We start from the raw sequence: 144179 nt of genomic DNA, 5'->3' as shown, positions 1-144179 counted from the left end.
TGCTTTCAAAATCCTTTCAGTATTCAAGTCAAGATAAGTCAAATGTGACTTTCTTTTCCTCTTAATTGCATGATGAATAATATAATGTCATTCCAAATAAAGCTAAGCTCCACAAACATTCTGCCGAAGCTGCGAAGTAAAATACTTATCCATCTTTGTTATTAAATTGCCATATTTGGCTAAAAATATTTTGCTTAAATCTTTGTCAACCCCATTACTAGCTTTTGTGCAGTTTCAATGTATAACAGATGATGTACATACCCGCAGTCACACATGCTGCGCACAGATGGATTAATTTCGCATTATTTGTTGTAGACTTTGTTATGTCACAAAGGTCATTAAAAAGTATTTTGCTTCCATCTAGCTTGATGAGTAAAATAATTAGAAGTCTGCCAAGTTATGTAAAGTAAAAATGCAAAGTAAAATAGAACTCCATTAATCGAATACCAGCCCTGTTTCTAAAGCACTCTATACAAACTGTGGAATATACAAGTCTAGACTCTAACCCTGTAATAACTTTTGAAAATACCACTCTCTTTCAAAAGCTCAAATATTAGTCAATGACATACTTAAAATATCTAGCAGTTTGTTCAAATAAAACAATATTACCTTGTTTACAATATGCTGGAACATCTTTCTGGACACTATACCTTCTGTTCAAGGTAAATGTTATACACAATTCTCAGACTCTGATATGGTTAAACTATGACTTGACACCCATCACCTAACTAGACTGGGTTACAGTCTTACATGTAAGACATCACCCCAAATTTCATTTGCTAGACAGGTCAGGCTTATCTCCTACAATCCTTTGTGAACAGCACTGTAGACAAAGTCTGAAGTTAGCAGTCCATTTTTTAAAGTTAGGTGAGACTTCAGGCCACAGCTTAAAGGAGAATGAAACCCTTGAAACCAGCTGAATCCATATCAAAGAGAAAAATCAAAGAAACATATTGTTGAAAGTTTGAGGAAGATTGAATGAATAATAAGAAAGTTATGAGCATTTGAATATTGAGATCACTAATGCCATGTAGATCCTCCCATTGGCAATGCGACCAAGATCTGTGATGTCACACACGTACAACTCCCTCATTACTTTAGTACTTATTTCACTTATATTCTCACTTTTATAGAGTCTATCACAAGGTGAGGTGTTCTTTTTATGAGAGGACAAGTACAGAGGTTTCACAACATTATATCATTGATGAATCGTTTGTCATATGATTAGAATGAGCAAAAAGAGATGTTTTGGGGTATATTTTCAGTGTCCAAAAGGGGAGAGTTGTTCATCTGTGACATCATAGATCTTGGTTGCATTGCCAATGGGAGGATCTCCATAGCATTAGTGATCTCGACATTCAAATGCTCATAACACTTCAATTGCTAGTCCTATTTTACTCAAACTTTTGTTGATCTTATTCTTTGATTTTTCTGCTTTCACAAAAGCTAACTTGCTCCAAGAGTTTCATTCTCCTTTAACATTAAATGTATTATGGTGCATGGTCATCCTTGTGCAATGGCAGTAATGAGTAACCTATTGCTCTAAATTGGTTTTACAACAAACGAAATACACCTATTGCTCTAATTTGGTTTTACAAAAAACGAAATACACCTATTGCTCTAATTTGGTTTTACAACAAACGAAATACACCTATTGCTCTAATTTGGTTTTACAACAAACGAAATACACCTATTGCTCTAATTTGGTTTTACAACAAACGAAATACATCATATGCACTAAATATCATTAGTACTATTCACAGCACAAAGAATTGTCATGAAAACATCATTTGTCAATCTATGGTAAAAAACCAGTGCAGTGTTAAATGTTGTCTTTCAAAAATTAAAACTACTCTACATATATGCTTAGGAGTACTTAATAAGAGGTTATAATTGCACTGGTGCAAGGCATGAAGTCATTCTAGAAATATGATATCATTTAACCAACTGGCTGCATTTGGTTACATCACATTACATGTATTACTTATTGAATTAAAAACTTTACTTTTATATAATTGTAAATACAGACATGTTCATTTTATCAATTCATTGGCCGTATGCCACCTCTATATCAATAATGAGGTACATGTACACACGCACATATACACACAGAATGATTCAAAATTTCAGTCATTTCTATTGACTTAAAAAAAGAAAAAGAATATCAACGGACATAATAAATTGCTGCATCATGATTGTTATATGGGTATTTGAAAGTTAATGTCATATGCATTGTGGTTCATCTGGATGATCCAGTACTATCAAAATACTTGAAAATACCCCCAAAACAAACAGTGTGTAGTGGAAACTTTGAAGTGCATAATCACCACCAAATCAAGGGCTACTCATCAAACATCAAGGCATGAATATATTCAATTCAAATAAATCCTTTTCAAAACTAACATTAGTTTTCTATTTGAAATCCAATCATATCTTGGATTTAATCAAAAGTATTTCAGTTCAATGCTCTAAATCTACTTCAACTTATTTTGATTCAAGAAAATAACTGAACAAAAAAAATAAAAAATAAAGTCGAAATTTCCTTTCATTTTAAATGAATGACTTAATCTATAAAATGAATGATAATATCACGAGGGATTTTCACAATGGGGAAGAAATTAGGTCATGGTTATCAGGGGGTGTTTCACAAAGATTTAAGTATGACTTAAGAGTCGCACTTGAATGTCTAGTTGCGTGCGGTATAAAAGGCATGACCGCTTTGGTCAGATTATGCGAGGACAACGCGCACTACTGCGTATTGTTTAATGTGATTATGCATTACGTACATGTATCATGTACGCATCAACATTTTAAAGTCATACTTGAAGAATCTTTGTGAAACACCCCAGGTGTTTACAATACATGCACAAATTCCATCAGTCACATAGCGTGAGAGGGTGTTTGGCAACAAGACTACAAAACCTCGAAACTGGCGCAAATATTCATGCCTGAATGATACTTGTCATATAAGCCACAACAACATGTACATGTAAACTGATCTTTAAATTCACCACATACTATCTCTGCTTACGACAATCAAGACACTGACAAGTTCAGCTGCACATTACAGCTCCTTAAATTTATCTTCAATATTGACCAGAGGCCCCAAATCACCAAGAATCAGATGTTTTGTACATACGGCTGGAATTAACCTGAAAATACACTGATGACTCCGAATAGGCTTAAAGGGAGGAATCATGTCAAGTTATAGGATACTGTGGGGTCTGAACTCAGATAATAGCCTACAATTGATGTCTCTGGTTTATTAACAGTCTACAGACTGGGTGAGGTGCTTACAGATTGGTCAGATATAATAAAGCAGACCCATGGTTTCTCACGATGAATCCTTGCACAATGAGTTGATTAATTCGTTGAGCTGGCCACTTTTATCAGCATAAACATGGTGATCTGCTCCTTTAATTATCTGCAAGAAGATTGATAATTATCAATTGTATCAGGTTTATAAAATTCCAGATAAAGGAATGTCTTGTAGGTATGCCATGGTCAGATTTTTTAAAGCTGCCTCATTCAATTCAATTCAATTCAAATTCATTCTTTTCATATCAGTTAAGAAAAAATGTTGTGACCGATAGAAATATCCTGATAAGGCCCTTATTTGTTCAATTATACCCCGAATGTATGGAAGGGGGGGGGGGGTCTCTCATTGTTCAGCATTACAAGTTTTTTTATGAAACCAAATTTATGACACTTGCGGGGCCAGTTTTTAAACTCATGCAACATTTTGTATTCACCTGTCCCACTATTAAAATCAAGCAGTTCCATTCTAGTTATGATCAAATAGAGTTTCTGATAATTTTGCAATAAAAAAATAATAGACAAAAGTGAAAAAAAAAAAACTTCATACTGATTCTCGTTTGTTTAACATCCAATCAAAAGCACCAACAGTTTGGTGCTTCCTTTTTTAAATTGGAGCATGATCATGATTTTTTGGATCATGAATGGGCAAATTCAATTTGTAATCAGTAATCAGTAGGAGGTAGGGGAAGTACAAGCTGACTATTGGGCGTGTACATTTGTTTCATGTCCAAGATCAGGGAAAGGGGGGGGGGGGAGAACAAAACGAGCAGCTCTCTCGTTGGGTCCTGCCTCTGTCACTTCCCTATCGCCAGTATAGGTGGGATACCTATGCTGTGAAAATGGAGCTACCATTATTCCACACTTACCCTGACATCTACCCTGGAGTGAGAAACTGACAGTAATCGGTAGAAGGTAGGGGATGTACAGGCTGATTATTGGTATGAACATTTGTTTCATGTCCAAGATCCGGGGGGGGGGGGGGGGCAAATCGAGAATCTCTCCCTTTGGGTACTGTCTCTGTCACTTCCCTTTAAACAGTATTGGTGGGATACCTGTGCCGTATAAAAGGAACTACCGTTACCCCACACTTACCCTGACATCTACCCTGGAGTTAGGTCTTAACTGCTTCACCAGGCTCCCTCCAGTGAAGTCCATCCAGCTCCTTGATCCGTAGATCATACTGATGGGGATGTGGGCTGGTAACTCTCCTATCCTGTCTTCTAAGGGGTTCCTGGCCCAACCAACCTGCATGCTGATATCCTTGAAAGCTTGTTCACCACTGCAGTTTGAGCAAAGAGAAATTGAAACAAGTTGAAATAGGGAAGGTAACCTCACAATGCTTGGTGAGGCTTTGATAAGTGCTTTCATAATAGACCACTTTTCTGTGTATTTTTCTCAATCATAGAGTCTAGAGGGGCAGAGAAAATAAAACCATGCCCCTCCACCACTACCCCCCCCCCCATCAAGAATCAAACAATGATAAATGTTTGAAATAAAAATATCTATGAAGGTGATTAATATCCCCGTCCTACTCCGTTACAGTGGTAATACTACTTCCAAAACATTTGAAAAATGAATCTTGCATGTCTTTATGAGCACTGGACAAAAACTGGGGAAGTAGTTTGGTCCCCAACAAGTTTTCCTGGGTTTTTGGCCATGTGTGGTACCATGGCAACACGATTTTGGACACACACACAAAATATGACTTGCAAATCTTTACCCAAAGACCAATGTGAATTCCAAATTTCATGAGAATTGGTTAAAAAATGAGAAAGTAGTTCGAAGCGCAAGATTTGCAATGGACCGACTGACTGACCACCTGACTGACAGTACACTGATTCGTATATAAACCTTCAAACTTTGTTTGGCAGGGGGTATAGAAAGATCGGAAAGATGAATAATGTAGTGATAGATATGACATGGGATTAAAAAATTAGTAATTTTCATCTAATGGCAGGTGAAATAAGCAAGTTTTTGAGAGACTTACGCTGGATACTGTGCATTGCAGTGGTAGATGTACTGTGAAATGCGATCATCACTGAAGAGCGATGAAAACTTCCTTCCAACAGTTTCTCCTCTTGCTTTTCTAATCAAATAAGGTCCTGAAAAATCATGAAAAGAAAAAAATATCTCATTTTCAATGTCACTTGTGAGGACATAAACTAGGTAATGGCTGATGATGTTTGGTGTCCATTTTGTATATTGTCTGTATTCACTTTCTTGCACTTAACCCAGATAAGCAATAATTTGAAACACTACTACATGTATGTGTCCGGGCCTCATTTCAAAAGGTCTTTTGAACACTTGATTTAAAACTTACTTCTGTAAGATTCAACATATTGACGTTAGATATGTTATAGGGGACAGGTAACTACCCATGCTAAAATAGACAAGACAACTTCTTTCATAAAAACTAGTACTGGAGAATGAAATTCAAAATTTGGTATCGTACACTAATACACCACCTCAAGCATTGATTAAGGTAAATTGGAATGTGGGTAAAATGTTTTTTCTTACATAATGAAGGACAAAGCTATCAATATTTTGTACCCAGCAGTGGCGGATCTACGGAGCTGCCAAGTAAACGAAGTAATGGCCTAAATTTTGGATATAAACCCTTTTTTGTGCTATTCAAATTTCTCTGGACCAAAAATGCCTTCATTTTTCTAGTAAAACCTTTTTTTTGCTTGTAAAATTTCTCTGGATCAAAATGACCTTCATTTGGTAGTGAAACCTTTGTTTTTGCTTGTCAAATTTACACCAGCACCCCCTGTAAAAGAAATTGTTCCCAGGGCCCTGGTTAACCCCCCCCCCCCCTCCCTTGGGAAAACGCTAGATCCACCCCTGCCCAGGGTCGACTCAAAGGAAAGCAAGAGGTATACCTAGTGGCCCTGCTGCCCTGATCGTTGACAATGGATTGAAGGACAGTGCAATGGTTCCTACAATGCGAGCCCAGTAAGGCAGCTCTAACTTCTCCTCCTCGTCTCTCTTGACCACACCCCAAGGATCTAGGAGAACTAGGTGCTTCACCCTCTCAGGGTGGGCCAGGCTGTAGGCCGAGGATAGGAAACCACCCAAGCTATGACCAATCTGGAAACATCAAGATACAGAATACGAAGTTAGAGGACATGGTTTACATCCACATGCTTCATCTAGCTCACTCTTGATTTTACGCTTTCAATACATAACCAAAAAGACCAAATGAACAAGATATATGTGCATGGATTGAAAGGCACCAAACAGGCAATCAGAATACACTATGCTGTGCAGCATGTCTTTAATTTTTTGAACAACTAAGGCAACATCTTCAAGATAGGCTGCACGGCCCTTTGAAGATTGTAGCAGCAGAAGAAGAAAGAGAAGAAAGGATAATATTAGATGCTCTTCTAGATCTAAAGTTTCAAATTTTGTTGTTCTATGGGTATTTACGAAGCATTATTTGGTCTCCATGCTGCAGAACTTAAGGTATTTTTTAATGTTGTAGTTGCTCATTTCAAAGACCTTAATCATCCTTGACCTTTTCTAAATATTTCAATCTGGGTTCCTCTTTCCATGTTCTTTTTTCTTTTATTTATTTATTTTTTATTAAAAATTATTTTGATAATCTGTTTAAAAGGCACAATCTATACTACTACACTGACAACTTTAATTCAAAATTAATCCTCCAAATCAGTGTTGTTGAACTAGTCTACGAGATTATTTGTTGATCATATCACCACCGCAGGAACAGTACACATTTCCCTGTCAGATATTTTGAAAGATAAAATCATACCAGGATCATTTTCTCTAGGCCCACAGATTTCCTCCACTCCTCGATGGATCGCACAAACTCTGCTTCAGCAGCCTCTGCTCCGAAAGGAAACTTGGGGCGTGAGCTGCGTCCAAACCCCATGACGTCTATGGCATAGACAGGTCTGTTGACTGCCAGCCCTTCCAAGTTCATTACCCAGAGTGCAACGCCACTAGCAAAACCGTGGATGAGGACGTAAGGTGTCTTGGTCGAATTGGAAGGGTTCATCTTCAGCGTTCTGATTTTGTTCACTCCATTGTCGATATCCGCAAAGAAAGATTTGTATGGCACAGTTAGACCTAAGGCAGAAGGGTAGTCAGGTAGAAAAAATATCATTAAGTGGTAAGCACTACGAGTCCAACACATTTCATTTTACAGGACCATGAATTCAAACAGGGATCTTGGGCCCTCGAGAAATGAATGTTTTAGAAAATTGCATCAGCTTATTTCATATCATGATAGACTTGTGATAATAATAATGACAAAATAGAATGTTTTTGTACAGGAATATGAGTAGACACATCCTCAGATGACAGTAGGTTGGTTTGATCCAGAGGGCATCATTCTTCTCTGAGACATTTAGATCATGATTCATGACCTGCAAAAGTCTGCTTGTCATTTGTTAATGACTTTGTGATTTGGGATAAAATAATAATAAATATAAGATCTATATCATCTTTATTTTGTATAGATTGCACAAACTACAATGACCTGAATTTAGAAGATGATTGATTTTAACTTTGAAGTACACTTGGGACCTGCTACTGAGCACCCACCCCTATATATATTTCTATTTTCTTTAATTTATTCATTTATTTTTATTTTTTGGGGGGGAGGCTCTGTGTGTAACTATGCACATTTCATATTTCACTGAGACTGAGAATGACAGAAGGGACGAAAGCAATGATGATTAAGTCTTCTTTAAAACTTCCAGTTAGTCATGAGATTGAATTTTGGAAGAAAAATCAAACGACTGAGAAATGTTTATCATATTCATAATGCTAATTCAATTGGTGTCTGTTGGAAGATTTGGGAATCAAGAGAATGATAAGATTGAAAATTACCCTAAGTCTAAAGTGAGGTACATGCTCTGCATACATATAGGCAGGAATACAGATGGATGAATGATTGACTGGAACAATTTTGGATCATACCTTGAATAATATAATTACATTGCATAAAAAACTTAGATTTTCATGGTTCTTGCTTTCATTTTTTCCCAACAGGTCGAACAGGACTTTAAATGTTCAACTTACATCCCAGAATTTTCTCCTCTGCTTTTTCTAGAAGCTTCGCTGATGTAGGACTCCATCTCGGCATCCATCGATATAAAAATCCTTCTCTGGAAACATTAAAGATATGAAAAATAAAAGCGAAGGTAGAGGTCACTATGTAACTTTATTGATAATTGGATATATGATTTGTACAGAAGTTTGAGAGTTTAAGTTCAATTTTAGATATAGTTAAGACAAAATTAAATGAAGTTTGATAGGCCCTCTCTGAATGTAATCATGATTTGATGGGAGAAAAACTAAACTCTAGATGAAAAACAAGGTGGCTGTCCAAATATTACACTTGCAGTTTATGAGTCAGTGTCTCTCCTCAACATTGCAGTGCAGTGTCACTCCACAAAAGGGAGTTGTCATGCTATTTCATTCCAACTTAATCAAAATTAGAGTAAGACAATCCATTAAAATATTGAATTTCCATAGTTTTTATTGTATGTAAACAAAGTGCATAGCTTTAGGTCCCCCTCCCCCCCTCCCTTCATACAGTATACAAATAGTGAATAGCCATGAGTGCGATGCTGCAAGATTTCGCATAAGCCAAGGTGAAAGAAAGATGCTCTATTCGTACAGGTGTTAGCCGAGTTGAATAGAGTGTCTCTTTCTTTCATTGAATGCAAAATGTTGTTTATATCACAGCCTGGGGCAGGCGCGATTGCTCATGCTCCCTATATGAGAGTTGGGTTAGAGCATATATAATACATCTCTATGTGTTGGAGGGTGTGTGTAACACACACTTGCTCTTCATGGAGTGGACACATCCACCCTGTGCACTCATGCATGCATTAGTGATCAGCAAATGTGCAATGCTGCATGGTCAGGCCAGCCCCAGGATCTCATCCCCACTTGGATAGTCTGATTTACTGCAAGGAGGACCTGTTATTCTCTGATACATATCTGTATCTTCTTCTTAGCCTTTTGATACTCAACGACCGGGTTTTTCTACTGCTAGTGCTACATTTATATTCACACAATTGTGCATCTCTACCAACACCAAGAATACTTCACATCACTACTATATACATCAACATATTTTGCCACTATTTTGACTTGCTGTTGTTGGCTGGTCAGCTCAGCTAAGATAAGACCAAAGTGCAAGCTTCGGTGACGATCGGTGACAAAATAAGTTTTTCCCCCACCCGTTATGTTTTCCCCCGTGGAATGTACCCCTTTGACTCTACAGTCGCACCATTGCTTGAATAAGAATATTCGCTATTTGTGTTGTACAACACCTCGGAAGTTAGCGAAAATATGAATAATCTATGAAAAGAAAGAAAATTTTGAAAGCGAAAGGAAAATCCTTCAAACACGCATCTGATCTGCAGCAGCAATGCACATTTCAGCCAGTAAGCCCTGCCCTAGGCTACATGTATTGCACCTGCAATGAGCACATGCAATGCGTTGAATCATATTTTCATTGTGACGTCACTTTTTCCTGACCAGTTTAACGGTACATTACATTTTGGATGGTACGTACGTAATGTATGTCTGCATTGCCATTGGTACGATTAATGTTTGACATTCATTTCAGCCTCCCATTGTATACCCAGTTGTGTGTCTGGTCAATCGAGTTTTAAACATCCATTTGGATTTGGAAAAAGTAAAAAGCTCAAGCATGATGAAAAGTTTAGGCCTAAAAAAAGTTTTTGAAAAAGTTTTTGACAATAATATCATTGATATATAGAGAAAAAAGTTTAAGTAGATTGCAACTACGGAATTTATATTTTTTGTGTTAATCCCAAGACAAAAAGAAGGCTTCAAAATGCTAAAAAGTGTCCGGATACCCCCCCCCCCCCCCCCGCCTAGCCAGGCGGCTTCTTGAGAGTAAAAATCATTTACTAACGTATACTCTCGTTAGTAAATGATTTTTACTCTCAAGAAGCCGCCTGGCTACCCCCGCCCCTCCCTCTTAATTACAACACGAACTTGCTTATCGACGGCGGCGCAGAGCTGAGCTACCCGGCCCCTAACCCAGGGAGCTCTCGCCCGCGCAGCGGGCGCTGCGCGGGCGGGAGCTCCCTGGGTTACCCGGCCCCGCGACACAGACAGGCCGAGCGCCCGTAACTTACCCGTCATCATTCCGCCTCAAACTGCATGATCTTTGGCAAATCTGCCTTTCGTTTCCGTTTTCTATCGTCATTTCTCTCTTCTTGTCACTGCTTGAGCTCAAGTCTGGTTCTTGTACGGACTCTGTAGTTGTCATCTTTACGAAAAATAGTCTAAATCCACCAAATTTAGTAATTTATGGATCGATTGCATAAGCAGCCAAAAAACTGCAAGTCATCCTTTTCATACACCGGTACCGTATGTACCTGCGGTCCGGTCATGAGTGTAAACAATGACGTCATATGTATTTTTGGAAGTTTGTTCCTCAGTGCAGCGCAGCGAATATTATTTGTCAGCTTCTAGACCTACTTTGTGTCTATAGAAAGAGGAAACTTAAAGATAAAAGATTGTCCACTCCTACAAAAACATTCAGTGTTATCGAGAAAAATTGAATTAGCATAAATTTGGAAAATTCTATCAACATGCATTGTTACACATTATTATCAGGAGAAAATTCAAATATTTCTTCTTTTTTTCTTTTGAAACAAATATCAAATAGTAAGTGGATGACGTCATATTTTGCATCCTGACCAGTATGTGCATATAAATGTTTTTTGAAATTATGCCAAATTTTTGATGTCATAACTTTCTTATTTTGCATCCGTTCTTTGATAAAACTCAGTTTAGCATTAAGCTGGTTCGATTTATTTTATTATTATTATTACTCGAATGGGCCTTTTGGGGTGCATTCTGTCTTAAGTTCAGCAATATATTGATTATTTTTATGTCCATTTAAAGTGTATTTGCTATCATAATTTATAGAATATTATAAAAGGGAGCCTATATGCTTTGCTTTTTAGTAAATCTCATTCCCTTTTAGATTTTATTTTGTTATTGTATTGTACACATTAATTTTAATGTTTATGTTGTATTAAATAAACTGAATTATCATTGTAAATATGCAAAGATTGACAGAGGAAACGAATTGAATCGAATTGAAAAAAAAAACATGGTTTTAGTTTCGTAATGAAATGGGCATATGAAAAATATATAGCCCGACGGGCGAGCGAAGCGAGTAAGCAAATTCAAACTTCAATTAATTGAAAATATAGTTTTATGACGTATTGTAACATATCCAGAAAATTATTTCATTACAATTTTTTTATCATTTTGCTATTTTCTTACAGTTTTTCGGTCGTGGAACTTTTTGGGGGGTTGCGCCATGCAGTGATTGGTTTATCATGATGCAGCAGTTTTGCAGCTTATCGCGACTTTACAAAACCAAAACTTTTTTAAAATCCATAACTCCATTCTCATTATCATTTTATTTACGGAAACTGTTTGCTAAACTGCATCAACATGTTTTGTTTTTGTGTTTTTATCAACCAACTTTGGTATAGCCATGCCCATTCTAAGAATTCAATTTAAAAAAAAGAATTGACCAAAATCATTTCCCTTGATCCTGTCCTATTTAAAAGGAAGTCTATGCACGCATCATTCAAGAAATGAATGGATAAATAACTGAAATATAAAACAGAAGCATGTTAATATTCAAATGTATTATTTTATCTATACCGGTTTATTTTATGCAAATTTCATTTCCCAAGAGTACATGGAGATTCATAACCATCAATGTATGTATTATAATCCAATAAACATCAGAGGAGGATCCAGGAGGTGTGAAGCGCCCCCCTTCATTTGACGGCGCCCCCAAAAAAGGGTGAGAACAAAAAAAGAACATGAGGAAAGAAAAAAAGGGAAGAATAACAGAAAAAAAAAGAAGGTAATAGGAGAAATGAAATTTAATAATTTAAAACAAGGGGAAGAATTGGAAAAAGAGACAATATTTCCGGTCACTTAAAGAAAAATCTCACCCGCGCTTCGCGCTCCCATTCCGTTTAATAAGATACACATCCTGCTCAGGCCCTAACCATGATTTTCTATAAGGGGGTTCCGAATTATAAAGAGAGAACCTTTGTATAGGCTTGTTCCGTCTCCCGGGGCATGGATTGAGACCTGAAAAGTGAACACTTAGAACAATTTTTGTAATGGTGATCAGACGCGTATCTATAGGCCCGGGCTATAGGCATTAAGTAAAAAATATACGAGCGCGAAGCCAGAGATGAAATTTGTGATATTCTGACCTGAAAAGAGGAAAAGGGCCCTGTTTAGGACTGTTTGCAGTGACTCAACCAAATAATGCAAGAGCGAAACGCGAGCAGAAAATTATGTATATTCTGACCTGAAAGGGTGACATTCTCAGCACTTTTTGTACCAATGATCAAGATGGGTATATAATGAACAATATTGATGCGAGCGCGAAGAGCGACCTGATTTTTTTTTATACTTCGATCTAGAAAAAAATAATATATGGACGTTTTAAATAAAGAACCAAATATATATCCAATAAACAATTATTGGAAATGCGAAGTACTAGTACTAACTAACAGGAAATTCTACATCACTTTTTGTAATCATAGAAGTGCGAACTAACAATGTTTGATATTCCAATGGATATTTTACGCACGCCTTTAAATGAAGAGGACATAACTTTAATAAACATAATTTCATGTAATAAAATACAAAAGAACAAGTTTGGATATTGCATTATTAATTTGCTCATTGAATATTCTTGAAGATATGCATAGAACTTCATTTCGCAGAAATAATGCAGATCTTTAAAATAGCATACCAATTTTGATTATTTTCAGTGCCTGATTTATTTTAAAGTCATAATATTTCAGCCTTTAATGCGAATGCTGAAAATAACTGATAGGCATGCTGAAAATAACTGATAGGCCTACTGACCTGAAAAGGGGATATTTCAAACACTGTTCGTTTGAATTCAGGGATGAGATACATACCTCGCTAGTCAAATAATCGGGATAATGCGAAGGGGGCGGGTTGGGGCATAGGGTAGGGGCAGGGTAGGGGCATACGTTACTTATGTTACATTGACCGAATTTCGCGTATTCAGTTATTGTTGCGTCATTAAATCTCGCGCACATCGGTTGCTGGGCCACTATAACTGGCAATCAAAATATTGGGATTTGATCACCGATCATTGACTATATAGAATATCTCTTGCGTGAGATTTCTCTGTCGATTATTTTGGCAAATTTGTTGACGATTTCGTTTTCAATATGGGTTGTCTACAAGTTAAACCTTGTAAAAATACCCGGGAAAGTAGCAATACACCTCTAAGAGGATTTGGTGTTTGGAAGAAGGGCAGCAAGGGACAATACCGTAAAAAGGTATTTTTAAAATCATAATCAATGTGATTGATGCGTGTCAAGAACTTTTATAAAGGCCTAACAAAATAATTAAGTCCCCCCCCCACTAGCTTATATGAACAATAATTTACATCTAAATGGAATTATTTATTCTGAAAGAAATATAAATAGAGATATATATAAGGTAAATGTGGAATGTCCCTAACATATTGATGATTTATTAAGGTCATGTATCTTCTTTAGTAAGTAAGACTTCATGATGAAAATTATGCTAATTGAAATGAGAACTAGACTAAAACAATAAAAAGGGGAAATGGATTACCCCCCCCCCCCTCTCTCTCTCTCTCTCCCTCTGTATCTTATTCTCACAATAGGCCAACATCTTCTCTACCATGTCTACTTTTGTCTATCTTTATTTTTGATTACACATTGGCACAATTTTCTGCCTATCTTTCAGCCGTTTTCCCTCAATTCATTTGATTTCCTTTGTCTTTATTTACCACCTTCATCCTTCTATTAAGATGACTATATTCTTATTGCACCAAGCTGACTTTTTTAATCGTCAATTTAACTAGTTTGTTTGAAAGCGTATCGATCAACCCATTAAAAAATGGCTCATTACATCAATGTTCATTGAAGAGGATGCATTTGTGTTTACCAAGAATCCCCCATAAACAATTTGACATACCAAATGTATTTTTATTTTTTTATATACCAGTGGGCGGGGGTAGCAGGGCCACATCCTCCCCGTTATGATTATTGTCCAGGGAAAACAAACGATTCGTATTACATGAGGAAGGTATGTGTATTTTTTTCTATCTACCCCATGCAAATTGAAATACAATTTCTTCTCATTCTTCTTGTCTTGTTTGTGTCAATTGAATTATAATGTTTTTTTTTATTTTCTTAATTTCAACATCGTTTTTATTCCTAAGTATGAGGACTATGATTGAATAATAATTATGAAATGCCTAAAGAGAAAAGAAAAACACAGAAATCTATGCAAATAAGTTTGAAAGAATAGTTGATTGACTTCAATTTAAACGATAACCGTACTGTATACAAAATGATGATGAGGAAGGATATAGTGTTAGATAGATGTATGACTGATGGAAAATTTAAATGTAAACAGCAACAACAAGGTGTATAGTAAAACGTAGGTCTATAACGTCTTCAGGAGAACGTACATTTCGGCGATTCAATTTGTCATAATTTTATGTTTTCAATGATATTGCGAATGTTTTAATCCTCTTGAGACTTTTCACGAACTTTGATGAAATCTGCTTCAATATGTATAGTGGGCCAAAGCAGACGGCACAAGGTTGACCCGACCACGCCCACCTGGAGCCCCGATGACTTGGGGTATGGATAGCAAACCACTGCAGACACCTACCAGCACCCCTGAAGGACCAAGCACCTCGGAGAAAGCACCCATTGGTCCGGGACCATCACCGACGTCTGTACCGAGCGTTTGTACCAGTATTTCCAGTGAAGAGGGAGACACTGCTAAGAGTTACGATGAAGAGGAGAAGGGGGTCTGCTGCCCCGATACATCTTTGACGACAAGTGCACAAAGGGTAAATGTCAATGAACATAAATTAATATCTTAGTCATGAAATTTAGAGAAACAAAAGAAAAAAGGGTCTTACTTAAGTTTCTGATTCGGATGATTTTAATTGTTGTTTCCTTTCGAGTTATATCCTGCTAGATAGAACACAATGTGATCACAGTTTGGTCATATAGTGAACTATGTGAAAATATTATTCATACTGTTAAAATTCTCAAATTCAACGTTGTGAAGATATTTTCAAACTGTGGACATCTCGACAGTGTGACTGTTCACAGCGTGTTCACATGGTCGACTATGTGATTCACACTGTTGAAATGCTGAAATTTAACAGTGTGAAGATATGTTCACAGTATGGACACCACGACTTTGTGCCTGTTCACAGTGTGTTCACATGGTCGACTATGTCGACTTATGTGATTCACACTGTTGAAATGCTTAAAGTTAATAGTGTGAAGGTGATTTCACATTGTGTTCCACACTGTGAACCACTGGCGTACCTAGGATTTTCTAGAAGGGGGGCAAATTTTTTGGAGGATATTTCGTCCGCGAAAAATTTTGACAAGCAAAAAAAAAAAGGTCTTCAGGTTCAAAAGAGGGGGTACACGTCTGTTTTTATTGCATTTTTACATTACAAATGATTAATTTGGCTTCTCAAAAAGGGGGGACGTCCCCTGTATCAGTTGTGACTCGTCAGGGGGGGCAGGGATACGTCCCCTGCATGAGTTGACTCGTCAGGGGGGCAGTCTGCCCCCCCCCCTTAGGTACGCTAGTGCTGTGAACACACTGTGGCATACATTGTAGGACACTGTTCTTTCCAATGGGGATATTTTATTGTTATTTCGAATTATCGATAAACAGAAATTCCAAAGAAATACAAAAATACAGTGCCAATTGAAACTAAGAGTTAGGGGAAGATATTTATAAATGGAGAGTTTGCTTCGAATTTTGGGGGAAATTCTCTTGGGGGGGGGGGTCCCAATACTGTTGATTAATGTCTGTAAAACTTGATTAGCTTCTGATATTTTCTTTTCCTTCTCATTGCTAAATTTGCTTAAAATTACTCATAAATTATATTTATTTCGTTTCCTTTGTTTTATTATTACCCTCAGCTCTTAATCCATTATAAGGACAACATCATTCCTTTTTTTTAAATCCCAATATTTACAACATTTCAATGATATTTATGTCTTTTTGCAATCTGAATTCTATGAATATAACAAGGATGCTGCACGAGTAGTTTTGCGACGTCTTTACGATTTGAACACGGCTTTCAGCATGGCGATCGATCAACACCTGATGAGCCGACAGCAACCAGGAGAGAACGATGAGGAAGATGAAATGGAGAATGATGAGGAGAATGAGGAAGACGTGGATTTATCACAAAAGGTAGGCGAAAATTTTATTTCTAATATTATCATTGACTGCTTATCGACAATTTATTTTTTTTTTTTTTTAGCCTTCATAGGCTTTTTATTTTAGTCAAATAATTTCAAAATATACACAAGTAAAAGTAATTATAATCAATAAATAAACTCAACAACAACAATGCTTCACAGTATCCCTCAAATAAATAAAGAACGAAGTGACCCCATTTAGTATTAAATTTGTTAAACAAACCCGACATATAGAAGTAAATGTTTAATTTCTATCAAAAAACTTTAGCTTGTAAATGTTCCTTTTGCCTTAGATATAGTATTACTACCATAAACGTCAAAATGTTATCTCGACTTCGGGAGAGCGATTCATTTTTCATTTTGTCCCATAACTTGCCAAATTTTATAACTTTCTTAATAATCTTGGATAAAACATATTTTGCCCGACAAAACATCCGACAACTCCTGCTATGAACATGATGAAACGCTCACTTGATTACACATTATCATCTGAAGATGTAATTTTATTTTGTTCTCTTTGGAATTTTGTGAGTGTTGGGGGGTGCTGAGGGCGACTGTGATTGAGTTCATGCTACACAAATTTTGACGATTTTATGGTAAATAAAGCCGTAATTCTGAGGAAATCTAACTCTGAATGATTGCATTGATAGTCGCAGTCGAATGGAAGGAGGATGCGAGGAAGGAGGAATAGAAAGAGAAGAGGGAAGAAGGGATTCCGACAACCGAATGGGTCTTCTTCCATCACGATGACGTACGATGACCAGATCGAATCATGGCTCATCGACATCATGACGGAGGTCATCGAGGAAATCGAAGCCGATCTCTTGGTCGCCTACATGCTGGCTGATCTCGATGCTTGTCGAAAACGCGCAGATGAAAGAGGTTAGTTGAAGATGAAACCCAGTTCACTTTGAGGCTTTGTAACAGGAAATTGTTATGGGGCTTAAACATGTATAGTTATTTAAAGTATAATGTCGCAAATATGTTCTACATTGTACATAATTCTATTCAGTGGCAGATCCAGGGGGCGGCATTTCCAGACCGTGCCGCCCCCCCCCCTCCTTTGAGAGTCATAGGCAATATGTTTGATGTAAATATTTCGTTCATACACAAGTGTGCCCCCCCCCCCTCTTTGCGAGTCACAGCAAATATTTTTAATGTGAATATGTCGTTCATACACAAGTGAGGACCTTTCACTCTCTCTCTCTCTCCCTCTCTCTCTCTCTCTCTCTCTCTCTCTCTTGTTTGCTTGTCAAATTGCACGTGGGACAAAATTACCTTAATTTTTTTTAATGACTTTTTTTTCTGCTTGTCAAATTTTCCGTGGGAAAATGTGTCCCCCTGGAAAAGTGGACCAGGCAACCCTGACTCTATTACATGCCTGTAGTTAAGGACGTTCCACAGTTATGTTTGTGCGCATTATGATCTGCGCATAGTTTACACTCTGCGCGCTGACGTCACAATGGATGAACAGGTGATTAATTAGCTGCGGGTATGAGCTTATTTTTCTCATCTTCTGCACTTTAACTGCAGATCCGATGCATTATTTCATGAAGCTAAAAAATGGAATTATTCCATGGACCATTAAAAAAAAGATTCTCTACAATTTCAAAATACTTTACTCTGCAGTGCTGCCAAGAATCACGAATATTACCCCGAGTTTGAATAAATGGTAGAGTGGTTTTGATTTTTTCTTCACATAGATACAAAGCATGCGGCGCATTTTTGGTGTTTTAAAAAGCACATTTGCTCTAATAAAAATACTGATAGTTTAAAAACAAGCACATGAACCCCTATTTTTTATTGTTTGTTCCTCTTAGGTATACCTTCCTCTACAACTCTACAAATTTTGGTGAAAATGACATGGATTTTGAATAAAGTGCAGCATTTATTGTACTTTTGTAGTTTGTTACTGAAATTTCACATTTTTTAGATTGGGATTTTGTTATCTTTTACGCCATTTTTAAAAACTGACAGTACTGTTAAACTTAAAATTGCAAACAAATAGCACTATAAATATATTCTCCATTCTAACGATACAATTATTAACTCTCTTGCGAAATTTGATGACTTTTTCATGTATTTTGACTGAGTAATAGAGGTTAAAACTCATTGTAGTAATCTTGGGCGGTCTAAAAATGCCAAATTCTTTTGAATGCGCAATTCTTAAGAACATTAATTTGGGTGAACTTTGGAGTTCTATAGCAAAAAATCAAGCACATGGACCTATGTTAATTTTTGCATATTTCGAATATTAAGGTTCTAAAGTATCTATGTGCAAAGTTTGGTGAAAATGATATGGATTTCACTTTAACTGTGGAACGTCCTTAAATCATTTCCCTCGTTTCTACCGAGGTATAATGCATATTTTATGGTGATACCTTAGGTTAGAATAAACTTCCATGCAGTCTGATTATTTTCTTTGGTACTTTTTTTAACATGTCGAATAGGAGATTTTCTTCAACTATTCAATATTCTGCTTAGAAGAGAACTCAGATATTCAGATTAAAACCAGAATGTCCCCAGAGTGCAATAAAAATTCATGCATATAATAAAAGTAATTTTGCATCAAAATATAGTTGAATGGTACTTCATTTTCAATCTGTCATGGCGTTGTCAGAATCCGGGATGCTGCCAACCCAAAGCCTCCAAGAATGAGAGTACGGAGGAACGGAACTGGGCCTGAAAGCCGGAACAAAAAAAATCTTATTGGCAGGAACGGCTACCCACTGTCATCACCCGGTCAGGAAGCCTTCGTCCGATTCAAGACATCAAACAGAGACCTACCATGCAGGTCATTTGGTGACGAAGAGAAACTAATTTGAAGAACATTATTTAGGTGAATAAGGCCGAACAGTATCATACAGTTGGTATTAAATGAGGGTTTACACATGATGCTGAATATGACGATGGTGTTAATAATAATGATGATGATAAGGAGAGAATAGCAAAAAGATGATAATAATAGTGTTCATAATAATGATAATAATAGTAATAATAATGATAATAACAACAATAGCACTGGCGTATAGATTGGGGGCTTCAGGCCCTGCCCCAACCCCCGAAAAAGAAGTTTCACTTTTATGAAAAAATGAAGGAAAAGAAGCAGAAAATGATAGAAAAGGAAAGGGGAAAATAGGGATATATGGTATTTTCGTATTTTAAATGATATTGTAAGAGATTACTCCAAAATTAGATTTTCATTATAAGAAAAATAACATTTTAGCTCGTGCGCATCACTAGCTCGAATTTTTTTGTCTCCTCAAAATTGTAGGTTAATTGCACCAATAAACAACATCAACTGATAATTTTTCCTAACAGATTTATCTGAGAATGACTAACAGACACCAAGACCAGATAGACCGTCCCACTGAAAATGACAGCCCAAACAGAGGTGTACCGTAACTTATGTTCTGAATGAATAAACACCAGATACCAACACCAGACAAGCTGTCTACTGAAGATGACAACCGAAACAGAGGTGTACCATGACTGATGTTCTGAATGAATAAACACCAGATACCAACACCAGACAAGCTGTCTACTGAAGATGAGAACCCAAACAGAGGTGTACCATGACTGATGTTCTGAATGAATAAACACCAGACAAACTGTCTACTGAAGATTACAGTCCGAAGATGACAGTCCGTAACATATATTCTGAAAGAATAAACACCAGATACCAACACCAAACAAGCTGTCTACTGAAGATGACAACCGAAACAGAGGTGTACCATGACTGATGTTCTGAATGAATAAACACCAGATACCAACACCAGACAAGCTGTCTACTGAAGATGAGAACCCAAACAGAGGTGTACCGTGACTGATGTTCTGAATGAATAAACACCAGACCTCAGCACCAGACAAGCTGTCTACTGAACATGACAACTCAAACAGAAGTGTACTCTGACTGATGTTCTAAATGAATAAACACCAGACAAGCTGTCTACTGAAGATGACAGTCAAAACAGAGGTGCACCATGACTGATGTTCTGAATGAATAAACACCAGAAACCAACACAAGACAAACTGTCTACTAAAGATGACAGCCCAAACAGAGGTGTACCATGACTAATGTTCTGAATGAATAAACATAAGGTACCAACACCAGACAAGCTGTCTACTGAACATGACAACTCAAACAGAGGTGTATTCTGACTGATGTTCTGAATGAATAAACACCCGACAAGCTGTCTACTGAAGATGACAGTCAAAACAGAGGTGCACCATGACTGATGTTCTGAATGAATGAACACCAGGCATACTGTCTACTGAAGATGACAGTCCAAACAGAGGTGTACCATGACTAATGTTCTGAATGAATAAACATAAGATACCAACACCAGACAAGATATCTACTGAAGATGACAGTCCAAACAGAGGTGTACCCTGACTATTGTTCTGACTTAATAAACATCAGATACAAACATCAGACAAGCTGTCTACTGAACATGGCAGTTCAAACAGAAGCGTAACGTGACTGATGTTCTGAATGAATAAACATAAGTTACAAACATCAGACAAGCTGTCTACTGAAGATGACAGTCAAAACAGAGGTGTACCCTGACTGATGTTCTGAATGAATAAACACCAGACCTCAACACCAGACAAGCTGTCTACTGAAGATGACAGCCCGAACAGAGGCGTACCCTGACGGGTGTTCTGAATGAATAAACACCAGACCTCAACACCAGACAAGCTGTCTACTGAAGATGACAGCCCGAACAGAGGCGTACCCTGACTGATGTTCTGAATGAATAAACACCAGACAAGCTGTCTACTGAAAATGACAGTCAAAACAGAGGTGTACCCTGACTGATGTTCTGAATAAACAAACACCAGACAAGCTGTCTACTGAAGATGACAGTCAAAACAGAGGTGCACCATGACTGATGTTCTGAATGAATAAACACCAGACAAGCTGTCTACTAAAGATGACAACTCAAACAGAGGTGTACCCTGACTGATGTTGTGAATGAATAAACACAAGAACTCAACATCAAACAAGCTCTCTACTGAACATGACAACTCAAACAGAGGTGTACCCTGACTGATGTTCTGAATGAATAAACACCAGACAAGCTGTCTACTAAAGATGACAACTCAAACAGAGGTGTACCCTGACTGATGTTCTGAATGAATAAACACCAGACAAGCTGTCTACTGAAGATGACAACTCAAACAGAGGTGTACCCTGACCGATGTTTTGAATGAATAAACACCAGGCAAGCTGTCTACTGAAGATGACAACTAAAACAGAGGTGTACACTGACTGATGTTCTGAATGAATAAACACCAGACCTCAACATCAGACAAGCTGTCTACTGTAGATGACGACTCAAACAGAGGTGTACACTGACTGATGTTCTGAATGAATGAATACCAGACATACTGTCTACTGAAGATGACAGCCCAAACAGAGGTGTACCATGACTAATGTTCTGAATGAATAAACACCAGAAAGCAACACCAGACAAGCTGTCTACTGAAGATGACAGCCCAAACAGAGGTGTACCATGACTAATGTTCTGAATGAATAAACACCAGATACCAACAACAGACAAGCTGTCTACTGAAGATGACAGCCCAAACAGAGGTGTACCATGACTGATGTTCTGAATGAATAAACATAAGGTACCAACACAGACAAGCTGTCTACTGAAGATGGCAGTCCAAACAGAGGTGTACCCTGACTGATGTTCTGAATGAATAAACACCAGACAAGCTGTCTACTGAAAATGACAGTCAAAACAGAGGTGTACCCTGACTGATGTTCTGAATAAACAAACACCAGACAAGCTGTCTACTGAAGATGACAGTCAAAACAGAGGTGTACCCTGACTGATGTTATGAATGAATAAACATAAGGTACCAACACAGACAAGCTGCATGTCTACTGAAGATGGCAGTCCAAACAGAGGTGTACCCTGACTGATGTTATGAATGAATAAACACCAGACAAGCTGTCTTCTGAAGATGACAACTCAAACAGAGGTGTACCCTGACTGATGTTCTGAATGAATAAACACCAGACCTCGACACCAGACAAGCTGTCTACTGAAGATGGCAGTTCAAACAGAGGTGTACCCTGACTGATGTTGTGAATGAATAAACACCAGACCTCGACACCAGACAAGCTGTCTACTGAAGATGACAACTCAAACAGAGGTGTACCCTGACTGATGTTGTGAATGAATAAACACCAGACCTCGACACCAGACAAGCTGTCTACTGAATATGACAGTCCAAACAGAGGTGTACCCTGACTGATGTTCTGAATCAGTAAGCACCAGAAACTATCACCAGGCAAGCTGTCTATTGAAGATGACAGTCCATGCAGAAGTGCACCATAACCATCATAACATTTAAGTACTTTAAATTGCTAAAAGAAAATGAGTTTTGATCTAGAATGGGAGGGCAGCTAGAAATAGAACATGTATGCAAATAAATTATTAACAGAATTAAAGATTGTCTTTTTCTATTCTTAATTATTATTTAGATATCTCGTACCTTTGTTAGTATTTTAATTGTTCATTCAAAATAGTCTCACAATAAATATTTACCCCTGCCCTGCACTATCTACGCTCGCCATTTAAGCTAATGTTAAATGCAGTGGCGTATATCTACCAAAAAACGGCACTAAGGGCAAGTGGTAAAATCGCACCTCTTTCATCTTTATAATATTAAGTACACTATAAAATAAACACATTACCAGTCATTCTCCCACACAATTAAGCAATGAAGGTGGGGGAGACCGAATATTTTATTCTTTCGGTGTTTATGTATATAAACCCTTCAAAAAAGTTTGGAAATCTGTGTTTGGCCATTAATTTCTCCCAACTCCCAAGCTTACACAATGCATATTTTACATCATTCAAAATATCATTTAATTCTCTTTAAAATGATACTATGCTTGTTATGATCATGCCATCACAAAAAGAGCAGGATTCAAAAGTGTTGGATGAGGTCTGAATTGAAAAGCTGCAAAACGAGCAAAAAAGGTTTGGAAATCTGAGTTTGGCCATTAATTTCTCCAAACTCCCAATTTTACACATTGCACATTTTACATCATTCAAAGGATCATTTAATTCTCTTTAAAATGATATCAATCATGCTTGTTATGATCATGTCATCACGAAAAGAGCAGGATTAAAAAGTGTTGGATGAGGTCTGAAGGGTCAATACAGAACATGATTATTTTGTCTGTGTCAATAGAGATGAAAATCCATTCAAATCATGTCCCTGCTTCTGTAGTGATGGTTCTGTGAGATAACATGGTTTGAGTCGTGGTTTGATATACCCATGCGTGTTTGTTTGTTTGTTATGTGTTTGCTTGTGCAGAGGTGTGTTTGATTCCATATTAATGTTGATGTTAAGGTGCATGAAAATAATTAAAGGGATGGTCCGGGCTGAAAGTATGTATAGCTTAATAAATAGAGTAGAATTCACTTAGCAAAATGCCGAAAATTTCATCAAAATCGGATAACAAATAACAAAGTTATTGAATTTCAAAGTTTAGCAATATTTTGTGAAAACAGTCGTCATGAATATTCATTAGGTGGGCTGATGATGTCACATCTCCACTTGTTCTTTTGTATTTTATTATATGAAATTGAGAATTGAGAATTGAGAATTGATTTTATTCTGTCCATTTAGGAAAATATTCTTGTTGGCATTTGCATATACACAGAAATATACAAAATCAAAGCGTAAAGATAAATTCTACAGAATATATATACAATCACACATATTTGAAGAAAAATACATAATACAAAATAATTTCAATCAAATCGGTAACATTTTACTCTTAATCATCGTTATTATTAATATAATTATCATTATTATTATTATCAATCTTATTATTATCATTATGATTATTATTATTAATTGTATTATTATTATTATTGTTATTGTCATTGTTATTATCATTATTATTATTATTATTATTATTATTATTATTATTACTATTATTATTATTATTAATATTGTTTCTATTATTACAATTATCAATAATCAATCATTACTATTATCATTATCATTATTACAGGATATACAGAAAAAAAACATACAAAGAAATACAACAAACTACATACAGTCATACAAATAAGGGGAAAATACATAATATAAAATAATTTCACTCAAAATCGGTACAACTTTGCTCTTAATTATTGTTATTGTTATTTATTTTCAATATCATTATTATCATTGTCATTATCATTATTATTAATATTATTATTACTATTATCATTAATATAATTTTCCTATCATTATTAATTATTATTATTATTATTATTATTATTATTATTATTATTAATTATCATTATCATCATTATCATTCATCATTATTATCATAATCATCATTATAAATAGACAATTGCTCATTCAATGCTTTCATTTCAGTCGATAGTATCAGGGTAATATTAGTAAATTGTATACATGTGTGAGAATATAGTAGGTGACTGACGAAGTGGCAAGATTACAGGCTTGATTGAAGTTGTTCGTTGTATTTTCGAATGGAGAGCGGCACAAAAGAATGAAGGAAACGCGATGTTCGAGCCCTCATTGATCTATACCGCCTTCCAGATCGCATTTGAATATAACATGAGTGGAGGGGGTGGTCCTTATTTTGTATGATCTGTGAGGCCTGTTTCAAGATTGCTTGAACGCATTCATTGGTCACATTTGCCACTTCTCCAGTAATCTTCCCAGCACAATTGGCTATTTTCTGCAATTTCTTCATGTCTTCTTGTCTGCACCCTCCGAACCAGACAACACAACTGAAAAGCATAACACTTTCTATCACTGATTTGTAGAAAAGCTTTAACAAAATTCTATCAACATTGAAAGAATTCATTTTCCGAAGAAAGTATAATCGTTGTTGGGCCTTTGTATATAGAGACTGACACTGATCCTTCCATGAAATTTCACTATCAACTATAGTACCCAAATACTTAAAGTTGTTAACATTTTCTATAACCTCTCCTTTGAACATAATTGGGTTTGTCTGACCTCGGTTTGTACGAAAATCTGTTATCATCTCCTTTGTTTTAGCCGTGTTTAGTTCCAAGAAATTATTATCACACCAATTCTCAAACATTAACAACTCTTCACGGTATTTACTTTCGTTATTGTTACGAATCATGCCGATGATGGCAGTATCGTCAGCATATTTGATTATTGTTACGTCATCGCTTGATGAGATGCAATCATTGGTATAAATAATAAATAATGGTGCAGACAACACGCTACCCTGGGGGGAACCTGTGTTTGTAATGAGGGGGTTCGACGAAACACCTTTTAGTTTTACACTTTGAATTCTCTCTGTCAGAAAGTTGTGGAGCCATAATATGAGAGAGGGTTTTAGATTAGTGTCAGCTAGCTTATTCATCAGTAGGTGAGGCTGAATTGTGTTAAAAGCCGACGAAAAGTCGACAAAGGCGGTACGAACATAACAACCAAGTTTATCAACGTGCTGGGCAATCAAGTGTGTTAACAATAACACAGCATCATTTACAGATTTGCGTGGTTGGTAAGCAAATTGTAAAGGATCAATGTCAGGCAGTATCTGTGGGAGAATGTGTTTCTGAAGTATTAGCCGTTCAAAACATTTTACCACCAATGAGGTGAGAGAAATTGGTCGGTAATCATTGAGTTCAGATGCTTGAGGTGATTTAGCTGCTGGGATTATAGTCGATGTCTTCCAGCATAGTGGAACAAAGTTTTGGTCCAAAGATGCTTGAAAAAGTGTGACAAATGGGGTTGCTAATTGCTGGGCACACGTTTTAAGCACTCTCCCACAAATACCGTCCGGTCCCATTGATTTCCTTGGGTTGGTGCGTTTGAAGTACATAACAACATCATTGTATTGACATATTATGGGTGTATCATTGAGATCTTTAAGAGAGGTTACAATTCTTTCCCTCTCCGCGTCAAAGCACTTGTCATCGAATCTTGCATAAAACTTATTAAATCTATTAGACATATCGTAAACAGAACATGAATCTAACATTGGGGGAGATTTCTGTTTCGGTTTGTAACCTGTCATCGTTTGCATACACTTCCAGGCATCACGTGTATTATTAGATCTAAAATTACTTTCCATTTTTTCTTTATACTTTTTCTTTGCCTTAACAATTTCTTTTTGAATGTTATGATTAATCTCACGCAGGGCATTATCGTCCCTGCTTGCAAAAGCCCTGTTTCTTTGCACAAACTAAGTTTATTCAATTTTTTTCCTCCAAGAACTAGACAAATTGGATTGACAACTGATTTAGTGCATTAGATATTTATTGCTGCAACTTATTTCATTATAAGGGAGACATATTATTCACACATGTATGAAATAATGAAAAAGTTATGATTTTATGTAATAACATAAGAAAACGGAAAGTGGAGATGTGACATCATCAGCCCACCTAATGAATATTCATGACGACTGTTTTCACAAAATATTGCTAAATTTTAAACTTTAATAACTTTATTATTTGTCAACCGATTTTGATGAAATTTTCGGCATTTTGCTCAGTGAATTCTACTCTATGTATTAAGATAAAATTTTGTCTGTGTCAATAGAGATGAAAATCCATTCAAATCATGTCCCTGCTTCTGTAGTGATGGTTCTGTGAGATAACATGGTTTGAGTCGTGGTTTGATATACCCATGCATGTTTGTTTGTTTGTTATGTGTTTGCTTGTGCAGAGGTCTGTTTGATTCCATATTAATGTTGATGTTAAGGTGCATGAAAATAATTAAAGGGATGGTCCGGGCTGAAAGTATGTATAGCTTAATAAATAGAGTAGAATTCACTTAGCAAAATGCCGAAAATTTCATCAAAATCGGATAACAAATAACAAAGTTATTGAATTTCAAAGTTTAGCAATATTTTGTGAAAACAGTCGTCATGAATATTCATTAGGTGGGCTGATGATGTCACATCTCCACTTGTTCTTTTGTATTTTATTATATGAAATTAAGTTTATTCAAATTTTTTCCTCCAAGAACTAGACAAATTGGATTGACAACTGATTTAGTGCATTAGATATTTATTGCTGCAACTTATTTCATTATAAGGGAGACATATTATTCACACATGTATGAAATAATGAAAAAGTTATGATTTTATGTAATAACATAAGAAAACGGAAAGTGGAGATGTGACATCATCAGCCCACCTAATGAATATTCATGACGACTGTTTTCACAAAATATTGCTAAATTTTAAACTTTAATAACTTTATTATTTGTCAACCGATTTTGATGAAATTTTCGGCATTTTGCTCAGTGAATTCTACTCTATGTATTAAGATATAAATATTTTCAGCCCGGACCATCCCTTTAAAAGAAACCGCTGAGAAACTCACTCATCACCACTGAAAAAAGAACAGTGACTTTCAATATTTTGTCATTTTGCAACTTTTGAATTTTGACCTTGCCCCACATTTCAAGGCACTGCACCTCCATATGAACAATAATCACATCATGTAGGGTATCATTAAAAAAAAATTAAATTATCTATTCATTGATATTAATTACACATTGATATTTACTAAAACCCATGAGGAATTATCGATCAAAGTAAAAAGAAACCGCTGAGAAACTCACTCATCACCATGGAAAAAGAACAGTGACTTTCAATATTGTGTCATTTTGCAGCTTTTGAATTTTGACCTTGCCCCACATTTCAAGGCACTGCACCTCCATATGAACAATAATCATATCATGTAGGGCATCATTGTAAAGAAAATTAAATGTTCTATTTATTGATATCAATTACACATTGATATTTACTAAAACTGAGGAGGAATTATCGATCAAAGTCAGATTTCCAAACTTTTTTTTAGTTTATATATATATTTTCACTGTAAAAATGCATACTTATCTACTTCATACCAAATATAAACATATATCAGCCACCCGACTTAATATGTACACGCTTATGTCATCATTATTTATGATAAGAAGTTATGAAAAAGACCCTAAATCCATGTGATCATTTTTGTAAATATCATAAATAGAATAGTTATCCAACTAAACAATTGACATGATTGATGCAAGCGCGAAGCGCAAGCTGAAAATTGAAAAGCGACATAAAGGACTGTTTGCAGTGACTCATGAAAAGGATGATATAAATCATAAATCAAATAATACAAACACGAAGCGCGAGCTTAAAAATTTTTAACATTCCGATCCTTTCTGTGCCCTTTTTCCTTTGCCTTTTCTCCTATTTTTTTTTTTACATTTCCCTATTTGCGCCCACTGAAAGTGACACTCGGGTACCTGCCCACCCCCAACCATAAGATACGCCACAGCTTAGAATACCCTATTTTCACGTCTGATTACCAAAACTTATCAGCTCGCATAAAGAATGTCTTTTTTCGGGTCTAAATTATTTTCAGGTCATACTTCACTCTCGCATTAGGCATATTCGAATAACGAGGTAATGGTCATTTTCATCAGTTTCTGCAAATAGTTCTTACTATGTTCTTTTTTTTTCAGATCAGTACATTAAGAATTCAGTTCGCGTTATCATCATTATTTATCAAGATTTTTTTTCTCCACAATGTCAAACAGTGCTTGAAAGGTTTCCTCTTTGGGTCAAAGTATACATAAAAATAGGCTTCACGCTCTTTTTAGTGCAATCATCCTGTTCTTTGTTATGAAACAAAGTCAAAATCCCGTTTTCAGGTATGAATATCAAAAATGTTCAGCTCGCGCTTCGCGCTTACATTATTTTACCTAATAAGCATAATTCATCTTCTTCTGAGTCCGGGCAAATTAAACAGTCCTTAAAATTATCCCGTTTTAGGTTAGTATACAAACCTTAAGCTCGCCGCGCTTAAATTATTTAATTTAGTATATAAAATATGTGTGTTATAAGATAACGTGTCTTGTAAAATAAATTTGAAATGTATGAAACTTACCCCCTCCCTGACAAAAAACTCAGGTCTTCGAACGGCCGATGACCAATGTGGATGATTTCTTTTCCCGCCCCAACCAAATCGGCAAAATTTGGACCCGCCCCTGTGCATTGAAATGATGATGATGCATGATGACAACAATAACAACAAAAACAACAACAATTAATGATAATAATAATAATAATATAATAATAACAATGATGATGGTGATGATGATGACATGGATGATGATGATAAATAATAATAACAATGATAAATATAATGCTACTAATAACATCACTTGTTATAGAAAAAATAATCATTATCATCACTATTATGAAGATAAAATAATACCAACAATAAATATAATTGAAATAACAATAATAGCAACAACAACCATAATATAGATTTTGAACTTCAAATTTGAGAAACGAAAAAAAAGGAAGCTGGGATTCACTTTCATAAACTTAGAAACCAAAATACAAAGAGAGAATCAATCTTATCAGAAAGAATGCAATGAGAGGAGCAATATAATACTCGTTTCATCAAAATCGGTTCATGGAATAAGGAAGTTATGGAAGTTTGAAAAGACTCGTTGTGCTTTCTATGGGGATCCTCAATTAGGCAAACATGCTTTAAAATGGGCTGATTTTGTGGACAACTCTCCATTTGTTTTGTATACAAATATTCAGATTGTCCCCTTTATTTCACATATTCCAAATTATTTCCTCTTGACCTTGACATGATGTGAGAATTATATATTCCCTTGACTTATGTTATGCTCAGAAGGAGGCATGATGCAATTTGAAAGATAATGGGGAAATCTGAAAATTTGCGTACAAAAAAATGGAGAGTTGTCCACGAAATTTGCCATTCTGAAGCATGTTGGCCAATTTGAGCAAGTCAGGGGATATCACCTGTGATATCTCCTTGATTTGAGGATCCCCATATACATGTATAGTACAACAAGACTTTTTGAACGTCAATAACTTGCTCATTTCATACCCGATTTTAATGAAACTTGTTTTAAATTGTTCCTCTCATTTTACTCTTTCAAACAGGACTACTTCTATTCATGGATTTTGGTTTCCTTTATAGTCCGGGTTATAATTGAGCAAGGTGCCACTTGGAGAAGGAGAAATGTTCATATAATGCTTCTAGACCAGTTTTTTACGCTGAATATGAATATATGAGGTAAACAGGCTGTATCCTGAAAATTAACCTGTGAGGGCGCTTTTTTCAAAATGGCCGCCAGATTTTCATAAAATTTGAATATTCGTACATAGATTTTGACATAAGCATCCAATTGCCATGAAGTTAGTGTCATATGAAAGCCAATTAAATTTCCTACAATTTGGTACTATTTATAGGGGATAAGTAGGTCATTTAGCCGAGATTTTAAGTAGAAAACTGCATTTTTGTATTTTTTCCCAAAAATTGTAAATTTTGCAAATACATGATTTTACATAATTCTAAGAAAAATGAATCAATTACCTTGAAATGTTCCTGAAAACTTTTTAAATATATTATTATCACGTGGATGAAATTTCAACTTTGTATCATTTTTCTAAGCAAATTTGTAAGGTATCAAACTTGAATTCTGCAATATCATAAATGTTGCTTTTTGTATGCATTTCCATAGATTAATACGTATAACATGTATAATGCATGTATGTATAATGTTTACCGGTAGTTAAAAATTAAATGCAATTATCTCCGCTTGTACCACGTGGAGAATTAAGAGTAGGCTTTTCTTTATCAGCTACATAAAAAAAAAATGTTGGCACATCAAGGCCTGACCCTCTCATGGGGGTGGGGGTGTCGAAGTCACCCCTTTGCTATATCATGTTGTTGTATATTGCCTATTTGTTAAAAAAAAACATATTTTTTGAGCACCCATGGAGGCAAAAACAGGCATTTCTGCTATACAGTACAGCCACTTTGATTGCTTTGAAACCACTTGGAGAGGAAAGAATAGGCTTGTTCTACCAGCTATACATCTAAAGAAGTAGCACATCGAAGCCTACCCCTCTCGGGGTGGGGGGGGGGGACTTTTGCTTAATATTGCCAATTTATTTGAAAATTTACAATTTTGGACCCAACATTCAGGCCAAAAAGCGTTTGTGCTTTGTTGTACACCCCGTTTTATTGATTTGAAACCACTTAGAGAGGAAAGAGTAGAATAGAGTAGAGTTTATCAGCTACATATATATAAGCGCTGGCACGTCGAACCCTAGCCCTCTCAGGGGCTGTCTAAGTCAACCCCCTCCCCCCGCCCTCTATATCATGTATATTGCCTATTTTATTGGATATTTCACCATTTTGGATCACCCATTGAGGCAAAAGCGCGTTTCTACTATATAGTACAGCCAATTTTATTTTCTTGCAATGACTTGGAGAAGAAAGAGTATTATAATAGACTTTGCTCTATCAGCTATAAAGAAGTGTTGGCAAATCGAAGCCTCTCCCCTTCAGAATGTTCAGCGGGCTGTAGAATTTACCTTACCAATTTTCGGTATTTGACTATCTATTAGACATTCACAATATTGGATCACCTATTAAAGCAAAAGGGCGTTTCTACTATAGAGTACAGCAAATTATATTTACTTGCAATGACTTGGAGAGGAAAGAGTAGGCTTTGCTCTATTAGCTCCATATAAAGAAGTGTTGGCAAATCGAAGCCTATCTCCTTCAGGCTGTAAAAGTTACCTCACTAATTTTCGGTATTTGGCTACTTGTTGAAAATTCACTATTGTTGAGCCCCCATTAAAGCAAAAAGGCGTCTCTGATATATAGTTCTGCCACTTTTATTGCCTTTAAACCGCTTAGAGAGGAATGAATAGGCTTTGCTCTATCAACTATAGAGATGTGTTGGCAAATAAAAGCCTACCCCCTTCTGGGGGCTGTCAAAGTCACCCCCTCTCCCCTTTGCATTATTGCCTATTTATTGGAAAATTCACAATTTTTGAGCCCCCATTGAGGTAAAAAAGAATCTCTGATACATGTATGTAGTTCTGCCACTTTTACTGCCTTGAAAGAGTAGGTGGACAGAATATGCTTTGCTCTATCAGCTACCTATAAAGAAGTGTTGGCACATTGAAGCTTACCCATCTGGGCGGCTGTCAAACCATTCCACCCCTTTTGCATTATTGCCTAATTATTTGAAAATTCACAATTTTGAGCCCCCATTGAGGTAGTATGCACTTCTGCTGTATAAAAAAACCCGATTTCATTTTCTTGAAACCATTTGGAGAGCAAAGAGTAGGTTCTCCTCTTTCAGCTATATATGTCGAATTGCTGCCGTATCGACGCCTGACCCACTTCAGGGACTATACATGTAGCTGTAACCCCACCTTTTTTACGATTTTTGCCAATTCATTGAAAAACTCGCCATTTTCGAGCCCCCATTGAGGCAAAAAGGTGTTTCTGGTATATAGTAGAGCCACTTCTTTATATAGCTGATAGAGGAAAGTCTACTCTTTCAAGGTGGTAATAGTGGCAGAACTATATATCAGAACCGCCTTTTTGTCTCAATGGGGGCACCAAAATGGTGAATTTTCAATAAATAAGCAATAATGAAAAGGGGGTGGGGTGATTTCAACAGTCCTCTGATGGGGATATGCTTTATATGTAGCTTTTAAAGCAAAGCCTTTATTCTTTTCCCTCCAAGTGGTTTCAAGGGTGAAAAAATGCAGAACTATATATCAGAAATACCCTTTTGCCTCAATGGGGGCTCCAAAATGGTGAATTTCAAGAGGGGGGGGGGGGTAATTTCGACAGTCCCCTGAAGGGAGTAGGCTTTTACATGTATTTGCCAGCACATATTTGTATGTAGCTGATAGAGCAAAGCCTATTGCCATGATTGTTTCCTCTCCAAGTGGTTTCAAGGTAGTAAAAAAGGCAGAGTTGTAATCAGAAATGACTTTTTGCCTCAATGGGGGTTTCAAAACGGTGAATTTTTTTCAATAAATAGGCAATAATTCAAAAGGGATGGGGTGATTTCAACAGCCTCCCGGAGGGGGTAGGCTTTTATTTGCCAGCACTTCTTTATCTTCTTTATATGTGGCTGATAACGCAAAACCTATTCTTTCCTCCCTAAGTGGTTTCAAGGCAGTAAAAGTGGAAGAACTATATATCAGAACCGCCTTTTTGCCTCAATGGGGGCTCCAAAATGGTGAATTTCAAGAGGGGGGGGGGTAATTTCGACAGTCCCCTGAAGGGAGTAGGCTTTTATTTGCCAGCAAATCTTTGTATTTGGATGATAGAGCAAAGCCTATTGCCATGATTGTTTCCTCTCCAAGTGGTTTCAAGGTAGTAAAAAAGGCAGAGTTCTAATCAGAAATGACTTTTTGCCTCAATGGGGGTTTCAAAACGGTGATTTTTTTTTCAATAAATATGCAATAATGCAAAAGGGATGGGGTGATTTCAACTGCATCCCGGAGGGGGTAGGCTTTTATTTGCCAGCACTTGTTAATATATAGCTGATAGAGCAAAGTCTACTCTTTCCTATCCAAGTCATTGCAAGAAATTAAAATTGGCTGTACCATACAGTGCGTATAAAAAAACGGGACAGATTTGAAAAGTCTATAAAATTTTTGTTTCAAATAATGATGTCTATATTTTGGTGTTAATAGATGCGCTAAGGTCTTATCTTTGAAATGCAATTAAAAAATATAAATTTTGTTCATGCTTGAGCGAACGCAGGACGTTTTTGTTGGGGGTTCAAAAAGAGGCTTGCGCCAGAATTGCAGAATATGAATAATATGATGATCAGATGATCAGACTTCTTGCTAATCGGGAGACTTCCTCTTGTCCTTTTCATTATCTGTGCCACAATTTTCGAATTATGCTGTCAAATTTCATTTACAAATTTATTCATTTAATTGATATTTTGTTTTTTCATTTAAACTTCTCTTACCTTTCAATTTTCCTTCATAAGTAACTGAGAAAAGAAGATTTTTTGTCAACCCAAGCAAGAAGATTTGAATTATTAATTGGGAAAACTTGTGATTATTCAAATCCTTTTATTATGTGAAACAAACTATGTTATGTACCTTTAAAAGACATGAATCTTTTTTTCAAGGGGTCATTAATTCCTTGACCAAGTTTATTTGCTTGACAGTAAACACAGGAAGCGATTCGTGTCTTTCAATGACATGAATCCCTTGTATGTATTGAGTCAAATTTGAAGGAGCTAGATATGGAAGATCGGGTAAAATGTATTAAAAAGTTGTGAGCGAGCGAAGTGAGCACGCAAATATTCCCACTTTTTTATTACAATATCAAATTTTGTGATAGATTTTGACAAAATATTTAGAAAATAACACATTTTACTTTCTATCTTTCCTTTTATTTCCTGTCCACTCTTTTTCTTGGTCATGATTTTTTTTTTGAGGGGGGGGGGGGGGGCATCCCGAGCGCCCGCCCATCTGTGTGGCACTGTTCAAAAGGCACCATAACCTTTGTAGCACTCAATGAAAGGATTTGAATAAAAAAATCCATGCTCTCCCATAATTCGATTGAAACAAAATTGTTTTAGCTTGAAGAAGGAATATTCAAAGCTAACAGAGAGCATATTAAAAAGAAACAACAGAATAATTCAAGCAAATAAATAGATCTGAAAATGAATTTTGACCGCATGATTTGAAAATCATGGCAAAGATAGTGAAAAGGTTAAGAGGAAGTCTGCTAATTAGCAAGAAGTCCGATCATCATATTTATAATTTTATGCCATTTTGGTGCAAGCCTCCTTTTAAACCCCAGACAAAAACATTCCGTGTTCGCTCAAGCATGAACGAAACTAAATTTTTTTAATAGCATTTGAAAGATAAGACCTTAGAGCACCTATTAACACCAAAATATAGACATCATAATTTGAAACAAACATTTTATAGACTTTTCAAATCTGTCCCGTTTTTTTTCTATACGCACTGTATAGTAGAAATGCCCTTTTGCCTTATTGGTGATTTAAAATGGTGTAATTTTCAATAAATAGGCAATATACATGATATAGAGGAGGGGTGGGGGTGACTTTGGGGGTTCGATGTGCGTGCGCTTATTTATGTAGCTGGTAGAACGAACTCTACTCTTTCAAATCAATAAAATGGGGTGTACTATAATGCACAAACGCTTTTTTGCCTCAATGTTGGGTCCAAAATGGTGAATTTCCAAATGAATTAGCAATTAGCAAAAGGGGGAGGGGTGACCTCCATACCCCCCCCCCCTCCCCACCGAGAGAGGTAGGCTTCGATGTTCTACTTCTTTTGATGCAGCTGGTAGAACAAAGCCTACTCTTTTCCTCTCCAAGTGGTTTTAAAGTAATTAAAGTGGTTGTACTGTATAAAAAGAATTGCCTTTTGCCTCAATGGGTGCTTCAGAAAATAGTGATTTTCCAATAAATACAACAACATGATATGGCCACGGGGTGGGGGGGGGGGGACTTCGACACCCCCACCCCATGAGAATGTGTTAGGCTTCGATGTGCCAACACTTTCTTCTATGTAGCTGATAGAGAAAAGCCTACATTAACTAGCGGAGATAATTGCATTTAAGTTTTAACTATACATTATACATACATGTATTATACATGTTATACGTATTAGTCTATGGAAATGCATACAAAAAGCAACATTTCTGATATTGAAGAATTCAAGTTTGATACCTTATAAATTTGCTTAGAAAAATGATACAGAGTTTAAATTTAATCCATGTGATAATAATATAGTAATACAGTTTTCAGGAACATTTCAAGGTAATTAATTCATTTTTCTTAGAATTATGTAAAATCATGTATTTGCAAACTTTTCAATTTTTGGGAAAAAATACAAAAAATGCAGTTTTCTACTTGAAATCTCGGTTAAATGACCTGCTTATCCCCTATAAATAGTATCAAATTGAAGGAAATTTAATTGGCTTTCATATGACACTAACTTCATGGCAATTGGATGCTTATGTCAAAATCTATGTACGAATATTCAAATTTTATGAAAATTTGGCGGCCATTTTGAAAAAAGCGCCCTCACGGGTTAATTTTCAGGATACAGCCTGTTTACCTCATATATTCATATTCAGCGTAAAAAACTGGTCTAGAGGCACTATATGAAAATTTCTCCTTCTCCAAGTGGCACCTTGCTCAATTATAACCCGGACTATTAGCACCTATAACTACATTGATAGACCCATATTTTCGAGGAAGGAAAGTACATCAAGACAACCCGGATCCTTTCACACCGGGGGCGCTTTTCATGGGGTGTCTGGTCTGTGGTTCTCAATTACGAATTTACTCCCAGCCAATCAGAAGCGAGCATTTTAGTAACTTGTGAAAGTTGTCAGTGAAAAGGCACTGGCAAGAGCCTCCATGGAATGCTCCTTGTCCTTCGATCTACACGCAGGATGTATTTTACAGACGTGGGAATTTTATACCATTGATCATACAGTTACATGGATGGTGCACGTCTGCATCTGCATGAACGAGTGCCTAGCTACTTATAATAATTGGATCAAGAAAATAAATATGGTCAAGGGTGAATATATTAATAAGGTAAGACTGCTTATCTTTTAATTATCCATTTGTTGTTTGGTATATCATTTTAGCTTGATAGCTGATAACAGTCATTCAAGAATCTTGCCATGTGAAAATAACATCACGCGGCATCAACGAGGCCGAGGTTCTATACGGTAATGTTTTGAACTGTATAGAATAGTAACAATTTTAACGTTAGATAAACTGAGAACTAGGTCGCATAGGTATTTTGAAATCCTCTGCTAATTTAACGACGGCATAATGGTGCATGAATATCATATTCCTTCGTAGTTAATTGTGTATTTCATAAGGGCCAAGCATCGGCATCGTTAACCTCAAAGTCTTATCAATATTACCACATGGCTTGATCTAGAATCTTAAAATTAATGCTAGGCCTATACAGTCTATAGGCTTATATCATGTATAATATGAATAAGTATCAGATTCACTGTATATTTCCCGCTTCAGAGAACAACAACCTGCTTGCAATATTACAGCAAACATGATTATCCATTTCCCAAAGTCCATGGTAATTGTTTCCCCTCGTCATTTTTTTCAGAACTCGTGGACCCCCGACCCCCCCCCCCCCCTCACACACACCATCACACACACGAAAAACAAAATTATTTTTTAAAAAGTAATGAACATTATCGCATTTATATACATGCGACTTTTTATAAATATATAGGAAAGGATGGAAGTGCAAACCCATGGAGAAATAAGATTGATCATTCTCCATTTAGCTGGTATTGTGTATTCGAGAAATAAAACTATGACGTTGTTGTTGAGCTTGACCCCTGACCCGCACACAGTCTACAGAAATCAGCCAGTTATTGTTGATCGGGACTTTGTTCTTATTTTCACCACACTCTCTCTAATTCGACTCGATTCTCATTTTTTTTTTTTCTGTAATACATTTTCATTTACTTATTCTTGATATTGTTTGCTCTGTATACTGTTGACAGGAGTGTAATTTTGTGTGTGGGTGTGTGTTTGCTGTATTTGTATTTTTCGTTTTTTGTTTGTTTAATCATTGAGGTTTGAACGCGTAAGCCTAAACTTGGCTTCGCGCCAGTTCATTCAGCGATCTCCTAAATGTCATCCAATCAGGTGATAGTATTCCATACACACCCCCAGGCGAGCCCACAACAATAATACTACACGCACAATCCGGTAGTGCAGTGCTTTGGTGCAGTGTTATTAAAGGAAATATTATGGCCATGACTCTTCAGAATTTTCCACGCTATAATACGCAATATAATGTAAACATGATGATAATAACTGAGCTTCTGTGCACTTTGACAGAATGGAACCTTTGATACTCATTATCCCATATAAATGCAGTTGATGGCATAATTCATTTTGAAGAAAGATATACTTTGGAGTGTTTGTGACATCGCTTATAATGAACTTTGAAGTGATTGTCATAATGATATAAAAATAATCATTTTATTCATGATTGATTTCACCAGTTACCTTGTAGAGTAAATTTACCACTTGACTGATAATGGGGTAGCCGGGGTAACTTGCCCCCTGAAACCTTCTAATATAATTTATTCAACAAAAGATATCAATAAGCATATACCCCTAGTCTAAAGGAATGAAGAAGGAAGCTAAAACGTTCTCAATCAACTACTTTTAATCATTATCGTCAATATCCGCATTCCATTCTTTTAAAACAATTGTCAATTGTTTGTCAAGTATTATACTGAACTCAAATACTAATTATAAATATACCAATTATCACCCCCCCCCCCTCTCAATAGTTTCGCTCATACCACTCACTAGGATTTTGGTTAAGCAACAAGAGCGTTGTAGTGTCGCTCTCACTGCACAGAGTCCATATAAATTTTGGTTTGGTGAGCCAAATAATACGGCGCCCTTTTCTTTTCGATCAATAAATTAATTGTTCCCCGTATTGCAAGGATGAATGCATTGTACAAACCCACGACATCGGTCTTCTATTGTTAAAACCCTCACCCGGTTTTTTTTCCATAAACCCGATGCTGTATATATTGCACCGGGTCAGCGAGATATGTGCGAGTTGGAATGTTTTCAGCATCAACTTCTGAATTTTAAAACAGTCTGACAGGATTTCATAGTTTACTTGTGTGACAGCGGACCCGTCAATAAGTGGTATTATCAGGAAGATTTATAAGCATGGTCGATCTCTTTATTCATCAGTAGGAACAGGAACTGACAGATTGAGAACCTTAATTTGTGTATTTTGGATAAGCGAAAGTTTTGTGCAATGGCAACTGCAGAAACGAGTTCCTTTATAGCGGTAAGATACGCCAAACTGAAGCGAGATTATTTTTTTAAAAGGCCCTTGTATGAGCTATATACACTTTCATATATATGTTTATTTATGTTTGTTATGTTTGCTGGTATGTTTAATGTTTTCTGTAATTATGAAGTATATATGTTTTCTTAATATTACATAGTGTATGGATCTCGATCTGTTCATTCTAATTGTTGTTTTTTATACCCATAAATTTTCCTATTACTGTGCCCTGCGGATCGAAGCCTTTTCCGATTTCATTTTTAACTGTGATTCTATTCCATAATATAAACTCATATAAACATCGTATCCCCTCCCCCCCCCCCCCCCCCGCCCCCTGAGCCTCGCATCTTATGATCATGTGATTATGCCTACTACAATAAAGAACCATGAATCGACGATGGCCTCATCCCACATGAAATAGATCTATACAAAATACAATAAGTATGCTTCGGTGCCCTAAACCAGTGGCGTAACAGGCGGGGGGCAGGGGGGGCAAGTTGCCCCCCCCCCCCTGGCGGATTTCACCGGGAAAATAAAAGAAAAACGGGAAAAATAAAAAGAAAGAGGGAGGAAGAAAGGGAAAAGGGAAGGAAAGGGGAAAAGGAAAGGAGGAAAAGGAGAGGGAAAAGTGAAAAGAAAACGAAGAAAAAAACTTTTTTTTAATGGAAAAGGAAGGAAAGCGGAAAAATGTACGAAAGAAGAACATCTGAGAAAGAGCAAATCATTCCGAAATAGGCCTATGTAATGCAATAGCAGAGTGGGAAATAAATTAAAAGATGACAAAATGGCAAACAATTGCCGGGAAACGAAGGTAGAATGTAATTAGTCAAAAGCTAATGGACTGCATACAACATTGTGCTTTAAGCTTGCTAAATGCGGGGCTAAATGTTATGCAAATAAGCTACCGGGGCTTTGCCCCAGACCCCACGCAGTAGGGGCTCTTCATTTATAACCTTCAAATGGCTCTATAACGCCCCCCGTTCAATCACTGGCAGACAGGCGGGGGGGGGGGGGTCTTGGTTCCACACCCAAAAGGAAATAAAATAAATTATAAGAGACAACGTATAATGAAATGAATGGAAACAATAAAAGGTGTTATTTGCTGAATATAATGGAAAAATCTATCACATAATTAGAATTTAATTTCAATAGGCATTTTATTTCCAGCTCGCTTTGCACGCTGGCGACTTTTTACAAATTTTTCCCACATTGCAATGTTTTGCTCCCTCAAAATATTTGGTTCATTACGCAACTGGGTTGAATAAATGTGTTGTGTAAAATTAAGCTATATTCTGTATATGCCCGCGATTTGATTAAAATAGCTGCAATCTGCGAGGTTTAAATGGCTTTGACCCCAACCGCACAGCACAGCGTATGGAAGGGTTGGGCCATGGCATCAAAAAGTTCTACAAACAAGAACAACAAAAAAAGGAGGAAAGAAAAGCAAAGGAAAAGTGTAGGATATGATTTTATTTACTGAATAAAAAATAGCTCAAAGTTAGATTCTCAGGAAAAGGTGATTTTTTCTCGCTCGCTTCGCTCGCTCGGGACTTATATAAAGCAGCTTTTTAGCACATGTGCTATACTGCGCCCTTCGTTTTTTTTTTTTACTCTTCAAGCTACTGCCGCAAAGAATCCTGTTCACAGTGGCGTACAGACCACAAAAAAGGAATCTAAAGAGAGAAGAGTGAAATATATTATTCTCTGGAATCTGGATATCATGTCAAAATCTATCATAAAATTGGATTTTTGTATTAAAAAGGTCAAAATTTTTGCTCGCTCGCTTCGCTCGCTCGCAACTTTTTTTTAAAGATAAATTTTGCCTGATGCGCAATATCTGACCTTCTCAAAATAGTCGCCTCATTACACCATTACACCTGTTCATACCATGATATGACCGGGAATTTTTTTGCTCTTGCCCCCCCTGGCCACCGACCCCTGTTACGCCGCTGCCCTAAACCCCTATAAATGTAATTCGTATTTGTACTTCAATATCATGAATATAAAACATATCTGAGAGATGAATTATTATACAGGCGTATCAAAAATCAAATCATCGGTGAAACAATTCTACCGCCCTTTCACACGGTAAAAAAAAAATCGCAATTTGAATGATTCCAGTGAAAAATAAGGCTAATGACGAATATTTAGCACCTGTCAAACCAACTCGAACATGATTAGAACCACGAACGCTAATCATCACAGTCACGATTACAATCGCAGTCATTATGACGATGATTCAATTAGATTCACGTGTGAATAGGCCCTTAGACATATAAGGATCCCTCGCCATCGTCTATTTAGGAATCGTTAATTATTGACATTTTATAAATCTTTGTTATTTTATTCCGACCCCTTACAGTCTAGTCCAAACAACAATGACGTTGATGATATCACCCAGTTTTCAATGAAGGAGGTGGCTCTTCATTCAGATCGTGGTTCGTGTTGGCTTGTCATTAAAGATTTTGTCTATGATGTGACGTCATTTATTTCAGAGGTGAGTTTCACATTATATTAGCCCATTTAGCACTTGTGATATAATTGATTGCCTTTCACAATTTTTTTTTCCAGGCAATATTCCCCTGCACCTTTGTAGGCAAAACTTTAAAAATTCATAAGCTTCGTCATTTATTTGTTATCAGATTCTGATGAAATTTTCAGCATTTCGCGTGGTGAATTGTACTCTATTTAGATATAATTATTTTCAGCCCGGAGTACCCCTCATGTTAAAAAAATAAGACTTTGTACAGCAGTTTAATTTATTACAATTTACAAACGTAGCTGATCTTTCTTCTTGGCTATTTTTTTTCCAGCATCCTGGCGGATGGGAAATTATTATGGAGAGGGCAGGTAGGCTATATACGTTTTATTCTTTATATCACCCACCCCTGTGCACTCTCTGCCTCTAGGTTGTGTGGGTGTGTGTATCTCTCGCCCACCCTCCCTCCCTCAATCTCCCCACTTCACTTTCCTATATTATTATAATTCCCTCTTCTACAAAGAATTCTTCCTTTGCTACCTATGTTATCGTATTTACCACAAAATTCTGGTGCAAATGTTATATCAGATCAGTCGTGACTATAATATTGTTTATAAAATAGTTTGTCCATGGGACCAAAATGCCGATAAATCTATTACCTGCAAGTTGATTATGAAGTTATTCGGCTATGAAGAATCGATCTGATATATATATATATGTATATATATATATATATATATATATATATATATACCCCCTTTGTGAACGCAACACTCTTTATCATAAAGGTACTGACGCAACTTATGCCTTCGAGGGGAAGGGTCATTCTGAAGACGCAAAGAAGCTGCTAGCTGGCTTTATGATTGGTCAATTAAATACGGTAAGATTGTTTTTATTTTCAAATTACCTATTGGTTCACAATAATTATTTTGAAGAGAGAGGCAAATAAAACGGTCCGCATCCAAAGACCATTAATTCACTACAACGTACAGTATACCTTCCCCTTCACTGTTTAACAAAAAACAACTGAAACTAATTTGAAAGGACCGAAAAATCATTGTAAAATATCAGTGGTGGATCCAGTGGGGGGGCATGAAAATGAAAAAAAAAGACATTTGGAAAATTAATTTTATGGCCATGCGTTTCGCCACCCCCACAATTATTATAATGATTCAAAGAATATGGTTAAGAGGCTGTAAATATACGCAGTTTTGCTTATTTCTATTTTTAGTATATTTTTAACATTTACCTATTTTCTCCACCCCCTTTTTTCTCCTCCTCCTCCTTCTTCCACATCCCTCCCCCTCTCATTGTCTACTGTTTCTCTGTATATTTCTTCCAATTATTTTATCTGTATACAGAACGAGCGTCTGGAGAAAGGTTGACAACTACTAGTCCTTGTTTTTATTATTAAGTTAAATGGTAAATCTATCATAAATATGCAATATCACGGTGTCTTCTTGTCTTATGAGAAATAAAGAAGTCTATTTTTTTTAAGTGTATAGTATAGCAATTGAGTTTTAATCGCAATGTTTTTTTTCCTGATATATATTCTTATGTGCAGATATGAATCAAGAATATAAATCCTTTTATTTTGCACCTGGGTAGGTGTGGTTTCGATTGCTTATAGAAGAATTAAGAAGGCATTTGTTATAGCTTTTGTGAATAATACTGGTATATTCTTCTATACTGTCTTTCACTCTTAAATATCTTGTGATGATAATGCTGCAAACAAGTAAATATACACCATTATGGCAAAAATAAATCCATTTCAAATTTTAATGAATTGTTTATTGTAGCCTGCGTCAGCTGTATGTAAACTACAAGATGGACCTAGGGGCTTCCAGGGTCTTTGTGAGAATACTAGGAAACTGGCACATATTGAAAAGATATGATTTATGTTATCAGGCATAAATCATAAGTATTATAGTGATAACAATATACCACGAGGGTAATTCTTGATTGATTTTTATCATATTTATTACATACACGTATGTATTCATTTGCTTTATACTATGTATTTGTTTACGGTACCTCTATAATGTAAGATTATGCTAAAGTACTGGAGTGGATCATATATTTCATAAAAGTGGGGGCATGTTATGGCACATTAAGGTATAATTGCACATTTTGGTAAATTACCAAACGGCACATATTAGTAAATTGCACATTTGGGTAATTTAACAAAAACGTGCAATTTACCAAAATGTGCCGTAACAGGGTGCACTAATCTTTTTAAACTAGAAATTTGACGTGTCCAAAGGACACAGATGCCCCCGCTTAACGCAATCAGAAATTCATTCAATATGATTGAACTAAATATCGTGCAGAAACCAATATGCATATATGAAATGAACAAATTAAGACCTTTGAACCAACTCGCATATATAATGAGCTTTGACCTGTGGACTCCGAATTTAAACTTAGCCTGTATTTTGGAGTCATCTACCTACACACCAAAATTTTTTTTAATCTGTTGAATATTTCATAAGTTATTATGTGGAAACCAACTAGCATATTTAATGAGCTGTGACCTTTGACCTGCGGACTCTGAATTCGAACTTAGCCTTTATTTTGGTGTCATCTACCTACACACCAAAATTATTTGAAATCCATTAAATACTTTTTGAGTTATTGCGTGGAAACCAACTCACATATTTAATGAGCTGTGACCTCTGACCTGCGGACTCCGAACTTAGCCTGTATTTTGGTGTCATCTACCTACACACCTAAAATTTTCAAAATCCATTAAATATTTTTTCGAGTTATTGCGCGGAAACCAACTCGCATATTTAATGAGCTATGGCCTTTGACACCGAATCTGAACTTAGCCTGTATTTTGGTGTCATCTACCTACACATCAAATTTTTTTTAATCTGTTGAATATTTCATAAGTTATCATGCGGAAACCAACTCGCATATTTAATGAGCTGTGACACTCGCATATTAAATGAGCTGTGACCTTTCACCTGCGGACTCCGAATTCGAAATTAGCCTGTTTTTGGTGTCATCTACCTACACACCAACATTTTTTTAAATCCATTAAATATTTTTCGAGTTATTGCGCGGAAACCAAGTGGGGGGACGGACGGACGGACAGGGGCAACGCTTAATTCCCCCTCCGGACTTCGTCTGCGGGGGCATAAAAAATGTTCTGAGATTCAAATATTACTATAAATCCTCCGACAAGCAAACATCACCTGCCCCCCCCCCAAAAAAAAAGGTGCATTTTAGCAATATTTTCTTTAAATTAATACAAGCGTTATCACTTCAGATAAGTCGCCCCCCGCAAAAAAAATTAAATAAATCAACAGATCTGCAGCCAGTAAGCTCCTACAAATCCCAGAGGTCATTCTCTACATCTTCTGCATCTGCTACTAAGCACCCGCGTCCAGAAAAAAGGCGTGGAAAACGGTCTCATGACATAATGGTTGCCTTTTCAGCACCATTCGTAGGTACATGTATCAAATTACGGATTTCCATAACTTTTCACATGTGTTCTGCCATTTAGGGCTGCAAATTTAGTTGTGAAGATTGCGCCAATTAGGATGCACTTTTGAGGTTGTTGGACATGGGTGGGTATAGCAGGTCATAAGGAGAGTGACCCATGGGTTACAGATTTATTATATACCTCTTTTTAATAAGTACTCCTGAATGTACACCTGTACTTTGATGATGCTGAAATCAATTAAAACTATGGTGATATGAGAGCAAAGTCTGTCTCCCTGTTTTATTTTTCTTGGTTGTTCAAGTTGATTAGGACAGTGTTGAAAGTACATGTTTAAAGTATTACTGTTTTCGATGCCTCGGTATATTCTGATATATCTATAGGCCCTGGTCTCTATTTATCTTATTTTTTTATATATGTCCAGGGTCCCGTAACACAAAGGTTAGCAATTAATCGTACACTAAATTTTCACGATTGATTGTACATTGTAGTTGATGGAATCAATCGTAGAAAAATGTTCTACGATCATTGCTAAGCTTTGTGATACAGGCTTCAGGTACTACATCAGAGATTGCACACAAAAAATTGTTCTATGATCAGTAATAAGGGGTGGATCTGGAGACTTAAAAATAAAGAATATAAAGGCCACTTTGTGAGGATTGTTCATCACAAGTTGACATAATATAATAGAAGGGCACTATTTCACTAGTGTTAAAAATCAATCAACTGAAAAATAAATACATAAACACGTCCTCCATATGCAATTCATATATATATATTTTTTGAAAGACATTCAAGAAATTGTCTAAGAAAATTACTATACTAGTGCAAATAAATATTAAAGGCTTGCATATTTACATAGTATACATTCATAGAAGTAAAATAAAACTTCCCCTTCTGTTTTTTCCAGACATTCATAGCAGGGTACAAAACAATTTACGAAAATTCACAGTAGGGCAATTCCATAAAATGATCAACGTTTTTGTACATCCGACCCCCATTTTTCTCAAGTGTTACTTCACTTCATTAACTGACCAAGTCATGGTCATTTGAGAGCATTACAGACTATCAAAAGAACCAGAAATCAGGGACAGAAAATTTCATGAAGGTCCCACATATAGGGGGTCAGACGTACATATTTTATGGAATTGCCCAGTATACAACTAAATTTCATCAAAGAAGAGACCCATGTTGTACCGGTGTGCTGGCTCGGTTGGTAGAGTGTCCATCTCACAACTGGTAGGTCAGGAGTTCAAGCCCTGGTCAAGTCAGACCAAAAGATGTTAAAGATATGAGCTCCTGCTACCCTGTTACGCGTTCAACAGTTAAAGGGATGGAGCTATGTCGATCTGGCACTGCACGGTGGCTGCCGGGCCCACGATCAATTGGGCAAAACAAATTTTTGGAGTATTTCTATTTTCATATTGCATTTCGAACAACAACAAAAAATGAATTTTGATTTCCATTTTTTTTTCATGTTGACATACAATTGAATTACAATATCAATATATTGTATACATTATATTGAAAAGAATTGAGGTAACTAGAGGCTGTCAAATATGTGAACAAGTCAAGAAATAAAACTTCACTAGGAACAAATAATCTTTCAATAAAATGACTAACAAAGCTCCTTAACATATAGAGCTTATGCAAATATAATGAAGTTAGAAAAAAAGGAATGTATTATGTTATCAAGAATGCAAAAAAATCTTCTGTATATTTTTCTTCAAATTCATTATTTTTAGACTCAAATAATTATGATTAACTTCACACCAATAAAAAAAATCTTGTGAAATTTACAAACTATATTTAAATTTCTTATATTTTCACTATCATTTAGGCAAACAACATTCCATCGAGTGGGTTCACTGTGGACTGTACAACACACACCCAAAATGACACCTTGAAGTGTTGAAAAAGGCTTAGCCAATGTGCCAAGCATTGTATTTCTATTTTGATATGACAAAGAATCTTTTCACATTTGATAATATAAAATAGCTCACTTATATAATGCACAAAGATAAATAATCAGTTATTTATCATTATTACCTACTGAAATGGACTTTTACGTGGAAGTCTGGCTATCTGATATGACCCCTTTCACATCCATCTCAACATTTTGGCTGGCTAAAAGATCATAATTAGCCACTCCAAATCTACTCGACACCAGCCGTTCACAATACTAATGAGTGGAGAGTAACTGGTACTAACATGACAACTCCCATCTGTGATATAGTATACAAATAATGAATGTTAATGAGTGCAATGGACAGAATACTTCATGAGGTGAAAGATGAAATGATCCATTCAACGAGGCGTAGCCGAGTTAAATGGATCATTCATTTCATCTTTCACCGAATGATTTATTCTGTCCATTGCACGAATGATAACATTCATTATTTGGTTTATATGACACCTACAAATAGATTCTTTTTCATATGAAATTTATGAATTTTGATGCAAAATATGCTCGGTCTGTAATTGTCGCGTACTTACAATATGCGCGCGTGCAATGGACAAAATCGTATGGATCCAAAATTGCACGGTTGATGACGTCATTGTAAAATGGGCTGAATAATCGACATCAAACAACCAATCAAATGACAAGGATCTATCAAGGTGTCATATAACAGTAAATGTTTGCACAGTGTATAATGAACATGAGATGGATAGTTTTGAGGACAGGGGGAGCAATGGTGAGAGTGATATGTGGTGTGAAGTTGATGGATAGGAAGAAGACTGAGGACTTGATGCAGACGTTGGGAAGAAGCAGTGGACCAGTCGATGAGGGTGAATGGGGTACATTGGTATGGGCCTAGCTGAGGAGGGATGACAGGCATGTTTTAAGAAGGGCTTTTGAGTTCGAGTTGGGTGGGTCGAGGAGGAGAGGACGGTCAGAGAAGAAGAGGCAAGTGGAGGAGGTTTGGGTCGAGGATGCACTGTATTGGGCAAAGTGGAGAGAGCAGGTAAGGGGGAATGCTGCGAGTGTGAGGTCAATCTCGCCACCCCGTTCATGGGGACAAACTGTATTTAAAACTTTGGATTGATGATAATGACAATGAGCCAATAGGATTGAAGTCCCTTGTAGACAGAGTTGCAATCAAACAGAATTTGATCAGCAACTTGTGAAGTGCATGTTTTAGGGATCTGCACTCAATTCGTTCTGCAATGGGCCCTGGGGGGTGTTTCACAAAGATTTGACTTAGAGTCACACTAAAATGTCTAGTTGCACGCAGTATAAAAGGCATGACAGCATTGGTCAGATCATGCCAAGAGGACGCGCACTACTGCATATTGATCAATAAGATTGTGTGTTGCATATCATGTACGCGTCGACATTTAAGTGCATCCTAAGTCATACTTAAATCTTTGTGAAACAGCCCCCTGGTCAGATATTTGAAGTCCTCCTGGTACTGATTAATGGCTAACTGTTATGGAGGTAGCATCAGTAAAGGTCTGAAGGTTCCACAGTCCACAACTAACATTGAATCTTAATTCTCCTATTCATAATGACCTCTACTGTATGTGGTTTGAAAGGCCAGGGTTTGTAAAGTAAACTAGGCATTAGGCACAAAGCAATGATTATTGATAAAATTCCAAATCTACATGTGCTGCATATAAAAACAAATTCACGATTCACAAACAAATTCAAATTCAGATTTATGTTTTTAATGAATGGCTTTCTGTCAAATGATATTGCATTTATGACCATAATATCTAAAAATCAACTTAGTCAACTCTTCCATTGAATGTCCTTTCATATTCTCTTCTCTCTGTATTCTAGTCAATCAATATTTCTTAAAATCAAACTTGTTTTTACAATCCCAGAAGGTTTGACTTGCAAAAAGTAGAATTCACTTTTAGTGACATGATAGTTTCCTCATAAGAGTAGAGAGAATAAATTGTGTCATTATCAACTCAACATATTCTATGATTTGTACAAAGTCATAAAGTATAGTATATCTGAAATATATTCATATTGCACCATCAAATTTAAGACATTTTCATGGATTAATAATTTTGACATAGCATCATAGTACTTTAACATGTCTCCTCCATCGATGCTTGAATAGGATACAGACCAAAGAGTAAAGAAAGTATGTTACCATGACAACACCAGATGCAGCATAAAGGGTGATGATGAGAGATTCTTCTGGGAGGAAGCACTTGTTGATTGCGATGGAAGTAGGAGATATTGAAGCCTGGGAAGTAAAAAGATGGAGGATGTAAGATTAATAATGGTATTCTATTCCGCTAAAATGTGATGGAATGTATTCATCCTGGTGCAGTTTTGCTCTCAGTCCTTATACAAAAACATAGTCCATTCTTTGGACTGAGAATTATTTTCACAATTCATTGGGATGGGGAGGGGAGGGGGGAGCATACCGACAGCAGTATCCAGGGTGGGGTTGTGATGTCACCCCCTAAAGAAAATATGGAGGGCACACAGAAAAATAAACAAAAAATGTTATTTTGAACAATGAAACTCAGAATTAGTTTCACCTTTAGAAATACAATGGGAAGTTACATGTACTACACATTTGTGTGTGAGGGAGCCTACACACTTGTGGACCTGTCACCTGTATATACGTGAATTACCAGTGCGTTGTGTGTAAACGTCTCTCCCCTGTTTCATAGATGCAGGCTACGTTGCAGTGGAAAACACTCCATCCCTCGGATAGGACGTGTGGAGGAGAATCACCACCTTTGCACGTTAAGAACCCACTGCACTGTTCGAAATAACAGTAGGGGGAAACCCCGGTGTAGTGGTCCACCTGCATTCCCCCAACTAGTTATCAGGAGAGACCTGCGGGTCACAGTTCTGTGTGCGTGCCCTTGTAGGCAACCCAGATTGGCTGGCTCCTCCAATGCGCCTTTGAATGTCTTTGACAGATATATGGCGCTATACAAATGCTGTGCATCATCATCATCATTACGTGAATCAGCCGAGAATGGAAACTGCTCTGATGTACTGGACAATTAACAGGGTATTTGTGAAGCTAGCAACCAAGGGTAGCTCACATAACAAAGGAAGCCCTGCCCCCAGCCCTCACCTCACCCCCCCCCAAAAAAAAAAGGTGAATGGAAGACTTGAAAATACCCCTGGGGAGCATTTCATGAAAGGACCTATCAGATGTTTTGTCTGACAAGTCCCATTTTATCTGACAGTTACCGTAGTAACAGTGCCTCTCAGCCAATCAGAATCAAGGACAGATGTCAGATCTGACAACCTGTCGGACAAATATGTTGATGAAACGCTCCCCTGTTCTAACAAAGACCTCTGACACCTTTGTTTGAAGATGCAACCCAGTTTTTACAATTCCTTTCACATGGGTAAAAGATCATACCAGATGACAGACTACCACCACCCCCCTCCCCTTCTCTAATTCAATGACCCCCTCCCTTGTCTCTTCATCAACACTCTCCTATTAATCTCCCATTGTGTGGGTGTGTCGTGGTCTAGTGGTTCTGACTCTTGCCTTTGAAACAGAGGGTTGTGGGTTCGAATCGTAGCCATGGCATGTTTTCCTTCAGCAAGAAATTTACCCACACTGTGCTCCACTCAACCCAGGTGAGGTGAATGGGTACCCGTCAGGAGTAATTCCTTGCATGCACTGAGCGCCGGTGATGGTAGCTCGAGCCAGGGTAATAATAGCAGCGCTTTGTATCATCTGGCAAAAAGTGCTTTATAAATAAATCCAGCTATTATTATTATCATTATTAATCTCATACTCACAAGAGTAAGGCTTGGGTTCTTTCTGTTTCTCCAGCTGAAGGAAGGCACTGAGATTTCTGGAGTAACATTCTGATGAACGATGTAGCAGCCATGATGAGTGTGAGCACTAAGCACAAGACGAGGACGGATCCATGACAATAACTGGTAATGAAAGAAAATTTACGGATTACTTGAAGTTTTGGCTTCCGCAACCAAAAGAGCATTTTTATGGAAATGAAGATTTCACAAAATAATTGAAACTAAAATCAACAAACAGAAGGAATTAAGATCATGAATTCCTTGAACCAAATTCATCTCCTGTTTTTGTTCTCCATATTTGCAGACAGGAGATGGTTTTCTAAACCAATAATTCAGATACCCTTATTCGTCATTTCACTTTTCCTTTTTCATTTGAAACTTATTTCAAAAATCAAATTTAGATTAATAAAGGTGAAATGATTTAAGAGTCATTAAAGAATGGTTTTTAGATTTATTTAACTCATTTTCACAAAACCTATGTATTCAATTTAATGAATACAGGATTATGGAACAGAAAAAGAGACTTTTCCTCAATACAACTCTCAAATAAATATAGCTCGAGTCAAGAAAAACACTCTTGATGCCACTCTTAAATTTCTAATTTCTAACACAACTGGAACACGTCTGTATTTTGTAGCTTTATTTCATATAGTCATTGCTACTCAATGACACACAAAACAGCAAGATATCGACTTCTACAGTTAATCAAGTCTTGCAGAAATAGATAGCATTGTTCTCAGGTTTAGTTACCTTATAAGTAGCTTCCTGAGAGAGAACTTCTCTTCTCTGTCCATGAGGAATATATTTCTCATCGAGCGGTGTTCCATCGACACCTGAGCACATCTCATCATTTGGACGGTACAAGGGAAAATGCTGGGAAGATACAAAAAGGGTTCCGTCAGTATGATCCACGTGCATACTTGTCAGTTAATGATAGACTTTATCTAACTCAACCTTCGCTTAAGTAAAAAAAAAAATTTAAACCAGAATATGCAAAACACATTATTTTCAAGTTCTAAAGTCAAACAGATTCATGCGGTTTCAAGAGATTTAATTTATTTTGGTAGATTAACCTGTAATGCATTGCATAAAAGGCCTTTTTGGAATACCCAATGCAAACACCTCCAGAACTGTTTTTCCTTTACATTTTAGACTCCATGGAAACTAGCACCAGTGATAATTACTCGTAGTATGAATAGTCTGTATATCATGTATAACATAACATAGACCCCAACCTAAAACCTAATCTTAATTCTAACCTTAATTTAAGTAGTATCTGGAACATATCCCAACCCTCAGAAACCCTAATCCAGAGATATTAAAACAGGAGGAAATTTTGGGTCACCAAGCTGAAATATTACATGTATGGCCAAAGTTATCAATGAGATGATGTGCCTTGAAGACATTCCCTTCATCATAATTACCTGTAGGAGAATGGGAGGTGTTGCAGGTAACGGTCTGTAATGACTGCACCTCGACTTGACCTTCCCTCGCTGCTTGACCCCACCCTGGTGTCCAAACCTGGAACAGTTAAGCCTCTCAGAAACACCTCGAAGCTTCGTCTGAGCGGGCAAACAGAGGGTACAACCATCGCCATGGAAGGCCATACTGTTCACCAACACAAAACTAGGGGTTAAAAAAAGATTTAAAAAATAATTTTGCAACAGTTTGATGTCACTAAAATAGAAGAATGAAGTTATTTATGTTGACACAACATATGTTCTTGCAACATTTGCTCCTGTCTCAATATCACAGAGGGTAATATAGTTTTTGGTTCAGAATAATGTAAAAATCAGGATTAGGGTTTATTTAGTTTGGAAGTTGGGTTTTATGTTTTGCTTAGAGTACAGATTTTTTATTGGAGCAATGATCGCCAGAGCAAATGTCATGGAATGGTTATTATGGACAAAAGATTTATGTTCAATGCATGCTAATTCTTTGATCATCTTATAATATCTTATAACAGATTGGGCCCATCAAAAACTTGCAAATGTAAAGCATTAGTTTGTTCATACTCATAGATCCTACGATCCATGGTTTGATCATATTCACTAATTGTGTGCCATAGACTATAAACTGAATAATTACGACCCATAATAAGCCAATCACCATTCAAAATAATCAGTAACCAAAATAGATTGAAACTAAATGGAAATACTTTATGTTGTCTTAGTTTTGTCTGAGGTTTTCACAAAAAGTTTAATACCTATTCATATCCTGGAAAATTATTGAACCTATTAATTCCACATGAAGTGGAAAAATACATCAAGTGCAGATTATATCAGGAGGCAATAACCTCACAACACAAAGTCTATGAACCGAAAACAAAACAAACAAAAAACAGAGTAAAATCAGGTTGAAGTTCGGTTACCTATTGTTTTTTAGAGTGACCACTTCAACACCAGACAAGTTGAAAGCATCAGAAAATCTCTCCAACTTGCTCTTACTCATGCTGTGGATAAAAATAAGTGAAAATGGTCATTTCAATCGTGAAAAAACATGAAATCAACTCAAGTAAAGATTTTGTGTTCTCTCCATAGTGTGAGTCACAATTATTTGAATTCATTCTTTAAAAGTTAAATTATTTTTTGTTAATTCATTTTATCAATTTGCTTTTTCAAAGCTTTATTAACTAATAGTGTTTTTTTTATTTATTAATTGATTATTTCATTATAGCTGCTGTTGTTATTTATCATATTATTATCATAATTTTCTTCTATTTTAATGAGGGGAGGGGAGACGTCAAAATATTTAATGCACAGAAAGGTGTTGTTACCTTACCTAAAGCTATGGCTAATTGTAGAAGAAAACGCAACATTCTGATACCATGAAACTGATACTGAAAATGAGTTTTTTAAATTGAACATCATGTCTCATACATTTTTCTTTCCTATACATCATATATCCCATAATGAGAAGAATACTAACGAGCCATGAAATCCGACATCATGATTTCCAACGACAACCTTGAAATAAACCCCTCGTGAATGGCGAAACATCTTCCTGAAACGTTTGACTGTAGCTTCAAACTCCTGATGAAAGGAAAGGTAAAATGGGAATTTAGCTTTGAGACAACACGGATGGTTTAAAAGCAGGGCATACATCACTCTACGGCCTTTTGAGATTTTGGTATAAAAATTAATCGGTGAAAACAACAGATTCTGAAAATCAAGAAGTCTTGAATTTTTACTCCAATTAGACTTCTTCCTATTGCTGGAAAATATCAAAATAACAGTTCTGCACTTCATGAAATCTCTATGGAGCACACTTTTTACTTGCCTATAGATGCTTACTAGAAAATGATTAAATACACTTTTGTTTATGAACCATAAACATGCATGTTTCATAATTATCTCCCGATACATAGCTACACTGTATTTGCCATATTTTCAAATTGAATTTTGAACATCCAATAATCTTACATTAAATCTATGCTCATGGAGGAAAATTCCTACACATACCGCACTTACTTTGAGTCTTATATTGCAAATTTTTTCTAATGAGAATATCTCTCATGATCATGTCCTCACCTTATTGTCGGCCCATTTTCCCTCATCAGTCAAATCACCAAGAACAAAAACTGCTTCAGGAGCAAACAAAGTCAGTGCTGTCTGAAAAGCTCTCTCCATCTGCCATTCCCTTGTTTAAAAACAAAAGCAAAAATAATGTATTGGGGAGGAGAAATTAAGATCCAAGTATAGAAACTTTACACAATTTTTCTGAAAGAAATTTTTTTAATCAGATTTGTGAAACAGAACCATGAACTATTTTTGGACACATGGCAAAGAATTGATTTGTTTTTCATTACAGTTTTCATATCAGTATCAAAAGGAATTTGACAATGGTAGAAAGGTCATGTTTAGCACCACCCCCCTCCCCCTCCAATAAAAAAAATTGTTGTCATATTAATGTCAAAATGTTTCACCTATCATTGAACAATTCTTTTGTGGTCCAAATCTCCGCATTCCACAGTACCTTTTTTTCATTTCCAAAAAAAAAAAGATGCTATGGAATAAATTACTCAACAAAATGGGTTAAATACAATTAAAAAAAATGGTATTGCCTGCAAGCTTTTGCGTATAGGGGAAGGCGGGGTAAGTTGAGCAGAGGGGCAAGTTGAGCCACCACCCCCAGGCCAATAATGAATGAGTCAGACATTGTGGTGGTGTTATGTATTGATGACCCACTACATAATCTTTATCCCCACTACATTGTTTTCAACTTAGAAACAAAAGTACTTTTTTAGAGGGAAAAATACAAATTTCAGCAAAAAAAGTAAAAAAGGGTGTGAAATAGATCAGTGCTTTTTACCCACACACGTCTTTAAATATAATATAATATAAAGAAATATGAACAATATTGTTAGCCCAGGTATGGATTATCATTCTTGTCAAAGTCTCTACATGATGGATGCATAAGAAATGTGTGGATGTGAAAATATCGCATTAAGTTCGGACTGGGGTAATTTGAGCCAGCTAACATAACATGGGGCAAGTTGAGCCATGGTAATTGTTATGGTAATGTATTTTTAAAAAAAATTAAAAACCCTTAAAAAGCCATTGATATGCAGGCAGAAAGGAGCAAATTCACATGACAGTTCTTTTACTTTTAGAGGATGTTAGTATTTTATAGAGAATTAGCAAGTGAGAAGACTTTAAATAAAAATTTGACATGCTGGTTCTTCCCGCATACATTTTGTACATAGTTTTTGTGGCTTAACTTAACCCATCAGGTGGCACAACTTACTCCACAGATGGGGCAAGTTGAGCCATTTCACATCGTTTTTTCAAAGGTTACAATGACTTTTAGTGTGGGGGTAGAAAGTTATTTATAGGTGAAAAATATTTCCTAAGATTTAAATTTAAAGGCAAGGTACTTATTTCTATAAGATGATTTGTCATATCAATTCTAACATGCAAAAAGTGTTGCAACTTACCCCGCCTTCCCCTACTTATTCAAGCACTAAGCAAGTAAAGGACTAGAAATAACAAGAAATGTTTTTTGTGCATTTTGCCAAATTACTTTAACACGTAGGGAGTGGTTCAAACATTAATCACTATGGTTTTTTCCTTTAATCATACCAATAATATGTAAATATTGTGATTAAAACCAATAAAACACGTAATTAAAAAAAAAAACTCCTTAAATTTTTGATAATTCATATAGAATGTAGTGCTTCACATTGCAAGATGAATTGCTAAAGTAATCTCTAACCATGGATGTATGGGCGTATTATCCAGTGATCTTTCCCATCTACAAGTAATTTTGATACTATTACTTGTATCAAGAAACATGTTGCAAATTCAGTCCTCTTGACTGTAGCCCTGAACCTTAACATTTCTTTCAAACCTTCAGTCACTATTTCCTCATTTTCGGTTATCCTAAATATATATAATGGTGTTACGTGATGAAAGACATATCTCACATATGCAATATATCCATCAATGCTTAATCAATACTTCTACAGGAAGTATGACAGGAAACTCTTTGTCGCCAAACTTCTGATGCAAACACAATTCTCAAGAATCCTCCTTCTCACTAAAAGGTCCACTCGGACTTCCCCAATCCAGAGTATAAGTATGATGTACACTTGTTATGGTCAAACCAAAGCTCCATAAAACTACCCACGACTAAACCACAGCTGTTTGGCTGTAGAAAATCTTGACCAGAACATTATAAAGGGGATTCATTTCTGATCTCCAGTCAGTTTTGGATTACATAGAGATCACTAGTTTTAGAGCTACAGAAGAGTTTACATTTTATAATACATCAGTATGCAGTGTTTACATCTTCAGAGTACAGACACCATCATACTTACTCATGTTCCTGTATTACTTATCATCAACTTATTTATAATCATCTTCAATAAATGTATGAACTGTACATCCTGCATTGCTTTTAAGACTGGTTGAAAATAAAAGTGCAAAAGATCCAACAGCTACATAACAATGGGAGACAAATAATACTGAACAGTGATGACACTAGCGGATCCAGGAGGGGCACAGCCGGCCCATGTCCCCCCCCCCCTTTTGAGAGGCACAATTGAAATTTGTATGTAAAAATGCTGTTAAACAGAAGTGTGCTCCCCCTTTGAAATTGAAGACCTTTTTTTTTTTTTGCTTGTCAAATTTTTTCGTGGGCGAAATACATTTAATTTTTGGTTAAAACCAAATTTTTCCTAGGGAAAATGTGCCCCCCCTTTCAAAAAATCCTGCCCCCGAGTGATGACACTGACCTACAACTTAATTATCATTATCAATCCATTAAGTAGATATGACAGTCTGACTTTTAAGTTTGTACTAAGTTCAGAGAACAGACAAAATAAAATTAGGCTTAGAGACCCTAACATTATAGAATCGAATGCCTACACGCCAGACGACTCAGTCATGGGCCTATTGCACTAAAGGGTCTTTGCCAGGAATGTCTCTCACTGAAATATGATGATGCGCTGTACGGAAACGCCTTTTTAAAGTACCTGCAAAAGTACTTTATTCATCCATTTAAACGAACGATTGTCATTGATTATTATAAATGCAATAAGCCAATATTTTATGTCATTATTATGTAAAAATCAATTTAAAAGTGAGGTTAATAATCATAGAATAGTTTATAATCAATTTGTAAAAGGAACCTCATACAACGCATCAAAATAAATGGGCGACACAAAGACCCTAAGTTAATCGGCCCCTGAGTGAACCGGGCTGCAGTTTAACCAATTTTTACTGAAAATTTGAAATTGATTTCAGTTGAAGCATCCAGTCATATGAAATCATTTCCAATATGACATTCACCTTCTTAACTTGTCAAACCAATGACCGAGTCGACTTCCTAACAAATGGGTATCTGCTATGAAAATAACCCGCAAAGTTGAATCTTCATCATTTTGCCTCTGCTCAACTAACGACGATCGAGTCTCAATGTTTATCAACCCCGGAGCTCTGGCAGAGGAACCGAATGGCTTCCCGTTGAAAACCCATGCAGAGTCGGCAATTTGACCACTATGATTATGGTCGTTCTGAAAGCTTGTATAAGGCCATGAACACCGAAACATAACAATGTAGTAAACCAGGTATTCACAAATAAATATGATCACGCCACTGTAAATGAAAAACCGCAGAATAGGCCTGAAGAATGTCAAGATTCCTGCCATTGCATTGTTGCAAAGATCTGATCGGTACAGTGCAGTAGCTGTATAAACAGCAATCAAAACGTCTGCTACCTGACTGCGCGCACTCTGAACAAGAGAGGTCGGGATCTGGATCTTGGTGCCAAAGACAGATGCAGCTCACTTGCCTCACTTGTTTGTCTACGATTTTTTAAATATCTTATTCATTTCATTTACATTGCAAATATTACTCATTTATCCCCTGAAATACATTTGCTAGTAGCAGGGTTTTTTTTAGGGCGAATGTATTTGGTGTCCCTGAGATAAGGTAAAAAGTAACCTATTATCATAAGGTAAAGTATAAAATGTCAATGTTTCGGAATAGTTAAAAATATACTATCAAGTTGTTTTATTTTCCTGTGTTACTTCATATGCTCCATTCTTATAATTATTAATCATTTATTATGTATATAAGTTTAAGTCAACGGGATGGCATAAAGGCCTAATGAAAATATAACGTGTTTATCATAAATTTAGAACTAATTATAAGGGCGAGTTCAGTCCGCCCTAACAAAACTTATTATAAAAGATATAAAAATGTACAAGCATAATTATAAATGCTTGAAATTTCATCAAAAGTCAAAACCTAATAAAATAACAAAGTTATGAAATTTCAAAGTTTAACTTGATTAAAAAAAATCTTGGTCATGAACCAATGACGTCTCCCAATTACTATTTACATCAATATAGCAATAAAATATATTGTTTTTTTCCTCAAGATCATATGACAAACGAGGTCTGACTCCTTCTCAGTTGCATTGTCAATGTTGTAACCTATTGTGATTGCCTGCAAAAATTGAAAAAGAAGTATATAGCTGTATGACATCACCCGTCTTATTTGCATTTGCATGTAATCTATTCAGTGAATAATAATTGTTTTGTGAAAATAAGCGAAATTTTAATTTTTCTCTTTTCGCAGTCTTTAGCCTATGTCAGGATGTGTAAATGATGCCAAAGAAAAAAATATAGATATATGAGATTCATGACTTTTTTTTGTGACGAGCATAATTATTATTACAGATCACACAAGAATTTGATATTATGCCCACATCCATCATAGTGCTTAATTAGTCCAAATATTGGAAATTAATGTTATCCATGTAGCCGTTGTATATTCTAGGCATAAACTGTACAGTCAGGGATGGCGTAAGGATATAGGGGTGGGCAAGTATACACGCATTAAAATGTGTTTTCTGTTATTGAGTAATAGGGTATATACTGCCGTACTTTGGCAAAAGGAAGCAAGTGACAAAACTATAATTTGTCGTAAATGAGCGATGTGAACGTCATTTACATAGGCGTCAATGCATTTTAACAGCAAATTTTCTTCAATATCTTTCCATAGAACGATAATTTCTTCCCCAACTTTTTGTCCGAACGTGCAACGTACAAAGGGTATTTCAGCAACAACAATAACTCAAATTTGACTGATGTGGGCACTTGCTTCCTTTTGCCAAAGTTGGGCAGTATAGCTCTGACCATTCACTTCTAATTCTTTCTTTCAGTTCCTCGATTGTTTTCCATTTCCCCTCTTTTCCCCTTTTCACCCCTAAGTATAAGGCTACCGGACACCTCATACGACCCGACCATCTCACGACTGACTCACAACTACAGGTTGAAGCAGAACCAGAGTGTCGTAATGAGCCCAAAATATTGAGGTGACCAAATATGGCGTTTCAGGCAAAATTGATAAAAAGTTGCAAGTGGGCGAAGCGAACGGGCAAAAAGAAAAATCGACATTTCTATTACAAAAATCCAATTTTGTGGCAGATTTTGACATAATATTCAAAAAAATATTATCATAAACCATCTCTATTTCATAAACTCTTTCCTATCCTTTTTCTTTTCTCATTTGTTTTCTTGGTCATTAAAATTTGGGGGGAGCAAGCCCAAAGCCCCCCCCCCCCCTTCCATCTGTACGCCACTGAACAGAACTGATATTCCATTTAATCCATTTTGAGGTGGAAGATAAACCTCTCATGATTTCATCCGTATATACTCTGCTGCAATTCTGCAGTTCGTCTGCGGTAAGTGGTTTAGCGCCATCTCTTGTTTAAAACATTATAATCACAACCTAAATAAAGTTATCAGAAAATCATAAACAAATTCTCTTTCCAATACGTTATCTTTTCTCTTTTGTTTTCTTGGTCGTAAAAAATTGGGGAGAGCAAGCACCCCCAAGCTTCCCCCCTCCCATCTGTACGCCACTGAACAGAACTGACAAACTGACATTCCATTTCATCCAGGTAGATAAACTCTATTTCATCCATGTACTCTGCTCCAAGTCTGCATGTTTTTTTATGCTTTTATTCAGATAATATCACATTTTGCATACATACAAGGGTAATAAAGAAAATATATAAAATAAGTGAAGTACATATATACAGCAATATAACAAATGAAATATTATATATTATGATAAACATTTTTTAACAAAGATTATCACAACCCATAATACAAACGGGGAAACAGTTATTTTCACTTGTATTTACTGTATTATAATGCGGTATTGTATGATGAAAAAAAATCCCAACATAAAGACTTTTTAAATTCTGAGCAAATAATACCATTTTTATATATAATACTTTGTTTAATAAAGATGTGAATAGACTATCCCATAATAAAAAAATGTATATCTCCATATTTTGAAGACAATGCAAAAAAGAATAAATCTCTATGTTTATACTTAAAAATTGTAAAATCTGAATAAAGATTATATATATAAAACACACAAATACAAAATATCAACAAAACAAAAAACAGAAATGTAAAGGGAGAGCATCCAAACTGAAACTCATCTCCTTTATCTTTTACTGGTATCATAATATATTTTATAATGATTTAATTACTATTATGCCAGTACTATACTATAAATCATTTTATACAAAATAAGCTTTGATGCAAGATAATCGTAAGTTGATTTTTTTATATATATTTAAATTGATGGGTAAGGATCAGTGGGAAAAAGGGTTTGAAGCAGTGGCGTACCTAGGATTTTCCACAGGGGGGGGGGGCAAAACCGTCCGCCAAAAAATTTGACAAGCAAAAAAAAAAAAAAAAAAAAAAAGGTCTTCGATCACAAATAAAGGATTTCGTACCAGAAAAAAATTGACAAGCAAAAAAAAAAAAAAAAAAAAAAAAAAAAGGTCTTCAAGCTCGTCAGGGGGGTATTGAAGGTCTTAAAGCTCGTCAGGGGGGGCAAAAAAGGTTTTTCAAGCCCGTCAGGGGGGGCAAAGATACGTTTTTGCATGGGTTGTGACTCGTCAGGGGGGCAGAGTGCCCCCCCTGCCCCCCCCCCCCCCCCCCCGTAGGTACGCTAGTGGTTTGAAGAAAGAAAAAAAAATAAACACTTCAGTGTAATTGACTCAAACCGACAATTGGGAAATTTTTCCCATTTTGTATGGTGTAGAGTTAATTTATCCTTTCTTTTTGCCTTTTCACATTCGATCTGTTTTGACCTTTTAATAGCACTGCATATTTCTTTACATGTAGGGACCCTTCCCAGTTTACGGTTATTGTAAATCATATATTTGACCAAAATTATTACATGATTTAATAAAGAATTGTGTTTTATATTGTCTCTAACACCAAGTAATACTTCAAGCCATTGTATATCAAGGAATTTTAGAAGATGTAATTTGTTTCCTATTTCAGTCCAAGTCTTAGACACTTCAGCACATTTATAAAATACATGATAATATGTTTCTATCTCTTTTTCTACAGAAAGAGAAAGTATTGGAATGTATTATACCAAACTGGAAAAGTTTGTCATTACAAAATATGATGCTATATGTAAAAGTTTGTATTGAAATTCTCTTAACTTCCAGTCTGTACGTCTGCGGTAGGTGCGGTAGGTTGTTTAGCACCATCTCTTGTTTAAAACTTTATAATCACAACCGCAGCTAGCTAGCTCGATCGATATCGACCAATGATTTAGTCTGGTTGACGTCGCCGTTCCGCAGATAACACTTTGCGTTTGACGATAACAAAGTTGAGATAGCAAGCATGGACGAAACTTCAAGAGGGTCTGAAGGCACATTTTTGTATTATGGATATGGCAGTAATCTAATGAAAGAGAGAATTCACTTGAAAAACCCGTCTGCTGTTTTTGTTGACGTCGCAGAATTAAAGGTAAAACAATTTTATTTCATCGGAACTCAACAGACAGTCCTCCCGCAGCGTTGGGCGTTAAGTGACTGTCGTTTGGCTCACCGTAGATAGCGGCCTGTACCCAGTGGTTGTGTGTCCGGACGGGTTGGGTGTCCGGACACATGACGTTACTCTCAATTTTGAAAAGTTTACAAGCAATGTCTTTAATTCTTTTTAGCACAGAATATAAGAAAATATTATAAAGAACAAATATTGATGGTGAAAAAAAACTATTCAACCTATATTTTTGGTTTATTCCTGAGATAAAAACAAGGCTTCATTTCTGTTACGTGTCCGGACACCCAACCCCCCATCCTACCGGGCGATATTCGGGTGTATAGTGAGTAATTGTATTACCGACCGGCCTTGTATTACCGAATGCGCGCATCATACGCATCAGAAAATAATTTCATACGCTCAAAATTTTGCAACATCCTTCCAAAGAGAACTTGAATAGAAAGATGATGAAAAATTGTAAAAAAACACATTTTCAAAGTCTTAATATTCTTAGAATAATAAAATATGGTCAAAATAGCTAATCAGTGATTTTGTTGTTTTCTCAAATTTTCCCATAGATAACACATGTTCGGTAATACGATACCTTTTTCAAGTGACCAAAATATTTCACATGCGAAGAGGGGTCCGATTGGAAGCTAATATCGTAAAAAGGAAAAACGATTTCGGCAAAATTTTTACATATTTATATTTTGTAGGTAATTGTGTATTTATGGTGAAAGTTTGGTGAATTTTATGAGAATAATGTGTTTGATATGATTGAATTCATGAAAAGCGTTCGGTAATACGATCCACTACCATACTACTGGTATACCCAGTTGTTGTGTGTCCGGACGATCAATTTAGAACGTCATTTGGAAAAATTTACAAGTGAAATTTCATCAATTTTTATTACAAAATGTTAGGAAATATTATAGAGAACAAAATATAAGATGATTACAACTATCGAATTCATATTTTTAGTGCAATCCAAAGACAAAAAAGAAGGCCTCAAGAATATAAACTGTCCGGACACCCGACTCCCCATCCTATGTCTAGCCTAGGCTTAATTATAGTTGATACTAATTACCTTTTAATAATAAAACATTTTACAAATGAGAATTAATTTCAAGAAGAATAATATTTTAAATGTGTAAATCTACCTCTCTAAGTAAGACTGAGGTAGATCTAGACAGCTGGCAGCCGTCTGTTTCGAGGAGTTTTTAAACATTTTTTTTTTAATTTCTCCTCGTACACAGACGGGTTAACAATGCAAAATCCCCCCGACGGGGCTCATCGATTTTTTGTCTTTATTTCATAAACATATATAAAAAGAACTACCCAAATAGAAATTATTCCGTTTTGGCCTGAAATGCACCAAAACGGGGGAAAATAAACTTAAAAGTGGGAAAACCAGTGACTTACTTCAGCTGTCGCGCAACTTCACTTCCCTTCCCAGTTTTATCCGAACTTGATATGTAAACATATGGCCATTGAGTCCCTGTACAGATCAAGCTAGAACTTTGGTCTCTGTATTTGGTGAGTGGAGCCAACAGAGTTCAGCGGAACAACCAACATAACAGAGACCGAAGCTCTTGGTCTAAGTTAGAGGCTGTAATATCTTCCCTTTTTCCCCACAACCATGAATGATGATGACGTTGACGACCCACTCATCCAATTCCTCTTGTCTTGGACTTGATTTCATTGTTTTCATTCATGCCAAGAGGCAAGAAAGACCTGTCTTACATTAATTAGGAAACTTTAAAAGTGCTTCATAATAATTTCTATTCAAATGGTGTGATCTTTCTTGTGGCTTGTCTTTCAATTTTTCAGGATCACAAGCTATGTTTTGGAGGACAAAGCGAATGGATGAGTGATAGATGGCATGGTGGTGTCGCTACTGTTGAAGAAAGGAATGGGAGTTCTGTGTGGGGCATAGTGTGGAGATTGGAGGAAAAGGATCTCGCAAGTCTGGATTTGTAAGTTGATTCTATTGTTATGTAGGTCTGGTTACTCAAATTTATTTGTAGGTAATAATCCTACAACCTAATAGAGATTTAGTAATTTACAATCCTACAACTTAATAATAGAGATGCAGTAATGTACAATGATTTATTATACATGAAGTAATACGGTATATAATTGTTTTTTTTTTACCTGAGAGTAGTTTATCCAGTTCGTAAATATTACTTTTGGCTATGTGTGGCAAGCTTTCAGGTTGTCATCGACCTTTTTTTTTAAATCATAGATAAACTGCAGTATGTCATTAAACTGGTTGATTGTTTGCAGTTAATGCGACCTGAATTTAGCATGTATACACAAGAAAGCTTTAATAGAAAACCCCAGATTTCTAGCAACTTGGATGATAACTCAACTCTCATTTAAATTCTTGGGAAAATAAATGAAGACAACAAGAACACACTTGTCGAAACGTCAAGTTTATGGTGTACCTTTGAAACTTACTACACTAGTTGTATTCAAGATTTCAAAATTTCTGTGGTCTTTCTTTTAAATTCTATGTATTTGTAGTTTGTGTCATTCATTTGTGTAATATACTTTTGCAAATATTTGAATGAGTACTTAATAAAACTCAATCAGAATATCAATGTGTATAATTTCTTACAAATGCTACATAGCTCCCTATTATCTCTCCATTGTATTCTGTATTAACTCACTACAGTCAAGAGGGTAAAGGCGTTGTTTACAGACGAAAGGAAGTCATTGTGACATCACAAGATGGTACCCGTCATACATGTTGGACATACAGCATAATAGACTTTAAGGAGAGCACCCCTTCACCTCAATACATGGATGTGATCAGGAAAGGGGCCGATCAAAACTCTCTCCCTGAGTATTACCTTGAATGGCTGAGATCGATTGAGGATAACGGATACAGCGGACAGGTGGAAATCATGAATTTAATCGATACCGAGTAAGAAATGTACAGATTAATACTTAACTGACATTTGATTTACACTTAAATTACACTAATTGAGATGTTTTATTACACATACTAGTGAATTTCATGCATAATTGATATTTGATCAACAATAGATTGACACTTAGATACTTAAATGGTGCTTAATTCACTCTGGACAATTTATTGGCTCTTCATTTTGTACCTCAATCTGTTCCTTTGTCACATGTGTATTAAAAGTAGAAACTTGTTCTTCTTGTTAACTTATGTCATGAAGCACAAATTTGTAGAGAGACGGCGAGCTGTAACACTGCCCCCAAAGATTGTTAGTTTATCCATCATGTTAGTGTTTGGCACGACACTGTGGGTGTCCTGTATGATGCCATAGCCCATTGCAACAGTCAACCTGTTATTGGATGAGTAATTATACTGGGCTGAGTTTGAACACAAAAGTGAGTTCCATTGTGTCCCAGGGACCTGTCCACGGAGGATTATTGTATTGTTACTGGGGGTGCACTGCTGAGCACTATCACAGCACTCCTAGTAACAATTGATAATCCTCCGTGGACAGATCCATGTGGTATCCCAGATACATTCGGTACAAAATATTAGTCTGAAATACATATATCCCCTTGACTATAGAATTCTCTAATTTTGCGATACCTAGCCCTACTGTCGTGATTCGCGCCACGATTGAAACCATGGTCTAAATCGTGGAATAATCGTAGTGATCGTATCAGATCTTGAGGTCGGTCGTGGCAATCATTTTGATTGAAGAAAAAATTTGGATGGCTCAAAAACATTTGCGATCAGCTACAAAAGGTCAATCATAATGGATTGCACGACAGTGGGAATAAAGTATGAGTCCAGTGTCTTGAGAACTCTGTGCAGAGTAGATAAGCTGCATTATTATTTCTATTTTCTTTTATTGTCATTTATTATCAGGAGTAGTGATGATACCTTCCTCTACTTTGGGTACGGTAGCAACATGTTGAAAGCTAGGATTCATGTGCACAATCCTACTGCGCAGCTAGTTGGTCCAGCTAAACTTGAGGTACATTCTCACTTTCATTTTTAGCACGGTAGTAATTACAGGGAATTTTCATGAAAGTGGACAATTTCAGTGAAATCCTTGATTTTGATTTGCAGTACTGGTCTATGATTAACTATGGTAACTGAAAATGATAATTTGTGAACAGCCACCTAAGATCCCCAAAGTAAGGGTGTGTTCGATGTCGATTTGAAAATTTAAACAGCAACATGAATCATGATTAAAAACTCAATTCCAAAAGACCGAACACAAACACGATCAGCGGTGCACCGTTCATTGTCGAAAATATAAAGCCGTTTATATGTTGATCGTCTTTAAATTTCCCGCTTTCGTGAATGCAGCTTTAGTGCTCAGTTTGACCCATCACAAGAAAGGTCAGTTCTGGCTCCTGTTTTTGTTGGCTTCCAGTGCGACTGCAAATTTAAAGACGTTTCAAAACGCAATTGTGTTCAATATCGCATTCGTGATGCTCAAGGTCGTAAATTTGAGCTGATCGCATTTGCAAACGCATCTTTTTCGACGTTTAAATTTTCCTCTGAATCGTGATTTGAGAGACGTTTATTTTTACGACTGGGAATGGAGGATATTGAACACATCGTTTGTTTCTCATTATATCAGCATTTTGTAATCACCATTCATGTTGCAGTTTAAATTTGGAAACCGACATTGAACGCACCCAAAATGAATTTTAAGATTTTTATTTTACTGTTTCATGATAGAGTTTTGTCAGTGGTTTTCACTAAGTAAGTTGCTCTCAGCCAATGTGGAGATTAAATTACAGTAGCTTATGTCACCTGTCGGTGAAAGTCACCATGGCTTTATACACTATAGGTACCGAAGAAAAGTCCAAGCTATGTTTATCCTCCTTTGGGGGGATTCCTTCATAGCATCTTATTTAGTCCATGAGGGAGTATTATAAATCATTAAACAAAGATTGTTCTTGGCAACCTGAATGCTAGTCAGATGCTTTGCAAACATAGTAACATGTAATGTTTGCAAACTGGAATATGGCTTGAGTAGCGATGGTTTGAGTAGTAGCACTTCACTTCATCCTGCTACTACTCAAACCATCGCTACTCAAGCCATATTCAGCTCATCTCATCTGGTTTACAGTCCTTTTCAGGACTTCACTCACTTTCAAGAAAGAATACTTCTAATTTCCTCTTTTCATCCTATCTCGTCTTTCAATTTCAATATTTCTGCCTATATTTCCTTCCCTTCTTCATATTACACATGGTGAACCGTAAATCTTCTCCACGTTAGAAATAATATCATACCTGGGATTCAGACCCACGACCCTCTGATTGACAGGCGAGAGCAAGAACCACTAGATCACCATGCTCACACATATTGAGATGTATTTGATTCCCCACCCCCATCTCATTGCCCTACTAATTGTCTTTTATGTAGGGTTATAAGCTGTGTTTTCATGCCTATCCTGATTGGATAGGTTACTGGAAAGGTGCTCCTGCTACTATCAAGAAAGCTCCAGGTGATCATCTATGGGGTGTAGTGTGGAGACTACATATATCAGACCGAGATCACCTAGATAGGTGGGTCATCTATCTATTAAGCATTTTATGTTTACTTTTATTATGTCTACAGTTGTTTCATAGAGCTCTTTATTTAAATAAAGAATAATGCATAGTTTAGAGTCTGTAAGTAGCTATACAGCAAACTTGCAGGTATCTACATGTTGAGGCCAAATGTTTCCATACACCTATGGAATTCAATGAAATTTGTTCGCTTGCCAAACATTGTAAAATGTACTATATTTTCAGAAAAATAAATACTACCATGACGAATTTGGTATCAAATGAAAGAGCGTATTAGGCTCTTTCACATGATTGGGATGACATTGGGATTAAAGTATATTTCAGGTGGAATTTTCTTTGAAGAAAAGAAGTAATATTCCTGTCAAATGTATTCTATTGTTTGTTATTACACTTTCAAACATAATTTCATAGAAATATATAAATTCCAAATCTATGATTTATATTACATTTTCTATCATGATATGTCACAACTGAACAAAAAGGTGTAATCTGAAATGTTTGTGTTGAGAAGTAACTAGCACAAATATGAGATGTTTTTGTCAAGTTTTTACTTTTAATTTGTCTAAAATATGAAGATTTTTTGGGAAAAAATGACACCTAAATATTTTTCATCTCCTGATGACAAAGCGATGTGATGAAGGGGCATGACATACTCCTCTGTCCGCTATCAAATTCGTCATGATAGCACAAATATTTTATAAGATACAGTAAATTTATGATGTTTGGCAACTGTCAACTTTTCTTTGAATTTCCTGGGTGTATGTAAACTTCTGGCCTCAACTGTATACGCATGACTGTACGTGCAAGTGCTTCAAATAGCATAACATACCAAAGAGCTTACCTGTGTTGTCACCAGCATGACCATCATTCACAACACCATCATTAAACCTGTACATTATTTGTTTTATAAAACTAGGCAATTTGTTAAAAGCCCTGAAAAATTCCACAGATAATACAAATAGGCCCTATTCCGTTTTCTAATTTGACACCAAAAGTTGAGTCAGTATGATACGTGCCCGAGTTAAGGCATCATCAAAATCCAAAATCCTAGCCATGGCTTTCTTTTTTAATGAATTAGTGTGTCACGTGGTTTTACGAATTAGAGGTTTACCAATGCATCCAAATGCAGTGCTGTACAAAAAAATGCACAGTTGGAGAGTTGTGTATATATGACGTAGGAACTCATTACTTGCATATAATATGCACCCATGGTTGGCTACATCCTATAACCCGGTTTTATTAAAATTATTATATAATCTCGATAAAAATTGGAATAGTACAAGCAAAATTTGTACTTTCAAATCATTTTAATTGCAGTAGCTTCAATTGAAATACAAAGACTTTTATTGACATTTTTAGTGTCATCTGCTTTATCCTTTTCCCGAGAGTAGATTTTATTATCGGAGGCTTCACTAATAGAAAAATTGTCATTGAAGACCATTCTTATTGTCACCCTTGAGTTTCAGGATTATGTTATTTTATCTAAATTTGACAGTTGAAGCAATGATGTCTGAATTATTGCATTTTGATTAAGCCATTATCAGATCACTTCAGAAAGATAAATTATTAGCTGAAGGATAAGTTAACTGGTCATTTCTTTAACCTTGATTTTTACTTGATAACATCAATATCTTTGATTATTCACTCATAATTTCAGTCAAGAAAGTGAATACAGCGTCCTGGATGTTACCGTGACAACACCAGAAGGCAGCAGTCATGTTTGTCGCACTTATCAACTTGATGACAATGTAGAGGAGATGGCTCCCTCACCGCATTACATGAAAGTTTTGATAGAGGGCGCCAAACAATCGCGAGTTCCTTCCTCTTATGTTCAACGTCTTGAAGCGATACCTCACAACGGAGATAAGGATCCCCCTCCTATTATGGCCACTCTCTTCAAATCTACTACATCTCAGTCGTGACCTGGGCCAGAATAATGATATTACTTAACTTTCTTTTATGATGCCTACACTTCCATCTACCTTATCAGTGTTCTTCAACATATTGTAATCAATTTTACCAATTTTAACCTGTTTATACATGGTTCACCATAGACCTACAATTGATATCAATCCAAATTATAGGAATGATTTATTTAATTTCTAGGAAGTTGGATTCTATGTATAGAGTACTTTTCAAGAATGTAGCACAATTTCATGGGTAAATCATATATGGTACTTTTTTTATTCGTATTGTGAACTAATCAGTGATGTTATTTCTTTTTGTTTAATATTTGAGTAAAACAAATAAGTACTTAGCTGTCTCAGATTTACCTAGGGAATCTAGTTTATTCTTTGCTATTCTTATTTTTAACTTTTATGGGCATTCATGCCATACTTTTAAGAAGCATACCGGTATTATGTAGGTACGGGCAGTCAATTTCATTTGCTGGTACTTAAGTGTATGGTAAGGATGTGAATGAATTATGTTTTAATGATCTATTATGAAAAGTAACGCAGGTATCCGGCATAAATATGCTAGCATTCAGTAGTGATGTTCAGTACATTGTAATATTTTATATGTTCCCACTCGCACAAAGATAAGCTTCTTCAAAATGCTTGCTGGATGGGAGTGTGCAGATAGAAAATTTTTTAATGGTAGTAGGACTTACATGTAGTTAATTAATTGGCAATCCATTCTTTTTGATAAAATCATTTGCATGAAGAAAAAAATCGGAAAAAAGGGATGATTAAAGTAAGAAATTATGGACAAGGTACATGAAAATTGGGGACTTCTGAAAAATAAGCTCACTAAAGCTATAATTCTATACTTGGCTGTTGGGTAGGTCAACAAGTGATAGGTATACGTCTTCCATTTGTCATCTTTATTTATTGTACTTACATATAAGGGTGACCTACAGATCTTACATGGCCTATTCAAGTCTGCACTCTGAATGAATATTGTTTTTCTGTCACTTCTGACACTGAACAAAACAATTTTTAAAAACTTATTTATACATTGATCATTTTACAATCATGTCTCATTCTCTATTTGATACTTTCAATTGAGATATGCAACTATGATGCATACAATATCTTTGCATGTGTGTGAGCTGATGTTCATTTGGTAAAAGGGCTATTGAACTCTATGAAGGATTCCCACTCACTGCTGAATCACCAAATGCAAACTCTTGTATTTTGAAATTTGAACCCCCAAATGGATTAAATCATGTAAATTAGAGTTTGCCATGAAAACCTTCAGGTTTCGAAATAGGAATAGGCTAATAAAAATGATTTGGCAGCCAGTCACTGAGAAAAGCAAGCTCATATAAACAGATGAATACAAACACAAGAACAGCCAAATAATGAGGATTATTACTCTTGTTCTTGGATGCCAGCTTGACGCACAAGATACTCATACTTTGTCCACTACCTGAGGAGCAAAGTGCACAAATTAGATTTGATGAAAAACCATCAGAATTAATTGTAAATCTTGTTTTTGAAAGAAATTGATTGTATAATATATATACCGTATACAGATGAAATTTATTTTGTATATAATGCATATATATACTGTATGTGTATAATTTGTTATGATTTTACATTAATTCTGCAACTAATACTGCCTGGAATAATTGATATGATAAACATGTGATGTTTGGTTTATGTAATGTGATAATGAATGATTTATTAGAAATGCATGTACTCTGTGTGACAATTGTTAAGCAAACATCCGTCCACATCAGATGTTGATCATGTGATTAATGCGTGGTGGTAACTTTACTGTATTATTTTGTGTGTTTTATCCAATTATATATACTAATTTTATATGTATTTGATGTTGATGGGTATTGCGGTATCTTTCTTAATGAGCAGATTGATAAGCAGATGGTAAAAGGCAATTATTATTCAAGTAATCATAGTAATAATAATGAATATTAATTGTACATTTATATTGCGCAATTTCTGTGCATTACAATAATACTATTATTATTACCCTAGCTACAGACATGCTGCCTACAGGTGCTCTAGCATTTGAAGAATTACTTCCTACCAGGTACCCATTCACCTCACCTGGGTTGAGTGCAGCACATTGAGCACAATGTGGGTAAATATCTTGCTGAAGGAAAACATGCCATGGCTGGGAATCGAACCCATGTCGCTCAGATTGAATGACATGAGTCATAACCACTAGACCACGATGCCCCCACAAAGTTCCATATTTAACTATAGGATTTCCTGCACTCTTAATGGGTGAAAATGAGATTGGTTTTGCATAATTTACTCATGAAAAGTCTCGTTACAAAATATTTATTTATTTCCTGACTGAATTATATACACGTATGACAAGTAAATCAAAAGAGTGTAAGTTCACTGAAAGCAAAGGATTGTATGAAGGGACTATTGATTTATCAATGATGATATATTATTCAATACTAATAACAGTATTAATTTATCGTATTGATTGAATAATTTTTTTCTAGAAATAACAGTAATAACTCTCAGTTGTTTTGGGGGTCCTTTTATAACATAGTTTTTAGAATGAATATCAAACAAGAAGTTAAAAAAATTAAATAAATGATGCCCTTCATTCATTGTATTTGTAGTTTCTGTATTACTCTGCTTGGAGAGAAGTATTTTTGTAATACATGTAGATGGGGACACCGGCACATGGGTTCTGTTTATTACATCAGTTTGGATGTGTTTAATATTTGGAACAATCAACTAATTATGTTCTGTATTTCGTAAACCTAGAAATGTTGCTCTCATGGAGTGTCCAATCCTCCTCATTATATCATTAAAATTGTATATCATTTTAATGTATGAATATCATGACAGAGAAAACTTATTACCTTGCCCTATATTAGGAAGTTTTTATCTGCATTTCCCCTCATTGTGTAGGAAATGCATGTAGTAATTGTATAATTTTAACAATGGATAATATATATTCAGGAGATTTATTGTTTTATGACTTTGCAATAATAAGAAAATGCATGTGTAATATTTTCAACAATATACTTATGAAGATGACTTCTTGCTGTGAAAATTACCGTCTGGGATGTAGATTGTGATTTCACTGAAATACTTAGAAAAAAACAATTCCTGTTGCCGTACACATTCATATATGTTGAAAAGTGGTTGTTATTGTATATTAATCTCTACATGTACTGTGCATATTTAGCTCAAATACCATTATTTGTAGCGCCAAGATTATAATGAAGTACAGTATGAGTTGAGCTTATTGAATATGGAAATTAAAACATGGTTAGCTTACATGAATTTTATAAGGTTAGTGTTGAAAGTTGAAACGGTACAAAAATTGATTTGGTTTCATGTCAAACGTGTGTGTACCTCTCTGTACTGTAGATACTGGGAAATAAAATTTATATTACTGCATTGATCAAACATGATTGTGTTGCCATTTTCATTGATGATCGTTATCTCTCGTTTCATTGGAAGCTGATAGTGTTTCGGATGGTGGTAAAATGATGAGAGAGAGGGTAGATAAAGAGAGAGACGGAAAGGGAGAGAGAGAGGGAAGAGTGAGTGAGATATGTGGGTGTGTGTGTGTAAGAGAGAGGGGGTACATGAGAGAGACTCCATTTAAGGATGGAGAAATAAAGAAAAATGCAGAAGGGATTGAATTAACAAAATACTATCAAGAAATTCAGATATTGAGCTTTGAAAGTGTCGATACGAAATCCCAATTTTGGTCATATGATAGAAGAAGAATCATTTAAATACATTGGTGGATTTACATGCAGAACGTACTTACAGATTTTATTTATTTCGATCTTGTTATTTAGATAAATCCACTGGGGAGGCATGGGGACCCTCAAATCGAAATCGACTTTGATTATATAATTTTCTTGTAAGAGAGGGGGAGTGGTAGGACGTGGAAGTATTCAATATTGGAGTAAGTATTACTCCCATGCAGGGTTCAATGAATATCAACTTTGGACCTTCATCTTGTCCATGAGGTAGTACAGAGCAGTTATTTGGAGTGGTTGACGTAAGACTTAGAAACATCATTGCCTTAATAAATGATTCTATTATAAATCTAGCGATTTGAAATAGTACATGTACAGTTGTACTCAAAAGTTAGTGATCGCCAGCACAAAATGCGCTCCATTATGCTGAGAGTTGAATGTAGACAACAATACTAAATGTTCGGTGGGCCCACAGAAACAATCTTTATTAAATGTAATATTTTATCACTTGACTTCAAAATTAGATATCTAAAACCTAGCAAAACTTGAACACTTTTAAATGTGTTCATTTTCTGGCGGGGTTCACTACCTTTTGAGCTATTCATTTTATTATATTTTTATCACAAAAAAATCAAATGGGACGATCGCCCCCTGCCCCCGCCCCTACCCGTCAGTGGCGCCGCATTGTAAAAAGACAGACAAAACATTGTGGGGAAAATTGATAACTGAAACTGTTTTGAGACATCTAGTAGATCCTCGGTGTGTGACACACTGGCATAATGAGCTAAACAGTTTTTTGGGGGGCTCAACACGTCGCATTGTGACAAAATTAAAATCGCGAGCAAGCAAAAAAAAATGGACCTTTTGAACTAAAAATCTATCTTGTGATAGATTTTAACATTTATTTTAACATTTATTTTAACAATGATATTTCCTCTCCTTTTCTTTCCTTTTCGTTTTATCTTCATTTATCTTTGTTTATTTGGTCACGGAACTTTTGGCGGCACAGTGCCCCCAAGCCTGCCTATCTGTATCAAAGGGGGTTGATAATGCCTAAAACTGTCCAAATTCGACTAGCGATCGGCTCATGAATACATTAAAAGTAAGGATTGGGGGTAAATGACGCTGACCAAAAATCAAACAAAGTTGACGGATAAGACACCAAAAACACACATGATCATGCCCCCCCCCCCACCATCCTCCAGTGTGATCTGAAATAATAAGAGTCACCCCTTTCTTTTAGGCAGTACTAAATACACTTATCTTTATTTTTCATCAGCACAAGACCAAAGGTTGGTTCCGTCATGCTACCGGCCATTCGCAATTAGACCTTTGGTATTTATTCAAGAAAGGAATTTCCCTTTCTGATGATATACTTTAGAGGAGCATATTGTTTAGAATAACATGGACAGTGGTGCACTGAGGTAAGTTGAAATTTAACCGATTCCTTGGTAATTATCATTTTGATTACAAATTACATGCAGAATCTTGTAACACCGCCAGTATATACTGTACTGAAACCTTTCATTTATATTATTTTGGCCTTACCATTGATATTAATGTATGCTTATTATAATACCCCGGATGACATACACAAAATAATGTGTCTTTCATTCCTTTTCATTTTTTTATTTTTCTATTTTTATCTGATTAGTAATGATGGGGATTCATTTCTGTATTTTGGGTTTGCCAGCAACCTGCTGAGAGCCCGTATACACATTGGTACCCCAACCGCGGAGCTAGTTGGTCCAGCTAAACTAGAGGTAATAACATTGAGTATGCAATATACTATTCATAAGTTTGCAAAAGGGTTATTATTTACTAGGACCGCTATTCATAATGAAAAACTGTTATGATAATTTGCTATAAGAGTGGCATTGTATTTAAAGAGCAAGACATCAAGGTATTTAGAACTTAGCACATGGCGACTTTATACTCCAAAGCCACTAGCCATAGATCGACGACCGTTAACAGGGTGTATCAAGGATTATGTTTGAATAACAATTTGTATTTTTGCTGCTTGTCAAACATTTTACCCGCCCTGATGGTGGCATTACCTTAATGAAGAAATTCTTGAAAAAACCGACATCGGATATTTTTCATTAATATTTATATTTTTAACGATATTTATAGGGTTACAGACTTTGTTTTCAAGTGTACCCCGGATGGAGTGTAAAAGAAAGTCTATGGAACGGAGCCCCTGCCTCTATTATAGAGAGTCCTCAAGGTCACGTCTGGGGAGCAGTATGGCGTCTCCACAAATCAGATCTGGCTAATCTAGATCCGTAAGCACACTTCAATTTGGTTTATGTCAGGTCAAGGAAAAAATACACAGGAAACGGGCCATGTTATACTAAAGTGAAAATTCTTTATGTTGCCAGACACTTTTACAGACTTTTACAGTAATATACTGAATCTAAAAAAGTGGAGAGAAAGATGAAAGAAAAAAAAAATTCACGACTATATGGTTCATTAGGAATTACATAACCAAATATTGGTAAAGATAATAATAGAGTAACTTGCAGAACACATGCACTGTCCATTGAGTCTCATGGCGCCAACACTGCAATATAGATCTCTTAATTGTAAAAGTAAAGAAAATAATTATATGATTTCCATTGTTTTGTGTGATTATTTTTCAAAGGCCGGAATCTAGCTATAAAGCATTTGACGTCACGGTGACGTCACCAGAGGGTATGGAATACGTTTGTCGCACCTATCAGATGATGAATGGCCAAGAGGAAGAACTTCCATCACCATACTACATGAAGGTCATCACAGAGGGCGCCGTAGAGTCTGGCCTTCCAAAAACCTACGTCGAGTTCTTAAGGTCAATCAAGCACAATGGACAGACTAACCCACCAGATATCATGAATGAAATATTCAAATGATCAATTACTTAATTTTATCTATTCTATTAAAAATCGAGCATCGTGAACTGAAGCCCCGAATCTGCAACATATCAGTTTCTATATGTCGTATATACCAGCAGGTAGGCCTACTATAGGTTTGAAGACAGACACTTTCCTCATTATTTTGTAATTCACTCTTTCTTGTACTTCTCTTAGTTCTCTTTACTTTTATGTTTTGCTCTTATATAAGCGCCTTGAGCATTTAATCAAAATGGAAAAGACGCTATATAAATCATATGTATTATTATTATTATAATTATATACTGTAAAAATGATATGTACTTAAGAAAACAATGTTTGATGCATGAAGGTCATCTGTATCTACGAATGCAAAAAATTAGTTGTGAAATTTTACTCCGATCCCATCGACCAGTTGCTGTAGATCAAGGTGAAAATACACTATTGAAAATGACCCCAAAAAAAATCCACAAAAAATGTGTGCTTCGAAATAGCTAGACTTTATGTATATTCATACCGGTCCATTAATCCATTTTAATATCATTCTAATCAATACAGAAATTCTCAAGCAGATTATTATAATAAATTTGGCCATCTGGATCCATGATTCTCAAGCAAGACATAAAGCGTTTAACCCTCCAATCTAGGATGCTTCCAAAGAGTTCTCTAAGTTATTGGCGGGACGAATCGTACGTGAAAAGTTCCTTTGTATGCTTGAAAATCGTAAGTCTAGATGACCAGACATAATTCCAGAGTATGATTGAGTATTTTCGTGGATGAATTATAATTTACAACAGCTTTACAGAAAACTAGATGATCACGTTGAATCCATTCAAATTGTGTCCTTTTAAAAAAAGAAGAAAAATTAATATGTGTGATAAAGGCTATCAATGTAATACTCATTCTGACTAATTCAGATAAAAAATATATCACCAGCTATAAATTGCAACTTTAAAGGTATGCAATACCGATTAAATTTATTTTGCGAATGGTTATTTTATGTTAGCGGATTTTTATAAAAGGAATTTAGTAGTGGCTTCATTGCTTTTCTTATCACATTTTTCAATAGATATTCTTGTAGATGAATTAAATATTTTATTTGAGACATAAAAAAGTATTTTTCTATTTTCGTGTTACTGTGTTTTCTGCATGTAGTTGACACTAGACTGACCTTAACAACATTGTTAGTCGCTTCTATTACATAAAACGATTTTTCTTGAATAGAAGAGATATAGCAAGGGAGTAGGCTGGGGTGCGCTGGGTGCACGTGTACCCTCCCGCTGAGGCAGAGGAGTTCCGACACTGGTATAAGCAAAAACGTAATTTGTTACCCCTTCTTCTGCTTTCAACAGCTAATTTTCCCAACTTTAGTGCCACCTCCCCATGATTTGCACCTCCCCGTGCTCAAACCAGCCTACACCCTTGTATCGGGGTCAAGGGCGTCGATCCATTTTTCAGATTGGGGGGGGGGGCAAAATCATGAAGCAACGTTCCAAAGGCGCTCGATATATATATATCGTATATATCGATATATATTTATTGTATCCCTGAGGAAGACGTATGTTTAACGTCGAAAATTTGGAATTCAAAATAAACTGTTGGAACTAAGTACAATGCATTACCACTTTGCCTCATTAATATATATATATATATATGACTCATGAGAAAGAGACACATATCTCAAACACTGTTTGACTGTTTTTAGTGACTCATATCTTACTGCACAGATAATGCGAGTGCCGAGAGCGAGCTGAAATCTCTTTATATTCTGACCTGAAAGCTTGATATTCTAAGCATTTTTGGTATCAATGATTAAGATTGGTATCTAAAAGAACAATAGATGCGAGCGCGAAGTGCGCGAGCTGAAAATTTTGATATTTCTGAAAACGATTATTGCAAATCGAAGCAGGAACTCTTTTGAGGTTTAGAACTGAAAACGGGACATTCTATTCACCTATTAAATCATGAAAAGTATGGGGTTTTGCTAAAGAAATGATGCAAGCGCGAAGCGCGAGCTGAAAATTTTTATATTCCAATCTGAAAAACGGAAATTTTGAGCACGATTTTAAGTAAAGAACGAGATACGTACGTATCTCAATCTCACTTGCCGATTTCTGTGTAACATTGCAATCTTATTTTATTTTGCACATCCTGAATTATTGGGCAAAACGATATGTTTGCCCCCCCCCCCATATTTCCATTGGTGGGGCGATCACCCCCTGCCCCCCGGATCGACGCCTCTGATAGGGGTACTATCTGTGACAGATTTGTTTACCCTGTCCTACCACGGATACGAAGGATAGGTTGATATATCGTACTTTGAACTTGGACGTGTCCCATAAAGAATTAAGAGGTCCCTGTTAAAAAGGAGGGTTATGAAAGTTCACGTCGACCTAAAGCTTGATAACCGCGACAGCTAGCTGTGTCTGTCTCGGGTAGGAACAGGGATGGGGAGGTTGAAGCTAAAGGGGCATTTATTGCCTAGCGCCTCATACTGTTGAAATAACACAGTGATAATATCAGAAATACCTTCCATTTTTTACTTTGACTTGATACAATATAACCACACAGCACTAATGGTAATACTGCAGGTTAATGTACTGACCACGAACCACGCCCACTTGTGCCACGCCCCCTTTATATTGTCATCGCGGGGTTTCGTTCTGGGAGTTTCCCCTTGGCGTGACTTTTTTTTTGGGGGGGGCGGTATTATCGGTGATTATGTAAACTGGTGATAACTTAAATTTCGACGAGACTTGATATATCACTGAATTTAATATTCGCTATAATGTTTATGTCATACCCCCCGTCCCCCCAAACCCGTTATAGTCACGGGATATACGACAATCTTGGGAAATATAGGCCTAGTTGTTTGTTCCAACTGTACAAGGCTCTAAGTACAGTACTCCCCTCTAATCGATCCCTTTCACATCCACGGGACAAACCAGCCTTTCAAATTTACACAAACGTAGGCCAGTCTAGCAATCATAAAATAAGATTGGGGACTCATGTGTTTAGCTACAAAGATATGGTTGAGTCAACAACTTGAACAACAGAACTCGCAGAGCAAAGTGGACACCACAGGAGTGCAGGTGAGTACATGTGGATATATAGCCTTTATCAGTCGGTGTGCTTATAATGTAAGTAGGCCTATAAATAGCCTGTCTGGTAGCTCCATGATAATAGTACATGAATAGTATGGTATTAGATACGCATATATCCCATTACTTAGCTGTTTGTCATAAAGCCATTATGAATGCCACATCGAAATTCAATTTGAATATAAAGTTATAGCAACAGCCCTTCTTCACTGAGGACCTTGTAATATGATTCAAGTCAATCACGGATGACTCAAGTTGAAAAAAAAATGTACTGGAGTCGGGGAAGAAAATCGGTAGAGTGTAAATGGGAAAGAAAGAGGGAGGGATAGAGAATTGACAAGGGGGTGGTGAAAAAGAGAATCCTATTTGGATGGCTTTGTGGAAGTATGGCGGGAGGATGAGTGAGAGGGGAGTGATAGCGAAGAAGATCGGAAGATAAAAAAGGGAGGGGGCTGATCGAGTTGGAATAAGTTTGGAATATTGTAGCTTTCAGCTTTTACAGTTTTTAGCTAAAAATTTTCACGATTTCAGCAACTATAGGTCTATTTGTAATTTTGTGATTTCATTCCACCACAGATCTCAAACATTGATGTTCAGAAGTTTTTGCCGGGGTTCAGGAAGTGGGTCACCAACACGGGCCACCAACACCAGACTGGTGACGAGTGAAAATAAAAAGCTTTAACCATGAGTGTGCAAAAGTAAGCAATAATAATGTATGCGCGTTTTACCCAACATTAACTCGTAAGAATGGCGAAGACAGGTTTTCAGAGATATTTTAAAAATCAAATTCAATTCCAATTTGTGTATGGTGGGATCGCAATAAAGAAATAAGGATTCATCAACAGAAAACAAAAAGTGCTCATTTATTTTTCTTTTCTCTGTCTCTCTCTCTCTCTTTGTTTTTTTTTTTTTTGGTGGGGTGTGGGGAGGGGTTATATATGGATATGAGACTCTGCAACCTATTATTATTGATCAAACAATATGCTATGTGCTACTTCGAAATTATCTCATAAGCACCTTGTTGACTTCTTTAATTTAATGACTTTCTTCAATTACAGGGCTCCGAATGATAAATTCTTCTATTTCTGCTACGCTAGCAATCTATTAAAGTCGAGGTTTCATCTTTATGTACCATCAGCCGAGTTTGTAAGCCCAGCGAAACTTGAGGTATGGCTGCTCAGTTGTCTGGCTTTTGGTGCAAGTTCTTTTTTTTTGGGGGGGGGGCTTTTTATCGATGATCAAACTTAGTATAACGTTTTACCGTTTTATTTTATTCCATTGTATTTTCTCGTATTATTAAACAAAGTGAAAGTTTTCAACCAAGTACAAACAAGATACCCTGAACACTAATATGTCTAATGGGAAAGAGAAAGACAAAGGGATGGAAAAGAGAAGGGAGAAAAAGAAAGAGAGAGGGGGGAGGTAGTAAAAGAGAGACAGAGAAAGAAAGAAACAGACATAAAGAGAGACGGAGAAAGAGAGAGACGGTAAAAGATTTTGAGAGAGGAAGAGGGAGATAGAAACGTAACAGAATTCAATTTGTGCGAAAATAGATCGCAATTACAAACAAATTTTATTTCTTTTTTCTCCAACCTCACACCCTTCATTTTATAGGGTTATAGATTGAATTTCCGCAGCTACCCTGGATGGACCCTCGAAACGAGTCAATGGAGAGGGTCGTTATGTTCCATTGAAGAGGATCAACAGGCTCATGTATGGGGAGCAATATGGAGACTGGATAAAACTGATGTCAAAGGACTATATCCGTAAGGATAAAGAGTTATACACTACCCTCTCTCTCACTTTCATAAACCCCCACCTTTTTTTCCTTCTCTCGGTATGTCCTTTGCCATTATATTTCTCTTTCTTTACACGTGCGATCTTCTTCTGTTCTCCTTTACACTTCTCCACCAGCCCGCACATTCTTTCTACAACTCTGGGAACCAGATTTCTTTCTTTCTCGCTCTTTATCTACAATCTCTTATCTTTTTTGTTGTCTATTTTGCTCTTGTTCTTTTATTTCACATGTCACCTGCAAACGGTTTATTATTCAGTGGTGTTCCAATGTGCATACTTTAATGAAATCATTGTGTAAAATCAAACAAAGAGATTTGATGGAAAAGAGAGAAAGGTGGGGTACAACTACCAACATTCATTATTTTAATTTCAGACTTACTAAATTCCCCTTTTTCATCCTAGGACCCTCTACCGATACTCTTCACCGGAAATCACAGTAACAACCCCAGAGGGCCACACCTACTTATGCCACACCTACCACATGGCGCCTGACTTAGAGGGAGCCAATGAGGAGCCTCCGTCACCCCACTACATGAAGGTCATGATCGAGGGCGCTATAGAATCAAACCTGCCTTCGTCTTACGTTGACTACCTAAAAACAATCAAGGACAATGGCGATACTAATCCTCCACCTGTCATGGCTCAAATATATAAGAAATAGGGTGTGGTCATGAAAGTTAAGTGAGACTTGCATAAATACTGAAATTCAAATTATCAAGAAGACTCCAAAATATCAAAATCATATTTTCCATTTGTATGGCATCTTCTTTGGAGGGAAGGTAGAAAAGCAGTTGACTCCTATTACAGATTCTTTTTTTTATAAATCAAATGCTATAAACTGTAAGAATGCACATGGAAAGAAAACATTCAAATCATACATTTAAAACAATTTTATTAAATAGAATGTGAAATATATTTGTACATTATATACATATAATAACAATATACTGGATAATACATGCTGAATTACTAACATTAGGACGGTTTCATATATAGATACAGATTTTTCAGGAAAGCCCAGAGGTCATTTTGGACGGAATTCTGGAATTGTTTGTTACAATAAAGTAGAGTAAAGGGGAAATTCCTTAGGTTATAGCGTGACAATTCTTGATACTTGTTTGACCTACGATAACTTTGTTTTTATCGTTGTACATGTACTTCAGTAAATTTTCTTGTCTCATCTCCTAATTGTAAACCTAATGTGTTCTTTCACGAATATAGGCATTTCAATCTTTGGTCTTATAACAATTCCCTCAACACAGAACAACTCACAACTTCTTCAGCATTAAAGACAGAATTTGATCTTATTTGTTGAAATAAAATAACTTTGCTTTTATTGTTGTCCTTCAGTAAGTTTCCTTGTCTAATCTCCTAATTGTAAACCCATTGTGTTCTTTCACAAGTAAAGGCATTTCAATCTTTGCTCTTATAACAATTCCCCCAACACAGAACAATATACAACTTCAGCATTAAAGACAGAATTTGATCTTATTTGTTTGAAATTTATCTTGTTCCCTGAACATTTCATTCCTCCATTCTTAATTTTTTTATTTCGCTGCTTGCACCTAATGGCATGTTTTTGTTTGATCTGTTGAGGAATGCAAATTTCTATTGAAACATGATTTATCCACATAAAAAATGATTCAACTTTTCACTATCTGTAAGACCACTCAAGATGTATATAGTATAAGTGATAGTGATATATATGATAATCAGAACCTGAAAAAGATAAGTGTCAAAATGAATATTTAGCATTTGAACCTGGTCAGAAAAACTGATATAAATGTGTTTAAAGGTTCGAAAACACACTTCAATTTAGCTTCTGGGCAATTCAATAAAATCATCAACCTTTTTGTACGTCTGGCCTTGATTTTCTCCCATTCTTTCTCCATTTCATGAATGACTGAAGCCTGAATGTGAGAGTATTACAAAGTTTTTATACAAACTAGAAAACAGAGAAAAATATACTTTAAAAAAGGCACCAGATATAGGGGGTCAGGCATACATATGGTATTGAATTGCCTGTCAATGATTAAAAAGGGCTTACAATGCTAAAAGAGTTCATTTTGGGGGATATTAAAGTAAGAAGGAATTCGTTAAAGGGCCTAAAAACATACATTTATCAATTTCTTCACATCTGTAGAATGAAACAGCACATATACAGCATATATGATACATATTCTATTGGTATATTTTTAAGTATCAATTATGAACATTTACAAGAAAATGTAGATCAAAAGTCCTATCAAAACTTGTTGGCAATGTCCGATAAAACACTTCAAGAAATGACTCAATTAACAGTGCTCATACTTTTCCATCCTTTGTTACTACATCACTTTATATATCAATTTAGGAATAAAATCATATTTTAAAGCCAGGATATGTTACATGTAGCCTCTGCAGCCTTTGTTTGATTGATATATGTGTGAATCCTGTCCTGTATAGTTGAAGTTAAGGTAATTGATATGTACTTTAAAAATCACTCAATGAATTCCCTTTGATGATTGAGAGTTCTATGTCAGCTCAGAACTGTTCAGCTTCCCGATCCTCCTGGCCGTACTCTTCTGCAGTCTCCTCACGATGACGTCAAGCGTCGTCGGTTGCGCCGTGGTGATCTGATCCTGGGGGACGTCAAACGCACGGCACACATACTGCACCATGTGAGGGCGGTCTATCTCGGCATCTACCACGTTGACGGCCATTTGAAGTTCTCGCCATGGAATCTCCCTGGTGATTCAAGCAAAATAAAATCCAGTTTGTCAAAGATGAGCTTGAATTATTTCTTTCATTGTATGTAATCATATATATATATATATATATATATATATATATATGCATACGTCATACGAAAGGGCAAAGTCTATGAATGGGTTTATTCCATCATAATACACATTTAGACATTAAGTCGAAGGTAGAGGGCATTAAGGCGCATTACGAACATTGAAAAAAGACAAAGAAATTTGACTTTCACACAGATGTATATATATATATATATATATATATATACAACCCAACATTGTTCAATCATATGACAGAAAAAATGAGTTCATGTTATCAATACTTCGTTTTGCCCAGTATGCTGGCTTTGAGTCGAATATCATACTGAGACAGTGCTCCATCAACCTGTGGTTTGCAGCCCATCAAAAAAAATAAAAATAGAAAATGTACAGTATGTAAATATGTTATGTGTCACATCTTGAGTTAAGCTTGACTTATAAATCACATTTCATCAAATTGGCATAAATTCCTCTTTTTTTTCCAGATAATTCCCACTGTAATGTTATATAGAGAAATAAAAAAATTCTGTTCGAAAATGGGAAGCTCTACAGTATTTTATTTCTTGGTTCAAATAACACCAAATAATTGATTCTATTTCATTTTGTTACATTTTGATATGATTATCTTGTTTCTTTCACACAATGTTGTGTGAAAGTGGTACCCCGTACCCCCCCCCCCTCAATTAAACATTGAACTTGAAAGATTGATATTGGCCAGAGTTAAGAGACATTGTGCTAGGAGATAAGTATGGCAAGACATCACAGTATTGTGTTGATGGCAGTTTAATATATTTATTTCAATGACAGATGAAAGAGAGATTTTGATCTCTCACAGGAAACGCAACTTCTGTCTATTCTTTCCTATTAGGAAATAAAGGGCATTGCTAACCATTGTACTGGAAATGTGATAAAAACTCTGGTGAAAGTATGAAGTGCTTGATATATTCTTTCATATGTGCCACCAATGCTTAACATTTCAGAATAGTAATAACATGTGTGCTTAGTCACTTGAAACAAAGTCACTTTTGTGCACATTTTGTAGAGCAAGTCCTGGATGAAATTCAATTTACATCAGTTTGTAGAGCTAGTTTGTAAACAGGAGGTACTAATAGGTATTCAATACACTGTATGCACAGCAATTATTTTGCAAACAGGCTCTATAGACAAAACTTTCTATCCAAAAAGTGAATCAAGGCTAACAATGTGCATGAGCAATAATTCTGCAGAGTTTTATTCTTTACATTTGCAAAATAAAAAGAAATTAATAATATATATATGCAGACTGTAACAAATAGTAAATCTGATGTGCAAATGTGTCATCCAATTACATAAGATAGAGTTCCACATGAATTGACTCCTCCAATAATTGATTGGAATTTTCCTACATATAGAACTGAATGAAGATGATATACAACGATTGCATCCCAAATCAAAGCAAATGCAAGTTTTGCCATAAAGCCAAAATCAAACACCCAAAAAAAGGGCAAAGCTCGCTACTAATGATCTACAAATCATTGCACCACCGTAAAGGTCATTTAAATGGCAATAGGAACAAAAGAATGAATGAAAGAAGAAAATCAAACTGAAAGCCAATGTACAGTACCAGAGAACATATAGCTCACGAGGTGGCCGTGACAAAATCACACCAATGGTCAAGACCGATGAAAGCTAGTGAGTAATTTTGAATGACATTTGGAGTTGGTCAGTGCAATTGCGACATAACACTGTGTAAATGCATCTTGTGCTTATAAAGCAATACTTTATAGCCCTATTACACAGAAAGCCTAACAGGCCAATAACACACACCAACATCACGATATTCTTACCTCAAATTACATATATCATAGATGGACTTATCTGTTAGGTATTAATGACAGATTATTGATGAGAAATGATAGAAAGATATGGGAACAAATTATGGTTAGATAGTGAAATAAATTGCAGAGTGTGCTGGAAATATTCTTTGAATAGATTATCATAATAGTGAGGTGAGCAAGTAATAATAATTATCATTTTCCGTTTTGGGGTATCTATTCACAATAATTGAGCACTATTATGGTGGTAAAGGTATTGAAAGTTTAACATCTTGAACACTTAGTGGTTATGAAAACCATATAAAGTTGCATTATTATTGTCATCATTATCACCCTTATCCTTTCCATTCACTGAAAAGCAGGAAATATAAGCCTTTCTAAATTCTTCTTGGGTAAACTGCCCAACCATGTTTATTTTCCATGGGCGAAAATCTAAAGATCTGGACGTTGTCATTCATTACATGAATTAAAAAAAAAAACACCTTAAAGAACCAGAGTGATATTCTGATAATTAACTATAATGTATCAATTAATTCATAAGAAAAGAATCCATAATATTTTTGTATTTTTCCTATCCTTCCCATTTCATGACCAAATTAATTTTTGGACAATTTTTTGCATCAGGATACGAATAACTTTCAATTGGTGAATGAGTTGACAACAAGCACTCCATAAAAGTGTGGTTTAAGTAAAACTAGGTCCATGGCTATCAGAATACAGGCCCCATGTTTATTTTCCATGGGCAAAAATCTATAAATATCTGGACGTTGTCATTCCGTGGTTCTTCAATATTAATTACAGAAAATATCGACAGATATTATGAAACAGAGCATAAATGTATTTATACTCAAAATGAACACAGAAGAGTTAGTTACTCATGTTAATAAGTAGAGTAGTTGTTCAATACTGATCTAATATCAGTTCATATCCTTAAAAACATGTTGGCAAATAGAACATCAATGTTTTATACTTGATATGAACTGAGAAGTGATAGTTACTCAATGTTAATTGGTAGAGTAATTGTTCAATATTGATCTAATGTCAGTAGTTCGTATCATAAAATACATGTTGGCAGATATAATGAAACAGAACACCAATGTTTTATACTTGATATGAACTGAGAAGCGATAGTAACTCAATGTTAATCAGTAGAGTAACTGTTCAATATTGATCTAATGTCAGTAGTTCATATCATATAAACATGTTGGCAGATCTGATGAAACAGAACATCAACGTTTTATATTCGATATGAATTTAGAAAAGTTAGTTACCAAATGTCAACCAGTCCAGCTGTTGTTCAATGTTAATCTATTGTCAGTAAAAAAAAAACATGCTTACAAATCTTATGAAACAGAGCATCAAATATTTTATACTCGATATGAATTCAGCAGTTATATTAAAACTTACTCTTTCCCTTCCAGTTCTTTCCTGATGTCATCTACATACTGTATCTTCTCTTCTTGTTCTTGAGATCTAAGAAGTGAGATAAATGGTCCAACAGTACCGTCCTCCTCCTGAATTAAGAGATAAAAATAAGACAGTTTGAGCATTTTGGCATGCACCCGTAATCCAACTGCAAAAAGAAATTATGGATTTTGAGATCTGTGGTTCAAGCCCCGGGTCATGTTTTTGGAAGGTGACATCAGAGATAAGTCCCCAAATGTAGATTATCACACATCTTTAAAATATCTAATCACACACATACCCACATACAATACAGGACAATTACATCTGTTGCTGGACACGAAGTAATCAGTCACAGGAGGAATTCAAGACGGAGGATTCTGGGTCCAAAAGGTACAAAGATTTTAATTGAAAGAACTTTTCTGATTGGTTGATAACAGGAATGTTGAATGATTGTGATTAGTTATTGCCACTTCGCAAGTGATTACATTTCTTTTTCTTAAGGGGCCCTTATATAACAATGTTACTACATTGAATATATACACATTGAATTCCAGTTCACATTTGATACAGTGAAAATCAATGTAGCATGAATATAGTGACAAACAGACAATGACCGATTTTACATGAAGATTTTCGCAACAAATTACAAATAAAAAATTGGAGGCAAGTATTCTGATATGACAGTAAAATATGGATATTAACACACCTCTGTGAAGAGTTCTTCATAGAGAAGTTTAGTCTCATCTTCAGGCTGAAGTTCTTGAACAGCAGCATCGACCAGGGCTTGAATGCTATCATCATCTTTGATGGGGAAGAACTCTCGCAAGGCTAGCTCGAGGATATCCTTGTTGAAACTCCCCTGGAAAAAGATGAAAGATTTTTCATATACATGAAAAGCAATTTGAAACACAGAAATTTAATCATCCACCTCCACTTTAACATCATCACCACCACCATCACTATCATCATCATCATCATCACCATCATCACCATCATCACAATAATCATCCTCAACATCATCATCATTGTCATCATCATCATCATCCTCATCGTCACCATCATTACCACCATCCACCACCACCACCACCACCATCATCAACATCATCATCAGAATCATCATCAGAATCATCATCTTCATTTTCATCATCTTGTTCATGGTTACTTACCTGTCCCCCTTCCTCTTCATCAGCCTTCTTGAATGCAGCCATGAGCTCTGATAAGACCTCTAACTGATTATGATACACATCTTCATCCATCTGAAAGAAAGGAAAAAGAAAAATCAAACACAAATATTTGATAGCAGTACTAAACGATATAAGTGAACAAAAATACATGCCAAAGCATACTAACAGATAAGCCACAAAATGACAGCATTTCGCTACGAAATTACAAAATACTAGACTTGAATAAAATAAGTTGTCTAATGGCTATTTCCAAATGTTTGTTGACTAATAATTAGGAAGTTTATTACCCCACCCCCCCCCCCTCCCTCTCAAAAGTCATAATATAGCAGCATAATGAATGATCAATACCACATACAGAACAGAATTTAGAAATCTCTAACAGCATTTCAAACTGCCTAGTCAATGACCAAACACATCAATTTAACCCATCACCGCTCCAAGATGCCTTAGTTAAACAAAATGAAGTCTCATATCAACTCTCACCTCTCCGATGAGTGTCTTGTAAAAGAGCATTAGATGGTTCTCCTTCTCATTCTCTTCTAGTATACTAAGCAGCATGTATGTCCACTCAAAGGCAAGTTTCTCCTCGGGATACTTCTGTCTCATGAACGATGCAAGGAAGATATCCATAGGCTCTGGACCTGCTTCTCCCCTCTAGAAGATATCAAGGAATATTTCACATCAAATTTGATTCATTCATACACAAAAATATGTAACACACTATTACATTATAGAAGGGACCACTACAGTTTGGAAGCCTCGCAACTTTTTAGGTTGAATCAGGAACAAATGATTTGAATTAAGCATCTGAACTTTAAAGCTAAAGTGAGATTTATGAGAGTTACAAAAATGCTCGAACAATATCTTATTGATATATTTGTGGTTCATAAGCATCCTACTGATGAAAATACTTCTTCTTTTTCAATCTACTTCCCTCCTTTTCCAATATTGTCTTTGATGTTGAGGTCATGATATGATCCATAAACTCTGGTCCATATTGACAACTGTGTACTAAGTTAAATCATGAAATAAACCCATTGAGAGCCAAGTGTGACATTTCTCTATAGAGTTATCTTTCTCAAGTTTACCGACATCCTTGTCTCAATCTTAGTTTTCACAAAAATTGACTGTTCTTACCATTACTAGACAGTTTGTATTAATAGGTTCAAGGGTAAAAATGCTGAAAAATAAACATTCTCTGTCAGAAATTTGAGTAAAATTTGGCTATCTGGATACTATTTCGGATTGACGGAAATGGTTGACTAGTTGTTGGCGGAGGCAAATCGGTAAATTGGTATGGGAACATGCAGAGGAGGGGGGATGATATCGATTGCAAATTTCTTGCAAAGCTCCTTAAGACTTCTGCTAATGTGAGTTGACATAACTTACCTCTTGATTTTGTTTTGTTTTCTCCCTCCATATTTCTTTGATGAGGATACCAGCATCATTCTCATCCATCTTTCTCTTCCTCAGCTTGCCTTCATATCGCATGTACACAGGTACATCATCACCAAGACCCTGGGTGGCGGGATAGAAAGAATTGGGAAGTAGTGAACACCTTAGATATCTTGGCAGTAATTTGATTCAAGATACATTATTCAATTTTATCTACCGTATCCTATGTCATAGCGAATTTCTTACTGCGGGGGGTGTTATACAAAAATTTAAGTGTGAGTTAAAATCATGCTTAGTGCTGACGCACACATGATTTTGTAACATGCTATCTTTTTTATCAATACACAGTAGCGCGCGTCCTATTAGCATAATTTGACCAATGCAGTGATGCCGTTTATTTGACATGCAACTGGACATTTAAGTGCGACTCCAAGTCATACTTAACTCTTTGTAAAACACTCCCGAGGTTAATAATCAGAGCACTGACAACTTGGACACGTACATCTATTGTCACAAAACATGGGCCCTTGTCCTCAAAAGAACGGCAACTAATTATATCGCTCTAAACCCCTACCTCAAATTTATCTCAAAGTTACAGTCAAGTTATGCCACTTGCGATTCTTTATATGAGTCACAGGTACTGTTTGCATGTATACTGTCACCATAACAATACCAAGCATAACCTCATCAATTGTTCATCTAAAACCAAGGTTCATGGCTTACTAACGGTCAAAAACAAAAAACTCTTTACTCCACCATTACATGAATATAGCTTATAACCATGGCATCCCAATATTTTCACTGTGACCACCGCACTGTCGACTTCCATTGCCATGGCAACCGCATCACTCACCTTTGGTTCAAAGTACTCGTAGCCTTCCCCGTCTCCCATGATCTCTTTAAGGAGTAACGTGACGAGTTGATCGGTCTTCTTGCCTTGAGAGATTTGAACCCATCTCTCTTCGCCTCCTTCCAGCACCTCAGCGCAGCGGTCCCAGTCAGGTCTGTGAAGAATACCAAAGAGCATTTGTAACAGTATATACAGTGCGTCCCGTAAAAAAAGAAAACCCATTTTCAGAGATAGATTTCACAATTATTATATTTGATACTCGTGGCAAGATTGGAATCTAATCTCTAATTTGAAACCAAGAGCTTAGCAAATCGTTCACGCATGGCAGATTACAAACAATGAATATCGAGACATATCAGAAACGATTTGCGCAGAAAATCATGTGTGAATCTGAATTTACTCTCATTTCAGGGATCAGTGAGAGAATCCTAACAAAGGATACAAAAGAAATGCTAATGAGCCAATCGTCGAATAAGCATGGTCGTCGTATCACGAACCAATTTTGTCAAATTTTTCTGCGCAGCCTGGTTATGACTTTATAATTTCAAACTCGTCTTGCTCATTAATGCATGAAGTGTTCGTCTCATATATGGTATCAAATTAAAGAGGAATAATTGAACTATATCATTATGTAAATAGAATATCATAATTTATTTGCCTTTGAAGAAAAAAAAGACATGAGTATCTCAGTTTCCTTTTTTCTGGGACGCACGACACACTGTGTATAATACTTTTTTTTATCGATAATGTATTGTCCATGAGGCACTACTTTCAATTAGATATTAATTGATTTCATCCAATCACAAATATTAATCGTGAAGATGTGAATTGATGGGAACATTTCTGTGTGTGTGTGTTGGTGTATGTGGAAAAAAAAAAGAGAAATCAATAAACATTTGAACATCAAACTCTATTTTTGTCGCATTTTCATTCTCCATTTGAATCCCAAAATATATTCCAAATACATCATCTAATATTATACAAATGCATGCAGCCGAGTGCGTTAGTGGAAATGCAGAGGACGCGAGGTTTCTTTAGATAGGTGCCGCACTGTGCACGAGCCGCTGGCGGCGAGTGCCCAGTGTGCACCATCTGAAGAAACCGAGCTTTCTCTGCATTTACTTTTACGCACGACAGAGCAAGTGCATTATTTGTTTTATAAAATAGCAACACAGATACAAATTCTTAAAAAGTTATAGTACAGTTTTGTTGGACTTCTCCCGGGACTTCTACTTTCACAGCTGATGGCCATAAATTAGCCTTGTCAGTCAGTGAGGGGGAATGCAGATGTTATTCCAACTTACAGCGTCAGAAAAATGCAGGGATTACAATGGAATGGTGTGGGGGGGGGGCAAAAGAGTGTTAAATAGCAGTCAGTCTGCAAGCCCCTGTGTTAATGAGCAAGATTTATCCAAGTCCTCTCGTGGCTGAATTCATGTCCCTGCAAAATCTTGTGAATTGTGAGACTTTGTTTCTCAAAGAATTTAACCACTTTCTCCTCGAGTAAAATTAATTATTTTTTAACCATATGAAAGAGTAAACGTTACTCTTTTATACTGATCATTTCTTTTGAATAAAATATTTTGATAAATAATTGAATTTTAGGCATGAAAAGATGCCTCAAATGGAATTTTCTTCCTCTTTTTTATCTTGCAAATTGTGCAAAATTTTGTGTTTTAGGCACAAACATTATTTATATCATCAGAAAGCTGAAACTATATTTTCTTACAATGTCACTCTTGATACTGATCATTTCTTTTGAATAAAATATTTTGATAAATAATTGAATTTTAGGCATGAAAAGATTTCTGAAATTTCTGAGTAGCATAAAATCCAGAGTTCTGATTGGTTGAATAGTGTTTTCAAAACAACAGACGCGGGTAATTTGAAGAGATTACCACATGGTGTGTGTGACCTTGCAGAGGCCCAGTGTGGGAACATTGGAATTTGCGTGGGTGTGTGGTCTCTACGACCAATCAGAGCGCAGTATTCTTGTTTTTAAACTGCTAAATATACTTGGCCTATGGAAAGCTGGCTGCTGACCCATCTAAGATACCTCTTCTTATAAAAATTATATCATATTAAAGCTTAGATCTTCAGCTTTATCATAATTCAAAAATTATTTGGGCCCAACCAGAAATTAAGTGTAAAAACACCAAGTTTTGTTGCATGAAAATAATTATTTTGTTTTAGATCAAAAGTTTCACCTACTAGTATGTTACAAAATCTTTTTAAAAATCCAGACACATGACCTGAAAGAATGATTCTTCTTCTTTATAAAGATACCAAAAACATGAAATTTGGTCAATATTTAGAGCAGCAATGGCCAAATAAAAAGAGGTGTTTTCGTCCGCACCAAGCTCATTAACAATGCAAAAACCCTCTAGTCATGCATATCACTTGGATAAAAGAAGCTACTTTTTCAGGGCTTGCCGACTGACTGATAGTCGCAATAAGTGAGAGACAGGAGACAGTCAGAGAAGTGGGATCGGGGTGTTAATTGAGATAATTTGCCCGTTATACAAACCTTGGTGTTGCTGTTCTCTTGAGGTTTTCAAGCTCTTGGTAGAAGTCATCTCTCTGTGCTATGATCTGCTTATTCACATCCAACAGAGCCCTGTAACATACACAAAGGAAAGGGGAAAAAATAGTTTTAACAAGCTGTAAATAACATTACATGACGTAAATTGTTTGTTACATCGAAATAGTTGACTCAAATGCAAGAGAATCAACCAATTCATGCATCATGTTCTGCTTATATAGACCAATCCCACTTCAGAGCAATGCAACTTATGGCAGCCATAGCTGGGGGGTTACCACTTGGCTATCAGCCAATCAGCAATGAGCTAGGTGCGTCTATGTACATTTCTTTTGTTATGCATTCTGGAAGCCCCCCAGTCATGGCTGCCATAAGACAAAACAACACTCAATCCAAATTTGTCTACATCTACAAATTTCATTTCAATCCCACCTCTTTTCTACTTTAATGACACCTCCAATTTGTTGTATTGTTTCTCAATGTGAACATTTTATGCATACCGTGGATTCTTAAAAGAATTTCAATCAGCGTTGATGAATCTTTCCCATCCTTTTATGAATAATTCTTATGAAATAAAAATGTCAATGATTAAAGTGACTAGAAAATAAGAATAAGAAGCTAGGCTAGTTGATAAAAAGAAACAAAACTCACTCATGCTCTGCTCTCAGCTGATTGTAGTCACCATTCAAAGTCTCATGTTCTTCTAGCAATTTCTGTAAATAAAACCATGTCAATATAATGATGTTTTAAAAATGGTTGAGTACATTTAATTTTGGATCATATCATAAATGTTATCAATGACAGCTTGAATTTAATCAATGATAAATAAATATTAAAAAAATAAAAAAAGCTATTGATTACTTTGAAACAAATTCAAATTAGTTCCACTTCAGATAAAAAGATAAAACCATACTTGTTTCTTATTATTTATTTACCAAGTAGAGCTCTGTGATTAGAATAGAATGGAAACAACTCTGTCTTTTAAAGAGTATTTCATCTCTGAGATTGTTACTTTTAGTTCATCAATCTCAAAGTGTTGTTATTGTTGATCTGAATCAAGTACTCTTTCACAGGATGGGGACCTGGGTTTATTTTCATTTGATCCAGTGCCAATTTGTCTACTTTCATTTGGTCTACCATCAGTTCGTCCAATATCTACATGGTCTAATTGCCATTTAGTCCACTCCCCATTTTATAAAATAACGAGTTGGTCCAATACTAGTAGCTATATACTCCATATACCATTTGGTCTAATTAGACTAAGTGTTAAATCAGCAAAATGAAAGAAATTAAAACAAATATTAGACTGGTTATGAGACGAAATGGTCATAGACGAACTGGTGATTAGACAAAGTGATGATTGGACCAAATGGTTGTTCGACGAAATGTTGATGGATGGAATGGCATAGGATTAAATAAAGGTAGACCATGTGGTGAGTGGACGAGTTGGCAGTGGACCTAGGACCTGGGGGTGTACCAGTCTTGCTGTTTCCAGTATTAGGTACCTTGTCAAAAGAGTGGCGTCTTTTGCACAAGAAGTAAGCGGGCAGCTTTTAGATTACCCATCCTCACATTCCATCACAGACAGAGTAGTGGGGAATGTTGGAAAACTACAATGAAAAGACACACAGTGCTCTTAAAGCAGGATTCCTACTAAATTACACAGCACGGACTTTTGAAAAGTTGCACTACACGTTATTTGATTGATTTAATTCAAACCAACATACCTTGTGTTCCGCTGTCAGTAATTCAAAATCCCTTCTAGGAACCACATCACCATAGTTGGCTATCATTTCGTTCAATCTCTGAGTTGCATCTGTTAGATCCTCCCGCGCTTTTCTAAAAGAGCAATCAAATTGATTTATTTCATGGTTTCATTGTAAACAATGTTGTTTAGACCATGATTATGGAAAAATATATTCTCTAGTATCGATATCATTAAAGCATTATTTACATCCTCATCCTATCGCAAAGAAACAAACAAACAGTTTCAAATAAAACAATCTTTTGAATTGACTGCATATAGGAGTGAGTGTAATACCAGCTTACAAGCTATTAAGCATGCATATTTCTGCTTGAATTTGCAATTTACCAGCACCAAGAAAACTAAACAAAGACAAGCGTAAATAAAGCAGTCAAGAAAAAGTTCAAGAATTTTGGAAACATGAAGATGTAAGTCCATAATCTGAGTCAATGCTTTTCCTTGCCCCATTATCTTAGTATGTGTGTTGTCAGTTATAATACAAATATCAGTATACATGTTTGACTTACATGCAAATTTTCAACAGTTTTAGGATTCAAACTAGGAAAACTCAGTTGGAATAAATGAATGCATTAACAAACACAAACAAACTTTTTCCAAATTCTGCTTCATGGCGAGTCCATAGTTAAAGTTTACTACAGAATTAAAATAACATTTAAATAAAAATTTTGCGTTACATCCATCAAGGGAGAGAGTAAAGGGGAATGGAACCTTTCGAACAAGTGGGCTTGTGTGGAAAAAGAAAAATCAAAGAATAAGATAAAAGAAAGTTTGAGAAAATTGGACAAATAATGAGAAAATTATGAGCATTTGAAAATTGGGATTACTAATGCTATGGAGATCCTCCCGTTGGCACTACAACAAAGATGTGTGATGTCACATGTGAACAACTTTCCCTTTGATGGACTATAAAATATCCCCAAAATGTCTCTTTTTGCTCCTCCTTATGGTGATACAAACTCTTCATAATGTATTCGTTGAAAATCTGTATTACATGCCCTCCTATAGAAAGAATACATACAGTGGGCATTTTCACCACAGATGGACACAGAGGCAAAAAAATCAAGTTGATATTCATGTCAAATGCTTTATGTTTTTTAATAAAACAAGACCTGAAGTTTCCGAGACAAAAAAATTTCCGACTCTGGCAGCCATTTTTTATTTCAAAATGGCTGCCAAAGTATGGATACAAATTAGTGTTGAAAATAGTATATTGATACATATTTTGTTTTGACAGATTTTTAAAGAACAGGTTTGATCATGATGTTTTCGCCTGTGATTTAGCTTGCTATTATAACACTTTTTAAAATCCCACAGAAAGGAGCACCAGTAATTCATTCATCTGATAAAAAAACATTGATGAAGTATGTGATATGGTATGTAATGTCAGTTACCGAAAACATGAACTTTTTTTTCTAATTTCCTGGAAAAGAGGATATATTAAATGAAACTTGGTAGATTTCCTCTCTAGGTAACACCCCTCCCTTCTACACCAAAATTAAAGATTACCAATTAACAATGAAGCCATAGGGTACCATTAAATATATGTAATGTCAGTTACCAAGTGGAAAATGTAATGTCAGTTACCGAGATGTAATGTCAGTTACCATGATAAAACGTTGGTTACCAATATTGAAATGCAAATATGTGGTCAATTTTATGGTGAAGAAATATTGTATACTTGTTATTTAAGTCTTTCACTTTAAAAGTCACACCAGAAGGAGCTTGCTATTGACTTTTAAAAGGTATAGTTCACAAGGAATACTATATGAAATTATGAAGGAAGTTGCATTCCCATCAGGCAAAAAAAAATTACTATGAAATTGTTTTGTACATGCACTTACCAAGTACCTAATTGTATCAGACAATTTTTTGTTTGGTTTTCGGGGGGGGGGGGGGGGGTGGTAGGGGGTACTTTTCCCAACCTATTGCCTAAATCTGCAACATTTTTAAAGCTTAACATTGTGATGAAGGGGATTTCCAGGGTCCCTTTTTTAGTTTCTAGGATTCTTTTGAGCATTGCCTCGCTAAAAGTAAATTCCTGGTTTTTATACCTGTTAGTAGTGTGGATGTGTGATACAATTTTGTTTTTGGTTTACAAGTATAGATGAAAAGTGAAATTTGACAGTTCTGATCAATGTTGCATGGATCTACTAAAACTGTTTTTTTTTTCTAATTTACAAATAGTTCAGTTTCAGTTTAGAAGCTGGAGTTTATTTTTTGATGACAGCTTAAAAAAGAAATTAGCAAAGAAAATGATTAAACAAATTATGAAGAGAATTGAAATCCGACAGATATGAACAAGCATCGCTTGCACTGACCAGAATAGAAATCAATTAAACTACATGGCTGCATGAGATTCAGGGGAGGGGTACATGTAGCCTAGGGGAGGAGACCCTTATTCATTTTGCCTTTTTTGAGGGGAGGGGGAGGTTGGAGAAGGAAAAGGTTTAAAAAGTCAATATAAAACTGATGAATATATTATGGGTGTATAGTCAGTAAAATCCATGTGTACAGTCAATGCAATATTAAATTACTATAGGAAAACATGTAGCTGCTATGACCCCCCCCCCCCCCCCCCCCCCGAGTAAGTAAAACATACATTTCTTGTCTTTTGATAATTAAAAATGTGAAGTATTATGAAACTTTTATGATTTTAAAAAGCCTTACATATAAGTACCAAGAAAATTATGCCTTTGAAAATCATATAGCACTGGTAAATGTTAATGTGTATTGTCAGTTACCGACAAGTAATGATAAAAATGTTCAAATCAAAGAAAGGAATTAAAAAAAGAAAAAGTTTTTTCATTGAAATGTTCCTAAAAACTCGGGTATACTTCCACATCAAGCTCACTTTCATGTGAAGCCCTGCACAGAAGATACAATGCAATGATTCCACACATTTGACTTCCATGTGTTATCTCTATGGCAAATTAAGTGTAATGTCAGTTACCGTAATGTCAGTTACCAGCATGGTTGTGGAAAAATTATCATAGCCCCCAAAAGACAAAAACGAATTGTTTAATATTTTGACACATCTTAACCTAGTAACAGAGGTATATTTACATATTCAAATTATTACTCTATCTACTCAGGGACATGAGATATTTCAATTTTAATGAACACCCTGAAATTTCATGTCCTTTTGCGTAATGTCAGTTACCGACACATTTTTGCTTGCTGTTGCGTAAAAAAATGTGGTTACATAGGAAAACTTAGTATCAGATTATACAGCAAGGTTCACTTTATTAACTCTATCAAAAGCAAACTCCCATCATTTGTTGTTTTAGAGATACACACAATGAAAGGTGTGAAAACATTGTGCCGTGTAATGTCAGTTACCGTGAAAATGCCCATGTGATGTGATAAAAGAGGCACTTTAAGTGAAATATGAACAAAAGTAATGGGAAAGTTGTTCACATGTGACATCACACATCTTTGTCGCATTGCCGATTGGAGGATCTACATGACAATAATGATCTAAACTTCGAATTTTCATAACTTTCTTATCATTTATTCAATTTTTCTCAAAGTTGCGTTGATCTGTTTCTTTGATTTTTATGTTTTCGCACAAGCTATCTTGTTCCAAGGGTTCCATTTTCCTTTCAAGTGTGACAGCAGACAGCTATATCACAGGGCAAATGGGAGGATCTCCATGTAGCATTAGCATTCTCCACATTTAAATGCTCACCTCTTTCTTATTGTATACCGGTACCTAATACGTTCTCAAACTTTCATTGCTCTTTTTCTTGATTTTGTACGTCTGCACACAAGCTAACTTGTTCCAGGGTTTCATTTCCCTTCAACCCTTACCTGAGAGCAATCTTCATCTTGACGGGGTCTTCCTTCGCTTCAGCAGGGACCTCTTGGTTACCCTGGGCCTTCTGATAATCCTCCTGCTGGTAACGAAGGTCGTTGATATCAGAGACAAGTAACTTACGAGCGTCACACTCATCACGATACATCTGATACTGTTCAGCTATCTTCTCTTGGAGCTGTGATGGGGTTCAAAGAGAAAGAGAATCACATGAATTATCATTACACCGAGGATTTATAATGGAAGACGTGCAACACAGTCGGCGTTCATGTTGGTTAAACACTCTAGGGTCCATATTCTGAACTAGGTTTTGATTAAAATGGTTTAAAGTTGTGGTTTAAATATGGATGGTCAACTATTAAAGACACCAATCTCTAATAGAACAAGTTTAATTTATCAGTTTTACATGACACACAAATTATTCATAATTATCAGAAAATAATGATTCTAAGTGTTTTCTTCACCATAACAGCATGAGGAAAGAGAAAAGGTAAACATAAGAAACAATGTAAAACAAACATCTGACATTTTCGACTTCTCATAATTTTAGCACAGAGTTCGACCATGGTCTAGGTGTAAACCGGACTTCAGAATGAGGGCATAGCTGTCTTGTGACTCAATATCAACAAGGCCACTTCTTGAGTGCACAAATCTATTCTCCAGAGCAATTGAGGCATATATTGTCATATTACCTGTCTTTAGCCCGTACCCATTCAGGTGTACAAGTATTTTCAAAGAATAAAATTCCTACAAACTGCCCATTACTACTCCAAAGTCAAGTTCTGCCTGATATGGATGCAAAAGGAAATATACATCATGGGTCGGACTTGAAAAATGATCCTCTAGTTGGAAGCCAAAGATCAGAACCATTGAACCACGGTGATTCCACAATAGTGACACATCAAGAATGACTAGAAGTTCTTTATTTCCAAAAGTCTATTTCTTTGTCATGATAGCCTTTGCGTAAGACCAACCCTAAACTATTGTTTTCATTGTATTTTTACCTTCCATATTCACAAGATCTCAATTTCAAATCACTTTCAAACACTGTTCACACAAAAAATTGTATATTTTCTTTAAAATTGCTTGTGGCAATACAGACTAGCTGCTTTCACACAAATTTTATTCTTAAAGTCTTTCAAATAATTAGATATCCAAGAGATTCCATATTGAAAAAAAAAATGAAAATCAAATTAACTTTGTTAACCTCGATAATTTGTTCAGATTTCCATAGATACTAAGAGTCGGCTAGGTCATGTCCTGGACAGTTATCCAGTGGTATTTTCCTTTGTTTGGTGAAAATTTTTCTTTGTTGTCCTGTATGTCCACTACCCAGATATTAGGGAGGATATTTCAATTAGAGTCATCTATTACTACCTTTTCAATCTGCATCTGTAATGAGAACTGTTCCTCCCTCATCCCACCGATGCGGTCCAGGAGAGCTTGTTTCTCGTTCTTCAGGTCTTTCATCTCCTGTCTCTCGTCTTCTCGTAGAGCCATGATCTTCTGGTCACACTGCTCGGATACCGTTACCAGCATGGACTGCGTCAGATAGAGGGGGAAATATTTATGATTGATTTAAAATCTGGATTTGATTTCAGTGTGATCATTAATCAATCATGCCATGTAAAATGACTTTTGATCACACCGCTCTGAAACTGTCACCAACACGGATGATTCGGGATAAAAGGGGGAATACATGTTTCATGTCAAATATGTATTTCATTTGAGTACAATCCTGCACAAGGCCAGGACTATGATAATCTGAATTTCCAATAAAAATTCAATTACAGGTAGTTGCCTATTGAGAAAAGTGAGTTTCACAAGGTAAGACTTACTTATTTCTTTTGTAATCCTGAAATATTGGAAAGCTGTCTGTAATGGACCTAGAGTAAATTTTAATGGTTGTGTTTTGTTTTTCTTTTGCTTTACAAATATTAGTTTATTATCATTATAATTATCAGCCCAAATCATTTTCACAACCTTATATAATTCCTTACAATATGATTCAAATACATGTAGATGCTGTTTGGAATCAACCAGTAAGCATACACACTCGGAACAATAGAATAACTGTTTATTTTGTGAAACTTTCAGATTATACTGCATGCAATGCATATTACCTTAAGAGGTTCAAGTTCTCTGATCTTTTCCCTTTGATGTGATAACATGACTTCATATTCATTCTTGATAGCAGAAAAGATTGGTTTGTAAGCCTTAAAATCTTCAATCAGGTACTCAAATACTTCCCGATATGCCTGATAAAAAAGGGAAATAAAACAAATGCAAGAATATATATTTAAAAACAAATTAATTTAAATTAGACAATAAAAACATTAGGTTAATGAATTCAACAGGAGGGAGATTCAACAAGCTAATTCTTTCAAGGTATTATGAAAGTAAGATTTCAATATTATAAATATTGATTTCAGACACTGACAATGATGTTATGCCACTTTTCTCTGTCTATTGAATCCATTCTAGTATTCCTCTGCCCTTTCCCTTCTAATCTCAAATTCTAATCTCTTTTTTGTATTAGCATTTGATTTGTATTTTGCCTATTAATACAACCAGGATAAAACACACACACTCTCACAGGTGCTATTTTATATAAGGGCTACCTTCTCAAAATCTGTATTTTCTCGGATAACCCACAAAGTGTGTGTTTAAAATTTCATTTCTGTGGAATGACCAAAAAATTAGACTAATTATGGTTTTGTGAAACACTCCACCAGATGACTATCATTTGAGACAATCAATGACAATTTTTTTTTAATGATGCTCACCTGTAATCTTGTGTCGCTTGGACCTGCCCTTCCTCCGTCCACATTTCTGAGTTCTTTTTTGAGAAAGACTTCCAACTGCTCCAGGAACTTTGGTTTTGGTACCATCGACTGATGTGGACCTCCGCCTTCCGCAGTGCTTTGTCCTCTGCCATATCCATCAGCGCTGGAACCCCTTGGCCTCTGGGAGGATGGCAGGGAGGGGCGGGCTGCAGCCTGAGCTGTGGCATGGGCTGGCCATGTATCCAAGTTTCCTGCCTTTGTATCTACAAACGGCTGTTAGTTGAAATGAAGGGGGGCAATATCATTGACAAAGAAATTAATGCTGTTAAGATGTTATTGGATCAATGGGGATGACACTGGCCAGATTTCACCCCCAAAGTTTAAATCATTGCCGCCCAGGTTTTTAGCTCACTTAAAGCAATGTAAATAAGAGCAAGTTGTCCATGCACCCACTTTAATAGGAACCTTATTACTTAAAGTCAGAGGCACGTCTTTCATGCAGGAATCCTACATTGCTTCATCACCATTCCTCACATTTATCAGAGATATAACAAAGGGGAATAAGGCAAATCTGCTGTGAAAGACACATAGCATCTTTATACTACAAAATTCTTGCTAGACTGAAAGCTTCAGTCTCTGTTCATCACTTTTTAAAATGAACTATGGAGGAGAAGTTTCATGAAGTAAAAAAAAAAAAAACTTATTTTAAAAAATCCTCCAGACAGATTTCAGCTGCCTAAATTCTTGATAGAGGATGCAACACATACTATCATTACTGTGCCTGAAAGATCATTCACAACTGGATCAGCTTCTGTGTACACATGTGCAGAATATACATTTAAATATTTGTAACAAGCAGAAGTGGGTGTCAACAACCTTCTTCAGGCTGAAAATATTATGACTTGAACAGACAAAGAAAAATCAAACTAACATTTAAAATTTCATCAAAATCAGACAAGGAATAACAAAATTATGTCATTTTACAGAGCAAACTGAGTGATAATCTCAAATCCCAACTTGTTCTTTTCTATTTTATGAAACTATGTTTATTAAAATTTTGTCCTCCAAGAACTAAAAAAATAAAGAGGAATGACGACTGATTTTAGATATTCATCACTGCATCATATTTTATTATAAGGGTGACATATCATACTCACATGAATGAATATATGAAATAATGATGATTTCATGTAATAACATAAGGCAAAGTGGGGATGTGACATCATCACCCCACCTCATGAATACTCATGATGTGCATATCACTGTTTTCACAAAATATTGCTGAACTTTTAAATTCAATAACTGTGTCATTTGTTATCAGATTTTGATGAAATTTTCAGCATTTTGCTCCATGAATTGTACTCAATTTATATAGATAAAATTAATTTCAGCCCAGAGTACCCCTTTACATATTACCAAAGAGTTTTACAATCAACATTAAATGAAATGCTTGGAGTCTACCTTTAATGCTTGAGGTTCAGGTAGTTTGTGTTTGCCACCTTCCCCTATCTGGTAGCTTGGTCCTTGGAGTCCACCAAAAGCTTTACCTGCCCGAGGTGATATCACAGCATTGATATTTGCTGGTGGAGGTGGACTGCAAAAGATTTAAGAACAGATTAATTTTTTGTCAAACGGCAAAATGTACAACTTACATGAAACAAACGAAACTTAAAAGACTATTAAAACCGAGCCAGATCGAATGAAACTTCAAATATAGTTCTAGATTCAAATTTTACAGTTCAAATTCAATTTCAGAGATTACATTATGTTAGATATAACTTTTTACTTAAGATTGTAGATTGATTCAAGACAAATTACCAATTTTTTGGTTTGGTTGCATTCTCACAAATAATAAGACTATAATATAATTCAATTCAATTCAATTCAAATTTATTTTTCATTCTTCAACATAATATAAATATGTACAAGATAAATTGATTCAATTTAAACAAAAGCATGAACAAGATTCAACATTCAATAAGTAATTCAAATATAGATTAACGTGTATGTCAATTTTAGATTAACGTGTATGTCAATATCTTGAAAAACTGACATCACTAACAGAAAAAGCAACCAAAAATAACCCAGTTGGGAAATTTTCTTTAAGGTCCCCATTTGTGAAAATATTTGTGAAAATATTGGCAAAACGGCGGCTAATTTTGTTACCTTTTGTGTCGGTTCCAAGAAAATCTGAGATTCTGGACAAAGTAAAAAAATCACCATTTTGCAAAATGTGATACCAATTTAATGGTATTTTAACCTTCATCTGATACAATTATCTTACCTTGGCTTTGTCTGCTGGACTTTTTTTTCTAGTAAAGCTTTGCAAAACTAGATCTACATGTAGATCTATTTATTAAAGTCACTTTTTTAATTTTATGCAACTATTCATAAATACCAAATAGATCCTATGGTCAAAATCACTCAATGGAATTTATAAAGTAGATCTAAGTCAACGGTTTAGCTGATATCAGGATCTCAAAATTCTATGGCGAAGATCCAGTGTGCACTCGGCTTAAAAAATTGCCCTGGGCTGGGCCCTGGCATCATAATCATTAGACCAAAATCTTTGGTCTCTGTTATATTGGTTGTTCCGCTGAACTCCGTTGGCTCCACTCACCAATTATAGAGACCAAAGTTCTAATTCGATCTGTACAGGGATCAATGGGCATATGTTTATGTATTCGGACAAACCAGGGAAGTGTAAGTTGCGCGACAGCCGAAGTAAGTCACTGTTTTTTGCGTTATTAACCCCCTAATGGCGGCTGCACGATCGCGAACCGCCTGTGTACGAGGAGAAATTTGTTTTTTAAATGTAAAAAACTATTCGAAACAGACGGCTGCCAGCTGTCTACATAATCATATGATGATGAACATAATTTACACATTCATTGGAAAAATGGAAATTTGGATTAATGATTGACATGCACTTTTGTATTGGGCATGCCTTGTATTGTCTATGCAGTATATTTTAGTAGGTCCATGTAAACAACGTTTAGTGCTAGATTGAAGGGATCAGGGAACGGGTACGGCCGTACCCGTTCCCGTAACGGGTGACGCCGGCATACTACCACTACCACGTCCACTACCAATACCAGCCTGTCTAGCTGGCCGCTGAACGAGCGGATTGTCCATGTTAGTTTAGCCGGCTCTACAGGCCTAGAAAAGTGGCACTCCGGTGAGACCGTGCGAATTTTGTCGCACAGAACGTTTGATAATTAAGTCGAAAATTTGATATTTACCTCGATCTCTGAATTGGTGGTAACTTTGCCAGTGCCTTTGCTGACATTTCGACTATATGAATGTATTTAGCAGTTACAAAACCTCTCTCAAGTGGTTACAACTAAATTAAGTTGATCACATAAAAGTTCATACACGGCCGACCTACTCGACTCGCTTGACCCGTTGTTATGGTAGCATGCAAGTACACAGCATAGGTGCAGGGCGCCACATTAACAGCGCAGTATACACTCAGTGAGACACGGGTCTGGTGCAATTGAGGAGCAAGAAGAGTGAAAAGAAAAAGACTTTTGTAAGCTTGCAAAAAATACAATTCTTAATGTTCCATTTGCATTAAATAGAGTGATATTGGAGGGGGGGGGTAATATATGGGGTGTCGGGGTAGCTACTACCGTACGTGTAAATTGATTGGCTCATCATCGAAAAACATTTGACCAATGAATGAGAGACTTCTGTTGAATATACACTTTCTACTTGGAAATCTAATTTCATAAGACAAGTAGATCGCGGGATTATTAGAGTTGATGAATCCATTATTTATGAGTTCAAACTTAAAATGGGCCTCGTATTTATATCGCTGAAACCGTATTAAAGCCTATCTCTTCTCTTTGTTCAATCATCTTCATTTTATTTCCTGATCCGATATGGGGTGATGCAAATCTTGGCTCTTGCCATTCAGGAAAACAGAGGTTTCAGATATTAGACTTTAGAAACAGGAACTTTGTGGAAGTAAAAAGACACATCGGTTCACCTCCTATTCCACAAAGTTTGGGATGCATGGGATGATGGGGGATAATTAGCCTGAGATAGCATAAGAGAGCATCTAGAACCCTAGAGCTCCTGGGCCCCAGGACCCCGGCCGCAAGGGACTTCGCGCTCGTGATGTGCGCGAAACGCACATCAAATTAGAGTCTCCAGTTTGCTGGGGGATCTAGGCGGGAGAATCTTCAGATCAGAAGGTGCTTGGGGTTGGAGTCTCTGGGATATATCCCCCGATAATTCCAGGTGGGTGGGTGGTGGCCTATGTTATTACCCCCATCATTATGACAAGTATATTATGATCATGATGGTAGTATATTGATTGCCTTATAAATGCATGTTGACAAGCGATTTTTTTTCTTCGGAATTGTCTTATGTTTATTGTTATTGAATGAAACCATTCCTTTCAGAAATTGTTAGAAAGATATGGATGGACTCGATGGAGAAAGAAGAAAATTCCAGGATGAAATAGAATGACATGTTCATGTTTATGATTTTGTAAATGTCATTATCTTTTAAACATTTACCCCTCCCCGCAGCAAAGCCACATGAGGTGTGCCCCGTTTATTTAATTATAATGCCACTTCCTTATTTTAGTTGTTTTTTTCTTGTTTATGAAGTAAAATAAATGGAGAACATAAAAAATGAGAACTGAATAAAAGGGAAATAACCAAGAGAAACGACAAGAGTCCTCAATGGCCCATTTTCAATATTTCAACAACAAAAATAAGTTCGCGTATCGCGCTCGCATTATTGATTTATAGTCCTTATGCCTACATGATTGTGATGTATGTATCCTCATCTTATTGTAGAAATCAAGATAAAATGTACGTTAAGTAGACACCCCACTTTTAAAGGACAAGTCCACCCCACAAAAAGTTTATTTGAAGAAAAAGAGGAAAATCCAACGAAAATTTCATCAAAATCGGATGTAAAATTCTTAAGAAAGTTATGACATTTTGAAGTTTCTTTTAATTCAAAAAAATAGTTATATGCAGATCTCGGTCGGTATATGAGGTAACTGATGACATCACTCACTCACTATTTCTTTTGTATTTTATTATATGAAATATGAAATATTCTAATTTTCTCCTCACTGTCCTGTGAAACAAAGTTTTATTTCTCCCTGAACATGTGGTATTACCATTGTTTAACATTTAATGGTTCAGTCAAGTTGGTTCTAATTGTCAAATCTGTAAAAATTGAAATATTGCATAATTCAAACAATAAAAAACAAAAGAAATAGTGAGTGAGTGACATCATCCATTCTCTCATTTGCATATGACTACTTTTGTGCATATAACTATTTTGTATTTTATAACTTTCTTATTTTACATCCGATTATGATGAAATTTTCAGCATTATGCTTGTTTGATTTTTTTCCTACTTATTCAAATCAACATTTTTCTGAGGTGGACTTTGCCTTTAAGTACTACCTCCTCCCCAGCTGGCATACAGATTTAGAAGTTGGGGGGAACATGGACCCCAAACAGTTTCACGACCAAAATAGAAGGAAACAAGAAAGAATAGGAAAAGAAAGCTAACATTTACTTATAGTAGACACCCCACTTTTAAAGATCATGTCAAAGTCTATCACAAAACTAGATTTTAGTATGAAAATGTTTTTTTTCTTCAATTTCTCACTCGCTTCGCTTTCTTGCAGCTTATTATATTTTTTTCTAGCATGCCTGACCCTTTATAAAGACTTTAGACTCGTTACACCATTGACCCCCCTTAACTAAAAGAAAAAGCAAAAAGCATTCTGTCTGTCATTTTCAGTCCACTGACGGCATAAATCCCAGGGGGTGGGGATAACACTTTTCGGAGAGGGGGAATGGCCTGTAGAATTATCCCTCCCCCACTTTTCAACGAACTTTTCAAGACAGAAAGTCAAAATAATAATCTCTGGTGATACAAACTTCGCATCCTAAAGACGATTTTTTTTTCGCTCGGAATCGGAGTATATAACGTAATTTGCTTCAAATGTTATATCCGCTGCATCACGTCATTTTGGCTATAGACTGTAGGGATTATTATAATCACTCGGGTCGCGTTCGCGTCCGAAATCACTCGGGTCGCGTTCGAAATCACTCGGGTTTTGGATTTTTGGCGATTTTTTTTTATTTCGATGCAATTTTTTTTCTAACGGTGTCTTCAATAGGACAAACACACTGGGAAAATAAAATGAAATTGAAATTCTAGTTTCGTTTTAAGCCGGCAAGTGCCTTAAATAAAATGCACTCGCCTACTGCTTAACATAACAAACAAGCAAATCAGCAATGTGGCTCATCTATCCTAGAATACATCCAGACTTCTACTGTTTTTATACGAGGACTCCGAGTCGGAACTTGCCATATCTGCCACATCGATATGACATCGTCATTCCCATCCCAGGACCAAAATCCAATTGAAACCAGTTGGATTTCCAACTGGTTTCAATTGGTTTCAATTGGTTTTAACAGGTTTCAATTGGTTTTAACTGGAATTTAACAATTTCCAGTTGAAACCAATTGAAACCAGTTGGGCAACTGGAAATCCTAACTGGAACCAGTTGGGTAACTGGAAATGACTTCCAACTGGAAATGATTTCTAACTGGAACCAGTTGAGTAACTGGAAATCCCAACTGGAACCAGTTGGGCAACTGGAAATCCCAACTGGAACCAGTTGGGCAACTGGAAATCCTAACTGGAACCAGTTGGGCAACTGGAAATCCTAACTTGAACCATGCAGTTGTGTAACTGGAAATCCTAACTGGTACCAATTGGTTGAATTGGGTAACTGGAGATGACTTCTAACTGGAAAGATGGGTAACTGGAAATGAATTCTAATTGGAACCAGTTGGGTAACTGGAAATAAAACTGGAACCAGTTGGGTAACTGGAAATAATTTCCAATTGGTTTCCAATTGGAAATTTTCCAGTTACCCAACTGGATCCAATTGAAACCAGTTAATTTGCATATTATCTGCCAGTGTGCACAGATTAATGTTTTATGAGATTCATCATCATTAACAATGTATCTATTTAATTCTTTTCAATTTCAAGTACCACACTTTTTAAAGATAAGTATTTAGAATACTTAGCAGTGAAAACCATGTTCATAAATGTTATAGATTATAATTAAAACAGATTAAAGGATAATTAGTACACCACTAACTGTTACCAAATTACATCAAACAAAAATACATATATTTGAAGATCTTCCATATAAATATATACATATGAAAGTCTGTATTTTATCAATGCCCTTTACATTGGTATTAATAGACATATAACACTGCTTCTATGTTGGCATGAGCAATAATTAGTGCAAATGCTAATTAATTTGTAACTAATTAAGTTCATTCCAACTGGAAGTTCCAATTGGATCCAGTTGGAAACCAATTGGTTTCAACTGGTTCCAGTTGAAACCAGTTGCCTCCAATTGGTTTCAACTGGAACCAATTGAAACCAGTTGCCTCCAATTGGTTTTAATAGGGAAATTGGAACAACTGGAACAAATTGACACCAATTGCCAACTGGTTCCAGTTGCCCAATTGGTTTTAACTGGAACCAATTGGCAACTGGTTTTCAATTGGAACCAATTGGTTTTAACTGGAACCAATTGGCAACTGGTTTTCAATTGGAACCAGTTGTTCCAATTTCCCTATTGAAACCAGTTGGCCAACTGGTTTCAATTGGTTTTGCCCTGATTGGTTTTAACTGGATTTTGGTCCTGGGATGTGCGGACATGCATGCCTGCATGCAATGGCCCCAAGGCGGGACCCGGCCACGGTCGGACACGGCGTGCATCGGTGCATCAGCGCGATGATTCGGAACATGTTATTAAAATGCTTTGGGGAGCTAGCGTTTTCAAATCAATTTATTACTATCGTCAGAAATTAACTTAATTTTGATAACCAAGAAGAAATATAAAAGTAGCGGGGTCCGCTATCACCACGAGGTTGAAGAGAAGTGTCTATCATCATAAAGGAGGTAAGAGAGTAGTGCAGTGATGTCCGTCGGTAATACGACCTTTAAAAGTTCACGGCGGCGTCCGCTATCACCACGAGGTTGAAGAGAAGATATCTATCCTCGTAAACATCGTCAGAGATAATACCGCGTCTTTCTCCCTGATTAATGCGACCTCTAAATAGCTAGCACCTCAAAAAAATCTTGAAATATGTTCTGAACGATCACGCACTGCAACTAGAACTACGCCGATATTTTATATCCGATTTTTCCTTCAAGGGACATGATCGAAGATTGGCAGGTGATCGCGCCGATTGTGGTAAAAAAATTTAAAATCGGTTAATTAGAACAGGACATAGAATTACGATTTTAAAATTAATTTAAAATCGATTTCCAAAATCAATTTTAAAATCGATCTAAGATCAATTTTAGATCAGTTTTAGTATTAGTTTTTAAAAGCCCATTCACATTTTTACTGATGCTGACGAAAAGTTAGTTTGGTTGTCAGAGCATTATTTGTCCTGCGTCTAAATAACTATGTCCGATCGAGGGACCGTTTTAATTTCGGAAAGGTAGGAGAGACAGAGAGAGAGAGAGAGAGAGAGAGAAAGACTGATCCCCGTTCAGCTCAACGTATACGTTTGGCACGCGAGCACAAAAAAGATCAATTAAGCACATCACCTGATGCAATGTTTCGAGAATAAGGGAATTTTTTAGGTCTCCAGTTACTTAAAACATGATATGGCCATTTTATCTATAAAATAAGACAAATTTTATGAGAAATGGACAATAATTAAGAGCAGAATTTTAAAACGCCTATCGGAAAGATCGTCCTCAAAGCTCATTACGTATTAGACAGCTGGCAGCCGTCTGTTTCGAGTTTTTAAACATTTTTATTTCTCCTCGTACACAGACGGCTCGCTATGGTGCAACCATCATTACGGGGTTAACAATGCAAAATCCCCCAGACGGCGCTCATCGATTTTTGTCTTTATTTCATAAAAATATATGAAAAGAACTGTATCAAATAAATATTATTATTCCGTTTTGTCCTAAAATGCACAAAAAAGGGAAAATAAACTTAAAAGGGGAAAAAACAGTAACTAATTGCTTCGGCTGTCGCGCAACTTCACTTCCCCGTTTTATTGGAACTTAATGCATAAACATATGGCCATTGAGTCCCTGTACAGATCGAGCTAGAACTTCGGTCTCTGTATTGGTGAGTGGAGCTAACGGAGTTCAGCGGAACAACGAACATTACAGAGACCGAAGCTTTTGGTCTAATTACATATATATGCATTAAACCACGGATGGCTGGCTATGCATAGCGCTGAATAAAATACTTTCGGACGAGCTGCGGACTGACTGGCACTGTAACGTGGGATCTAACTCGGCTCGACTCACGTTACCTTGCTCCATGCTACCGATGCACGCCGTGTCCGACCGTGGCCGGGTCCCGCCTTGGGGCCATTGCATGCAGGCATGCATGTCCGCACATGGGAATGACGATGTCATATCGATGTGGCAGATATGGCAAGTTCCGACTCGGAGTCCTCGTATAAAAACAGTAGAAGTCTGGATGTATTCTAGGATAGTTGAGCCACATGGCTGATTTGTTTGTTTGTTATGTTAAGCAGTAGGCGAGTGCATTTTATCTAAGGCACTTGCCGGCTTAAAACGAAACTAGAATTTCAATTTCATTTTATTTTCCCAGCGTGTTTGTCCCATTGAAGACACCGTTAGAAAAAAAATTGCATCGAAATAAAAAAAAATCGCCAAAAATCCAAAACCCGAGTGATTTCGAACGCGAACGCGACCCGAGTGATTATAATAAGCCGACTGTAGTACAATGATTCATTTATGAATCTTAATGATTCCAACGACTATTAAATAATTATGGTTATTACTGGATACAGTTGTGGGGAGGAGCTTGGGGTAAGAGAAATTCAACGACCAAGAAAAAAAAGATAAGGAGGAGAAGAAGAAAATGAAAATTACAATAAGATACTGATGACATTACTCATTGATCAAATATAATAAACAGTTAGAACAGTATAATTAACGTATCTTTACCATATCCATAAGAGACTTATAATAACATTTATTAGCATGATGATCTAATAAATACTTCAAAATGTGAATTAACTTTGATTTAGAATTTTCAAAGTTGCCACAATATTTTTATTTGCAATTGCATCCATGTGCTATTTCCTCTTTTTAGAAGTATAAGGCACCCAATTATGATCAATTCTTCGATTCTTATATCTTACCTCTAACCAGTGAGCAGGAAATGAGTTTTCATTGTATAAAGCTCAACCGTTTAATCTATTCGTTTTTGGACAACATTTGGTCATCCAACTACTGAAAATTTACTCGCTCGCTTCACTCCCTTGCATATTAATATGCATAGTAAAACCAACTGCAGTTCACAAGTTAATGTCACAATTAAAACTATTAAAAAAACAATTAAATAATCGTTATAAGAATCAACTATCATCATCAAATAGGTGATGATATTTGGACCCCGCACTCAGACCCCTTGATATGGGGGTGCATGTCCTCCAAATTTGGAATTTTCAGCTTAATTATTGTTATCAACCATCCCAACCCCCTTACTTAGACTGGATTTACGACACTGTTTCGGTCAATCAGAATTATGATTGAAAATGCTGCCCCGTGATCCGTATATCTTGTCTAGAACTTTAATACTGACCCCCCCCCCCCAAAAAAAAAAAGAGGACACAATAGGGATCAAAACTTTATTTTTTATTGATAAAAAAATTAACAGTTCGTTTGTATGTTTTTTTTTTTACTATGCATAATGAATTCATCTTCACATTGGCAATTGGAACAGCATGTTACAATGAAAATTAATCACACATATAGGGCGTAGTAGGGACACCGAATAAAAAATATGTTGGAATCACATCATCCCTTGATTGAACAACATAATTATTTGTTTATGACAAAACAAGCTTTTATAGACCAAATTTAATATAAAAAAGAGGAAGAGGCATACAAAAATTATGAAGATCGTGCCCCTATAGCCACTTGTGTATATAGGATGGACGTTCTACCCCCCCCCCCAAAAAAAAAACAATGCAGGGCAACAACAAAAAAATGAAAGAAAAAGACCCAGTGGCGTACCTAGGATTTTCCACAGGGGGGGCAAAACCGTCCGCAAAAAAATTTGACAAGCAAAAAAAAAAAAAAAAAAAAAAAAAAAAAGGTCTTCAAGCTCGTCAGGGGGGCATTGAAGGTCTTAAAGCTCGTCAGGGGGGCAAAAAAGGTTTTTCAAGCCCGTCAGGGGGGGCAAAGATACGTTTTTGCATGGGTTGTGACTCGTCAGGGGGGGCAGAGTGCCCCCCTGCCCCCCCCCCCCCCGTAGGTACGCTAGTGAAAATACCCCTTGATATGGGGGTGCCCCGAAATTTTGAATTTTCAACTCAAACTATGGCCCCCGGCTTGGACCGGAGTAAACTATAATACTATTTGATCATTATGTCAAAATTTATGGAGTTCTTTCTCGACTGATCCTATTTTAATGCTCCGTTCAAGCATGGGGGGGGGGGGTGGCATCGACGAAATGAATGCAGTTCTACAGGATGGAAACAGTGATACTATAGAACCTTCAAAAAGATATTGATGATCAGAGGCGGCGATCATATGATCATGATTTTCAAAAATGTTAACATGAAAAATACTATCGTGATCTAAGGGAATCTAAAAGGTGATATAAATGGTTTAAGATGTATTACCTGAATCATGGATATCATGATGATAAATATATTATGTTTTCACCCTATGATATATCAGAGAGAAAAAATAGTTTTGAACGCATTTAGAACGAACACATGCTGGCAAACACTTTTAAACATTAATCATGTTTTCCTGTCACTAAGGCCTCACCCTTTTCTTTAGATTCAGCCCAATAATCAATAGATGAATATAAATGAAAAGGAAGCAGCAACAACAAAAAATGAAAAAGGGGTCAAAAATTACATCATAAGGGTACATGTACTTGGGTTATTTATTTATTTTTATTTATTTATTCATGTATTTATTTATTTTTATTTATTTATTTTTTGGGGGAGGGGGTGGCCGGTACAAACAAATTTGTTTCTCTCTCTCGCTCCTTCTTGATTTCATTTGATTTGTCATACATATAGTATTTCTTCATTTGATTTTCTGCGATGATCTAGAATTAGAAATCTCTTTCTCCATTAAGAAAAGGCCTTGATACAAAATCGTTTATTTTCATGGAGGGTGTGGTCTCTGGTATACAGCAGTTGGTATGATTAAATCACTGACGGATCCAGGGGGGGGGGGGCACAGCCGGCCCGTGCCCCTTCCTCTTTTGAGAGGCACAATTAAAATTTGTAATGTAAAAATTCCGTTAAAACAGAAGTGTGCCCCCCTTTCGAAAGTGAAGACCTTTTTTTTTTTTTTTTGCTTGTCAAATTTTTACTCGAGAAAATGTGTCCCCCCTTTTGAAAAATCCTGGATCCGCCCCTATATTAAATCATTATTTCATTATTTAATCATCATTATTTGACTTTGTAGTGAAATAACGATTGTCGTATGATTTTATTTTTTTACAAGCTAGGCCCCCCTACATTCGAATTCTTAATTGATGCAGTGTATACATTTAAACGACTGTCTTCAATAGACTACGAAAAAGCCATGGGGATCGTGCATTACTTATGACGTTCATGCTGTGCTGAGTGGCTCATTGGGTTGTGTAGAAATATCAAGTGTGTAAGTGCGAAAATGGCGACGAATGGTGAGGGAACGAGTTCGGCGATCAACCAAAATGCAGAAAGTACAGATCCATCTGACAGATTGAAACGGTTATACCCAGCGGTAAATGAAGATGAAACACCTCTACCTCGAACATGGAATCCTAGAACGAAATCAACCTTCATTGGGCTGTCACAAAACAATCTACGTTTGCATTACAAAGGTATGTTAATCAATCAGCGAGTCTATGACGAACGCAGTCAAAACATTGGCTGATGATTCACCGATCCGATGCTCTGTAGCCTAGCCTAGGCCCGCTGCGGCAGATTTCGCACAGGCGGCACAGGCATATGTAGTGGATCGTATTACTGTAACACTTTTCATGAATTCAGTCATATCAAACACAATATTCTGATAAAATTAATTTCACCTTAAATACCTACTAAATATAAATAGGTCTATGTAAAAATTTTGCCGAAATTGTTTTCCTTTTAAAAGTTTTAACTTGTGCGATATCAGCTTCAAATCGCACCCCTATCCTTCGCATGTGAAAATTTGGTCACTTGAAAATTATATTGTAATTGTATTATTGTACCGGTAATGGTATGTGTGTTTTGTGTGGGAAGAGTTGAGAAAACAACAAAATCAATATTTTATTATTTTGAAAATGTAATGATTTTGAAAATGTGTTTTTGACCATTTTTCATCATCTTTCTGTTAACTTCAAAGTTCAAGTTCCCTTTGAAAGGATGTTGCAAAGTTTTGAATTTGACTTTTGAGTACATGAAATTATTTTCTGAATTCTGATGTGTATGATCTGTAGCCAGGAGGCACCTAGAGAGTAAAAATCATTTACTAACGTATGCTTACTCTCCACAGAGCCAGGAATTCCTTCCCATTCATCTGCATGTACTGCCAAAAAACCTGAAACTTTCGCCCCCGAGTTGGGGCAAGCCTCCTCCATCTTTTCATAATATTTTTCTCATTTTTTTGATGAATTCTTGTTTTAAAATGAATTCGATAGCGTAGAAATGTCGGAAATGAAGGTGTATCCCATTTACATGATTTAGGGCTAGATCTTTTAGAAGGAAAGTTGAAATCTCAGGGGCGAAAATTTAAGGTTTTTGGCGGTACATGCAGATGAATGGGAAGGAATTCCTGGCTCCGTGGAGAGTAAGCATGCTTTAGTAAATGATCTTTACTGTCTAGGAGCCTCCTGGCTTATGATGTGCACATTTGGTAATACAAGGCCAGTCAGTAATACAACTTACAAGCACTCACTATAGTATATACTAAACTGGGTTCCAATAAAGAAACTGATCAAACTTTACAAGGGCACTTCACAAATTCGACTCGGTCAAAATGAACAATATTTTTACACAGGCTAGGTTCAATAATCTTTACTAAGCACATGTCCATAATTGAGAGATTGGTTCAATCACAGAGAGGCATAAGACCCTCACATCAATCGGTTTCAGAATCCAAAGTCAGAAAATGGCAAAAGAAAGACCAGTGAAAACTGAAAATAAGATGGGATTAATTAAACTTCCCAGTTTTATTACACATCTCCTTTATTTACATGCATGTTATAGTGACTGGCTCAATCACACAGAAGTTACAGGAAATTAACATCAAAATTTTAAATGACTGGAATAATCACACAGCCACACACACATCCCCTGAGGATCTCCCAGCAAGTGGGGGATAATCTGAACATGGTATGTGTGTCTGTGTATCTCACTCAGCAACACACAGATAAATGCTATGTTCAGATTATCCCTCGCTTACCAGGAGATCTGCTGGGGAATCTGTGAGAGATGTCAGTCACATCTCTGACAAGCATTCAGATGTCAAGAGTAGCCATTATTTAGGAAGTACATGTATAAAATTTGAATATATGTGAGCACATGTACAAATGTATGTGTTATAGCTGAAGGAGGTTTATTTGCAACTTTCAGGTTGTCAAAAACAATTAATAAAAAGATATGAAGAAGTGAATGAACTGGGAAAATTGGAATACAGGTACTATGTATGTTGGCTTGCACAGCTGTTTTTTATGAAGAATTTAAAGATTTTGAATAGATGTGTAATTTGGTATATAATACAAACCATAGAATCCAGTTTGCATACACTAATTGTTGCTATGTCAGTCACATCTCTGACAAGCATTCAGATGTCAAGAGTAGCCATTATTTAGGAAGTATGAAATTTGAATATATATGTGAGCACATGTACAAATGTATGTGTTATAGCTGAAGGAGGTCTATTTGCAATGTAATACATGTATCATCCAGTTTGCACACTACTTGTTGCTATGTCTGTCAAGCCTCTGACAATGTTCAGGTTGTCAATAAGCAGCCATTGTTTAAAAAGTATACATGTATGAAATTCGAATACATATAATTTTCTCTACTCCGAATCTTGGTTAGAATCCAGTTTGTAAATAATTGATGCTATGTCTGTCAAGCCTCTAGCAAGCTCTGACACATTTCAACTTGTCAAGGACAACTTTTCAATTTCTTATCACATCATTGTCAGCCGACATGCATACATGGTTATGACCTAAGTTTGAAGTAGATTCCCCAAACGGATCTACAGTTGTTAAGAGAATGATTTTTATGTCCATACATAGGCCTACAGTAATGACCTCTATGACCTTTGACCTTGTAACCCCAATGTCTACTCGGATCATTGTTTGGGCGATCTTTTAGAGCTGAAACTTTGCGACAATGCGATCTTGAAAGATGTTTTTCCTGTTCCCGAAGTTGTAAACTTTGGACTGGAAAAGCATTCTTGCTTGCCGCAAAATTCTGGAGAATTTTCTTCTCTTTGAGAAAAAAAATCCGGAATTTTCTTGGTTGCCATCTGGGCAACCATGGCGGGACTTTTAGGTTGCCCGCCAGTAGTTTTGGTTGCCAATGGCACCCAGGCAAACGCTAATTTCGAGCCCTGCAAACATGTATGCCCGCTGCAGCAAAAAGGCATTCATCACTAACACCTACCGATCCACAGCAGCCCTTGCAGTATTTAGCCCTCAAGAGGGCATAGATGTTTATGTCTCTCCAGAAGCCTGTTGCATAAAACTTTTGCCATAAATAAACTCCGCAAATAAAACTCTTGCAAACAAAATTATGCCACTGACATAAGAAACCTTAGCAAAAAAATTGCCAGAGTTTTTCTTTTATGCAACAGGCCCCATGTTGGTGTTTCATTAAAGCTGTCCATAAGTTTATTGTTTCGAATGACTACGCAAGACTGGTTACCCATTATCATGCAAAATGATATGTTCTATGTAGCTGACTTAAGCACCTAAGGCTAAGAACATGTAGGGACAGTGATTTTCCGTTTCAAAAAATTGCCTTTTCCGTTTCAGAAAATCTCAAATTCCGTTTCAGCATGTCAGAAAACGGAAATTCCGTTTCCCCATAGACTTTGTACACACGGAAAACTGACAATTCCGTTTACACATTGAATAGCAAAATCACAACACGCACACTCGCACTGGTCAAAATTAGTATCTGCTACTGTACCAACAACACAATAAAATCCGTTCTAATCGGATCTATGCGGGTGCATAAAATATTTTTACACACCCATTTTGCAAGTATACATCCTCACCTTTCATATTATTAGCATTATTTCACGGTGAAATGATATTTCATCGATAATTTGGGGGGTTTTTGGACATCGTTATCATCAGTCAACGGCTTTTGCCAATCCGCCATCTTGGATTTTAAGACCACGATATCGTGCTGTTACATATTCAAACGTAGAGGGCAGCAACACACGACCGTGTACATGTAGTTGAACGATATGTGTGCATGTGAAGCCCAACCCGGCCGGCCGGGTACGGGTACGGTGCGGGGTACAATCGAGTGTGCTGATGTCGAGTGCAGTCACGATGTGTGAATTGTCATGATAGTAGCGAAGTGAGATCGTGTTTTCTGGGGTTTTTTGGCCATTTAATATTCTCATTTTGTTGTGATTTTGGAGTAATTTCTGATGCTATTCTGTGTATTTTGAGGGAAAATACGTTTTCCGTGATTTTCCGTTTGAAATGCCACTTTCCGTTTCAAAAGGCCCTTTCTGTGAATTCCGTCCGTGTCCGCGATCGCGGAAAATCACTGTCCCTAAACATGTTCCATAGGGACAGTGATTTTCCGCGATCGCAGAAAATGGACAGAATTTTTGGAAACGGCCTTCTGAAATGGAAAGTGGCTTTTCAAATGGAAAATCACAGAAAACATATTTTTACTCAAAATGCATAGAAATTACTCCAAAATATCAATGAAATTCGAATACTTACTGGCAACAAAACATGCGATCTCACTTCACTGCAATCATGACAATCCACACATCGTGACTGCACTCAATCGTATCGAAAAAAACATTCACAAGCGCAGCTCAACGCTGAAATAGGCGACAAAACACATTCGGTGATGTAACAGCATGATCGCGGTACTCCTCAAATCCAAAATGGCGGATAGGCCGATAGGCGGATAGGCCGTTGCCGATGGGGGGGTCTCCATGGCATTGGTGATCTCGACATTCAAGTGCTCATAGCTCTTTTATTGCTAGTCCTATTTTACTCAAGGTTTTGTTGATCTTATTCTTTGATTTTTCTGCTTTCACAAAAGCTAACTTGCTCCAAGAGTTTCATTCTCCTTTAAGATATGCTTTTATATACTATGTTATTTTTAATTTTGGAGCCTATAAAACTGTATATAAGACTGGAGAATGTTATGATATATCAATATCTATTTATCTTGTATCTTGTCTAACTGGATTCTTCTGCAGAGGGTCAGCCCATGTTCTTTTTTCCTTTTGTATTCTTTTCTTGTGTTTCTTTTACCTTTGTCATGTTTTGTTTTTTTACTTTACTAAATTATTATTTATTCATACGATCGTCCTCTTTTTTTCATGCCATGTTATCCATACTTATTTCCTCTTCCATCATATATCACTTAATTATATCATATTGTTGTTAGTTTATTAGACTTCATAACTGTACATTCAAGCAATGTATTCTATTAGTGTGTGTTTTTTGTCATTGATTAGTTTTAGTTTGTCTTTTTTGTTTTATTGTTGCATTTTTTTTTCTTTTGTATTTTTCAAGATATTACATATCAACACTGAATACTATTCAGTCATGTACTTGAAACAAAGGAGACCCTAGCCTTACAAGCCTTGCTTTTTCAGGGGTTCTCCTTGTCTTTCTCTCAATACATTTAGTTATTTGCTATGTTTCTTTCTTTTCTACTGTAACAATGATTTATGGTTAATTGATTTTTTTCATTTGTAGATTGTGAAATCATAAAATGTATGTGCAGAAAGAAAGACGAATAAATATCTTATATCTTATAGGCAATAGTTGGCAGGTCTGTAGATGAGCATAATTTAAGGTTACTGGGCCAAGGTCAATGTTATTTCAGATCAATTAAATTTTCACCAAACCTTTCATTTTCTGTATTATTAAATAAAGCAAATGGAGACAAGATGAATATCCCCAACATTTGCTCCAGTATATTTCAGAGAGCGAAGGGCAAGATTTAGGATTGTAATTGGAGTTTTTGTTTCAGAATAATGTGGAAATAAGGATTAGGGTTTATTTAGTTGTAGAGGTTAGTTTTTATGTTTGGCTTAATGTGCAAGTTTGTCAATTGGAGCAATTGTCGCCAGAGCGAACCTTAAAAGGACCCTGATTTTCAGTTGATTGCATGTCCCTTATAGATTTTTTCCCACTTTACCAAGGAGAATGTCTTTTGATGCATCGCGTTCAGTCGTCTGCTCGCATGTGCAACGCGCCATTTATTTGGGCTTAATTTGTCTTATTTATGAGAAATGGACCATGTTTTTCGCCATTGACTTGCGTGGTTTACGTCGTTGTTAAGAATTGCAGATTATAAATGCATACATAAAGCGCGAGGCACATATTGCAAAGGCAAATGCAATGTGAAATATTGTCGCTTGGCAAAATACAATGGCAATGTAGCATTTTGCATATACACGTTTCATCAATGAGCCATCAGTGCTTCTATTAAGATGACGTGGGTTCAATTCCATTTCCTATTTGTCTCAACCACCAGAGGTGAAGGCGAGACCATGGACCTACTACAAATGGACATTCAACAAGAGCATTTTATGGTCACCACCTGTTTCCAGCTGTCAAAATTGCTGCCATACACTTAACTTTCTCTTTACGCTGTTTTTACGATGACCACCCTGGGCGATTGTTTACACAAGCTCCTTTCGGACAATGACGGTCACCGATCGATCACTGGCCCTCTTTCAACCAAAGACGGTCATGTTTTAGCCCCGATTGCAAATTGGGAAAGTCCCTACATTACCTACAATGCAATGCCCAATTTATTTCCAGTTTTCGATACATTATTTCACGCTGTCAATATTGTGCAATTGTCGTCTGACCATCAGAAAAAATCCTATTAAATTTCGCCAATCCTATGGAATTTTACGCCCAAATGAAAATCAACTTCTGACCGAAGGTAAGCGCGACTATCAACATTAATATTGTCCGAAAAAGATGCATTTTTAACGTCTTTCCGCACATTTGTCCGTCAAATTTTTACTGCTTTTTTGCTATAGATATTCTGATCTGCACGGTGATTTCAATGCATTTCGTGAGCGGTTGTTAGCGATGTACGTAATAAATATGTTTATGCACGCCTGTTTTCTTGTTTCTGCGATCATTTTCATAGCGCTAACGTTCGCTGCTGTGTGTTGCTTTTGATAAAGTGAACGATCAACATCCCGATGTGTAGGAGCAGCGCACAATTGATTTCGCTGTCCATCAATGACAGCATGTTTTACGACCGGCTTGATGGGCGTCAGCTGCCAGCGCTCTGTTTATAAAAGGATTAGCGGTGACGGTCTTAGGCCTAAAGGAGGGGATTCGTTGAATGTCCAGTTGTTGTAGGTCCATGGCGAGACAAAGGAATCCAAATGTTGTCCGTCCGCCGTCCGTCTGTCAGTCACAAACATTATGACACATAACTCCACAACTGTTGGTCACTTTTCAACCAAACTTGGATGGTAGGGGATCTGCATGTAATTGATCTGACCAAAGAGGTAAAAACTTCTTTATCTGACCTCCTTTTAATTGCTAAATCTGTGACAGAATATATTAAAAATAAGAATAGGTGGTTTCAAATTGCCTCGATCATAAGAATCCCTGATAAATTACGAGAACTTTTTTAGGCTAGAAATACCCATTAATTATTCCTGCATTTACACCGCCCGAAACCATACCCTTTGGGATAAATTCATGAAGTTAGGAGCATGCGCAGAATGGTCTGATAAGCAGGCAAGGCGCGAGATTCAAAACCACTAGCTCAGCAGCCACCCACGGTGCCCGCGCCCAACTACATGCTGGGCTAGAAGTTCCCGTAAATTGCTTTCACATTGCCAAAATACCTGCGACCTTGGAAAAATCCCAGCGAAAGTTCTCGTAATTTTGCCAAGTACCTACTGTTTAGTGGGTATTTTCTTTCGGGGATATTACGCGTAATTTGCTTTCACATTGCGAATATTACCTGGTATTTTCTGATCGGGTAAATTTCCTGATCAGAAAATACCTGCAACTGACAAACTTCGAGGCGGTCTGAAACCACCTAATGAGAGGGGAAGAGTACAGTCTGCCCCCTGGCGATTTCACAGGGGGAAAAACTGGGAAAAGGTGAAAAGGAAGAAAAGAAAGATGGACCAGGAAGATAGATATTATTAAAAGTTAAAGGAGAAACAAGGAAAGAAAGGACATAAAGAGAAGAAAGGAAAAACAGAAGAAAAGAGGGGAAAGGGAATCAAAATCATCTTAAAGTACTAATAAATGAGTGAGTAGGGGGGAAATTCATCAAAGTATGTCAAATTGGAATAGAAAAGGAGGACGGGAAAGGGAAAGACATAAGGAAGGAAAGTGAGGTTATGGAATAAATTGATCAATTATTCACCAAATCAATTCATAAGGCATGGTCTATTCCTCTTCCTTTTCTTAATTTTCTCTTTGAGAATGCCCTGATGAAAAAACAAAATCGTTCTGATGGTAGAAAAAATCCTCTGTGACTGTCAGTGATTTTATCACTCATTATACCAAGTAATGGCAAATAATTATACAGGTAGCCCAGGTGGAATTTTCCACGGGCTCTGTTAGTTCTTTAATATTCTAATAACTCATTTTGTGATGTCTGAATATATGCAGTGCATGTGTAATCAATGACAAATTGAACAGTCTTTGGATCTCTTTGTAAGCCCAGAACTTGACCATTTACTGCTCTTGTACAGGGACTAGATTTTAAGGCGCGCGAGAGCGATCGCGCGCTACATGCGCGCCTTAATCCATTTTTGGTAGCGCGATTAATAGCGCACCTCGCGATAGCTAACCTGCGCGAAAATGCCTAAAGTCGCCCTCGAAATCACCCAAAATCATGCTTTCGGGGGCGACATAAAATCTGAATGTCGCCCCCGAAATTATTGCCGAGTGATAACAACTCAACGGCCCACTAGTGCCATATGCTCGAGCTTTGCTTACCATTTAAAAACCATCCAAAATCCACACTCAAAATCACGAATAAGCCTTAAAAGTAGCGAGTAGCGCAGTTTCAAATTCCGAAGTTGCGTTATTTTTTCTGTACCACGTATTGCCATACACATGGTACCAGGTATGGAAAAAAATCAACGCAACGGTCGGGAAAGAGTTGCATGTATGATGGGGGGACCTAAAGCTACTCACTTTGTTTTCAAACAACAAAAACTATCCCAATTTTAATATTTCAACAAATTATCTTTCACCTATTTGTGGCAAACATTATAAAGATCATAAACCAAGAAGAAAATATCGCAAAACTCACTAACACGAAAATCCCGCCGTGTTTTCCGAACACCTCTTGATTTCGCCGCCCGATGTAGAAGGGGTCCTAAAGCTACGCACTCGATTTATCATGCAAAAAAATAGTATTTCCTGTGCCTCAATTTCTAAAATATATTCACATTATTATAGGATAAAATGAAATTAAAGCGAATATAACTCCAAAAATCCAAATAGTTGTTGGTTTTCTCTGCATTTAGAGATTTACTGCAGCCTCTGTAGAAAAAATTGAATAGGAATCGTTCGTCACTCTGCAGTCACAGTTCCACACACAGAGTGCGCATTTGCCATAAAAACTGCATGCGCGATGAGTGGTGCGTAGCTTTAGGACCCGCGCAGCTTTAGGACCCCCGACCATATAGGGATCCATTATGACTACCACCGTGTGCCATTTCGAATGCACATGTTTCCCCTACAGATATCACAATTCTGTGATAAAATAATTCGAATTACACAGGAAATAAATCCCAGAGTCTAGTAACCTAGCATTGGTGAGTTGTCATTCGGCTTTGCTTTTCAAAACGGCTTATTAACTTCCAAAATAAGTTATCTAATTTATCAATTATAACTAAAAAATCATTTGTTTTCTTTTTCTAGGGGATGAGGTATTATATCAGACAATAAATCATCAAACAAAGCTCCATCTTTTTTACAAGGACGGCGGCAGGCTCACGCATTGACGCTTTTACTAGCTAGCCAGTTGGAGCTCTGTCTCTCTGCCAGAGCTCTGGGGGACAATTCGCTTAGTAAAGGCCTCAATGATGGTGATTTTCTGTTTCAGACAGAGTTTACATTTCAGGAATATTATTCAAAACTGCCAATAAAGTTTGATGATTTCTTCATTGTCATGTATATTTAAGTTCTTAATGAATACATTCTCACCAAATTTAGACTCCCCCATAGAGAAATTAAATTTTCATGGAGATCTGCGTTTTCAAAGAACTTCAGGAAAAGTTAGGGTACGTAAGTGGGCCTTTATTACATGTACATGGCTGACTAGGGTATTGTACTGGAATAAATGGAGTAGAAATTATATATTGAATTAATTTATATCCAAGTCCAACTCACAGTCACACACACACGCACACACCCACACACACCCACCCATCCACACACACCCACATCCAAGATTCTAAACATGATAAATAACTTTAAAAATCATACAATATTAAACAAAAAGTAATAATTCCTTAATAAGTGAACAGGTATTCCTCAAAATACAAAAAAGTAGCATTTAAAAAGAGCCCCCCAAATTTGACAAAAAAATTAAAATGGAGCCCCCGAAAAAAAAAAAAAAAATTGTCAGTGACTTAACTTTTAGCCAAAGTCAAAACCTAATTAAAACAGGTTTTACAACACACAATCTAATTACAATACATTGTAAAACAATTATAAATACTTCCTTTGGTTGTTGATTGTAATTTTATAGTACATACATTTCCTCCATCCATTTTGTTAATTGGGCAAAAAGCTCCCCTTGTATGTTGAAGAAGAGCTTTTTGAAGTGCTCCTCTACCGCTCTCCTTAAAAGTTCTAGGAGAGCTTTTTATTGCTCCCCTTATAATTATAAAACCGAGTCCCTGCTTGTATATATTTGTTTAATGAAAAGGTTCACATGGAATATGTGGTTTTGAAGGTAAATTTACTCCACATATTATCTTATGCAAGAAAATTAAGAAAAGGAAGAGGAATAGACCATGCCTTATGAATTGATTTGATGAATAATTGATCAATTTATTCCATAACCCCACTCTTCCTTTTCTTAATTTTCTCTTTGAGAATGACCTGATTAAAAAAACAATATCGTTCTGATGGTAGAAAAAAATCCTTTGTGACTGTCTGAGTGATTTTAGCACTCATTTACCAACTTGTAATGGCAAAAATTTATCATACAGGTAGCCCACAAGGAATTTTCCATGGGCTCTGCTAGTTCTTTAATATTCTAATAACTCATTTTGTGATGTCTGAATATATGCAGTGTACATGTATGTACATGTATGTAATCAATGACACTGTCTTTGGATCTTGTTGTAAGCCCAGAACTTGACCATTTACTGCTCTTGTATATATATATATTTTTTTTAATTGTATATTTTTTTAATGAAAAGGTTCACATGGAATATGTGGTTTTGAAGGTAAATTTACTCCACATCTTAGGCAAGTGGTGTTTCCTTGATTACCTGGGTTTTCCTGCATCACCACTTAAGCTACATTTCAAGTTGTATTCTAATGAACTTGTAATCTACATGTAGGCAATATCATTGTTTCCTGGCCCCTTTGTGATGCAAGGAAGATGAATTGTCATAACAATATCCTGTCCATGTCAGTGTGAGTTACCCCCCCCCCTCTGGGATACAGAACTTTGCAAGTTCATTCTTACACCGTCCGATGGAAAGAGGAAATCAGACACGAGCGAGCGAACCATGCAAAAACCCTGAGGGACAGGCATGTGAAATGCCAAAACATGTTTTAATTCACTCAAGGTGTGCATTTACTGCTTCATGGCAGATTACATGTATATCACAATTTGTCACACCTTGCTCTCATATGGTGTACTGTAACACTCTGTCATCAATGATTTTTATTTATATACTTTTCTTTTTTACATCTACAGAAAAATGGCCTTTGATTAGAATTACTTTGGTGCAATGCATACATTCCAATCAATCTGCTTACAAGGTTATTAGTATCCATAAGAACGATCACCTTACAATCAGCCAGTAATCAAGTCCTGATTAATACAGCTCTGTGAATCTTTAATACACTGTATACAGGCTGTATACACTTCTATTAGTACAGTACTTTTTCATGCAAGTACAACTTGTGTGCATTGTAATGTTTAGTCATCTACATGGGCATGTACATGTTCCCCAAATGTATAATTTCTCTTTGTTAAAGGTCAAGTCCACCCCAGGAAAATGCTGACTTGAATAAATAGAGAAAAATCAAACTAGCATAGTGCTGAAAATTTCATCAAAATCGGATGTAAAATAAGAAAGTTATGACATTTTAAAGTATTATTTTTCACAAAACAGTGATAATGCACAATTAGGTGAGTGAGTCGATGATGTCCATCACCCACTATTTCTTTTGTTTTTTATTGTTTGAATTATACAATATTTAATTTTTTACAGATTTGACAATAAGGACCAACTTGACTGAACCATATAGTATTAAACAATGCTGATTCCACATGTCCAGGGAGGCATTAATCGTTGTATCACTTGACAATGAGGAGAAAATAAGAATATTTCATATAATAAAATACAAAAGAAAAAGTGAGTGGATGACGTCACAGTCTCCTCATTTGCATACCAGCCAGGATGTGCATATATATATAACTGTTTTGTGAAATTAAGTGAAACTTTAAAATGTCATAACTCTCTTATTTTACATCCGATTTTGATGAAATTTTCAGTGTTATGCTTGTTGGATTTTTCTCTTTTTATTAAAATCAATTTTTTGTTGGGGTGGACTTGTCCTTTAAAGAGCACATTTTTCTTCTGGCATCGCTATGCATTCTGAAGGCATTTAAATATGTGAACATGTATGCATACCGTACACAAATGGAAAAGATACTGTTAATTCCAAAATTTGTTCGTGCAAATCTTTATGCCCACTGCCTCGTACTAATTATGTGTACATGTACATGTGCATTCCTTTGAATTCAGGAGCGCTAAACTTGTTTTTGGATTGAAATTGTAAACATGTACACTATACATGTATATACATGTAATTAATAAATGAGTATTGCTGATGTCACTATATCCTTATCAACAAAACAAACATCAGCTGCTGACCTGATCCTCTCTGTCCTAGGTGATTGCAAAACATACAACAGGTTTTAATCATACTGTACTCTTGATATGTGTGTGCTGTATAATACATGCATAGTGTCATGGTATGTGCATTGTGGTGTACACTGTGTCTACAGAATGTCTGTACTGAGGCATACATGTGCACAGTTGGCCTACATACATGTACAATACATACTGTACATGAAACCTTCATACCCTCCCATGATGTGCAAAGGCCTACATTACGTAAAATCTATTTTAGTGTGCTATACAGTGCGTATAAAAAAAAACGGGACAGTTTTGAAGTCTTTCAATTTTTTTTTTCAAATTCTGATTTTTATACTTTGATGTTAATAGATGCTCTGATGTCTTAATAATAATAATAATGATAACGGCATATTTACCCAGGGTAGCCACTTCAGTTCCGAAAACTGTTCTCCCAGCGGGCCCTGCTATTATTACCCGGCTAAGCTAGGCTACCGATTCAGGTGCACACAACATTTTGAGGAATTATTTCCTGCTGGTACCCATTTACCTCACCTGGGTTGAGTGCAGCACAGTGTGGATAAATTTCTTGCTGAAGGAAAATATGCCACGGCTAGGATTCGAACCCACGGCCCTCTGTTTGAAAGGCGAGAGTCAGAACCACTAGACCACGAGGCACCCATCTTTCAAATGTCATTTAAAAAAAAAAGATTTTTTCATGCTTGAGCGAACAAGAAACGTTTTTGTCAGGGATTTAAAAAAAGACTTGCGCCAAATGGCATCAAATTAGAAAATATTGATCATCAGACTTCTTCCTAGTTTTCATTTAACTTGCTATCATTTCTTAATTTCTGCATTAATTATGTTCATACAAGTTTGGTAAATATGATCCTTGAGTAATATCACATGTGTCCATGAGGATTATGAGGTTGAAGGTCATCTAGGGTCAAAAGGTCAAATGATATGTACATGTAGTCATGTCCATCCTTTTTTTAGTCTATGTTCAACTTGCTCTCATTTCTTTATTTCTGCATCAATTATGTTCATACTTGGTAAATATGATCCTTGGGTAATACTACATGTGTATCTATGAAGATGATGGGGTCAAAGGTCATCTTTAATTATCACGAAATCAGGTGAGACTCATGGTTCACAAACCGCCTTGTTTAATTTAAATATGTTATCTTTTAGCATTAAATATTCTTTGATAAGTAAGAAAAAAATGACTTTTTTGTCAACCTAAGCAAGGAGATTTCCATTATAATAATAAATAATGTTATAGGGTATTTATATTGCGCACATATCCATCTTGTTAGGTGCTCAAGGCGCTCCTATATTACCCGGCTAAGCTAGGCGTTCATAGCGCACACAGCTTTTTAAGGAATTACTTCCTACCGGTACCCATTTACCTCACCTGGGTTGAGTGCAGCACACTGTGGATCAATTTCTTACAGAAGGAAATTACGCCATGGCTGGGATTTGAACCCACGACCCTCTGTTTTAAAGTCCAAAGACTAATCCACTGGGCCACAACGCTCCACAATGGGGAAAGCTTGTAATTTATTCATTTCTTTTTATTATGTGCAACAAAGGTTAATCCTATTGACAAGGGCACATTGATTCCTTGAACAAGTTAAATTGTGTGCTTGATAGGACAATGTTAATTCTAACAGAAGGATTCATGTCTTTCAAAGGCACCATAGCCTTTGCAGCACATAATAAAAATATTTGATTAAATAACAACCTCTCCTATTGATAATGCAAATCCCCTTACTTGGTTCGATTTTTTTTCTTCAGCTTTTACATATGAAAAGAAAAATCACTGCTGAAAAATAACATACCTGTATTAAAAAAACAACAGAACAATTCAAGTAAATGAATAGATTTCAAAATGAATAGAATTCAAAATTTTTTGCAAAGATAATGAAAAGATTGGAAGGAGGTTTGCTGATTAGATTCAGATTTATTTCCAACAGAACAAAGAATAAACAACTAGCTAGAAATCTGATGATCAATATTTTATGCCATTTGGCTCAGCCTTTTTTTTAAACCCCAGACAAAAACGTTTTGTGTTCGCTCAAGCATGAACGAAACTCAATTTTTAAAATGGCATTTGAAAGATAAGACATTAGAGCATCTTTTAACATCAAAATATGGACATCTTAATTTGAAACAAAATTTTGATAGACTTCAAAACTGTCCCGTTTTTTTATACGCACTGTAGCATACCTGCCAACCATTCCGATTTTGGCGGAATTATACCGATTTTTCGACCTCCATTCCGAATTCCTAATTTTAAAACCAAAATTCAGATTTTTGGGTTAATCAATATAGTGTTGAAATTATTGAAACAGCTGTATAATGCGACTAACGCATGCACGGCTGTAAGATCCGACTAACGCATAAACGACTGGAGCGCACGGCTACGCAAATGCGCTAGCTACATGATATACACAGAGAGCGACTTTAAATGGCGCGCGAACACTGCTAAGTGCGCAGTTCCATTGCAAATACATGTGAAAATTAACGAGCATACACGCAACGGCAGCACTTAGGGCGCTACATTTTGAGGTGTTGACTTCCGGAAAAAAATGGCGGCTGACATTGGCTAGCGAAAGAGCCAGTTTTTAGTGAGGACATGTTTTCAAAATCCACGAACATCTGAAAAACCGTGAAAGAGTAACTTTTTTAGACCCCTTGTTTCCTAACTACGATGTTAAGAATCACCAATGGTGATATTTTTGACGCGAAACAAGGTGATTTAGGTAAGAAAATTTCACTTTTTATTTGAGGTTTTTGCCCATGTCGCCGGATGATTTTGTAGTGTGGGAGTGAGTTAGTGATGTATCGTACATATCTAGAGCTAGCTGAGTGTGTTGGTGATTACAGTGGTATATCGCTGAGTCTGCTGATGATATGAACGGCAGGTCGTTGAACACCGGCCCTCGCCCGGCCGCGTACCGACGCAATTAAGTTAGATCTATTCCTACGCAATTTTAACATTGATCTGTACTTTATTTTTCAAATAATTGTCAATTTTTTGAGGAAGAAAGATGATCAACTTTCGATCTCGGGTTGAGCCTTCGGAGCCGAACGCCAAATCTACTTTACTTGCTTCGCTTGCCTAAACCATGCCTGAACTCCCGGCGCCCGCCCAGTGACTGCGCCTCAGCCTCCCCGTCTTATACCGGTGCACCGCAAGTGCAGTGGTGGGTGCAGGTCAGGCGCATGCAGCCGTTAGTTTCGGCTCCGTTTTTGTCATGGTTGAAAATCTGCTTTCTTCTACCAACAAGCACTTATCAAATGTAGCTTATGATATAACCTTGTCCTCAGTCAGTAAACCCTGTGTGGTGTCTGAATAAGACAATGTCAATGTTTGGCTTATTTTCTCTTGATGCATGATTGATAGGCTGGATAATAAAATGTTTGATTTTTTGGCTTGTCAGTTTTTAATACAGTAGGGATAACTTAAATCTAAATTCATCATAAAATCTTGAAATTATTTTTTGTCTAATTGAAAATAGAATGTGTGGAGATGAAGATCTGCATCAATCTCACTTTCCACCAATAGAGGGCCTCACAAAAATATGCTCAAAATCAAAGTTTTTAGAGAGCTCTGATGAACAAGAAAAATCATCCCTAAGTCAGATATATCACACCTGAATGAAACTGGGTGGTTTATGTCACAAAAGTGATATTTTAAAGACCTTTTTTTAATTTTTTAATTGATAAATAAAGGTAGACTCTACATGTAGGTCATCCTCTGGTGTGGTAATGAGGGTAAATTTGCTTTAAAAAGTGTAGGGAAATGCTACTTTTACATGTTGAAAATGCAAAGAGTCCCTATACCGTTGGAGCGGACCGGACACCCACTCGGCGCCCTCGGAACTTTGATACTGATTTTTTATTATCAAAGGTTGGCAGGTATGCTGTAGGGCTACTTAGGCCTATTTAGTTTACTGATTCACCGCCCCCTCCCAATATACAGTACATGGTGGTGATTTTTCATCTGATTGCAATTCAAGAAAGTGTAAGTGCTTTTTATAATCAAGAGGATAAAAGACCCAAGGTTCTGTCTGAGGGATGCCTTTAATACCAAAGAGCACCAAGTGATTATCAAACCAGGGTCACCTAACTACAAGTCCACCGCTGTATTGCTGTATCTACTGAGCTAGCTATCACACATATTGCAGGGCCTGTGGCTTTATTTACATTTTCTGACCTGTATTTATTGGGTTTAAATGATCCATCATACATGGAGAGTACAGAGATTTCAATACAATCATCTATGTTTAGGCATGGACAAGTACATGTACTTGTAGTGTACATGTAGGTCTACAGTGCATAATTACATTGAGCATAATGTAGCAGCCGGAACACAGCCAGCTTGCCAGCTGTGTTCTATGTCAAGTGCATGGAGTGTACTATGAAATATGGCAAGCCGCTGACTTGTATTTATACATAATGACTTGACTTTATAAGTGTGTATCATACCAGCATAAAACTTATTTTTAAAATACTCATTATGATTAATGACATATCTTTGTTTACATACGTACTTCTGTCCATTATTTAGATGCTTACATAATAGACCCTATAAACAAAACATTCTTATTTAAAATTCAGATATTGATGTTGATAGTGTGTGTGGGTTATGTGCATACTGTACATTACTTACAGTGTAGTCATGTAGCCTACAGGTACATGTGTAAACTATTATACATGTAGGCCTACACTGATACACAGTTACATCATTCTTCCATAAGATGCATCAAAATGTAAGGCCTGGGTAGGTAAATGAATGTTTACCATCATTTGGGTTCTGACATGAATAGATTCGTGTAATTTGGATTTGTTTGTAACTTTGTACATGTACCCATGAATGAATGAATATGTTCTGGCGATCCATTCCCTATCTCTCTCACATTCTGTCTCCTCTTTAATTAATTTGGTATGCATTATATGTAAACAAAAGTTATTCAAATGAAAATTCTAATAGGCTTTGATCATATAGTGATTTTCTTTTGTGTACATGTAGGCCTACATATTAGCCACCTAGAAAGTGGGTGTAGTGGTTTCTACTATACCAGCGCTATTTACAATCACTGGACTATTCACTCCACCACAATAACAAAAGCCAGTGCTAGGTCAACTGTTGAAGGATTCATTTACATATAATGCAATAACATATTGTGGTGAGATTGACATGTGATGTCTAGTCATTGAAACTGTTTGTTTTGCTAAGAGCTATGTTAGCTTCATTTCAAGGAGTTACCTATCACCTACAATCTACACATTGTGTGTTAATATTCAGCTAATAATATGTGTAAGGCCAAGTAAAAAAAAAAGTAAGTAAATGATCGTTCTCGCTTGCATCTATTATGGCCGCCACATGAAATTTTTTACTATTTACTATTTTCAAAAATATAAAAAAGTGATGTTTTTCATCCGAGCCCACACCCCTTTTCGATTGCCGCATCAATTTTCTTGATATTTACTATCTTTATGGCCGCTGAATTTAAGCTAAAAAATATACACACGATTGACAAGTGATTTTTTTTCTCATCTGCTCTGGGATCGCTCTCGCAACTGCATAAAACAATCGCCAAGTCCTATATCGCCGTAACTGCGGTAAAGGAAATCTTTTTTTTTATTGGTAATTTGAAGATACCATCCTAAATTAGCGAGAAAATAAAGTTTGCGAACTCGGAATAAAATCACAGATTTCTTCATTTTTAGTTCATTTTCGGGGACCCCACTTCCTGAATCTGAACTAATCCATCGCATGCTTTGGAAATATGGCGCATACTAGTATATCGCAATTTGAATGAAGTAATTTGTATTTTAGCGGAGATTTTTGGTGAGTGATAGCGCCTGTTGATGTGATCTGTGTGTGTTGCAGTGATTGACTGTGCTTGTATTGGGTGTGTTGCCGGGATGTGATTTACTGTGCTGGCGCAAAATTTGAAATGAATAATTTTCTAGTGAGTTATAACGTTAGCTATCCAGCGGCCATGCTTTGAATATTAGAAAAATATTTTTTTTCAAGTGAGTTATTTATTATCAAGAAATTTAAAATTATGAAGAGGATTCCTGTAGTACCAATTCCGTTCAAATTTGATAGACTTCATCCTTAAGCTATTCAATTTGATGGACAATTGTAAGTTAGTAAATAGATCTACAAATATTGAAAGAATGAAAGTGGACTATGATCATTTAATAAGTAATAACAAAGAAAAATAAATAACAATTGAACAAACAATGTTAAACATTATTTAAATGAATATACAAGCAGGACAAACTTGTGATGCAAAAGTGATAAAAATATTTGAAATCAATTTACATGTAATAAAATATCATTTGTCAACCAAGCGCTTATAACTTTGCCTGCCTGTGAGGCAGAAGAATATGACATAACAGGCATTCAGCTACAACTACATGTACATGTACTGTACATGAACGGGCCTATGTACAGAGTCATAAATGTATACAATCCCTGTCTGTCTATAATGATCACGGCAATAGACACTGTCTTGTCTACAGATGTGTATCTGGCCCACATTTCTCTATGTACTATCCCAGTTCAAGGTAAATGTGGAATGATAATTATTAAAATGGGAAACCTTATGATTAGAAAGTGAGATGAGAGGAGATAAGCCTTGAGCTAATCCATGAAATATCCCATGTTTCCTGCCTGAATGTAGATTAATGCACATTTACGACTTTTAAGCCATGTTTGCCATGTAAAATGCTAGTTAACTTTCAGTAAACGATCACGTTTGATACCTGTAGAAATAAAGAAGTACATGTATTGTCCTGCCTGTGAACACTGTGTGTGTGTGTGTGATTTGCATGTGTACTTCATTATGTTTTTGTTTTGAATTAATATATGTCATTCCAAGATATAGGCTTATCTATACATTATACATTGTAAATTGAAATTGTATTTTGGTTTGAATTTTGTGCTTTTTACCCTTGTAGGATGTGAAAAATTATCTATTTAAAAAAAAAGCAAAGATTCATACTTTGCATTTGTATGAATTAAAACCAGTAGAATTAGTGGTCCCTTTTTTTTACCGGTGTCCACCCGGACCGCCAGGGATTTTTCGGCGGAGACCGCTTGACCACCAAAATAAAAAAATACCTCAGAAATGCTGTGTCACCAAAGACTGAATATCAACCACTTTTCAGGCCTTTGTTTCCTTATATAGATCTATATATCGAAGCTTAAATACACATTATACTATATTTCGAAACAATCAACGAAGAAGAGCAATGTAATTAATAGTACCAGAGCAGGTTTTCTCAATTTTCTTGCTTGCATATATCGGCCCGAATTGTTGCAATCCCAGTTGCATGGGCACATCCTTTTTGTTTTGTTGGCATTGTTTTTGTCTCACCTGCATAGCAGTGTGAGACTATAGGCGCCGCTTTTCCGGCGGCGGCGTCATCATCAAATCTTAACCTAAGGTTAAGTTTTTGAAATGACAGCATAACTTAGAAAGTTTATGAACCTAGTTCATGAAACTTGGCCATAAGGTTAATCAAGTATTACTGAACATCCTGCCTGAGATTCATGTCACATGACCAAGGTCAAAGGTCATTTAGGGTCAATGAACTTAGACCATGTTTGGGGAATCAACATCAAAATCTTAACCTAAGGTTAAGTTTTTGAAATGTCATCATAACTTAGAAGAAAATATATGGACCTAGTTCATGAAACTTGGACATAGGGTTAATCAAGTATCACTGAACATCCTGCATGAGTTTCACGTCACATGACCAAGGTCAAAGGTCATTTAGGGTCAATGAACTTTGGCCGAATTGGGGGTATCTGTTGAATTGCCATCATAACTTTGAAATTTTATGGATCTGATTCATGAAACTTGGACATAATAGTAATCAAGTATCACTGAACATCCTGTGCAAGTTTCAGGTCACATGATTAAGGTCAACGGTCATTTAGGGTCAATGAACTTTGGCCAAATTGGGGGTATTTGTTGAATTACCATCATAACTTTGAAAGTATATTGGTCTAGTTCATTAAACTTGGACATAAGAGTAATCAAGTATCACTGAACATCCTGTGCGCATTTCAGGTCACATGACCAAGGTCAAAGGTCAATGAACTTTGGCCGAATGGGAGTATCTGTTGAATTACCATCATAACTTTGTATTAGTGTATTGGTTTAGTTCATAAAACGTGGACATAAGAGTAACCAAGTATCACTGAACATCTTGTGCGAGTTATAGTAGGTTTCAAAGTCAGCACTGCTGCTATATTGAATCGCGTGATGCAGGTGAGACCGCCAGAGGCATTCCACTTGTTACTTTTAGTTACTCCACTGCAGAATTACCACGATATCTATCGATTACGATTTCTAGTTGATCCTGATCGATCGATATCACAACTCAGGCCTGGTGCATAAGATGTAGGTCCTATATGTAGTCCTGTAGCCCTGTCAGTAAATTCAGGCATATGATTTCCCCCTGATTGTATGTTATGTTCTTTGTTATTTGAAAATGAAGTTACTAAACTTCAAGGTCAAATGATGTTGAAGTGGTTTTCTTGTGTATGACTTACATGTAGGGCCTTTTCACACGTGATTCTTGAATCATCATTGTATTGATGATTGCAATTCATCTTTAGAATTATCGGACCTTTCACACGTTCACTCAAAAACTGATTTGAATATGAATTCTCGAGCGAAGGCAGTTTGTGACTTGTAAATCAAAGCACTGCATCGATACGATGAGTGCATGACAATTGTATTACCGGTATCTACGGAAGTGCCTGAAAGGACACGAAAGCTCCTCCCCAAAATATGTTTTGGAGGCCAAGCCCCCCACACATTTATGTGTAAATGATGTGTCTCCATTATGATGAAATAAGTTGCGGCAATAAATAACTAATACACTAATCAGTTGTCAATCAAATTGTTTTAGTTCTTGGTAGAAAAATTTTGAATGAACCTAATTTCATATAATAATTTTTTACCGTGTGAAAGGGCGGTTAATGTTCCCAATGGAAAGCAAAATCGGCAAAGAATAAAAAATTGCCCTGTCAGCTGTGTGTTGTATGATTCATTTGGGGTCCTACACATTACTTGAACTTGCTCCATTATGCACAGTCTACATGTATGCATCTAGAGTTGAGGATAATGATAAAAGGGCAGGCTTTTTAGTGGAAAACAAACATTGTCTTTCTAAAAGACAGATAACCCCCTTTGTATCTTTAAAGAAGTGATGATTAGAAGATTAGAAGAACCCATGATTATCCCCTGTTAATCTGATTATTAGCATATTCAATGAAGTACAGTTATACCCAGTTGTGAGAACACTGCCAGCTGCACAGAAAGTTTCAGGGATTGAATCTATATTTTAAGGAGGTGGATGCTATTTCTCTTTTTACTTCTCGGCTCGGCCCGGCCTTTTTACACTGTAAACGTATGCAGGGCCAAATGCGACTCCGGAAGTGAAAGGCACCTGTGTTTGAAAACTCCCCAAAATGCCCCTTCCCGAGCCAGCATGACCCCGGCACGCCACAAAATTATCGTTTGTTTACATGTAGAGTGCCACTACGACAAAGTATTGAAAGGCTAAAATTTAGGCCGGACCGAGCCTGCCGCTGTAAACACACAAATAGGGAGTCCGAGTACTGCAATTCAGCCCTGGCTCGGCTGCGACTCGGCCCGGCCCTGCACTGTAAATGGGGTCATAGATGTGATAAAGGGGCCAGTTTAAGTGAAATATATACAAAAGTAATGGGAAAGTTGTTCAGATGTGACATCACACATCTTTGTCACATTGCCAGTGGGAGCATCTACATTACAATAATGATCTAAACTTCAAATGATCATATAAACCTTCTTATTATTTATTCAATTTTTCTCAACTTTTGTTGATCTGTTTCTTTGATTTTTCTGTTTTTGCATAAGCTATCTTGTTCCAAAGGTTTAATTTTCCTTTAAATTGATTTAATTGAGCTTTATGTCCTTTGCAGATTAATGATGATATGCGAATAAAGAATCTTAAAAATGCAGTGTAGGAAGTACATGAGGGTTATGGGCCATTTTGCCCTCATATTGGCCAAATTTGCCCCTAAAATTCCTTAAATGGGGTGACCATCTTTTCTGGAGTAGCCCCAAGATCTGCCATAGAAAATCAATATTCTACATGTATACAGCAGAGTAATGATATTTGCATAAATTTGTCATATAATTATTTGTTGCCCAATAAAGTAGCATTTCAAATGAAAGTAAAAGCCCAAAATATTCAGCAATTGCCCCAATGTGAAAGATACAGATCTAACATTAAAACTACTTCCCACCATAACAGATGAGATATGTTGCTTTCATTTTGGTGTGATTCGCAGCTGCTCTTGTTTTTTAACCTACCCTGTACCTTGCCAAGAAGTTATTAATGGTCATTTAAAAAAAATCAATGATACACATAGGCCTATTGTAGTGAAGTGGAGGTATTTCAAGTTTTCAACTGTAATTTCAACATCTATCAGCCAGGCAATGACCTGGTGTTGTGCTTGTGTCAACAGCTTCTGAACTGTATTCACAGACCTCTATGCTGCTTGCACATACATGCACATTGTAGGTCTGCATTCTGCACAGTCATTCTATTGAAAGCAATCTTAGTAGCCTTGTCTGAATTTTATAGCTTGGTAATGGTAATGGCCCTGACAAACTACCTCCTTGTACATGGCCATATTGAAGTGTTTACTGCTATGCAGGTCTGTACACCAAGCTTTCCACCTTCCATTGACAATAACAGTATTATGTGCTTCTCCGGGCTCAGGTATGAAGCACATGATTCAGGAACAGATTGAAATGCCCCCAAGGGTTAACCTGTAATTGAACTCTCAGAAGTCTCTTGAAAGTTTATCAAGGTCACCCTGACACACTTTGAATAGCTATTCCAGTCAGTTCCTGGTCCCATATCAACATTGAGGGCTGACTTTAGTTCCCTCCTGTCCAATATTGAGCTGCAAATTCCTAGAAACTTTTCTGTGACTAAAACATTTGCAACACGACACTCGGTAAATAATGCAAGATTGGTGCTATCATGTATGAGCGCAAAAACACAAGAAAATGAAAATCATATGCAATGTCAATGTGGCCTTAAATTGTGCTTGGAATTATCTTAACCATATGCGAAAGTCAAGAATATAATGGTGAATGCTTGACCCAGTTCTCATTGCCGTCCTAAAAGAAAGTTTAGTGGAAACTACGCATAATGAGAACGATCAAAGCGTCTTGAAAGCGATCTTCTAAACCAGTTCAGAAAACCACCTCGCGAGGTAGTTTTCAAGAAAGCTTTGCCTTGTTAAACTGGTTTTAGCTTAAATGAGGACACAACCGCTCCTTAGGAAGCGATTGAGCGCACTACTCACACACTGTGTAGAATGTCTACCCTGCAGTTTCAAATTTTGCGCGAAACATGTCACCCTACTGAGAGTGTTCCCGTAGCAACAAGACCGCTTTGCGTGAAGTGGTTTTGAAAACCACTGTCTGGTGACCAGATAGGAATGCTACCAAAGCAATCTTCCAAACTGGTTTCCTGAACCGGTTTCCAGTAAACAAATATTAGAAAATGTAGTGAGAACGGGTTTCTAGTGATACATGAAGTTTCTCCTGCAGAAAAAATTGTGTTGTTCACATTGATGTGCAGAACACACAGGCCATTTCTATACTCTGGCTACAGATTGCGATTTCGAATGATGATCCTAATTTGGTTGATAAAACTTGCATGCAAGCAATGATTGGCCATCATAATTTTGCAAACTTTTATGCGTGTTACATAAGGTAAATGACACAACACAGTACACGACACTGTTACGCCATCAGTCAACCTTTACCATAATACTGAATGTTTACAAAAATGTACATTCTCATGATCTCATCATGGTATTATTCCAAGGAAAATTGTTACCATGCCACTCCATTACCTTATTTGGCCTGATTGTGACAGTCATGTGACTACTGCCCTACTTCTCCCTGAACTGAATGTGTGGTTTTTAATACCAGATCTACATGTAAGCCTGTCACATAAAAAGAATAACAGCTGCGTCCTTTTTTATTGGATTATAAACAGACTGCTGCTGTTAAATTAAATTTTGTTATGCTTTTGTCTACTTGTGTGTGTGTTGTTGTTTTTTGTGAGAGAGAGAGAGGGGAGGTGGTAGGGTTGACAAAAGATGAAAAATAGTGAGTATGATGGCGATGGGTGAAGACATTTTTAAAACTTATATCATTTCATTAAAAATAGCTGGTTATTGAAGCAAGAATGATTTATGTAATTAAAATATGAAAATTGTTTAAGTAGGCTACATAACCCCTTTCAGTAAATTGCTAGTCTGTATGTGGTCAGCACTACATCATGAAATGTTTAATTACTGAAAGGGTCAGTCCAGAGTTTGTCTAGGTGCAAGTTTACTGTGGAATTCACCTTACAGTCAAAGGTCCCTTGATGAGTGTGCAAAAACTTGCTTCGCTCTGTAGTATATATATATTTATAAATGGCTTCGCTATAAAATAGTGTTGGCTTTCGCAACATTGGAAGGTGACCTCATGTATACTCGGCTTATTTTGAAAATTATTTTACCCGTCTACATGAACAAATGCCCTGTATTTACGAAAGTAACAAAAGAATCGTGTCCAAATCCTTGAATTTATATGATATGATATCCTCGAAGTTTGAACTTTTTTTATTCTTTCAGGTATGGGAAAGACTCATAAGGATGCAGCCTCAGTGACTACCGCTCACTCCATCCCACCATCATGCGGTATCTATTACTTTGAAGTCACAGTGGTCAGCAAAGGAAGAGAAGGGTCAGTTTAACACTTTTAAAATCTATATTTACACCATAATTTTCCCATTATATTTTCAGAGACAACATGGCACACCATATCGTTGAGGAGCGATAATTTTATGGGGGACGGAGCACCGAAGTTCACCATCCCCAATCTGTTTTGAGAGGTCAAAGTGGGATAAGTGATGATAAATGAGTGAGCAAAGAGAGCGAGCTAAATAAATCATAATTTTGCTATTAATATTGACTCTTGGTGTATGAAGTACTTCAGTGATCTGTTTCCTTTTTGGGCTTGGAATATACATGTACAAACTTATATAGTTGTCAAATTCTGGGGGGGGGGTGCATGCTGCCCCCATCTGTAATCTGTAAATTGTATCAAAGCTGTTTTATGTGGCTGAAACAGAGCTGTTTGTCAATATAAAATCCACATGCTGCTTTTGGAAGCTACTGAAATCTTGGCATTATGCTTTTAGGGAGCCTTATGAAGAAAGCATGTGGAAGCATCGTGGGGTAGTGGTTCTGACTCTTGCATTGAAATTATAAGGTCATGTGTTCAAATCCCACCATGGCCAAGTATCCTTTGGCAAGGTGCAATCCACACTTTGCCTCTCTCCACCCAGGTATTAAATGGGTACCCGGTAGGCTGCGTAAGCCTATGTAATATGCCTAGCAATTGAGTCTTTGAACTCTTGTTGGAATGCTCCCCAGGGAGTGGAGAAAGTGCATGTATGCGGGCATGCCAGGATCTGATGACCAGGGTAATAATATATCTGTAAAGCACTAAAAGATGTTGTTCTGATTTACTTAACGCTATATAAAAGTGGATTATTATGATTATTAAGACCCATTATAGGGACAGTGATTTTCCGCGATCGCGGAAAACGGACGGAATTCACGGAAAGGGCCTTTTGAAACGGAAAATGGCATTTCAAACGGAAAATCACGGAAAACTTATTTTCCCTCAAAATACACAGAATAGCAACAGAAATTACTCCAAAATCACAACAAAATGAGAATATTAAATGGCCAAAAAAACCCAGAAAACACGATCTCACTTCGCTACTATCATGACAATTCACACATCGTGACTGCACTCGACATCAGCACACTCGATTGTACCCGTACCCGGCCGGCCGGGTTGGGCTTCACATGCGCTTATGCACACATGTATCGTTCAACTACATGTACACAGTTGTGTGTTGCTGCCCTCTACGTTTGAAGATGTAACAGCACGATATCGTGGTCTTAAAATCCAAGATGGCGGATTGGGAAAAGACGTTGACTGATGATAACGATGTCCAAAAAGTGCAAAAACCCCCAAAATTATCGATGAAATATCATTTCACCGTGAAATAATGCTAATAATATGAAAGGTGAGGATGTATGCATGCAAAATGGGTGTGATAAAATATTTTACTCACCCGCATAGATCCGATTAGAACGGATTTTATTGTGTTGTTGGTACAGTAGCAGATACAAATTTTGACCAGTGCGAGTGTGCATGTAAATGTGTAAACGGAATTGTCACTTTTCCGTGTGTACAAAGTCTATGGGGAAACGGAATTTCCGTTTTCTGACATGCTGAAACGGAATTTGAGATTTTCTGAAACGGAAAAGGCAATTTTTTTAAACGGAAAATCACTGTCCCTACCATTACAGACAGAGAAAGATCTAGGCTGTCTCTACGACCTTAAAATTGTTCAAAAATCACATTAAAGAAATGAAGCAGTATACTCAAGTTATATTGCAAGCTTGAAATTGTCTCAATTTTTTAGATTATTGTTGCCATTTTTGGGGGGAATTATGATTATTTTTTACATAAATGTGTTTCTGTCAAAGTACAGAATTTCATTTTGTACATGTAGCTAGTACTAGAAAGAAACATATTTGCATGATATTGGACACCGAAATTCTAATTGAGCTTGCTACTTAGGCTGAAATTTGAAACAAATCAGGCAAAATATATCTGATACAATTACAGAAGTGGTTATCAATTTCTCTGATATCGGTTTTTCTGAATAAATGCCTATGGAAATTATGGATTATCAACTGCTGTACTTAAATGTCACATGTTTTTAATCAAATGCATATCTCATTCTCACCCTTGGTTTGAAGGGCTCTTTTATGGAATTAGAAGTGTTGATTCATGTTTTTTGCAAATTGACTTAAATATGCTCCATAGTTTTCACTTATTAAATTTCAGCTGATATTTTTTGCACCACTTTCTTATTATCAGGCAGCATTTGTTTTCATTTCTGTATTATGTCTCCCATTGAAAAATGCAATCGGGTCTTGAAAATGATGTACATAGAGAATTGTGGATGATAATCCAATGCAATAAATGCCAGTGTGTCAACCAGTTGTCAGTTGAAAAGTCTGTTATTCCCACAATCCCTCACCATGATTCTCATTTGTACTATTAAAGGAGTGACAATCTATAAAATATTTTCATGTGATTGTAATCAATGTAGAGGCTTTTTGGTGTACATACATGTACCTTGAAGCGTGTATATTGAATCATTCTTTGCCATGGAAACCTACAGAACATGCATGTAACGATGTTATTGTACCAGGTGGTTTGATGATGCATTGTTGTCTAGTCTGTCGACAAAACTCATGGTGCATTCAAATAAATCAATTTTCTAAAATTTTCTTTAATTTGCCAACTAAATGTGTTATTATAATCTTGATCAAGCTCTGATCAGGATGCGTAAAATTTTTGGATTATAGATAGTGGGATAATTTGAAATCCTGGGCTGATGGGTATGGCAGTCAACACTTATCCTATGTCTTCTGTTACTCTCCATCAATCTCTTTCATCTTTTCCTACATCTCTTCCATCTCTGGAGGCTTAGGAGATGCTCTGACATTTATGTCACCTGATAGTTGTCACCGGGGTGTTGGTTGCTATCTGAGTTCTGCCATTCGTATTTGTTTTCAAAGCAGATGCTCCCTTTGTCGACTTTCTGTTATTTCGCACCCAGGAATCATAAACAAAAAAACAGGATTAGCTGGGAAATATTTGGAGGATATTATGATGACAAGACAACAAATTTTCAGTTGACATTTAGCACCATTAATACTTTTACATGTATTCATGTTCATCTATTCCATCTACCTACATACATGTTACTATAATTTTACTTTACAAGTACATGTAGGATATTCCAAGTTGACGATGTTGGCTCATCTGATTGGGGAAAAGAAAGATAACGGGTATTAACTGCACAGTCCTATGTGTAATCACATGTAAATATCAGGGTTCCCAGCCCATCAGGGAAATCAGGGAAAATTATTGTACTTTTCTCCAGTCAAAGGAAAATCAGGGAATTTGATTAAAAAATACCTCAAATGAGGCAAAAATGAGGGAATTTTGATCAGCCTAAAAGTCGAAAGCAAGGTAGTCAGTCAGACTCTATTATATTTTGTTGCATATCAAAACAACATCCATTGAATGACTGGTTATTGTGGTACTAATTACCGTAAGTAACGGTGTATTAACCGCACCCCCAACTTTGGACTAAAAAAAAAAAAAAAAAAAAAAAAAAAAAAAAATCCTTCTCACATTTACATGCATATTTGAGGTACGAAGAAACAAAAACTAAGTTAAAGATTTCAAAGTATTCAAAGAGATTACCGGTATGCGGAAATCTGCTGTTCTTGATCAATTCATCTACAAATGTGAGCAAGAAAGAAAGGTCCCGACAATATTGGCCACTTACACACTCACTCACCTCACAGTCACAGTGTACACACACACAGCACTGCCGTTCTTGTACATGTACATTGCAAACTTCGATACGGTACCACTACCAGTACATCTTATCAAATTGTGAACTGTGTCTTTCACATTTCTTGCATCACAACCTCACAATCACTTTCAGAATTTGTCTAGCATTCGATGGCTTAGCATGAATTTTGGATACGGGATTACAGGAAGGTTCAAGAAACAAAGAAATTGGCATTTTTTCCAGTTGTTTTACGGCTTCGTGCCGTCTCCCTCATACATGTACGTGGTGCACGGTGTACATGGTATCTTATGAAAAGCAAACAGGAAAGAAAAAAATAAGCTGGCGCGAAACGGGACTTTGAGGGGTTAAAATGAATAGCGCCAGCTTAAGTCGCACTAAAACCACAATACAACGCAAGTTAGCTCTCGGCTCTTGCTCAGCTGTGACAAATAATTACCGAGAATGCTTGGCGTCTCTTTGAACTTAGCCAGGGAACTTCGCTGCTTTGAATCGAGAATAAAGTCGAAATTAGTGTCATGAAGGTGGGTGCATTTGTTATGGACACTATTTGATTAAGATCGTAATAATCGCTTCCCATTACCCGCGGCTCATACCCCTCTAAACGACATTGCCCTGGGCGGCTACGCCCGGCCACTCGATGTGTTGTG

The 144179-nt window shown here is 36.3% G+C and overlaps 7 protein-coding genes across 10 annotated transcripts in view; 4 read left to right on the top strand and 3 right to left on the bottom strand.

Moving 5' to 3' along the window:
• The window catches only part of LOC135153150 (1-acylglycerol-3-phosphate O-acyltransferase ABHD5-like), an 11393-nt gene extending 683 nt beyond the window's left edge, over positions 1-10710 (bottom strand). The window contains exons 1-8 of one of the 2 annotated variants that reach the window (XM_064095176.1): positions 10464-10702; positions 8365-8450; positions 7091-7407; positions 6201-6408; positions 5306-5420; positions 4411-4597; positions 3298-3424; positions 1-916 (exon numbers count right to left, since the gene is read on the bottom strand). The exon at positions 1-916 is cut by the window's left edge and continues 676 nt beyond it. In XM_064095176.1, coding sequence (XP_063951246.1) covers positions 3335-3424; positions 4411-4597; positions 5306-5420; positions 6201-6408; positions 7091-7407; positions 8365-8450; positions 10464-10597 — 1137 coding nt within the window. In that variant the 5' untranslated portion in view covers positions 10598-10702 and the 3' untranslated portion in view covers positions 1-916; positions 3298-3334. Of the gene's footprint in view, positions 3425-4410; positions 4598-5305; positions 5421-6200; positions 6409-7090; positions 7408-8364; positions 8451-10463 lie in introns of both variants that reach the window. The other variant, XM_064095175.1, reaches the window with a different exon arrangement.
• Positions 10711-38886: 28176 nt separating this feature from the next.
• Positions 38887-45536, top strand: LOC129270591 (cytochrome b5 type B-like). Its single transcript, XM_064095174.1, has 5 exons — positions 38887-39342; positions 41705-41839; positions 42156-42192; positions 42610-42701; positions 43183-45536. Exons 1-5 carry the CDS (start codon positions 39310-39312, stop codon positions 43204-43206), a joined length of 321 nt encoding a protein of 106 aa, XP_063951244.1. The 5' UTR covers positions 38887-39309; the 3' UTR covers positions 43207-45536.
• On the bottom strand, positions 45527-58247 carry LOC129270609 (metallophosphoesterase 1-like). The gene is made up of 8 exons (XM_064095173.1): positions 57816-58247; positions 54555-54663; positions 53953-54056; positions 53396-53476; positions 52449-52650; positions 51775-51897; positions 51007-51147; positions 45527-49471 (listed from the first exon to the last, which is right to left on the bottom strand). The coding sequence occupies exons 1-8, from the start codon at positions 58172-58174 to the stop codon at positions 49301-49303; spliced, it is 1290 nt and encodes a 429-aa protein (XP_063951243.1). The 5' UTR covers positions 58175-58247; the 3' UTR covers positions 45527-49300.
• Positions 58248-62109: 3862 nt separating this feature from the next.
• On the top strand, positions 62110-73201 carry LOC135153149 (uncharacterized). The gene is made up of 6 exons (XM_064095172.1): positions 62110-62320; positions 64166-64311; positions 65013-65264; positions 66195-66303; positions 67711-67853; positions 69514-73201. Exons 1-6 carry the CDS (start codon positions 62195-62197, stop codon positions 69776-69778), a joined length of 1041 nt encoding a protein of 346 aa, XP_063951242.1. The 5' UTR covers positions 62110-62194; the 3' UTR covers positions 69779-73201.
• A 1621-nt stretch (positions 73202-74822) lies between these two features.
• LOC129270636 (gamma-glutamylcyclotransferase-like) lies at positions 74823-77981 on the top strand. The gene is made up of 4 exons (XM_054907980.2): positions 74823-74930; positions 75161-75269; positions 75640-75791; positions 76151-77981. The coding sequence occupies exons 1-4, from the start codon at positions 74911-74913 to the stop codon at positions 76395-76397; spliced, it is 528 nt and encodes a 175-aa protein (XP_054763955.2). The 5' UTR covers positions 74823-74910; the 3' UTR covers positions 76398-77981.
• A 1069-nt stretch (positions 77982-79050) lies between these two features.
• Positions 79051-83654, top strand: LOC135153148 (gamma-glutamylcyclotransferase-like). 2 transcript variants are annotated; one of them, XM_064095169.1, is made up of 5 exons: positions 79051-79468; positions 80054-80175; positions 80536-80644; positions 81092-81243; positions 81677-83654. In XM_064095169.1, the coding sequence occupies exons 2-5, from the start codon at positions 80162-80164 to the stop codon at positions 81933-81935; spliced, it is 534 nt and encodes a 177-aa protein (XP_063951239.1). In that variant the 5' UTR covers positions 79051-79468; positions 80054-80161; the 3' UTR covers positions 81936-83654. The 2 variants fall into 2 exon arrangements, with proteins under 2 accessions (XP_063951239.1, XP_063951240.1); XM_064095170.1 differs by having other exon boundaries at positions 79438-79516.
• LOC129253965 (translin-associated factor X-interacting protein 1-like) lies at positions 82150-105246 on the bottom strand. Of its 2 annotated transcripts, XM_064095168.1 has the most exons (17): positions 104848-105020; positions 103067-103199; positions 101606-101878; positions 100943-101077; positions 100197-100361; positions 98816-98997; positions 94968-95079; positions 93892-93953; positions 93229-93318; positions 90705-90855; positions 89846-89974; positions 88940-89110; positions 88439-88528; positions 87979-88131; positions 87273-87379; positions 85878-85908; positions 82150-84001 (listed from the first exon to the last, which is right to left on the bottom strand). In XM_064095168.1, the coding sequence occupies exons 1-16, from the start codon at positions 104892-104894 to the stop codon at positions 85905-85907; spliced, it is 2004 nt and encodes a 667-aa protein (XP_063951238.1). In that variant the 5' UTR covers positions 104895-105020; the 3' UTR covers positions 82150-84001; positions 85878-85904. The 2 variants fall into 2 exon arrangements, with proteins under 2 accessions (XP_063951238.1, XP_063951237.1); XM_064095167.1 differs by lacking the exon at positions 85878-85908 and having other exon boundaries at positions 104848-105246.
• Positions 105247-144179: the final 38933 nt, after the last annotated feature.

Source organism: Lytechinus pictus, chromosome 2 (assembly GCF_037042905.1).
Source record: "Lytechinus pictus isolate F3 Inbred chromosome 2, Lp3.0, whole genome shotgun sequence".
Classification (NCBI taxonomy): Eukaryota; Metazoa; Echinodermata; class Echinoidea; order Temnopleuroida; family Toxopneustidae; genus Lytechinus; species Lytechinus pictus.
Note: the sequence above shows the minus strand (reverse complement) of the source record. Positions and strands in the feature narration are given on the sequence as shown.

Coding starts and splice junctions, on each gene's coding strand:
- LOC129270591 (XM_064095174.1), top strand. CDS start 39,310: ATGGCAACTGCAGAAACGAGTTCCTTTATAGCG. Junction 41,840..42,155: donor TGACGTCATTTATTTCAGAG/GTGAGTTTCACA, acceptor TTTTTTTTCCAG/CATCCTGGCGGATGGGAAAT. Junction 42,193..42,609: donor AATTATTATGGAGAGGGCAG/GTAGGCTATATA, acceptor TTTATCATAAAG/GTACTGACGCAACTTATGCC.
- LOC129270609 (XM_064095173.1), bottom strand. CDS start 58,174: ATGGCAGGAATCTTGACATTCTTCAGGCCTATTCTGCGGTTTTTCATT. Junction 51,148..51,774: donor CTCAGGAAGCTACTTATAAG/GTAACTAAACCT, acceptor TTTCATTACCAG/TTATTGTCATGGATCCGTCC. Junction 49,472..51,006: donor AGAACCCAAGCCTTACTCTT/GTGAGTATGAGA, acceptor TTTACTTCCCAG/GCTTCAATATCTCCTACTTC.
- LOC135153149 (XM_064095172.1), top strand. CDS start 62,195: ATGGACGAAACTTCAAGAGGGTCTGAAGGCACATTTTTGTATTATGGA. Junction 62,321..64,165: donor TTGACGTCGCAGAATTAAAG/GTAAAACAATTT, acceptor TCAATTTTTCAG/GATCACAAGCTATGTTTTGG. Junction 66,304..67,710: donor TTGGTCCAGCTAAACTTGAG/GTACATTCTCAC, acceptor TCTTTTATGTAG/GGTTATAAGCTGTGTTTTCA.
- LOC129270636 (XM_054907980.2), top strand. CDS start 74,911: ATGGACAGTGGTGCACTGAG. Junction 75,270..75,639: donor TTGGTCCAGCTAAACTAGAG/GTAATAACATTG, acceptor CGATATTTATAG/GGTTACAGACTTTGTTTTCA. Junction 75,792..76,150: donor GATCTGGCTAATCTAGATCC/GTAAGCACACTT, acceptor TATTTTTCAAAG/GCCGGAATCTAGCTATAAAG.
- LOC135153148 (XM_064095169.1), top strand. Junction 80,645..81,091: donor TAAGCCCAGCGAAACTTGAG/GTATGGCTGCTC, acceptor TTCATTTTATAG/GGTTATAGATTGAATTTCCG. Junction 81,244..81,676: donor GATGTCAAAGGACTATATCC/GTAAGGATAAAG, acceptor TTTTCATCCTAG/GACCCTCTACCGATACTCTT.
- LOC129253965 (XM_064095167.1), bottom strand. CDS start 104,894: ATGTCAGCAAAGGCACTGGCAAAGTTACCACCAATTCAGAGATCGAG. Junction 101,879..103,066: donor CTGAACCTCAAGCATTAAAG/GTAGACTCCAAG, acceptor TTCAACTAACAG/CCGTTTGTAGATACAAAGGC. Junction 88,529..88,939: donor ACAAGACACTCATCGGAGAG/GTGAGAGTTGAT, acceptor CCTTTCTTTCAG/ATGGATGAAGATGTGTATCA.